Source organism: Equus quagga, chromosome 7 (genome assembly GCF_021613505.1).
Source record: "Equus quagga isolate Etosha38 chromosome 7, UCLA_HA_Equagga_1.0, whole genome shotgun sequence".
NCBI classification, from domain to species: Eukaryota; Metazoa; Chordata; class Mammalia; order Perissodactyla; family Equidae; genus Equus; species Equus quagga.
In genome coordinates, this window is record NC_060273.1 from 23,101,693 (window position 1) to 23,243,502 (window position 141,810).

Here is a 141,810-nt window from a genome sequence, read left to right on the forward strand (position 1 = left end):
CCTAACCTAGCGTTTCCTTACTGATACAGAAATCCAGAGTCTGGATGGAAAATCCATCTGAATTTCTAGTTCCTTAAATTGTAAAGTTAGGATGTTGATTTGAGATCTTTCTTTTTATTTTAATGTGTTTAAAGCTATAAATTTTCCCCTTAGCACTGCTTTCACTGCATCCCATAAGTTTTGGTATGTTGTGTTTTTGTTTTCATTCATCTCTAAGTATTTTTTAATTTCCTTGTGATTTCTTCTTTGACCCTGTTGGTTGTTTAAGAGTGTATTGTTTAATTTTCACAAATTTGTGAATTTCCAGTTTTCCTTCTATTATTGATTCTAACTTCATCCTATTGTGGTTGGAAAAGATACTGTGTATAATATCTATCTTTTAAAATCCATTGAGGGGCCAGCCCATGGCCGAGTGGTTAAGTTCATGTGCTCTGCTTCGGGGACCCAGAGTTTCACCGGTTTGGATCCTGGGTGTGGACATGGCACCGCTCATCAGGCCATGCTGAGGTGACATCCCACATGCCACAACTAGAAGGACCCACAACTAAAAATATACACCTATGTACAGGGGGGCTTTGGGGAGAAAAAGGAAAAATAAAATCTTTAAAATCCATTGAAACTTACTTTGTGCCCTAACATATGGTCTATCCTAGAGAACATCCATATGCACTTGAGAAGAATGTCTATTCTGTTGTTGTTGCACGCGGTGTTCTGTATATATCTCTTATATCTAGTTCTTCTATTGTGTTGTTCAAATCCTCTATTTCCTTTCTTATCTTCTGTCTGATTTCTCCCTTAAATTCTGTAAATATTTGCTTCATATATTTTTATAGTCTGTTATTAGGTGTGTAAATGTTTATAATTGTTATATCTGCTTGCTCTGTTGAATCTTTTGTTAATATATAATGTCCTTCTTTGTCTTTTCTAACTGTTTTTGATTTAAAGTTTATTTTGTCTAATGGTAGTATAGCAACCTGCTCTTTTCTGATTACCATTTGCATGGAATATCTTTTTCCATCTTTTCACTTTCAATCTGTTTGTCTTTGTATCTAAAGCAAGTCTCTTATAGATGGCATATAGTTGGATCATGTTTTTAAATCCATTCTGCCAATCTCTATCTTTTGACTAGAGAGTTTATTCCATTTACATTTAAAGTAATTACCAAGAAGGAGGATAACTTTTATATCCCTTATTTCCTGCATTACTGTCTTCTTTGGTGTTTAGTTGATTTCTTTTTGCAGTGAAACATTTTAATTCCCCTCTCATTTCTATTTGTGTATATTGTATATTTATTTTCTTTGTGGTTACCATGGGGGTCACATTTAGCAGCCTAAAGTTGTAACATTCTAATTTGAATTATACCAGCTTAACGTCAATAACATATGAAACTCTGCTCCTGTACAGCTCCATCCACATCCTGTATCACTTATTTATGTTTATGTCACAAAATTACATCCTTTTTTTAAATAGAATTTTATTTTATTTTACTTTTTTTTTCTGAGGAAGATTAGCCCTGAGCTAACTACTGCCAGTCCTCCTCTTTTTTTGCTGAGGAAGCCTGGCCCCGAGCCAACATTGTGCCCATCTTCCTCCACTTTCTATGTGGGACGCCTACCACAGCATGGTGTGCCAAGTGGTGCCAGGTCCACACCCGGGATCCAAACCCGCAAACCCTGGGCCACCGAGAAGCAGAACGAGCGAACTCAACCTCTGCGCCACTGGGCTGGCCCCCAAAATTACATCTTTATACATTGCGTGACCAAGAATATAGACTAACCATTGTTTTTTAGAATACATTAGTCTCTTAAATTATGTGGAAAGCAAAATATGGAGTTACAAGCCAAAGCTACAATAATACTAGCTTTAAGACTAATAGTTAAAAAAATGCATTAATCTCTTAAATCACCTAGAAAACAAAAAGAAGAGTTATACATCATGTTACAATACTAGCTTTTATAATTGCATGCATTTACCTTTAATAAGATCTTTATTTCTTCATACAACTTCCATTTACTGTCTAGTGTCCTTTCATTTCAACCTGCAGGAGTCCCTTCAGCATTTCTTTCAGGGCGGATCTAGTGGTAAGGAACTCCCTCAGCTTTTGTTAATCTGAGAATGTCTTGATTTCTCCCTCACTTTTGAAGGACAGTTTTAATGGATGTCGGATTCTTGATTGACAATTTTTTCTTTCAGCACTTTGAATATACCAGCCCACTGCCTTCTGCCCTCCAAAGTTTCTGATGAGAGATCTTCAGAAAGTCTTATTGAGGATCCCTTTTGTGTGATGATTCACTTTTCTCTTGCTGCTTTCAAGACTCTCTCTTTGTCTTTGACAGTTTGATTATAATACGTCTTGGTATGGGTCTCTTCGAGTTCATTGTCCTTGGAGTTTCTTGAGCTTCTGCAATATTTATATTCATGCCTTTCACAAAATTTGGAAAATATTCAGCCATTATTTCCTCAAATAATCCCTCTGACCCTTTCTCTCACTTGTCTCTGGCACTCCCACAATGTATGTGTTGGTCTCCTTGATGTTGTCCCACAGGTCCTTAGGCTCTTTTCACTTTCCTTCAATCTTTTTTCTTTCTGTTTCTTTCTGTTTCTCAGACTCAGTAACTTCAATGGTCCTACCTTCAAGTTTGCTGATCCATTTTTCTGCCTGCTCAAACCTGCTTTGGAATCCCGCTAGTGAATTTTTCATCTCAGTTAATATATTTTCTGGCTATAGAATTGCTTTTTGGTTTCTTTTTAGGTTTTATTTTTATTGATATTTCTATTCTGTTCATACATCATTTTCTTGACTTTCTCCATGTCTTCCTTTAGCTATTTGGGCATCTTTAAGACAGTTGTTTTAAAGTCTTTGTCTAGTAAGTCTGATATCTGGTCTTTCTCTGGAACAATTTCTGTTTATTTTTTTTTCTTTGAATGGGCCATACTTTCTTGTTTCTTTGTATGACTTGTGATTTTGTTTTTTGAAAACTGGACATTTGAATCTAATAATATACTAATTCTGTAAATCAGATTCTTCCCCTTCTCCAAGGTTTGCTGTTATTTTATTTTATTTTATTTTTATTGTTATAGACTGTCTCTGTGCTAGGGATCAGCCTGAGGTCTTACGTTCGTCTTAGGATGTGTATGGTGACTTTATAAATTCTTCTGTGTATGTGGTTGCTTTTGAATGTTCTAGTTCTTAAATGCCTGGCTCCCAAAAGGGGAAAAAGAGGAAAATGAAGGAGGGGAAAAAAGCACCAGCTCTCTAAATCCCCTGGAAGTTGTTTCAGCCAGAGGTGGAGGGGCTTGCACAATGGGGAGGGGTCCAACAATGGCTGCCTGCCTCTGTGTCTGAACCTCTGAGATCAGGAGCTACAATCAACAATCAGAGCACTGATTCTCCATATTTGGGGCACAGGGTCTCATTGCTCACCTTGGCTACCACAAGCTACCTGCAAGTTGCTCCTGGAATGCATGCTTAGTGTCTTGCCACAGGGCTGGAGGGTGTGGGAGGTTGGTAGCTGCTGCAGTGCTAAGACCCCAAATAGACTGAAATTAACCACAAATCTTTGTATAGACTTTAGAGCTCTGAAATCGTTACAACAGACAGATTCTGAAAGTACAATTGCTGTCTAGGTAGGGAGAAGGATTCCTGGTGCTTCATATTCTGTCATCTTCCCAGAATTCTCTCTCTGATTCAATTAATGTTTTGGGAGGGTTCTCTATTGTGAACCAGGCACTGTTCTGTGGACTGGAAATAGAGGGATGAGCAAGACAGACAAGAATCTCTTCTCTCACAGAGCTTATATACTCTATTAGAGGAATCAGAAAATAGAAAAACTAAATAAACATATAGTATAATTTCATGTAAGGATAAGTGCTATGAAAAAATATTTGGGTATCTATAGTAGACACTGTAGTTGCCCCATTCACGTCCCAACAGCATTTAACATTCTCATGCAAGCTGGCCAGATTTCTAGCTGCTGGCACTTGTAAGTGTTTGCCCGAGGCCTCTCTCTGGCTCCTGGAACCTCCACTGCCTGGGTGCAGGGTAGGTTGGGAACAGCAGAGAATTAGGGCTTTCTCAGAGAGCACTGCTCAACTGATAGCTGATGTGAAGTGTGGATAAGCATCTAGCCCCCTTGCCCCTCAGGTAGACAACTCTTAGGCATGTTCTCTGCTTGCTTCCAGAGTTGCCCAGTGTATTGAGCTTCGGTTGTCTGTAGCGGTAACTTGTTTCATCACACATCTTTTCTGGGCCCCTTGCTGCCCCTCCTTCCCCACCAGTGTTTCCTGAATCAACTCCCAAATAAATTACTTGCACTTTAATCTTTGTCTTAGGGTCCATTTATAGGGGAACCCAAGCTAAGATTTTACCAAGAATGGGGTTGGGTGATGAGTGGGAGGGAATGGCTGGAAGCCTATAGATAGATGCCCACCTGTGGTCACCTGGTCAGGTGCACATGCATTGGTGGGGCACTGAGAAAGAGTGGGTTGAATAGCCATTCTGAGATTTTTGCCTGTGCCTTTACAGATTGTGGACACTTGGCTGCTGTTCAAGGCAAGGAGGGGCCAAGACATCTGAGCTATAGCAGCTTCCTGTGGTGGTCAGAGTGTGAAGGCTTTTTACCAAAATAAACCCAGATTATCCATTAAATTACTCCACCACACCCTGGCTGATATCTTCTCATCCTTTCACCCATGGCCTTATTCCTCTTCCCTCAGCTCTTTCTTTCTCCTAACAAGTATAGGCACTTTGTTGTTTTAAACTATTTATTGGTGTTTTTCTTTTCTTTCTGATTATAAAAGTCATCATATTGTTTTGTATAAAAGTTTTAAATACAAAAAATATATAGAAGAAAATTAAAATCGTCCTGTGGTAGATTAAAGTTGACCACAAATTCTTTGACACATCTCCCACTGAAAGGTGGGATCTGTATCCCCTCCCCTGAATGTGGATGAGCTCTGCCACTGCTGGACCAATAGAATATAGTGGAAGTGACTTGGTGACAGTTTCCAGATCAAAACCTTAGGAGACTGGAAACTTTCAATTCTTGTCTATTGGAACACGCTCTTGAAATCTAACCACCCTGATGTGAGAACCCAGGTCACATAGAGAGGCCACAGGCAGGTACCCCAGTTGACAGCCCCCACGGAGTTCCCTACAGGCAGCCAGCACCAACTGCCCATCATGTGAGTGACCCATTTTGAAAGTCCAGCCCACCTGAGCCTTGGGTAACCCCAGCCCCAGTCACGATCTGATGGCGACCATCTGAGTTCCCAGTGAGAAGTGCTGAGGCCGGGCAATCTGTGGGCCCGTTGAGACAATAACACGGTGCTGATTTAAGTTACTAAGATTTGGAGTGGTTGGCTGTGAGCCAGAGATGACTGGAATACACCCGTAATCGTATCATCTGGAGATAACCACTATTAACATTTTGGTTTTCCTATACACACATATTTTTAAATAGGTAATTTTAAAACAAAATGTGCAGAATTTTTATGAAATTTTTTCAGAGAGCAAACATTTATGTGCTCTGGTCATTAAGAAAGTAGAACTAAGAACAGGAGAAAATGTGTTTGCAATAGAGTGAAAAAATCATTGGCTCGGGGGTCACACTAGCAGTCCCATTCACAGGATGGTTTGGTGTTCTATATATTTCATGGAAGTGTGCTCTTGTGTTATGAACACAGATTTAGAAGTGACTAGACATGATGGAATGTAAGGGCATGTCACAGAGCGGATGTCATTCAACCATTCCTCTGTTGGATATTCAGGCTGTTCTAGCTTTTCACAATTAAGACAATGCTGCAAAAGGAACATGCTTGTGCATCTGGCTTTGACTGTACTCAGCTATTATGTAGGATAAATTCTTGGAAGTGAAAATTCCTGGACAAAGAGTTTGAGGGTTTTTTTTTTTAAAAAAGCAAAATAATGTTTGAAAAGCACCGGGTTTCTCCGTACCTGAGTTGTCCTTGTTAACTGCTCTGCAGGAGGACAGCTCTCTGGCTGAAGGGTGCTCCTGTCTCCTTGGGCAGGAGGGAAGGACATTTCGTACAGTATGCTTTCAGGGAGACACGGGGTGTGACCACCCACGCTTGCTTGGTCTGTATTGATGTTTAGAACACACGTTCCAGAGAGCAGGCCCTAGGTCTATTCAGCTTGCTTTTGATGGCGCTTTGGCCGACCCTAGCAGCAGGTGGGCAAACAAACACACCTTTGGGATAGTGACCTTGATGGTTTGGGCAGGAAACTGGACAGGGAGGGAGCGCAAGTGTGTGTAGCCCCGAGCGGAAGGTCAAGCAGGTCTGTGTGTTCACGGTGCCCCCACCCTCTTCCTCTGAGTCACTTGCAGACTTCTGCCTCCTACTTCTCTTTTTCTGACCCTTCTGGCTTTGGTGGCTTCCTTGAAGTTGCTCAGCAGTGTGTGCAGCCCCACAGTTTCAGCTCCCTCCAGCCATGACTCACAGAGTCCTTCTGTTAACAGGTGCGCCAGGGGTCTGGGGGGGCCCTCAGGGTGAGGAGGAGGGAAACCTGTGAGTCTGTGATGGGAGAGAAGGGGCACAGACTATCTAGGAGTTAGGCTGGGGCTTGGGAAAGGAGAAGAGATTTAAGAGGAAGCAGAGTAGAGCCAAACCAACATGGGATGACCAGAGAAGCTTGGACGAATGATTAGATTCATAAACTATTCAAGGGGGTTTGGCTGCCCCCTTCGCTTCACAGATGAGGAAACTGAGGCCCAGAGAGATGGAATGCCATGGCCAAGGGTGCACAGCAGGTATTGGATTCTTTTCTCAGAGCGTTTCTTCTTCACCGCCTCCACTTTGCCTCCAGTTCTATTTTCAAGGACCCAGGTGTAAATGTTTGTTGAATGACTGACTGATCAAAATAATTAAGTTTGTTTCCTTTTATACCTGTGTTTTGTGGAGAATGAGTCAAAGAAGGGAAAGAAATGCTTGGGAGTTGCATAGCAAGGAAATTGCCTAACTCAGAGTCTTTAAGAACTTGATCTTTGGACAAATCAGCAGGGTAAGAACACAGGGTGGAGCTCAGAGAGGGGCTGAATGCACCCCACGATGGTGGTCCTTAGTCCAGGGGTCAGCAGACTGGCCTTGGGCCAAAGGCAAGGATTCCACCATCTGTTTGGCCTATGTGAGCCATGGGTCGCAGGGGAAACTTGATAACTGATTCCTGATAGGGACGCTAACCTTGAATCTCAATGATGAGAAATGTTATCTCCTTCAAAGAATTCCATTTGTCTCAGTAAATCTGTATTGCAAAAAAATTATGCTCGATTATTATATTTTGAATTTTCCTAATGAAAAATTTGTGGAAATGCATTTTTCTCTCTTGTTATACAAGTGCCTACACGTAATATACTCTATTTGCCTCTTGGCCCACAAAGCCTAAAATATTTACTACCTGGCCCTGTGTAGAAAAAGTGTGCTGCCCTCTGTCCCAGACCATCAGAGCTGGACCTGGGGACGGACATCTCCATTCTGGGTCAGGCTGAATCCTGGCAGGAAGTGCACAGAGCGGGAGGGCAAGCTGCTTTCTTAATCATCTCCTTATCTCCGCCTCACCCTCACCCCCTTGTTCTTCCTCAGCCTTGACCTTATGTCATGGGTTCAACCTGGACACCGAAAACGCGATGATCTTCCAGGAGAACGCAAGGGGCTTCGGGCACAGCGTGGTCCAGCTCGAGGGATCGCGGTAAGCGCTGCAGGTGGAGCTCCTCTGAGACTTATATGCCTGCAAAAAAATCGCAATTCCCTTGGTTTGTTTTTTTCTTGATTTATTTTTTGAATAGGTAATACAGTTACAGAGTTCTAAATTCAAAAGATGCAAAAGAGGGTGACAGTAAACAATCTCCTCCCCACCCCTCCCGGAGGTCCCTGCCGGCAGGATCTCTAGGAGCTGGTTTCTTGCGTGTTCTTCCAGTGGACATTCCCTGCTGTGTCTCTCTCCACGGTGCCCTGACTGCCATCCCGCACACAATCTGTAGCGCCCATTATACTCCAACAACGGCCCGCTGCCTATTTTTGCAGTACATTTTATTGACCCCCTCCCAGCCCTGCCGCCCAACTCTTTGTTCATCGTTTACCGTTTATGGCAGTTTTGGAGCCAAAATGGCAGAATCAAGAGGCTGCCGCAGAGACGATACAGCCTGCAAAGACTTTACAGGAGTAATATTTATGGAAATAATACTACCTTTCCAGAAAATGTTTCCTGGCCTCTGCTCTATACTGTCCTTTGCATTTTTTTTTTCTTAATAGAGCTTGGTGGTTTTACCAGATAAGTGCATAAAGAACTTATTCTTTTTCATGCTTGCATCATATTCTATTATTTGGAGGTATTATAATTTACATTTATATTACATTTAAATCTCTTCTTGATGGACATTAGATTGTTTCCAAGCTTTTGCTAAACAAACAATGCTGTCATTTTGCATATGTGCAAGGACATTTGGAAGTAAATGCCCAGAACTAGGACTGCTGGATCAAAGGGTAGAAATGCATATGTAATTTTAATAGATTTTTCCAGATTACACTCTATAGAAGTCGTAAGAATTTATACTCACACCAGAAATTTATGGACGCACTTATTTCCCCACCCATTTGCCAACCCAATGTGTTATCAAACTTACTGATCTTTGCAAATTGAATAGGTGAGAAATGGTATCTCAATTTAGTTTTAAATTGTACTTTTTAAAAGTGAGAGATGGGGGAATGGCCCGTGGCCGACTGGTTAAGTTCACACGCTCTGCTTCGGTGGCCCAGGGTTTTGCTAGTTCGGATCGTGGGCGCAGACATGGCACCGCTCATCAGGCCATGCTGAGGCGGCGTCCCACTTAGCACAACCAGAGGCACTCACAACTAGAATATACAACTGTGTACTGGGGGCCTCTGGGGAGAAGAAAAATAAAAAACGAAGATTGGCAACAGCTGTTAGCTCAGGTGTCAATCTTTAAAAAAAAAGAGAGATGGGGTCTAGGCCAGTGGCATAGTGGTTAAGTTTGTGCACTCTGCTTTGGTGGCCCAGGGTTCACAGGTTCGGATCCCGGATCCCAGGCACAGACCTACACACCACTCATCAAGCCATGCTGTGGCAGCGTCCCACGTGCAAAATAGAGGAAGATTGGCACAGAAGTTAGCTCAGGGCCAAACTTCCTCACCAAAAAAAAAAAAAAAAAAAAAAAAAAGAAGAGAGAGAGATGTATTTCCTTCTCTGTGAAGACTTTTTAAAAAATTTGTTGTCCGTTTTTCTATTGGGTTATTGTTTTGTTTTTCTTGTTGGTTTGTAGGAGCTCTGACCAGGTGAAGGAAAGGGGCTGTGGTACAAGGTGCTCATCTCTCTCCCTGAAGTTGACAATTTGTCTTCTGACTCTGCTTATGATAGTTTATCATACCCAGAAATTTATTTAAAATGACTGTGTCAGGGCTGGCGGGGTGGTGTAGTGGTTGAGTTCGTGCACTCCACTTCAGTGGCGCAAGGTTCACCAGTTTGGATCCTGGGTGCAGACCTGGTATTGCTCATCAAGCCATGCTGAGGTAGCGACAGATGTTAGCTCAGGGCCAATCTTCCTCACCGAAAAAAAAAAAGAATTAAAATGATTGTGTGGTTAAATTTATTCACTTTTTAATGACCTCTGGGTTTTGTGTCATTCTTAGAGAGGCTCTTCCCACTCCAAGATTTAAAATTTTCCCATTTTTTTCTTTGTTGAGTCTTCTTCCTATTTCTGGGAATTTGGGAATCCATGAGAGTTGGCTCGCTCACTTTTCTCTGGGTGGCAGAACTTCCATGGTCTCCTTCTCTCCTGACATGTTAGAGTTTTCTCCTGTCCCAGTGGTGATCTCTTCCCACCTCTCCCCCCCAGGGTGGTGGTTGGAGCCCCCCAGGAGATAAAGGCTGCCAACCAAACAGGCAGCCTCTACCAGTGTGACTACAGCACAGCCTCATGTGAGCCCATCCCCCTGCAGGGTGAGTCACTGCCCCTCCCTGGGACCTAGGGCTTGGTTTCCACCAGTGGGTAGATCTGGACTCCACAGGCATTCCCTCTGTTCTGGGTGTCTGTCCAAGGGGTCTGTGGTGGGGGGCGCAGGGGACCAGCTCCCTAGCCTGTGTGCTGTGTGCAGACTTGACCTCAGACACCCTCAGGCACCACCTCCCCGTGTTCCTTTCCCATGACCTAGGTGCCCCCATGACCTGTCAGACCTCCTTGTCTCCCAGGTCCCACGTCTCCCGTGTGTCCCCTGTCCAGCTCTTACATGGCCCCTTTCGTCCCCTGAGTGTGATCATGTATATGTCTGTCCTCTCAGTCCCCCTGGAGTCTGTGAACATGTCCTTGGGTCTGTCTTTGGCGTTCGCCACCAACCCTTTTCGGCTGCTGGTGAGTTGCCCTGGGTCTCGGGAGGGAAGGAGTCCTGAGGGAAGGAGTTGGGGATCCAAGGCTGCCGTTCCTGGGGTCTTGTGGAGGGTGGAGATGCCGAGGTAAAAGGACAGGAAGCCAGGACAGGCCCTCCTACCCGCATCCTGCCCTCCAGGCCTGCGGCCCCACCGTGCACCAAACCTGCAAAGAGCACATCTATGTGAATGGCTTCTGCTTCCTGTTTGGATCCAACTTACGGCAGCAGCCCCAGAGGTTCCCAGAAGCCCTCAGAGGTAGGTCTTCTTTGGCAGAGAGTATAGATGGGCTGCATGAGACTGGAGGGTGGGAGCAGGACTGGGCTGGGGACTGCTCACGGTCTGGGGGGTGACTTAGAAGTCTAGGTGCAGACGGGCGAGGGAACTGGGTTCCAATACAGAGAGAGGCTGGAGGAGAGAGGTGCTAGGGTTTTGCACTTTAAGAAAAGTCCTGATACAGCTACTCATCTTTGTGAGATGATGTCTCAATCATTGTTCTCAGAGTAAGTACCTGAGTTTCCCGACCATAGCCTTCGAGGCTCTAGATGGTGTGGCCACTGTCCACCTTTCCAACTTCTTACCCATCCCTCTACCTCAGTCACCATGCCCCAGACACTCTGTCTCCCTTTTTTCTCCAAGAACCACTGCAAGCTGTCTTTGCCTCAGGGCCTTTGCACTTACTATTCCTTTAGCCTGGCATGCTCTTCCCCCAGATCTCAGCTGACAACTCATCATTGTCATCTCAGCTCAAAATGTCACCCCTTCAAAGAGACCTTCCCTGAGTGGCCCTTGTCTGTCCTTGCTTCTGGAATGTAGGCTCCATGATAGCAGGGATATTGTATAGCTTGCTCACTGCTCTGTGACCTTGTGTGTATTGACAAATTACCCTTGAACTTAGTAGCTTAAAACTACAAGCATTAATTATCTTACAGTTTCTGTGAATCAGGAATCTGGTCATGGCTTAGCTGGGTGCCTCTGCCTCAGGGTCTTTCATGAAATTGTAGTTAAGTTGTCAAATTGGAGCTGTGTTCTCATCTGAAGGCTGGACTGGGGAAAGATGCACTTCCAAGCTCACTTACAAGGTCCTCGGACTGAGGGCCTCGGTCCTCACTGGCTGTTGGCTGGAGGCTTCCCTCAATTGCTTGACACGTGGGCCTCCCCACAGAGCAGCTGAAACACGATAGCTGGCTTCCCTCTGAGTGAGTGACAAAAAATGAGAGAGTGAGAGAGAGTATGCACCTGAGACAGAAGTCACAGGCTTTTCATAATCTAATCTAAGAAGTAACAGGTCATTACTTCTGCCATATTATATTCCTTTGAACTGAGTCAAAGTCTACCTCACACTCAAGAGGAGAGGACTATGCAAGGGTGTTATTACCAGAGGTGAAAATCTTGGTGGCTGCCTACCACACCCCTGTTCCCCAAACATGTGTTAATTGAAGGAGAGTGAGTGAGTGAATGAATCATTTTGCAAGCTGCTTTCTGCCACTGATTTCTTCAGCTGCTTGGCATCTTTCCTTGTCTCCAAGCTGGTTCTGGAACCAAGGGCAGACCTGTCTTCCTTTTATAGTTTATTTTTTCTTCAATCTCTGCTCCTTTGTACTTTACTCTTAACAGATAACCTTCCCTCTTTCTTCACAGAGAAAACCAAGCTTCCAGGCATGAACTCCCTACACTTTCCCCTTCTTCTTGTCTGTATTTCCACGATGGCACCACCCTTGGCAGTGTCTCACGGGTTTTCGAGGAAGACGCATTTCCTCACCTTTCCCTGAGTAATTCTTCCATTTGGGTTTTTGAGGCTCTCACATCACCAACTCTTGGGCCCACATCTTCAATCACTCATTCTCTCCAGGAGCTTAAATTTCTCCCCATCCTTTGAATGTAAACGTGCTCATGCTGCCCTTCCCCCCCTTGTCCTCCTCCCCCTTCTTTCCCTTCCCTTCTCTTCCCCTCCTCTTCCTTTCGCCTCCCCTCTCCTCCCCTTCCTTTCCCCTTGCTTCTACCCCTGCAGAGGGCCTCTGCTAAGCTTCATCCCCCAGGCATCTTCCTCTGCCTTCTCTGTCCACCTAGGGGCACATGGTTACAGCTTCTATTTCTTGCCCATGTATTCTTCCTTCTTTTGTTTTTGTTTTTGTCTTTTTGGCGAGGAAGATTGGCCCTGAGCTAACATCTGTTGCCAATCTTCCTCTTTTTGCTTGAGGAAGCTTGTCCCTGAGCTAATGTCTGTGCCAATCTTCCTCTATTTTATATGTGGGACACCAACACAGCGTGACTTGATGAGGGGTAAGTAGGTCTGCGCCCAGGATCCGAACCTACAAACCCTGGGCCGCCAAAGCAGACTGCATGAACTTAACCACCATGCCGTCTGGCTGGTACCTGTTCTTCCTTCCTGATCACATCCAATTCTGTGCTTCAGCTCCCACCCCCACATTTCTCTTTAATCCTCACTCTCAGGAGTTCAAGATTCTTCATTAAACACATTTTCATTTCTTTCAAAATAGATAAAACATACACTTGGTTCAAAATTCAAAAGGCACTGTAAGAATTTCTCCCTTTTGGGTCCCCCAGCCTCCTGTTTCCTTCCTGGAAGGCAGCCACTGTTACTGGTTTCTTTTGTCTTCTCCTGGAAACAACTCCATGTATTACAAACATATATATATATATCTATATTCTTCACTTTGTGCCACAAATGGTAGCATGCTATACACATTTGATTCTTCTCACTTAACATATATTTCAGATTTTCAAGAATTTTTCTGGCTAATCTTCTTTGTATATTTTCCCTGTAAGTGTTAGAATCTGCTTATGTGTGTTTTTTTTTTTTAAAAAACTAGTAATATTTTTGGGTAATTTTATTTTATTTTTTCAGTGATCATACAGTAAATTTGACCTTTTCTTTTAGTGCACAGTTCTATTAATTTTAAGATATGTATAGATTTGTTTCAAGAACAACATGAACAGGATACAGAAGAGTTCGATTACCCTCCTAAAATATCTTTCATGCTATCCCTTTATAGTTAGTTGCCTCCTCCCCCTTCCCCCTCCCCCTGGCACCCACTGATTTGTTCTCCATCACTATATACAATGTATAGTTGTATATAAAAGCCTATATTTGTCTTTTCAAGAATGCTACATCAATGGCATTGTCACCTTTTCAGATTGGCTTCTTTCACTAGTGTAATGCATTTGTGATTCACTCATGTTGCTGTGTGTATCAGTCATTCTTTTCTTTTTCATTGCTGAGTAGTATTCCACTGCATGGATTTACTACATCCCATTGGCCAATTCATGCATTCACTCATTGAAGGATGTTTGGGTTCATTCCAGTGTTTGACAATCATGAATAGAGCTGCTTGAAACTCTTCACTTCTATGGGAATATTTCTAAAATACAAAACAGATCATCTCACTTCCTTCTGAGAACCTTCAGTGGCTCTCCACTGCCTAAGTCAAACTTCCTTTTGGAGAGGCCTTTCCCAACTGTTTGCTGCTTAATGTCATAGCCTCATCTCCATCCCCTTTTCATAGATTTACCCTAGTAGTGCCATTTCCATTCCTTGATTCTGCCAGAATCCTTTTGGGCCCCTCCCCTTTGTATTAGTCAGAGTCTCAACTGGAACAGACAGCACATCCCTGTTAGGATAATAATTTGAGGAGGGCTTTTTAGAAAGGGACTAATTATAAAGCTGTGGTGGGGTCTAAGGGAACCACGAGGGATGGTCCAGGAACCCATGGCGAGCAGCAGCAGAGCTGTTACCACCTCTAGGCTGATGGGACGAGGAGAGGGAGAAGTCACCAGAATCCAGGAGAGAGCCTCATGTGAAGTGGGCCTCCTTGAAAGGAGAAGTGATCTTCTGTTGAGGGACACAGCTGGCCCAAATCAACCTTGCAGGGAGGGAGCTGGGGGGAGAACACTTGGACCTCTCTTCCTCCCTTCCAGTCTCCTGTTAAGGATCTTAACTGAGCAAATCCAAGTCGAAGCCAGAGCCCTGTTGATGTGGTCTATGTGGGCTGACTTCCCAGGTCACAAAGCAGAGTGGAGGAGGGTAGAAAGTGGATCTGGAGCCTGGGCAAAAGGGAGGAGGACATCCAGCATACCTTTATATGTGCTCTTCCTTTTTTTTCTGAATTTTTTTTCTCCCTTTGCATTTCTGGAAAATTATCTCCCATTCTTCATGAACCAGGTTTGATATCACCACTTTCCCTGACTCCTTTGGGCAGAATTAACCAATTTTTCCCATACCACTTTGTTCATGTTTTTATTTAGAGTTGAATCTTGTTTACCTTTTATTCTCATTGCTTAGCAGAGAGCTGACATGCAAAAAATAAACCCTGAGTCTTTAGTTCTTAATCAATTCATGCTCTTTTTCTTTTTCCCCAGAGTGCCCTCAGCAGGAGAGTGACATCGCCTTCTTGATTGATGGCTCTGGTAGCATCTACGAGAATGACTTTCAGAAGATGAAGGAGTTTGTCACAATTGTGATGAATCAATTCAAAAAGTCTAAAACCTTGGTGAGGGCCAGTGGGTGGTTAGGGAATAGCCCACATAAGGCTGGCAAGTATACGGCAACCCTGCTGCCACTTTCCCCTCCTACTTCAACCGCAGACATTGCCAAATTACCAATCCATCTTGGCTTTCTTTCCTGATTCTCTTTCCTGCCCTGTCTGGGTGCAGTGTCAGCATTCTTCCGACCCTCTGTGAACAGGCAGCTCTGACTAGGTGATAGGAGTTGGCCTGGGAGATGAAACTCACCTGTCTTCTCTGGCTGAGTTCTAGTACTGAGAAGTGGGAGCTGATAGCAGATCTCTGTTCTGGCGAGGCAGAAGGGTTGGGGGCAGTGCAGAATTTGGAGACTGGAGTGCTTCAAGTTTTATGTAGGGCTTGCTGGGAGATGGTGGAGTGGGAGGAGAGGCACCTTCCCCAGTGTAACGCCAGGTGCCTCTGTCCAGTTCTCTTTGATGCAGTACTCCGACAGCTTCCAGACTCATTTCACCTTCAAAGAATTCGCTAACAACCCTAACCCAGGATCGCTGGTGAGATCAATAAATCAGCTGGGTGGGAGGACACACACTGCCACCGGAATCCGCAAAGTAGTGTAAGCTCTTGCCTTTTTGCTTAGGATGGAAGGAGGAGGTGACATTTCTAGCTGGGCTTTAAAGGGTGAAAGGAGTTGTTTAGACAGGGATGGGGTAAAAGATATTTCCCGTGGAGGGGAATAGCATAAGTAAAGGTGTGGAGGAGGGACTGTGCATAGTATGTTCATGAAAAGGCAAGTTGTGAGTAAAGATGGGAATAAACAGGGGAGGAGAGGAGAAGGCTGGAGGGAGGCTAGAAAGATCAGTTGAGGCCAGGTCACTAAAGGCAGCTGAAAAGCCAGTGGGGATCCACTGAAGGTTTTAAACAGTGGGGAGATGTCACCACATCTTGTTTTGGAAAGTTCACTCTGCACCTGGTGTGTGTGTGTAAGAGGTGAGGGTGGGGGTTGGGACAAAAGTACAGAAAGATGAGCTGGAGAGCAGTTGCAATGTTCCAGGAGGGGTTTGATGAGGGCCCAATTAAACTTACTTGTTTATTGTTATTAATTTTTCCTGAGGAAGATTGGCCCTGAGTTAACATCTGTTGCCAATCTTCCTCTTTTTTTTTCTCCCCAAAGCCCAGGTACATATTGTATATCCTAGCTGTAGGTCCTTCTAGTTCTTCTATGTGGGATGTCTCCACAGCATGGCTTGATGAGCAGTGTGTAGGTCCATGCCCAGGATCTGAACCAGCGAACGCTGCACTCCACTGAAGCAGAGCATGTGAACTTAACCACTATGTAATTGGGCTGGCCCCCTTAGCTTATTTTAAAAAATCTTTTTTAATTTTAAAGGGGTAATACTCAGTTAAAAAACAAATCAAGCTATGAAGAAACATGTAAAGGCAGTGAAGGCTTCCTTTCCCTCCCTCTCCTGCCGCCTTTCCAGGTCTTGGGCCAGCCACATGTCAGTGTTCTTCCCAGGGGAGTCCAAGCCCCTCCTAGACAGAGCCCAGCTGCATCTGTGTCTGGGACTGATGACATTCCCTCCCTGGCACTAAGAGTATCTCTGTCTGCTTGCGTTTGACTTTGTCCTTCCTCTTCCCTGGACAGAAGGGAACTGTTTCACAGCAGGAATGGAGCCCGGAAGAATGCTCTTAAGATCCTAGTTGTCATCACAGATGGAGAAAAGTTTGGTGATCGCTTGGAATACGAGGATGTCATCCCTGAGGCAGACCAAGAAGGAATCATTCGCTATGTCATTGGGGTAGGAAATTTGGCTCTTCGGCCTGCTGCTTCTGTGGAGGATTTCTGATTGGACACACCCTCCCTTCAATTTGCAAACATCAGTAAAATCAAAGTAAGGCAAGGGTCACTGCTAGCCCATATGTGCCTGTATCAGTTAACTAATGTCACAGTAATGCTGTGTAACACACTATCCCCAAATTCAGTGGTTTAAAACAATAAGTGAGTCTGTTGGTCAGCTGGGCAAATTTGTGGTCTCAGCTGGGCTCACTCGTGCATCTGTAATCAGCTTCAGGTTGGTTGGCAGCTCTGCTGCTCCTCACTGAGCTCTCTCCACTTCTGAGGGTTGCCAGCTACGTCTGTCTGTTGGACTGGAATGGCTGGAACAGCTGGGGTAACTTGGCTCTTTTGCTCCTTGTGTCTCATCCTCCAGTGGGCTAGCCTGGGCATGTCCTCTTGGTGAAGGCAGAGGAATAAAAGAGCAAGGGGAATGTTGCAAGCACTTTTTCAAGCCTCTGTTAGCATCACATTTGATAACATCCATGGGCTAAAGCAAGACACAGGGCTGAGCCCAAAGACAATGAGTGGGGCAGATTACTCTGCCAGGAGTAGGAGGTTACAGCAAAGTTTTGGGAAGAGGGCTTGGATATAGGAAGGGATAAAGGGTTGAGATCATCAGTGTAATCGAACTACCATAGTACCTTGTGTGACACAGAATAGGTCCATGGCTTGGCAAGTAGGGAACACTTTCATATAAAGAAAAAGCCTCCTTTCTCTGGGAGAGGCCAGCTCCACACCAGGAGGCAAGGCACAGCAAATGGACCAGTTGCTGCCTTGACAGAATGCCTTGTGCAGTGTGCAGCCTGCTCTACTGTGGTTGGCAGCCCTGCCCTAGGGGCCTTCTGGTGCATTCCCTCATTTGACAAACACTGTTTCAGATGCCTTTCCTGAAGAATTTTCTTTGCTGGATGAGACGGCTGCCTCTAGACAGCGTCTGATTCAGCCTCTGCTCCTTGGTAACAGGTGGGCATTGCCTTCAGCATTGAGAAATCTCGTGAAGAGCTTAACACCATTGCATCCAAGCCGCCTCGTGACCATGTGTTCCGGGTGAATAACTTTGAAGCTCTGAAGACCATTCAGAATCAGCTTCAGGAAAAGATCTTTGCGATCGAGGGTGAGCCAGGGTTCTGTGTTCCTGGAGCAGCTCCAGAGACGGCCCATCACCCCAAAACATTATTCCCCTCTAGAAACTAGAAGCTCCTAACCCTTGGTATTCTCACCCTCAGTATCAACTCTCTCTCCACTTCCTCCAATTTCGGGCTGCTCTGGCCTCACTTGGTCAATTCTGGGTTTTTTTTTTCTGCTTTTTCTCCCCAAGTCCCCCCAGTACATAGTTGTGTATTTTTAGTTGTGGGTCCTTCTGGTTGTGGCATGTGGCATGCCACCTCAGCATGGCCTGATGAGCGGTGCCACGTCTGCCCCCAGGATCCAAATCAGTGAAACCCTGGGCTGCCAAAGCAGAGGCCCCTAAAAATCTTTTTTTTTTTTTGGTCAATTCCTTTGAGACTGGAGGATCTAGACATTTATCTCTAATTTTGCAAGTCTTGGCTATAGGCTGAAAAATTGGAGGGTAAGGGAGCCAAATCCCACACAGTATTTTTTCAAAAATTTGGCTGTGTAGTCAACATTTGCCTGGTTCACTGCTGTCTCCCAAGTGCTTAGAATAGTGCCTGGTGCAGAGAGGGTGTCAATGAGTGTTTGCTGAAGAAAAGAATTTAAAAATTGAGGGACAGTTCATTTACAATCTGAATTTATGGCTTCTTTTGAAAAGCTGGAAGATTAGACATCTTGAGGACCACATTCCCACTTGGCAAAAAGTGGCTTTAAAAGGGGCATATGATTTCTAGTTCAACATAGCTCCCATCTGAAACTCTTTTTGTCTGGCCACCATAGCATTTGCGTTTCCAGCCCATTCTACGCTGTTCTGCTTTCTTTAATGTAGAAAGTTCTCCTCCTCACAGGTACTCAAACAGGAAGTACCAGCTCCTTTGAGCACGAGATGTCTCAGGAAGGCTTCAGTGCTGCTGTCACCTCTGTAAGTGCTCCTTCGTTAAATCGGAGGAGGGGGCGAGAAGAATGGGGAGAAGAGGCACAAGGGTTTGGGGGCTCTTTGTGATAGGCACTTGTTGTGGTATACCAGTGATCCCTTCTCCTTTCCTTGTCAATCCTGTTCTTTCTTTCTTTCTTTCTTTCTTTATTGAGTTAATGATAGGTTACAATCTTGTGTGATTTCAGTTGTGCATTAATGTTTGTCATTCGTGTTGTAGGTGCACCACTCCATCCTTTGTGCCCACCCCCACACCCCACCTTTCCCCTGGTATCCACTAAATTGTGCTTAGTCCACATTTTTAAATTCCTCATATGAGTGGAGTCATACACAGATTATCCTTCTGTAGCTGGCTTATTTCACTTAACATAATTCCCTCAAGGTCCATCCATGTTATTGCAAATGGAATGATTTTGTTCTGTTTTGCAGCTGAGTAGTATTCCATTGTATATATGTACCACATCTTCTTTATCCATTCGTCTGTTGATGGGCACTTAGGTTGCTTCCATGTCTTGGCTATTGTAAATAATGCTGCAATGAACATTGGGGTACATAGGACTTTTGGGATTGCTGACTTCAAGCTCTTTGGATAAATACCCAGTAGTGGGATGGCTGGATTGTATGGTAGTTCTATTTTTAATTTTTTGAGGAATCTCCATACTGTTTTCCATAGTGGCTGCACCAGTTTGCATTCCCACCAGCAGTGTATGAGGGTTCCTTTTTCTCCACAACCTCTCCAACATTTGTTACTATTAGTTTTAGATATTTTTGTCATTCTAATGGGTGTAAGGTGGTATCTTAGTGTATTTTGATTTGCATTTCCCTGATGATCAGCGATGATGAGCATCTTTTCATGTGCCTATTGGCCATCCGTATATCTTCTTTGGAGAAATGTCTGTTCATGTCTCCAGCCCATTTTTTTGATTGAGTTGTTTGATTTTTTGTTGTTGAGTTGTGAGAGTTCTTTATATATTATGGATATTAAGCCTTTGTCAGATATATGACTTGCAAATATTTTTTCCCAGTTAGTGGGTTGTTTTTCTGTTTCAATCCTGTTTTCATTTGCCTTGAAGAAGCTCTTTAGTCTGATGAAGTCCCATTTGTTTATTCTTTCTATTGTTTCCCTTCTCTGAGAAGGCATGGTGTCTGAAAATATCCTTTTAATACTGACGTCAAAGAGTGTACTGCCTACGTTTTCTTCTAGAAGCCTTATGGTTTCAGGTCTCACCTTCAGGTCTGTGATCCATCTTTGAGTTTATTTTGGTGAATGGTGAAAACGAATGGTCAATTTTCATTCTTTTACATGTGGCTTTCCAGTTTTCCCAGCACCATTTGTTGAAAAGACTTTCTTTTCTCCATTGTATGCCCTCAGCTCCTTTGTCGAAGATAAGCTGTCCATAGATGTGTGGTTTTATTTCTGGGCTTTCAATTCTGTTCCATTGATCTGTGCACCTGTTTTTGTACCAGTACCATGCTGTTTTGATTACTGTAGCTTTGTAGTATGTTTTGAAGTCAGGGATTGTGATGCCTCCCGTTTTGTTCTTTTTTCTCAAGATTGGTTTAGCAATTCGGGGTCTTTTGTTGCCTCATATGAATTTTAGGATTCATTGTTCTAATTCTGTAAAGAATGTCATTGGGATTCTGATTGGGATGGCGTTGAATCTGTAGACTGCTTTAGGTAGAACGGACATTTTAACTATGTTTATTCTTCCAATCCATGTACATGGAATGTCTTTCCATCTCCTTATGTTGTCATCCAATTCTCTCAGAAAGGCCTTGTAATTTTCATTATATAGGTCCTTCACTTCCTTAGTTAAATTTACCCCAAGGTATTTTATTCTTTTTGTTGCGATTGTGAATGGTATTGTGTTCTTGAGTTCTTTTTCTGTTAGTTCATTATTGGAGTATAGAAATGCTACTGATTTATGCGAATTGATTTTGTACCCTGCAACTTTGCTGTAGTTGTTGATTACTTCTAAGAGTTTTCCAATGGATTCTTTGGGATTTTCTATATATAAGATCATGTCGTCTGCAAACAGCGAGAGTTTCACTTCTTCCCTCCCTATTTGGATTCCTTTTATTCCTTTTTCTTGCCTGATTGCTCTGGCCAGGACCTCCAGTACTATGTTGAATAAGAGTGGTGATAGAGGGCATCCTTGTCTCATTCCTGTTTTCAGGGGGATGGCGTTCAGTTTTTGCCCATTGAGTATGATGTTGGCTGTGGGTTTGTCATATATGGCCTTTATTATGTTGAGGTAGTTCCCTTCTATGCCCATTTTGTTCAGAGTTTTTATCATAAATGGCTGTTGGATCTTGTCAAATGCCTTCTCTGCATCTATTGAGATGATCATGTGGTTTTTATTCCTCAGTTTGTTGATGTGGTGTATCACATTGATTGATTTGCAGATGTTGAACCATCCCTGTGTCCCTAGTATGAATCTCACCTGATCATGATGTATGATCCTTTTGATGAATTGCTGAATTCGGGTTGCCAAAATTTTGTTTAGAACTGTTGCATCTATGTTCATCAGTGATATTGGCCTGTAGTTCTCTTTTTTCGTGGTGTCCTTGTCGGGTTTTGGTATCTGCGTGATGTTGGCCTCATAGAATGTGTTAGGAAGTGTTCCATCTTCCCTAATTTTTTGGAATAGCTTGAAAAGGATAGGTCTTAAATCCTCTCTGAAAGTTTGATAGAATTCCCCAGGAAAGCCATCTGGTCCTGGGGTTTTATTCTTTGGGATGTTTTTGATTGCTGTTTCAATCTCTTTCCTTGTAACTGGTCTGTTCAAATTGTCTGCCTCTTCTTGAGTGAGCTTTGGGAGATTGTAGGAGTCCAAGAATTTATCCATTTCCTCTAGGTTATCCATTCTGTTGGCATAGAGTTTTTCGTAGTATTCTCTTATAATCCGTTGTATTTCTGCAGAGTCTGTTGTTATTTCTCCTTTTTCATTTCTGATTTTGTTTATTTGAGCTTTCTCCCTTTTTTTCTTTGTAAGTCTGGCTAGGGGCTTGTCAATTTTATTTATCTTCTCAAAAAACCAGCTCTTTGTTTCATTGATCCTTTCTACTGCCTTTTTCATTTCAATAGTATTTATTTCTGCTCTGATTTTTATTATTTCTCTCCTTCTGCTGACTTTGGGCTTTATTTGTTCTTTTTTCTCTAGTTCAGTTAGGTGTAGTTTAAGATTGCTTATTTGGGATTTTTCTTGTTTGTTAAGATGTGCCTGTATTGCGATGAATTTTCCTCTTAATACAGCTTTTGCTGTATCCCATATGAGTTGGTATGGCATGCTATCATTTTCATTTGTTTCCAGGTATTTTTTGATTTCTTCTTTAATTTCTTCAATGATCCATTGCTTGTTCAGTCGTGTGTTGTTTAGTCTCCACATCTTTGTGCCTTTCTCAGCTTTTTTGTTGTAATTAATTTCTAGCCTTATAGCATTATGATCGGAGAAGATGCTTGTTATTATTTCAATTTTTTAAAATTTGTAGAGGGTTGCCTTGTTTCCCAACATATGGTCTATCCTTGAGAATGTTCCATGTGCACTTGAGAAGAATGTGTATTCAGCTCTTTTAGGGTGAAGTGATCTATATATGTCTATTAAGTCCAATTGTTTTAGTTTTTCATTTAGCTCCACTATTTCCTTGTTGATTTTCTGTCTGGATGATCTGTCCATTGATGTGAGTGGGGTGTTGAGGTCCCCTACTATTATTGTGTTGTTTTTAACATCTTCCTTTAGGTCTGTTAATAGTTGCTTTATGAATCTTGGTGCTCCTGTGTTGGGTGCATAGATATTTATAAGCGCTATTTCTTCTTGATGAAGTGTCCCTTTGATCATTATATATTGTCCCTCTGTCTCTCTCTTTACCTGTCTTATTTTGAAATCTGTTTTGTCTGATATAAGAATTGCAAAACCTGCCTTTTTTTTCTTGCAATTAGCTTGAAGTATTATCCTCCACCCCTTCACCCTGAGCCTGTGTTTGTCCTTGGGGCTGAGGTGTGTTTCCTGGAGGCAACAAATTGTTGGATCTTGTTCTCTAATCCATTTTGCCACTCTGTGTCTTTTTATTGGAGAGTTCAATCCGTTCACATTGAGAGTGATTATTGATGCATGTGGACTTAATGCTGTCAATCTGTTGCTCATTATCTTGTTTTCCTGCATTTCTTTTCCTGTGTGCTTTAGCCTACCCATTTAGTACTGCAATTTCTTATGCTGGGTTTCTTAGATTTTTTCGTTATTTATGGTTTGTGACTCTGTTCTGTATTTTATTTTAGTGTCTACCCTGAAGTTTGTATTTAGAATCTCGTGTATAATATAGTCTATTGTCTGGTGGTCTCTTACTTACTTGGCCAATACTTATTTAGACCCTTTGCTCTTCCCCTCCTAAATAATTATTTTTATTTCTTATTCCAACTCGTGTTATGAATATGTAGTTAGAGTGATAAGATCGTCCTTGCTTTGGTAGTTTCCTTACCTTTACCCTAATGCTATAGTTGAATATTTGCTATCCTGTTCTGGTTCTATCCATCGGTCTCCCTAGTCTGTGGATTGTGACCCCTTTCTCCCTTTTTTCTCTTTTCAGGTGTGAGAGCCTTCTTGAGGATTTCTTGTAGTGGAGGGCTTTTAGTTAAAAATTCCCTTAACTTTTGTTTGTCTGGAAAAGATTTAATTTCTCCCTCATATCTGAAGGAAATTCTTGCTGGATAGAGTATTCTTGGCTGAAGATTTTTATCTTTTAAAGCTTTGAATATGTCACTCCATTCTCTCCTAGCTTGTAAGGTTTCTGTAGAGAAATCCGCTGAAAGTCTGATAGGGGCTCCTTTATAGGTTATTCTCTTCTTTTTTCTTACTTCCCTGAGTATTCTTTCTTTATCTTTCCTTCTTGCCAATTGTACTACTATGTGCCTTGCAGTAGGTCTTTTTACATTGACAAATCTAGGAGATCTGAAAGCTTCCTCTACACACATTTCTCTGTCAATCCCTAGATTTGGGAAATTCTCTTCAATAATTTCGTTAAGCACACTTTCTGCTCCATTTTCCTTTTCCACATTCTTAGGAATTCCTATGATCCTTAAGTTCTTACTCCTCATTGAATCCACTATCTCTCGGAGATTTTCCTCATTTTTTAAAATTCTTAGTTCTCTTTCTTCCTCTGTCTGGAGCCATTCAGCCTGTCTATCTTCAATTATGTTAATTTGCTCTTCTATGGTGTCTACACAGGCATTCAGGGAATCCGTATTCTGTTTTATCTGGTCCATTGTGTTTTTCATCTCTAGTAATTCTGTTTGGTTCTTCTTTATGATTTCATTCTCTTTTGTGAAGTAACTCCAGAACTCGGCTTGTTTCTCTATCTTTCTCTCTACCTCATTGAGTTTTTTGATTATAGCTGCTCTGAACTCATTATCACTTAGGTTACCTAATTTCAAGTCCTCAGGACTTAATTCTATGTTTTTATTGTTTTCCTTCTGGTCTGGGGCTTTTATAAATTGCTGGATGGTAGAGGAGCAGTTTTTTCGCATGGTGGTAGAATTCAGTTGCAGTTACAGCCTGTCGCCACTAGATGGGGATCGAGAGCCACGTGTTCTGAGCTCTCTGCTTCCGGCAAGATGGCGGCGCCCAGTAGCTTTGCCCGGAGGGAGGGGCTGCTATTCTCCAGCACCGATCTGGATTCAGATCAGTTGTGTTCTCTGGTCTGCCGAGGCCCTGGGTTTATGAGGTCCCTGTGCAAGGAAGCTTCCCCCCTCCCCCCGGTCAACAGGTTTCCACTGTACCCGTGGCGGGAGTCCTGGACGATCCCCCGGTTGCATGGCCCCTCCCCCACTCCTTCCCGGACCCACGCAGCAGGATCGCAGACTCTAGGGGAGGGAGCGACTTCTTTCCTACCCATTCCAGTGCCTCCGAGGCCGTCAGCAAGGTTTATGATCTCCGCCTTCTTGGTATTGTAGGTCTCTAACGTGTTGGCATTAGATTTATTCTCTGAAATTCAGTTTTTCCAATCCTTTGTTGTATTTGGGAGGGGAGAGAATCCCGGGTCAGCTCACCCCGCCATTTTGCTCCACCCCTCCTGTTCTTTTTTTTTTTTTCTTTTGAGATATAATTGACATATGACATGATACTAACTTTAGGTATACCACGTAATTGTTCAACATATATGTATATTGTGAAATGATTACACTAAGTCTAGTCTATCTATCACCACACATAGTTACAAATTTCCTTTTCTTGTGATGGGAACTTTTAAGATCTACTCTCTTAGCAACCTTCAAATATACAATACAGTATTATTAATTATAATCACCATGCTGTACATTACATCCTCAAAATTTATTTATAAGTGGAAGTTTGTACCTTTTGATCACTTTCACCCATTTCACCCACCCCCTGACCCCACGTCTGGCAACCCATGAGTCTTTTCTCTGTGAGAACAGATGAGCTTGTTTTTTTTTGTTTTAGATTCCACATATAAGTGAGATCATATGGTAATTGTCTTTCTCTGTCTGACCTATTTCACTTAGCATAATGCCCTCAAAGTCCATCCATGTTGTTGCAAATGGCAGGATTTCCTTCCTCTTTATGCTTGAACAATATTCCATTGTATATATATCTCATATATTGTATAGATTATTTTATATATATAAAATATAAATATATATTAAATACATATAAAATATAAATATATATAAAATTATATATACACACAATAGATTATATATATACATATATATACATCTATCTATCTATCACATTTTCTTTTTCCATTCATCCATTGATGGGCACTTAGGTTGTTTCCATGTTTTGGCTATAGTAAATAATGCTGCAATGAACATGGCGTGCACATATTCAAGTTAGTGTTTTTCCTTCCTTTGGACAAATACCCAGAAGTGGAGTTGCTGGATCATATGGTAGTCCTATTCTTAATTTTTTGAGGAACCTCTGTACTATTTTCCCTAGTGGCTATGTCAATTTACATTCCCACCAACAGTGCATAAGTGTTTCCTTTTCTCCATATCCTTGCCAACACTTGTTATTTCTTGTCTTTTTGATAATAGCCATTCTAACAGGTGTGAGGTGATCTCTCATTGTGGTTTTGATTTGCATTTCCCTGATGATTACTGAAGTCGAGCATCTTTTCACTTACCTGTTGGCCATCTGTATCTCTTCTTTGGAAAAATGTCTTCACATCCTCTGCCCATTTTTTAATTGCATTGTTTGTTTTTTTGCTCTTGAGCTTTAGGAGTTGTTTATATATTTTGGATATTAACCCCTTATCAGATATATGATTTGCAAATATTTATTCCCATTCCGTAGGTTGCTTTTACATTTTGTTGATGGTTTCGTTGGCTATGCAGAAGCTTTTTAGTTTGATGTAGTTCCACTTATTCATTTTTTCTTTTGATGTCAAATCCAAAAAAATCTTTGCCAAGACCAAAGTCAAGGAGCTTACCACCTATGTTTTCTTCTTGGAGTTTTATGGTTTCAGCTCTTATGGTCAAGCCTTTCATCCATTTTGAATTGATTTTTGTGAGTGGTGTAAGGTAGTGGTCCAGTTTCATTTTATGCATATGGCTCTCCAGTTTTCCCAACATCATTTATTAAAGATACAGTCTTTTCCCTGTTGTATATTCTTGGCTCCTTTGTAATAAATTTATTGATCATATACGTGTAGATTTATTTCTGGGTTCTCTAACTGTTCTATTGATTTATGTGTTTGTTTTTATGCCAATACCATACTGTTTTGTTTACTATAGCTTTGTAATATAGTTTGAAGTTAAGATGCTTGATGCCTCCAGCTTTGTTCTTCTTTCCCAAGATTGCTTTGGCTAATTGGGGTCCTTTGTGGTTCCATACAAACTTTAGGATTGTTTGTTCTATTTCTGTGAAAAATAGCATTGGAATTTTGATAGGGATTGAAGCTATAGATTGCTCAATCCTGTTCTATCCTCTTTCCCAGAGTGGTCCTTTGCTGGGCGCTGTGGGGAGCTTTGACTGGGCTGGTGGAGCCTTTCTGCGTACATCAAGGGATAAATTCACCTTCATCAACCTAACCATGGTAGATCCGGACATGAAGGATGCTTACTTGGGTAAGTGGAGAGGGAGGGCTACTCTAAGATGGGGTCAGGATGTGGCATAACTCAACTAGTGTAGATGTTATTGGCTCTTTCATAGGCCCTTGGGATAACTTTAAAGACAGAAATTTCAAAATTTTACTTAAAATTTTACTTATGTTAACAAAGAGGAATATAGTGCAGGGCCCAGTTACCCCAATCTACCAGCATGGGGCTGCCCCATTGCCCCTACTCGAAGGATAGGCCTGCTAGAGGGGGCAGGGTCTGTGAGGGAAAGCACTTCTCCTCTTAGATCACCATCTTCAGGTTATGCTGTCGAAGTCATCTCGCGACGCCAAGTGCAAAACTTCGTTATGGGGGCGCCTCGATATCAGCACACTGGCCTGGTGGCAATGTTCAGACAGAATGCTGGTGCCTGGGAGAACAACGCTTATATCAAGGGCAGCCAGGTGAGTGCAGAACATATGGAGCATGAATGTACAACCAGAGGCACCTGGGGGCCAAGAGATTCTAGAATGAGCATCACCAGGTGCCATGCTTAGCAGGGTTTTGTAAAGGAGCCTTCAGAGGGCTTTGAGATGGAGAGGCGTAGGATCAGCTTTGCATCTGAGAGCATTGTGTCCTCACTTTTCTAACAACAATAAATAACAACATTTGATCTGTACAGAGCTCTCTCTGAGTCTACCTGTACCCAGAGCTGATATTTGACCAGTGCATAACCAGTATAGCCATATTAGTTATTAAAATATTGGAATAATTCCATACCTATTGATGAATAGTTGCTTCCCTGAGATGTCTTCTCCCCACACCATCATGAACTCTGGCCCCTTCCCTACTGTTCTTTGAACTTCTCCATGACCCAGCAACTATGAGGTCAGGTGGGGCACCTCAGGAGACCTCTAGGACCTGCTCCAGCTAAGCCCCTGGTTGGTGCTTGAGCAGTCCCAGTAGTTCAATATTTTGAATATTACCCCTGCAAAAGCAATATGATTGCATCTTATGTGGTGCATCTTATGTGGTATGGAAGGCAAAACTCTAGTTAAAATCATCCTTGCAAATTCCTGAAACGGGACTGCACGCATGATATTGTGCCTGTAGTTTTGTGTGTATTCCTTTAATTTTTATCAATGGTTCTCTTTGCCCTGCAATTAATGCACCATATGTGGATGAAACCACTTTGCTCTGATACCTGATCAGCTTGTCATAATTCTTTGCCAATAGTCAAATTCTTCATATGGTCTTTCTAAAGGTTTTACCAACACATATTGACCATTAATGGCAACAGTGCCTGGCACATATAAGGGGTGGGATGGGGGACATTGTGTAGGAGAATTCCAAGAAGCCAAGTGTGAATGTGATGCTACATCTCTGTATGTGTGGTCCAGGATCAAATAGGAAAGGCTGGCGGGTCAACTCCTCATCACACACAGGTATCATACATGCAAATTACGATCACAAGTGATAAATACTTAAACTGGGACAGTATAAGTGTTATGAGAGCAAATGAGAGGGGCACCCACAGAAGGGCACTAAGGAAGGCTTCCTGGAAGAAGAGACAGTTAAGGTAGAAGAATTAAAGAAGTGCGGAATGGGGGAAATAAAAGGGCCAGATGAAGGAGAAAGCATGAGATGGAGTTCAGAGTGTGTGTGTATGGAGGTGGGCGGCGGGGCGCTGTGGGTGGAGGGGTGGAAGAAGACTCTGGGTAGAAGGGTGGGAACAGATTCATCTCAGATCTATCCACTCCTTCCATTTTACTGCCCTCAGCCTAGTCCAGGACATCATCATCTTTCCTGTGAGTCTAGCTGTAGCCTCCTTATTGGTCTCCCAAAGTCCCGTTACCTCCCTCTAATCCACAGAGGACGGTAAACTTTCTAAATGAGAAACTGTTTGTATCGGTCTTCAGTTTAAGACTCTTTGTTGACTACAAACCAATATCCAATTAAAAATCCTCAACAAAATATTAGCAAATTGAATTCGGCAGTCTATAAAAATGATAATACATTATCACCAAGTGTGGTTTACTCCAGGAATAAGCTTGTTCAACAGTGTTGCAGAAATAAGACAAGCTGATTCTAAAATTCATATGCAAATGCAGGGGATCCAGAAAAACCTGGAAAAACAAGAATGAAGTTGGAGGACTCACACTTCCCAATTTCAAAGCTTACTACAAAGTGATGGTAATTAAGACAGTGTGGCACCAGCTTGAGGATATGCCTATAGATCAATGAAATAGAACTGACAGTCCAGAAATAAACCCATACATCTATGGTTAATTGATTTTCAACAAGGGTACCATGTTTATTCAATGGGGAAAAATACTCTTTTCAACAGATGATGCTGGGACAACTCGATATCCACATGCAAAAGAATAAATTTGGACCCCTACCTCATGATATACAAAAATTAACTCAAAGTGAATCAAAGACCTAAATGTAAGAACTAAAACTAGAAACACCTTAGAAGGAATCACAGGTGAATTTTTGTCACCTTAGATTTGGCAACGATTTTTTAGACATGGCCCCACAAGCACAAGCCACTAAAGAAAAAAATAGATAAATTGGGCTTCATCAGATTAAAAACTTTTGAGTGTCAAAAGATACTATCAAGAAAATTAAAAGAATGGGAGAAATTATTTACAAATCATATATCTGATAAAGGTCTAGTAGTTAGAATATATAAAGAACTCTTTTTTTTTTTTTAAAGATTTTATTTTTTCCTTTTTCTCCCCAAAGCTCCCCGGTACATAGTTGTGTATTCTTCGTTGTGGGTTCTTCTAGTTGTGGCATGTGGGACGCTGCCTCAGTGTGGTCTGATGAGCAGTGCCATGTCCGCGCCCAGGATTCGAACCAACGAAACACTGGGCCGCCTGCAGCGGAGCGCGCGAACTTAACCACTCGGCCACGGGGCCAGCCCCTATAAAGAACTCTTACATCTCAACAATAAAAAGACAAATAACCTAATTTAAAAATGGGCAAAGGATTTGAATAGACATTTCTCCAGAAAAGATATACAAATGGCTAATAGGCAGATGAAAAGATGTTTAACATTAATAGTCATTAGGAAAGTGCAAATCAAAACCACAATAGAGATACCGCTACAATGGCTGTGTAAAAAAAAAGAAAAAAATGTTGGTAAGAATATGGAGAAATTGGAACCCTCATACATTGCTGGTGGAAATGTAAAATAATACAACTTTTTGGGAACACAATTTGGCTGTTCCTCAAAAAGTTAAATATGGGTTTACCATGTGATCCAGAAATTCCACTCCTAAGTGTATACCCTCTTGCAAAATGAAAATAAGTATTCAAACAAAAACTTACGCATGAATGTTCATAGCAGCATTATTCATAATAGTCAAAAGGTGGAAAGAACCTAAATGTCCCTCAACTTATGAATAGATAAACAAAATGTGGCTTATCCATACAATCGAATACTATTTAACTGTAAAAAGAATGAAGTGTTGATACGTGCTACAACATGGATAAACCTTGAAAACTTTATGCTCAGTGAAAAGAGCCAGTCACAAAAGGCCACATATTGTATGATTCCATTTATCTGAAATGTCTAGACTAGACAAATCCATAGATCAGAAAGTAGATTAGTGGTTGTCAAGGGATAGAGGGAGGGGGAGAACTGAGTGTGACTGCTGACAGATACAGGATTTCTTTCTGGGGTGATGGAAATGTTCTAGAATTAGCGGTAATGGTTACACAGCATTGTGGATATACCAAAAACCACTAAAGTTTTTGGCGCTGGCCCTGTGGCTGGGTGGTTAAGTTCACGGGCTCCATTTCAGCAGGCCAGGGTTTCCCCGGTTTGGATCCTGGGCGCAGACATGGCACCACTTCTTGGGTCTTGTGAGGCGGCGTCCCACATGGCACAACCAGGGGCACTCACAACCAGAATATACAACTATGTACCAGGGGGAGGGGTGCTTTGGGGAGAAGAAGGAAAAAAAAAAAAGAAGAAGATTGGCAACAGATGTTAGCTCAGGTGCCAATCCACTAAATTTTATACTTAAAAGTGGTGAATTTTATGTTATGTAAATTTTATCTCAATTTAAAAAAGACATTCTGAAAAAATGATCAACATAATGCATCATAAGAGCAGACTAGAGAAGAAAAAACATAATAATCTTAATACAGAAAAAGATACAGAAAAAGAATTTGACAAAATACATCCTTTCATGATGTTTAGTTCTCAGCAAACTGGAGACTAAAGAGAACTTCCTCAACCTGAGAAAGAGTATTTACAAAAATATCTACAGCTGGCATAATACTTAAAAGTAAAAGAGAACGCTTTTCTCCTAAAATTGTAAACAAGGCAAGAATATCCACTTTCACCATTTCTATTCAACATCATACTGGAAGACGTAGTCAGTGCAATAAGGCAAGGGAAAAAAAAGCTTACAGAGTAGAAAGGAAAAAATAAAACTGTCTTTATTTGCAGATGACATGATTGTTTGCATGGAAAAGCCCAAAGAATCTACAAAAAAGCTACTATAACTAATGAGTTGTTTCAGTAAGTTCTCAAAATACAAGATCAACATGTAAAAATGAATTGTATTTCTTTTTTTTGGTGAGGAACATTGGCCCTGAGCTAACATCTGTGCCAGTCTTATTCTTTTTGCTTGAGGAAGATTGGCCCTGAGCTAACATCTGTGCCAATCTTCCTCTATTTTATATGTGGGACGCTGCCACAGCATGCTTAATGAGTGGTGTGTAAGTCTGCACCCAGGATCTGAACCTGCAAACCCCGGCCCCATCAGTTGTATTTCTATACTAACAATGAACATTTGGAAATTTAAATAAAAAAGCAGTACGATTTACAATAGCACCTAAGACCATGGAATACTGAGGTATAAATCTAACAAAATGTTTACAGTATCTGAATGTTGAAAACTACAAAACACTAATGAGAGAAATCAAAGACCTAAATAAACAGAGAAGGGCTGACCTAGTGGTGTAGTGGTTAAGTTCTCATGCTCCGCTTTGGGGGCGCCAGTTACAGTAATCAGGACAGTAAGGCATTGGCAGAAGGATAGACATGAAGATCAGTGGAACAGAATAGGCCTGAAATAGACTAACACATATATAGTCAATTGATTTTCAATAAAGGCACAAAGACAATTCTATAGAGTGTTCAATGGTGCTGGAACAATTGGACATCCTTGGTAAAAAAAATCAAAACCAAACCAAAAGCCCCTACCCATATTTCATACCAAGATCCATAAAGGAAAAATTTATAAGACTTCATCAAAATGGAAAGTTTTGCTCTGTGAAAGAGACTATTAAGAGAATGAAAAGATACATTGCAGACTGGGAGAAAATATTTGCAAATTTTCCTTCTTTTTTTTTTTATTACATATCTGACTAAGGACTTATATCCAGAATATATAAAGGACTCTCAAAACTCAGCAATAAGAAATCAAACAATCCAGTTGAAAAATAAGCAAAATATTTGAACAGATAGTTCATCAACATGTTCCGTGTCATTGATCATTAGGGAAATGCAAATTAAAACCACAATGAGATAGTACTGCACACCTATTAGAATGGTTAACATAAAAAGGGAAATAAACTGACAATATCAAGAACTGGCCGGGGGGAGTAGCAACTAAAACTCTCATGCATTGCTGTAGGAATGGAAAATGGCATGCCTACTTTGGAAAAGTTTGTCAACATCTTAAAAGTTTAACATGCAGTTACCATACCAGCAATCCCACTCCTAGATACTTACCTAGGAAAAATGAAAACAGATGTTCACGTGAAAACTTGTATGTGAATGTTTCTAATGGCTCTGTTCATAATCGCCAAAAACTAGAAACAACCCAATGTCCCCCAACTTGGGGAGGGATAAACAAACTATGGTGCATCCATACAATGGAATACTAATTAGAAATAAAGTGGAATGGATTACTGATACACACAAGCAGATGGGTGAATCTTAAATGTGTTATTCTAGGTAACAGAAGCCAGACCTGAAAGGCTACGCACTATATAAGTCCATTTATGTAATAGTCTGGAAAAGGCAAAACTATAGGGACAGAAAACAAATGGGTGGTTGTAGGGGGCTGGTAAGAGAGGAAAGAGGTTGACTACGGCGGGGCAGGAGGGAATATTTTGGGGGAAATGAAACTGTTCTGTATTTTCACTGATGAAATGGTGGTTACGTGAAGTGATGGTTACATGAGCTTATGTGTTTATCAAAACTCATGAAGCTGAACACTAAAAAGGCTGAATTTTATTGTATGTAAATTATATTCCAATAAACCTAACCTAAAAACAAAAAAAATCCTATTGACTTTAGGATGAAACTTAAATGCCTTTATTGGGCTATCAGTGAGGCCTCCCTCACTGGTGTGTGGGCAGAAATCAGGTTGCAGTGAGTTATGTCTTGCTGTCCCCTGCACTCTTCCTTCCTAGAACTTGCCCCAGTTTGAGACTGCTATGAGCATCTCCCTGTTCACTGTTGCTATTCCCCTGCACTCCACCCTGCTGTGCTGAGAGCCCCAGAAGGCACTGTGTCTCCAATACCCAGCCTCCTGCTCAGCAAATAGCAAGCCCTTATTTGCTGAATGAATGAATAAATGAATGAATGAATGAATGATTAAATGGATGAATCCTATGGATGAATTCTTTATTTTCACTTTGAACGTACTTAAAAAATCTTGTTAAAACGTAGATATTTTTTCTCAATCTCACACAAAAAAATTTCTGTAGCAGTAGTTAGTTTTAATCCAAGCCAGTTGATTCCTTATTAGCCAGGCTACCAACTTTTGTACCCCTCTAAAGACTTCCGATATATTGAAAAGCTACCCTGCCTGCTTTTCCAGGCTTTTCTATCTCTGTTTTCCAAGCCAACTTCTTTGCTATCTCAGTCATCTCCCTGTAGCACCATTTGGGGTAAATCCTCACCCACTGCCTATCAACTCTATAATATGCTCCTTTAGCTGGCAGCACATTCAAATGAGAATTTATCGTGAATCATATAAAGGGTCACACCTACTTCAAAGGGCTTTCCCCAGCAGGCATAATTTTTCTTCATAAAAAGAAAGCCCCCGCACTCTGCTTTAGGTGGGAAGAGGTATGTAATCTTGGTCTCTTCTCTTTCAGATTGGCTCCTACTTTGGGGCCTCCCTGTGCTCTGTGGATGTGGACAGAGATGGCAGCTCTGACCTGGTCCTCATCGGGGCTCCCCATTACTATGAGCAGACCCGGGGGGGCCAGGTGTCTGTGTGCCCCTTGCCCCGGGGGGTGAGTGGCTGATGAGACCTGGGCTGGGTGGGGCCTGGGTGTGGGGTGGAGGGGTTGCCTGGGTTGGGGCCTCACACTGTTTTTGTGCTGCAGAGGGCTAAGTGGCAGTGTAAGTCTGTTCTCCGCGGGGAGCAGGGCCACCCCTGGGGCGGCTTTGGGGCAGCCCTGACAATACTCGGGGATGTGAATGGGGACAAGCTGATGGACGTGGCCATCGGGGCCCCCGGAGAGCAGGAGAACCAGGGTGCTGTCTACCTATTTCATGGAACCTCAGGACTGGGCATCAGCCCCTCCCACAGCCAGGTGAGGCTCGGTCACTGTCCCCATCACAACAGTGGCCTCTGCTGCTCTTTGCCTTCTAACTCAACATTCCCACAGCTGCCAGATCAGTTCTCCCAGTACTCCTTTTTAGAACCTTCAAAAATAATCACACACTTCACAGAAACCTCAAAGAATCCTCAATTCTAGATTAATTTTTACCATAACTATAGGAGGTGCATGGGGCATCATCACCCCCGCTTTACCGCTAGGAGATGAGGACTCAGAGGTGGTAAATGGCAAGCTGGAAGTGTTGGGATGTAGGCTTTCCTTTCTTCTGAATCTCAGTCTTGGTAGGGTGACCAAGACTCCTGGTTTGCCCAGATGTGTCCTGGTTTTAGCATTGAAAGTCGAATCCCAGGAAACTCCTATGGTTGGTCACTCTACCAGGGGTGTCTATGCTTACGCACGCACGCATGCACGCACGCACGCGCGCGCGCGCGCGCGCATACCACAGACTTTGGAATTAAAAACAAATGCAAAAAGGATCATGGTATCCTATTGTTCTACTGTTTGCATTTTTTGCTTGTTTTTTCCCTGCGATTAGGGCTGGAGGTGGTCAGCGTTTGGAGAAGCAAACAAGCTATGGATCTCCCAACTACCACATTATACATAATTTCAAAACAAAGCTTCCTCCCAACAGGATACAATAAATTTTTCTCTAAAAAATTTGAGGTATGATGTACATACAGTAAACACACAAATCTTAAGTGATTAATTTTCACATATCTGTGAACCTGAGTAAGCACCACTCAGATTAAGATACAGCACATTTCCAGGACCCCAGGCTTCCTCATCGTTCCTTTCAGTTGATAATGTCACTTAAAAAATTGTGGCAAAATATACATGACATAAAATTTACCATCTTAGCCAATTTTTAAGTGTACACATCAGCGGCATTAAGTGCATGGCAAAATCACTTTTAAAATTTCTTTTTAATTTATTATTGGGTTGTTATTCTTTCAGTGTTACTCTTGCACATAGATTAAAGAGTCAAACTAGTTCTTAAAGGCTCCTTAGGAAAAACAACAATTTCCCTCCCACACCGGGTTTCCTTTTCATGCCCCCTTCTCTTGGGGAATCCACTTTCACTTCTTTCAGTGGTTCTCCGTACTGCCCAATGACAGGAGTATTTGCTGCTCCTTGATTTTTGTTTTAGTGTTGACTTCCCACCACGGGGGGTGAGGACTGCGCTCTCTCTCAGACCCCTCTTGCCACATATTCACGTACCTTCCACCCTAACCCCCACTCCTTATATTTACATGATAATTTTGGTTAGATCAGTATTCGATATTTGCATTATCCTGATCATGTAAATGAATTCAGCTGAGTCAGAGAGGACACTATGTCACTTCTTTCCTGTAAAACTTTTTGTTTTCCCTGGGAAACTCAGGTAATTAATGGAAACTTTGGGTGTCATCTCGAAGCCGTGGTCCACAGCAGAATAGTTGCCCTAATTCCATGAGAAGCTGTGGGAGATGAGACTTGACTTGAGCCCAGAGAACGTCTCTTTGGGTCACCCTGGATGACTGAGTTACACACTTCCCTATTCTTTTCCATTCCCTTTCTCCCTTCTTCTTTTCTACCCTTAGCGGATTGCAGGCTCCCAGCTCTTGCCCAGGCTCCAGTATTTTGGTCAGTCATTGAGCGGGGGCCGGGACCTCACAATGGACGGACTTGTGGACCTGGCTGTAGGGGCCCAGGGGCGTGTGCTGCTGCTCAGGTGAGAACCTCCTTTGGAGCACACCAGATACCTTCCCTTCAAGGAGCAGCTTTGCCATCTGAAGGTCCCTGATGGCCCTCTGGTGTCCCTATAGGTCCCAGCCAGTGCTGAGAGTTGAGGTGACCATGGCGTTCACACCAGGGGAAGTGGCAAGGAATATATTTGATTGTCGTAATCAGGTTGTGAGAAACCAGACTGCTGGGGAGGTCAGAGTCTGCCTCCGAGTCCGCAAGAGCACACCGGACCGGCTGAGAGAAGGTGAGGCTTGTGGGTAAGTCTCAAGAGGTTAAATGACTGCAGATGTTGATGGGTGGCCCAGCCCAGTCTTCCCAGCCTTCTGGCAGTACAGAGCAAAGTTCTCACAAGCTCTGACAGCCTTCTCCAAGTTTGGCTGGAGTGAGCAGGAGATTCCCCTGCTGGGTGGGGAGGCCCAGCAAACTCCAGCAAGGAAGTGAGCATGTGGCACCCCCTGACTTTCTCAGGTCTCCAGAGAACCAGGGGCTCCACACCTGTGAACTAACCAGGATTTTTTTTTTAACTGAGAAGAACTCATTTAAAGGGGTGGTTGAGTTGATGAAGCTAAACACAAAGCATTCAGACATGCATTTCATTACAACTAACCTGACTTCCTCCCTTGTCTCTGTTCTTAAAGAGTGGCATTGTGATTGGGGTGTGGGAATAGTAATGGTGGTCCTAGAGAGAAACAGGGTGTGGGGGAAAATTAGGTTTCTAGCAGTAATCTTACTGGGCTGAGGAGACAGCAGTTAGAGTTTGGGGCAGCCAGCATGACTAGAAATTGAAAGCAAAGTCTTGGAGAATAGACAGTTGCAGAGAAGGTGCCCCAAAATCTACGTAGAAATTCCTCTCAAGTCATTGGCTGACTCCTAAGTGCTGCATTTCCAGAGCAATACTCCAAGAAAGTCAGTAGAAGACAGCAACTGGAGAGTGAAAGAGCTGAGCAGAAATTCAGCAGCTTCCCAGTGCTGGGGAAACAGAGATTTGAGGAGAGTTTTGATAAACACCTTGGTCTTTCCATTTGACAATGTCCATTGAGACCAGCAACAAAGAAAACAATAGACAATAGAATTAGACCCATAGGTGATTCGGAAATGAGAGTTATCAGACAGGAATTTTAAAAAGAACTATAATTAATAGCTTCAAGAAAAAAGAGGAAATAATGGAGAACTTCAGACAAGACCTGGAATTCATAAAGTAGAGTCAAATGGAAACTCTAGCACTGAAAACTACACTGAATGAAATTAAGAATTCAATAGATAGATTTAATAGCAGTTTAGAAGCAGAACAGAGAATTAGGGAACCGGAAAGTGAAGCAATTGAAAGTAGCCAGATAAACTCACAGAGAGAAAAAAGGATGAAAAATACAGGAAAAATATCACAAGAAACGTATGGGATATGGTGAAAGAGCTATAACCATGTAATTGGAATTCCAAAATGAAGAGAGAGAGAGAATTAGAAAGAAGCAACAGTTAAATAAATAGTGGTAAAGAATTTTCCAAAACTGATGAAAGATATCAAGGCTCTCGACCAAATCAAAGCAGGATAAATATAAAGGAAACCAAACCATACTACAGCATATTATACCAGTGTACACAACAGTTTACTTTGCACCATATGCTTAATTTTATACACTTAATTATACTTAATTTTCTAATATGTAACAGAATAACTACGATTTATTTCTTGAGCTCTTACTATGTGGCAGGCACTATGCTAAATGCTTCATAGGCACTGTTTCATTTCATTTTCACCACTGGGAAGGAACAGTTATTATCTTCAATTTAAAAATAAGGAATTGAGACTCAAAGAGGTCAGATAACATGCCAAAAGTCGTACAGCTAGGAAGCAGAGTAGCTGGGCCTCAAACTCCTATCCATTTGACTCCAAAGCTGGGCTCCTCACCACCATGCTGCCCTGCCCCTTCAGGAGAGATCCAGAGCATCGTCACATATGACCTGGCTCTGGACCCAAATCGCTTACTACGCCGGGCCGTCTTTGATGAGACAAAGAACAGCACATGCAGACAGATACAGAACTTGGGGCTGAATCAGGAATGTAAGACTCTGAAGCTACTGTTACCGGTGAGCAGGCAGTGACCACACCCCTGGGTCTTCTAAGCATGGGGTGGGCTTGGGGAGATGAGGAGGGCAGACCCCCAAATCCTCCCTATCTCTCAGGAATGTATAAAGGATTCAGTGGCCCCCATCACCCTGCGGCTCAACTTCTCTCTGGTGGGGAAGCCCTCGTCCTCTTTTGGGAACCTCCGGCCAGTGCTGGCTCTGGATGCTCAGAGACTCTTCACAGCCTTGGTGAGTCCTGGAGTTGCGGTCCTGCAGGGGCATGGAAAGGACCAGAGGCCAAGATTGTTGAAGCTCATTTTATTTCATTTCACATAATTTTATTTCAATGTTCTATTTTGTTGTTTCATTTCACATCATTTCATTATTTCCTTTCCTTTCATTTTATCGTATTCTATTTTTTGCAGTTTCCCTTTGAGAAGAATTGTGGCAGTGATGGCATCTGCCAGGATGACCTCAGCATAACCTTGAGTTTTATGAGGTGAGTTTCTTTTTTCATTGCTTCCCCCAAACCCACACCACCGCATGGTGCTCTGTTCTTCTCCTGCTCTCAAGAGAGCCGGCACAGAACAGCTGCTTCAGAGGTATTTGTGTAGCTGCCCCAGCCATTGTCTTCTCTGTCCAGGTGTCCTCACCTCCTTCTCACCAGAGCAGACTTGCCACAGTGAAGCCCTCAGCACCTCATGACCTGTCTTGTTCCTCCTACAGCCTGAACACTCTGGTGGTGGGCGGTCCCCGGGAATTCAATGTGACAGTGACTGTGAAAAACCAGGGCGAGGACTCGTACAACACTCAGGTCACCTTCTTCTACCCACCTGGCTTGTCCTATCGGATGGTGTCAAGGGACCAGGTAGCCAAATGCTTCTTAGGCTCTGTTTGACCTTGCTTTCCCCGTCCCCGTGGCTGCTAGTTGACATCATCCCCTCTGCCTCCCTTCTTCTCCAGGAGCGGTACTCACAGTGCCATGACTGTAACTCCACTGAAGAGTCTGGAGCCTTGAAGAGCGGCACCTGCGACATAAGCCGGCCCATCTTCCCAGAGAACTCTGAGGTCAGGCTGCTGCTTCTTCTCGCCTCCTCTCCTTTGTCTTCTGAATTCTTCTCTTCTCCTTTTTTCAAAGTAAAGTTTCCTTTTTTGAAAAACAGCTTTGTTGAGATATAATTCAGGTACCACACAATTCACCATTTAAAGTGTACAATTCAGTGGGTTTTAGTATGTTCACAGGGTTGTGCATCCATCACCATGGTCAAGTTTAGAACATTTTAATACCCCAAGAAAAGACACTGCTCCCCTTAACCATCAGCCCCAGTCCTCCCATCTCTCTCAGCCCTAGGCAACCACTTTCTGTCTCTAGATTTGCCCATTCTGGACATTTCATATAAATGGAATCATATAGTAGATGGTCCTTTGTGATTCTTTCACTTAGCATAATGTTTTCAAGGATCATCCATGTTGCAGCACGTTTCAGTACTTCATTCCTTTTTACTGCTGAGTGATATTCTGTTGTATGGATGCACTGTATTTTAATATCCGTTCTTGAACTGATAGACATTTGGGTTTTTTTTTCTCTCCCATTCTTGTCCTTTCTCCATCTCCAGGTCACCTTTAATATCACATTTGTCATGAACTCTACTGCTTCATTTGGAAACAGATTACTCCTCAAGGCCAAGGTGACCAGGTGCGCTGTGCCTGGCCTCTCTCAGGCATCCTCCCCTTTGAGGCCCCAACCCCCTGCCCAGAGTGCGCCATTGCCCTCTCCCCACTGGTTCTCCCTTCAGCTCCTTCCTTCCTTCATTCATTCAACAAACACTGACTGAGCACCCACCATGTACCGGGCATTGTGCCCAGTGCCTGTGGGACAGCGATGGACAGGACAGCTGTGGTTGCTGCCCTCACAGACGTTATAATTTAGTGTCAAAGACAGACAGAGAAGCTGGCAATTACAATAGAGTAAGAAATTAGCTATGTCCAGTGTTCTTGGGAGCTTGGTATTCAGAGAAGATTCCTGAAGAAGATATATTTAGGCTGTGAGTTAGCCAAGCAAAGGCATGAATTGAGGGTGGGCATGAAGACAGGAAGAAGGAAGTGTGTTCCAAGCAAAGCCTGGAGACTGGAAGATCAGGCTGTTTCATTGTGGCCTAAGCACATAATGCAGGATTTAGGGCCATGTCATGAAATGACTGATGGGTGCTATGAGGAAATTTGCAGTTTAACCGGAAGTGATCACATTTACATGCTAGAAAGATCACTCTCCAAGAGGGCTGGGGGTCGGGGAGGGAGTAGTTTTGGATTCAGAGGCCAGTGAGAAGAAGCACTGTGGACGTCCAGGTGAGTAGGGATGGGCGGGGGCTGGGGAGGGGAGGGAGGAGAGAACAGTGGTATTTAGGACGCGGAGAGGACAGGACTTGGTGGTTGGTTGGAGGTGGAGGGTGAGGGGAAGGAGAAGGAAAGGCTGATCTCAGTTCTCAAGAGCTGGCCTGAGCTCTCTGTTTCCCTTCAGTGAGAACAATATGCCTCAGACCAACAAAACTCAATTCCAGCTGGAGCTGCCCGTGAAATATGCTGTCTACATGGTGGTCACCAGGTGCTGCCTTCTAGGGCTTTGGCTTTGCCTTCACCACTGACTGGACATGGCCTGTTGTATATCTGTGTGTGTGAGTCTGTGCACATGTGTGCCTATGTGTGTGTCTGAGGATATGTGCACGTATGTGTGGCCCAAGTGCACACAGTGTATCCAACACACATGGCCCTGCTCACCGTCACCCTTGCACCCTCTCAGGGCTGCATTATGCATGTGCCTGTTCACCTCTTATACGCTTAGCCCAAGACCCCCTCCCAGGACACTCCTGATGCTCTGTCACCTCCTGCCCCTTCTTCTTTCTCTCATCAGCGGTGAGGCCTCCACCAAATATCTCAACTTCACAGCTTCAGAGAAGACCAGCCGCATTATAAAGCATGAGTATCAGGTGGGGAGCTGAGAAGGAGGCCGGGGAGGGAAATCAATGTGATGGGAATGCAGAAATAATGATAGGAAACATGCATCAGATGCCTCCGATGTGCCAGGCTCTGTTCCAAGCTCATGCTCACTGTCTACACACCAAGCATGCACATATGTATGTGTGTACACGCATGTACATAATTGACTCATTTTATCATCGTACTGACTATGATGGAGGCACTATCTTTAGCCCCAGTTTGCAGATGAAGAAACTGGGGTTTGGAGAGGTTAGCAGAACATGGCCACAGTCTCACCACTAGTAGGTGGAGGAGCCACTACTGAGGGCTGGCCTGTCCGGCTCTTGAATGTGTGTTTAACCACTACACTCTCCTGCCTCCCAGCAAACGTCGAGAGGCAGGACACTTGGGCGTGTGAGGCCTTCCTCAGGGGTACTGGGCTGTCGGGAGTGAGCAGGCTGATTCTAGTAGCTGGTGGGGACAGAAAGGCCAGAGCCCTCACAGCCGCCTTCCCTCCCTCTCCATGCAGTTCAAAAACCTGGGGCAGAGGACCCCCCCCATCAGTGTGGTCTTCTGGGTCCCCATCCGGCTGAACCAGTCGGCTGTGTGGGACCACCCCCAGGTTACCTTCTCCCAGGTAAGCCAAGCTGGGCCTAAGGGGTGGGCCCCACTCCTCCCTCCACAGCCCTGGCTTTTCAAAAATCTGTTTCCTTTGTTGGATTTTGGAGCCATATCTGACCTCTCCTGGACCTGGGCCATCTCGCCCTCCTCGAGGGTGGATCCAGGAGCCCTCACTTCTCTCTCTTCTCACAGTGAAACTCTTTCCTCAGGAGCTCTCCAGGACATGCCACACCAAGGAGAGGGTCCCTCCGCTCTCTGACTTCCTGGTGGAGCGTAAAAAGACCCCAGTGCTGGTGAGAATAAGCCTAGCCCCAGCCCTGGGGCCACATGAAGACTCAGTGCCGTCCCCTTTTTGGGGCCCTGTACTGTCTTTTAACTGAATGAGTTGAGTGCACGGGACGTTTTCTGCATCGAGCTTTCTTAGTTATCTCTCTCCTCTCCTCCCTTCCTCAGAACTGCTCCATTGCTGTCTGCCAGAGAATCCAGTGTGACATCCCATCCTTTGGCATCCAGCAAGAATTCAACGTCGCCCTCGAAGGCAACCTCTCGTTTGGCTGGTATAGCAAGGTACGTGGGGGCCTGAGGCTCAGCTGGACACACTTGTGATACTTCAGGGGGCCCATGGGTCCAGCTCCCATCCTGCCTCTCCCGCAGGCTTTGCAGAACTACCTTCAGATTGTGAGCACAGCGGAGATCTTGTTTAATGATTCGATATTCACCCTGCTTCCAGGACAGGAGGCATTTGTGAGGGCTCAGGTATGTGTCTCAGACACAGAGGGACTATTGGAGGGAGAAGGGGAGGCTGGGCTTGTGGAGATCTCTGGGTAAAGAGATAGAGAGAGAGAGAGAGGTGGGGAGGAAGAGTGAGGGCTGAGGTTGGAGACATAGGGAGGGGTAAGTTATTGGGTTCAGGGAGGGCACAAGGTCTGACTGGGGAACTCCCAGAAATCCAAAGTCCATCTCCTCTGATGCCCCACCCCCAGACGGAGACCAAAGTGGAGGTGTATGAAATGCATGACCCTGTACCCCTTATCGTGGGCAGCTCAGTGGGGGGGCTGGTGCTCCTGGCTCTCATCACTGCCGGACTGTACAAGGTATTCCCATGTGGCCTTCTTCTTGCTCGCTCCCCTCCCTACTCACTGCTTCTCGCTCTGCCGCTCATTACTGGGTTTGACTCCCAGTGTTGCCAGCTGTGTGGCCTGGGGCAAGTCACAGAGCTTCAGCTGTAAAATGAGAATATAAGTACAGGCATGTACCGCATACAGTGTTTCAGTCAATGAAGGGTCACATGTACGATGGGTGGTCGCATAAGATTGGTACCAAATAGCGTAGGTGTGTAGTAGGCTATACCCTCTAGGTCTGTGTAAGTGCACTCTATGATGTCCACACAACAGTGAAATCACCTAACAATGCATTTCTCAGAATGTATCCCCGTCATTAAGCAGCATATGACTGTACCCGTTTTGTGAAGGTAATTGGGTTAATATATGTAAAACACTTAGAATGGTCCCTGGTACAGAGTGACCACTATATAAGGAGTAGTTTTTCTTCTTATTGTTACATTTTGTATTTCTTTCCTGGCCCCAATATCGATGCCATCTCCCTCTCTGCCCCACTTTTCCCAGGTCTCTTCTACATTCTGCCACATTACTCTTTGTATCTCTTGGTCCCTCTGTCTCCCCTCCTGGTCTGCATGGCCTTCACCCCCCCACCTGCCACCAGCTTTTGTGGCCCTTACTCCTCTGTTTCTGCCCCCACAGCTTGGCTTCTTCAAACGGCAGTACAAGGACATGATGAATGAAGCTGCACCACCCCAGTAACGGCTCCTTCCCCACTGAGTGGCCCCTCCTGCAACAAGCAGGACTTTGGTTAGATCAACATGCAGGTCCCCAGCCTGCTGGACAGACACGTCCATTAGGAGAGTGGGATGGTGATGTCTCAGGAAAGACCTGCTTGGTTTTCCATTCATGTGTGTGTGTACAAGTGTGTGCATGAGTGTGTGTGAGTTGTGTGTGTGACTCAGATGTCTCTTGCACAGAGACAACCTCTCAGGCAGAAGGGAATTGCTTGGGCTTCCTTGTGTGTGGGTGAAGGTGCCGTTGGGCCTTCCTCTGGGACAGAGGTCACCGTAGCTCTTGTGGGTGAGCATAAAGGGAAATGCAACAGATTCTCCCCCTGCTGGAGGCAGCGAGACTTCCTTTTGTGGGTGAGCACGCAGACCTGCGGGAGCCTGTGTACCTGGGACTGAGACCACATGGAGGAACTGTGGTGGAACCAGGATGTAGTCAGATTACAGGAGCCTGTCCAACTCATTCCACACTAGAGCTAAATATGTACAATGAGCAATGATGTACTCCCTTTATCCATTTATTTATTATTTTAATGTTACTTTTATTTTTGAACAGATAAACCTGTCATAGTACAAAAATCGAAGATGTGCAGGGGCGTGTGGTGAAAAGTCTCCCTTTCCTCCTGGTCCCCCCAGCCGTTCAAGTCCCTCCTGAAGGGAAGTCAAGATTATGTGTTTTCAGGTCACACACACAAACTTTTTTACACAAATCGTAGCATATGTCGTTTATACTGTTCTGCATCTTGCTTTTTTTGTTAATATAGTCCAGACATTGTTTCATATCAAGACTTAAAATACCTTTTCATTCTTTTATACAGCTGCATAGTATTCCACTGTGTGGGTGGATCATAATGCATTTAACCAGTCTCCTTTCGATATATTATGTTCAACCTCTCACAAATACAAACAATGGTGAATAAATAAATTGAATATATGTCATTTTCGCATATGTGTAAGGATAATTTATAGGTTATATTCCCAGAGGTTTAGGTTCTCCCAGATGCAAAGCCAAGATACGAATTTGAGTGAAATATATTTAAGAGTGGTCTCAGGAAATACCAATAGGGAAGGGACGTGAGCTGGAGAAGGGAAGGGGGTGTTATCAACAGAGGCACCACTGTGAGCCCCTGGAGGGTAACCCCACTGAGGAGTTCTGGGAGACAGAGTGGAATGCACACCTCAGCGTTGTCCCGCCTGAGGAGAGAAGGAGCTGGGGTATGTATACGCCAATTCCACATAGTCATTAGCTGAGGGCTGTTCTTCATGGCGGTGGTGGTGGTGGGGTGTTAATTCCCTGGCACTTCTGGCCTGCCCTGAATGTGGGCAGAGGGGGCTCTGGTGGTCAGAGAAGGGGATACAGGTGCTGCCAGTTGGAAGTCTGACAGGTGAGCATAGACCCTGGCAAGGCCCACAGGGGTCCAGGCAGGCGGCCAACAGCACTTGCTATCAAGGGTGTCTGCAGGTCAGGTTTTGCTAGCTGTTTCCAGGTAGCCCTCCCTCCTCAGGAAGGTATCCCCAGTGCCTATCTCCATGCTTTTGCCAATGCAGTAGCCACTACTCGTGCTTTAGCACACATCCTATTTAATTCTCACACCAGTCTGCCGCGTGGGTACCACCTGCTATTTAGTAGTATCTGAATTTCACTTATGAGGACACTGAGGCTTAGAGAGATCATACCAATTGCCTGAGGTCACACAGATGAGAAGGGAATGGAGCTGGAATTCAAACCCAGCTCTTTCTGGCCCCAGAGCTTTTCTCTTTTACTGTCCTGGCGGCTTCAGAGGAGTGGCCCTGCAGCAGGCACGAGGGAGGTGTAGGGAGGGAGAGGCTGTTATTTAGTGGTTATAATATTAGGTGAACCATATGAACTTGCTGACATGTTTGTTGACAAAAAGGGCAATTTCATGCAGTTCACTGAAATACAAGACAACTATGACTTAGATGGACATCTGTTCCAGATGTAATAGGAAGGAGAGAGAACTTATCCTTCTTGGGAAGGTGAGGGAAGTGTCCCCAGGGGAAGCGACACCTGACTCAAGTAGGGGCAGGAGTTTTCCAGTCAGAAGGCAGCACAGGTGAGGCTAGAAGCCTGGGCGGGAGCTTGGGCATATGCGCTCTGTAAGCCAGAGTGAGGAGTTTCAGTTTTATTCAAAGTGCAATAAGATGTCATCAAAGGGTGACTAATGAGCCAATCGCCCTTTGTATCCTTGGGGGTGCCACAGCACATGTCACCTTTAGATGGTTCTACACAATGTCCTCTCCTGACTTTAAGATGGGTTAAAAATGTTTTTCTTCTTCCTTGAGTTGGACGATAAGAGACCTCAGTATCTGCAGAAGTTCTTAACTGACCTCGGAGAGGAGAGGGCCTCTGCATCTGCAGGCACCTGTTCTGGAATGGACAGTCAAGGTCCTGCGAGCTCGGAGCCCACGTCAGCATTTTTGAATTGGAAGCTTGTGTTGAATTCAGCCAGATAGGAACTTTATGGTGGGTTAGAAAGTAAATCATTTCTAGTGACAAATTACCCTAGCGTGACCACAAAGTTACTAATAAACAGGGCCATAAATCTCTGGTGATAAGCAGCCAACCCCAGGAAGATCTACCCGTGTTTTCACTTTCTGGGGTCCCTTGATTCAGAATAAATGAATTCCTTCAGTCTCCTCCCTCCTTTGCTTGCTTAGTAACGTGGTTCTTATCTGGGCCATCAGGAAAGACTGTTATAACTGTGACCCCCCATGAATTGTACTTCCCTAAGCCCCGCTCTTTTGCAATGTGACATTGCTGCTCCTCTGGTCAAGTGATGGGCCCCATCTTTCTACCCCCTGGAATCTGGGCTGGTCTTGTGGCTTCCTTTGACCAACATTATGTGGTAGAAGGGATGTTGTGCGAGTTCTGGAGTCTAGCCTGTAAGAAGCAGCGCAGCTTCTGCTCTCACCTTCTCAGAATCCTGAGACCACTATGCTGAGACCACTCTAGTCTACTGGAGAATGAGTAGCCACGTGGGGGAGATAACTGAGGCCTGTGGCTGACAGGCAGCACAACTTGCATGCGTGAGGCCACCACGGACCTTCCAGCCCAGTCCAGCCATTGGGCAAGTCCAACAGAAGAACTGCCCAGATTGTCACTTCACGGAACTTTGAGAAGTAATAAATTGTTGATGTTTCAATCCACTTCGTTCTGGAGAGGTTTATTATGCTGCAGTGCATAACTAATATAGCTACCCAGTTGACGAGCACATTTCCCACTTTCCTTTGCAGCTAGGGATGGCCATGTGGCTAGGTTCTAGCTAATGGGATGTGAGTAGAGTAAGTGAACACCTTTGGAGTCAGGTCTTTTGACAGAAGGTTCGTCTTCCCTTTATCCTTACTGTCTCTCCACCAGCTGGAGTGTGAATGTCATGGTGCACCATTTTGGACCTTGTAGACGAGGGCAACACCTAAGAATGCCAGAGTGAGACAGAAAGACCCTGAATTCTAACTCTGTAGAACCACCATGTTAGCCCCTGACTCCATATTCTCATACTGTCATAGAAGAGAGATGAACACTGATCTTGTTTAAGACACTGGTATCCTGAGCCTCTGATACAGCAACTTCCCCTGTGTTGTAACTGATACCACTCCCTTCCCGAAAGTTCCGTTTTCTTACTTGAGAAAAGAAGCTAAACTTGTGGTAAAGCCTGAAGACTTCTTGATGATACTGTTACCCAACTCCTAGCATTTCAGTCCTGTCCTTCTTATCATAACCCATGATATGGTTGGCATCCAAAATGGAGGGGCTGGGAGTGTCCCCCACTATCCATCCTTGGCATGGCCACAGGCTTTAGTTATGCTTTCTCCATCTGTAGGACCTTCCTGATGAGTCCACTTGGTTTGATCTCCAAGTATTTATCCTCAAGCCCTGAGAGCACCATGGGGAGGGTCCCATCCCTCTGTTCCTTCCCTCCTGGTGGCAAAATGACCTGATAGAGAAATTAACTGACCTGTTTACCTTGATGCATGAGAAAGATGCATGAGAAAGTTCCTAGGCAGGTGTTTCCCCTCCCTCTCTTGAAAGATTACCCAGAGATGTGTGTCCTGATGTTGGGGATTTCCCTTCCCCAGGGAAAGCTCATAGGCTTTTTTTTTTTTAATCCTCAGCTCTTAACCAGTTACATTTTAGAAAATAGATCTCAAACTGGCAATCCTTGGGCCAAAGGCAGCCCTCAGGTTTTATTTAGCCCATATGGTTTTACTTATTTATTTGTTTTTGGTTAGTTATTGACATTTGAAAATTGAGAGATTTCTGAGAGAAATCCAGATCTATGGCTTCCCTTGAAAAACAGGAGTGTTTGGCAACATAAGGCTTCAGCACGGCTGAGCCACCTTGTGAGGCAGGACGTGGCTCTCCAGTTTGCTCCATACAGCACTCCTGCCTCTGAGGCCAGGGCCGCTGTGTTTAAGGTGACCTTTGAGGCCCTGCATGATACGGCCCCCGCCCAGCTCCGCAGCTCACCTCTGCTCCAGCCCTTCCATCTCCACCTCATATTTCTCAAATGTGCTTTTTTAGGGTGACCAACCAGGACCCTTTTGAAAGTGAAAGGGAGTGTGATTGATAATTACTCTGGGATGTCAGGCCTCAACATGACCTGTCAAGGACAGATCAGGGTGTATCTGTGTTCCTGACACTCCCTTTCACTTCCCAGCCTCTGTCCATGCTGTACCCTCTGCCTGGAACTCACTTCCTCTTCTCCTTCACATAATTCTTATCTTAGCTTGAGTGTGACTTCATCCAGATCCTCCTGACTCCCTAGCCGACAGGAGCTCCACCTCTCATATGCTGCCCAGTAACCTGTGTTTCTTCCGCTGGACACTGCCCATTCCTGGAGGGTAGGGACCCCTAGGAGAATATCTGGAACATGGAACAAACAATTGTGAATGTATGTGTTGAGTAAATGAATGAGTGAATGAATGAAGAGGTTGGGTTTCCCAGCTTCCTGTTATCTTTGTGCCCTCTATCAGGAGACAGAGCTCTCAAAAATCTGTTTCCCCATGTCCCAACATATTTCTTCAGCACCGTATAGTATCTGACTATATGTGACTACTTCACATTTTCTAAATCCTGAGAGACTGATTATGCAAATGGACAAAGCAAATCTCCCAAGATGCAACTGATGGTGTCTGACTTTCTTGCTAGAGCAAGCTCTGAATAAATAACCTTTGCCTGTTCTCATTTGGTTGGTCTTCATTTATTTCCACAATCCTCTGGTCCAGTGACTGTGATAAGAATTAAATATAGCTATTTTCTTTCCAGTTTCTCTGTGGGCATTCTCATTTTGGTGCAGACTTTGATGAACAATTGCTGAAAATGTTCCCCTTACCTGCCCCTATCCTCTGCTGCCCACTGAACTTCCAGGTCCCTCTGAGTAAACACGAATTGAATGCATTGATTGCCAGGTTCTGCCATATGTACATTTGCCTGTTAAGAACAATTCTACTTTCAGGCCAAGACTAAGATATAGAAGCTGAGTGCCACGACCCAGACTTACCCCTCCTCTCTGGAATTCTCCCTTCCCTAATTCCCACAGGCATCTTCAGCCCAGCCTCTCCCAGGCACAGCCCCTCCTGGCCGACGGTCTCCCTGAGACACTGGATGTCTGCTGTTCTGCGCTCCCACCCCACCTTCCTAGGAACCTCTTGCTCCTTCCTTTTGCCCTAAAAAGAGATTAAGACGAAACCATTCTATAGTCACTAGATGCTGTCTGTGCCCCTCCAGGATCCCTCCACTGGGTTAGCACCAATTTGTCAGTTGCTGCATTGGCTGTTAAAGGCTTCCCCTTCTCTGGAGAATCATCCTTGGCTGAACAGGAGCAACCTCTGTCCCTGGGTGTGGGAGATGGTGGAAGAGCAGCCACTGGTCGATGACTGACAGATGCAGCAGGTACCTAGGACCAGATCCTGGCCTTAAGGGGGGACCTGTTCTGTGGTGCAGTTCCTGCTTCAGAGCTCCCCCTGGGATCAGGCTGAAACTAGATTTCAGTCTCATTATCATTTAGCTTCTTTCCCTGCTCCATCCTGCTTCCTTCATCCCCTTTTCCTAAGAGCATCCTTCAGTAAATCACTAGCACCCAAATTCCCCTCTCAGATTCTGCTTCCAGGAAACCAGATCTAAGGAGATTGCCATTACAAAGAATTCTCTGGCTCATGTGTGGTTTTGTTTTCTTTATAACTCTTATGAGTATCTGACAACGTATTTGAGTTATTTGTTTTCTTGCCCTGGCTACAATGCCTGGCACTGAGGAGGCACTCAGTGGATACTTGCAATTGATGGAACAACTGATGCTTATCTTACAGTAGTAGCAAGAGAACTTACCCCCTCTGCATTTTCAGAAGCTTATTTATCTTTTTCTGCTTTTTAAAGGAGCTTACGGCTTTTTACAAATGCTAAATCTTGTACAAACTTGGAAAGGGGAAGTGGGTGTACGTGTGGGGAGAGAGGAGTACTCTTCTGGGGAGCTCTGCAGCCTCTGGTCAAGAAGTCTATGACAGCTTTCAGTGTTTCTCCACATCGCTTAAGCAGGCTGCCTCCCCCAGCTCACCCTGTTTCCTGGTTACTTGTCTTCACTTCTCCTTTTCTCCTCTGTCTCTGTTTCACAGAAGTTAAGTACAAATTAAGTACTATGTTCTTCTTGTTCTGGCTAAATCACTTCCCAAGCAGTGGGAGTTGGACCAAGGACGCCCTTTAGCTCACCTGCCACTAATGCAATTTGGATCCAACTATTCTTTTGAATTTTGTACCTGAGACATGGCTAAAAATTTTAAAGCAAAAGCTATAAGATCTCTCTCTGTACCTGTCTGTACGTTACGTATCTCTGTGTATATATGTTATAGAGATATGGTATTTCCCTACCTCCAGATGGTATTGCCAAAATTAATTCGTAAAAGAGCTATATTTAGTTGGCTGAAAGGAAATCAAACATTAATATAAATCAAATATACTCTCAGCAACATAGAAACTAACCCAAATGCTTTTTAAGTTTATGTGATCTAGAATTAATCTTTAGTAAATAAAAGCTAGTTTAAGTTTGTTGGTGTAAATAAAAACATGCATGTATTCAGAGTTGTTAATATTGGGTGTAAAGCAAATGTGCAACTTTCATTCTGCCCAAATTTATTAAGTTCATAGTCTGTCTGTTACAAAATTTGTCAGCAAGAAAAGAATAACTTAAGATAATGGCTAACTGATTTAATGTCACATCAAGTTTTTGTGAATAGTCTAAACATAATTGTTTGGAACAAATGATTTAGATAGATGGAAATGGAATAAGAGTTTTGGGTGCAATAATTATGTTTTATGGTACGTGTGCTTAAAATAGCTTCCAAAATCTTTTTGGTTAACTTGAAACTTTAGAGTTTTGCTAAGCTAAATTAAATGATGGAATTTCAGTGAATATTTGGATCATTTTTCAAACAAAATACTAAAAATATTAATTAATGAACATAGGTTCATCTACTTTTGGCTTCCTATTGCAAAGAAACTAAAGATAAATTTGGATCTGTTAGTAACTATGTCTTGTGCCTCATTGAAAGATTATTAATTTGCAGGTCCACAATTGCTTACTTCCCAGTGTTCACTAGAGATTAAGGATTCTAAGGGCTAAGAATTTTAATATATGTAACTAAAGCTACTAGAAGCAAAAAGGGAAACATTTCCTTATGAAAGGAAAGTAGGATGTGGATTTCAGCAAAAGAAGGTATAAAGAAGTGTAATGCATTTTGTTGAAGGAAAAGAAAGCAGTTTTATCTTAAGGAGAGTCTGGTTATTTCAGAATGAGAAAGAGGAAAACATAGGACAAAATCTGAATGTAAAAAGAAAGTTATAGAAGGTTTATGGAAGGAAATCTTGCTTGGGAAGGGAATTTTATGAGTGGTCAGGACTGGCTAAGATCAGAATGAATGAGTTTTAATATCGGAAGTAAGCTCATGCAAAATTAAAATCTGGCTTTCTTTTCTGTTGAAAGGATACAGTTTTCTCAGGCTATTGGTCTGCCTTTGATAACAGATTGTGAAAGCTTCTTTACTTTTTAAGTAATATCCCTAGAACACCGAGCTTTTGTGTTTCATTGAAATAATTTCCAGTGTTGTTTTTAATCAGGTCTTTAATTATTTATGAAAACCAAGTCTTCTTAATATTAAAGAAGTTAAATTTTGTTTACAGCTATGTAACCTTTTATATTTGCCTTTGAAATCTTTTATTGTTACTTTAATCCAATAGATACTTAAGCATTATTTCATAATGATCTGTGATCCTATTTTGTCATGTCCAAATCTTTTGATATTTTTGACAAAATTCCCTAAAATTAAAAATTCTAAATGAAGTATTTTTGGCCTGAAAGTAACTTTGAGAATTTCCAGAAGACCCTTGGAACTTCTCAAAGGATTTGTTTTCTCTCATAAAAAAGATGTTAAACTTATTAGGCTTATTTGATATGCCAAACTACACAGGAAGCGTGGTCAAATAAGTGATAATAAACCTTTTTAGGTTATGTTGTCTAGGTGAATGTTACGTTATTCTAGAAATTGTCTAAAGTTTCTAAAAATCTGATATGTCCTAACATAGTGTTGTCACTTGTGATTCTAGTTACTATCCGAAAATGTATGTCACAAAAATACTGATTCCCTTGTCAACTGTCTAATAACAAACCCTCGTCTGATCCTTACCCATTGCCTTTTTAAAAAGTCCTTTGTCATTTACAGACAGTTACTGTTTTACTTTGATGCTTTTACAAATATGTTTTGTTTTCAAAGAGATTCATGGGAAAGGTTTTGACAAATACTCTGGAATACAGGTTTTTGATGACTTTAAGATCATAATGCTAAACTGGGTAAGAATTTCTAAAACTCAAATGGAAAACTGATTGCTTTAATGTTTTGTTTTCCAGATGTAAAGGACCCCTTTTCTCTTCTCCTTTAAGCTATCTAATTTACAGCAATTTGTAAAGTGTATCTTTGCAACAAAAGTTGAAGCATTTATTTTTTTCTCCCTACCTGATCCCTCCAGAATTCAGAAACTGTTAAGTATCCTTTTCATGACAATATACGTATTTGGGTAAATTCAATGAGAATTTATTCTCCTCATAACAGGATACAATTGGAAATATTGACTATTTACTAATGCTTTGACTAGATTATCCTATTCAAGAAAGATGTACATAGACTCAGAAATGACCAGAGAACTTTAAAAAACTTCTTGGAAAAATTGGCCTACTGCCTTGCTTACAAGGTTCCAGCAAAGCAATCTTAAAGAAAGAACTTATATGATTAATCACTATTCTCCCTGCATTTATAGAAATAATCAGGCCGAGTTTAATACAAACAAGTTAGCTTTGCTATGAGTATCTTTAGCAAACATGAGGGTAGTTGTGGAGAGAGAAATTATGTTTGCACTGTTATAGATATTAAATTCTAGTCCTATTAATTGTCTTTAATGTTTTGTTATGCAGTCATGCACCACATAACTACATTTGGGTCAGTGATGGGCCACATATACAGTGGTGGTTCCATAAGATTAGAACCATATAGCCTAGGTGTGTAGTAGGCTATACCATCTAGGTTTGTGTAAGTCACTCTATGATGTTTGCACAACAGCCAAATTGCCTAATGATGCGTTTCTCAGAATGTATCCCCATCATTAAATGATGCATGGCTGTATATTGTAAGCTGGACTGGATCCTAAATTCTTCTAGTTTTCTTACAAGTCTGGCTATGGCTCTCCAAACTAATGTTTTCAACTTTTACTGCCTTTGAAATCTCTTTGGGAGGGACTATACCATGTCCTCCTCACTATCCAGATGGCAGCCAAACTCCAGGGACTTGAGCCTTGGGTACACACATCAGAGCTAAAGAATGCTCCACTTAACATCTGGTTCTGTATAAACGCTGGAGACATCCAAATCAAATTGACTAGCAAGAGAAGCAGCTGACATCTGAGGGAGACAGCTTTTCCAAGATGACCAGGCCAAGCCTATAGACCATTTTCTCACGGTTACTTCTTACTTTATTTTCTCCCTCTTTTTCTTGGAGGAACAAGGCCCTTGTCCGCATTTTCCAATCTTTTGTGAAAGGGGGAAGGAATCCTCTCTGATTATTGGATTTGTCATCAGAAGCCTCAATCTGTCCAGAAGAGACATGACCCCTTAGTTCACTCTATAAGTAATTTCACTGAAATTCCAAATGCCACTATATGTTTAAATTGTTCCATGGGCTCATTTTATAAAGTTAGGGTACTAAGCCCATCTAACCTCATTGCTTGTTTCAATCTAACCCAACCCTGGGATGGGAAAACAAGGTCTTCTGAATATTTGTATGAAAAATTCTGTGGGGCCACTAATGTAAATCAGGCCATTTGTAAATTTGTTGATTTACCCATATATTTAGGCAATCACTTGGTATATAACAACATAATGTCTGAGCCTTACTTAAATAATTCTAATGCCTCTATGCCAATGAATGGGTCCAAAGATACTGCCACTTATGTGGGAGACTTATGCATACCTCCTGTTGCTTGTTGAACCATTGCAAAAATGGCATGCCTAATAAGGTGATGCAGGCTGAGTGCTTTGAGATGATTTCCAATGAGCTTGACAAAATATAGACTTTGGATAGGAAATGCCTGAGAGTTCTCCCTACTACCTTTCTGTGTTTCTCAAATGTGGCCTTAAGCGGTTTCTGGTAGGTACTCTTTCCCTCAAATGTGGAACATGACACCCAGGAAAGGTCTTTCCTGGCACCAAGGGACAAAGGCTACTGAATTTGGAAAACCTGACTCTTGATCCTCAGTGCTTTTGGAGAAAGATATTGATCAAAAGGGGAAAATGGGAAATTAATAAAAGAAATCTCAACCAAATTGGAGTCAGGAAGGCCTGTAGGGGGAGCTCTCATGCCCTATCACACTCCTCAATTACTCCAAACAGGAAGAGATGTATGCTTGCATCTCTGACAGGAAGGTGTTTACTACTTTAGTATACAGCAGAAGGAAGGAAGATTTCTCTCCTTGTTCAGCAACAGCTGAAGCAATGAGAGACTGTAGCAACCCAACCAATGAGATGCCTCTACACTTTGGACTTTCAGTTTCTTCCAATAGACTCTGTTTATTACAGCCTCTCTCTACTCTCCCTTTTCTTCTATAAAAGCAAGCCCCTTCCTTTGTTTCTTTGGATTTGCCTATGGTCTGCCATACCCTGCTTATCCTGAATTGCAATTCTAATGGCTATTCCCAAATAAACTTCTTTTGCAGGTAAAACAACTGGCCAATTTACTTTTTAAGTCAACACTTCCACGTCCCAAGCTTCTCAACCATGGACTAAAATCCTCCAGCACTCCCAAATCATCCATCACACCAGAACTCCATGCCCAGGGATCCAGGAGTGCAGGGACAACCAGCTACTTTTGGAGGGGAACCTCTTCCTGAGTACCTCTGCATGTGTGTAGAATTAAAATAAATTCTATTTTGAGAAAATTCGGGGTTGAGGTGGGAAATTTTCCTTCAAAGACAGAGAAGTGAGACAGATTGCATTTAGCAAGAGGAAGGGCAGAAACCATAGGGAAAGTTTATTCAGGCCCTGTGGATGAGTGTGGGGTAGAAATGAATGGAGAAATCTGAGAGTTTCTGCCACCAGATTTCTGTTTTCTTCTTCCCATGAAAAAGAAGCAACCCAGGGGCCATCCCGGTGGTGTAGTGGTTAAGTTCACACACTCGGCTTCAGTAGCCCAGGGTTCACAGTTTCGGATCCTGGATGTGGACGTATGCCGTGTTCATCAAGCCATGCTGTGGCAGTGTCCCACATACAAAGTAAGGAAGATTGGCGCAGATCTTAGCTCAGCGACAATCTTTCTCAAGTGAAAAGAGGGAGATTAGCCATAGATGTTTGTTCAGGGCCAGTCTCTCTCTTACACACACACACAACCCAAGAGACAGATCCCAAATTATTTAGTTCCACTTAGCTCAGGCAACTTAGACGTGAATTAATGCAGTTTCTGTTCTGGTTTCTCCACGCTTCCCACCCCTACTCCCAGTATGTGGCAGATGAGATGCAGCCCCTCCTGCTCCACCACCCTGCCAGAATCTTCCTCAGTCAGGACCTCTAAGCTCAGGGACAGAGCGGAAACTTATTGAGTCAGGAATGCTGGCAGTGGGAAAGGCTGGCTCCTCTCCAAACTTCCCCAGGTGCTCCTCTGCCCTTGACCTCTTGCCACAAGCTCAGCCTGGGCTCTGAGCACCCTATGGGTGCCAGATGGACAGAGCTGGATGTGACTGACTCATGATCCATCTGGGCTGAGGAGATGGGTAACTTGAGTATCCACCCCTTCCTTGCTTATATCATCCCCCTCAGCTGCCATTCTTTTTCTGGAAATGTCACAGTCGTGATTCATTGAAATGTGAGTTTTAGACACCCTAAGGTCCCTGGCTGGAGCCTGACTTCCCTCATTGGTAAAATGAGTGACTTGAATTAAGGACACATCCTCTTCTATACTTTAATGATCGAAGTTATCCTTGCCAAAGGTAAGGTGTCTTATCTTGTCTTTTCTGTGAAGTATCATGGAAGTATGTCGGGCAGCTTGAAAGAAGAGACGGAGTCTTACTCATCCAGCGTTCTTGTCTTGTCCACCCTCACCTACCAAGCGTGGAACCCAAGCCGGAGGAAAGAGAGCAACGGAAAGGACAGGATTCAAGGCACCTTCGAAGGCTGGGGGCCTCTCTGGTACTCACCCTGTCTATAAGACTAGCCTTGAGTCTCCTAGACTTCTTCTGGCTTGAGTCATTTCCAGTTCATCTTTTATCTTCTCTAGAGTCTGGGCCACTTCTTCTTTCTCTTTACTGTTTTTTTTTTTTTGGTCCCAATTTTCTTTTTAGAATTTAAAACCCTACCCTCTCTTTCTCTCTCTCAAATTCTCGTCTCCAAGAATTCCAGGGCCTTTCTCCAGCTGTATGGTGTCTGAGGTCTCTTTAGGGCTGCTTGCTTCCAGGTGATGTTGCTGCCCACGTTCCTCAGCCCCAGCCCCTCCCCACTTTCCTGGCATGGCCCACGCTAGGGTCACTGACGGCCTTGGTTGCCAGATCCTAGGCCTTCTTCATTTCTTACCTCATTTGATGTCTGGCAGGCTGTGACATTGTTTACATTCTCTCCAGGCTGCCTTCCACAATGCCCTTCTTTCTCCTGGGCTTCTGTCTTTCTCTTTGAGAACTTCCTTCTCAGTCTTCACGGGCTTCTGCTCTACTGCCAACATTGGCATTTCCCTGGGACCCATTCCAGGCCCATCTTTCTCTTCCCTCGTCTGACTCCTACCAGGATCTCATCCCGCACTTTTGCTGAAGGTTCTAAAACTCATCTCCAACCCAGACTTTTCTTCTGAGGTCTGCCCCATGTACCCAACTGCCTCTAGGACATCTCCTCTTGGAAGCCCTTCAGGCCCCTCTTATGTAGCACAAATAATCATCACAGCATAGTAGTGATAATAGCCAATAATTAAAGCTCTTACACAGTCTTATAAGCATTTCACATTTACTAACTTAACTTTCCCAGCAACAATAGGAGGTGCATACTTTTATTATACCTATATTTTGCAGATGAGGAAACCGAGGCATAGAGGGTGAAAGAGTCAAGCTCTTAAACACTGTATTTTGGTTTTCTTAAAACCAAAGTTGGCCTAACCCACTCCTCTTCCCTTCCTCCAGTACTCTCTAGCTCGGGGACCATCACCACTGCCCTCTCCTCAGTGCCCAGTCTGTCTCCAGTCTATTCTCATGGCTACTAGCTCACCCCACACGTCCCCACCATCTCCCTCCTGACTGATATCTGTTTCCAGCTAGTTTCCAAAGAAATCATGTCTCTTACTGCCCCTCTTTCTAGCCTTCTAAAATGTAAATTTGATGAGCTGTCTTCCTAATTCACTTCAGTGCTTCCTTTTGCACTCAGGATAAAGTCAATGTGCCTGAAGGGGGCTTTCCAGGACTGGGGCATGCTTCCCCCTCCTCCTCCCCCACCACACTGACCTCATCTCTTGCCACTTCCCACCTCCCACTCTCTGGTTTCACTCATTTTCCCAGAAGCCCTCCTGTCTTATGCCTCTTCCTCATTTGGCAATCCCTTCTGAAACACATTCCCCTATAGTCAGTTGTCTTCAAGATTCAGCTCAAGTGCCACCTCCTCCAAGAAGCCTTCCTGGAAATATACACCTTCGTAGCCTGATACGACATCTTGCAGTCAATAGGCTTCCCCTCATAGCAAGTCTTGCTGTTTACACATTTGCCTTCTCCACTGACCCCAGGGCCGAGGCCTTGTGGTTTGTGTTTTCTCCCTCTGCAAACAAATGATATGCATAATCAGGCTCAAGTTAGCCTTGTTGAATAAATGAGTGAATATCCATTCTGTACTCCTCCTAGGACCCAGATGCTTGACTCCTGGGCCCAGATGTTTCCAGGTCAGAAGTGGAGAGTTCGCACCAGGGTCTTCGTTAGGCCCCTGACCTCATCTTGGCATCTGGCCCTTTCTTCTCCCCGGCTAACTGAAGTTTCAAGGTCAAGGGAATCTGGGAGAGGTGGGACAGGGCAGGGGATTTGCATCCACACAAGCCTAGACTGGTGAGGCAAGAGAAACAAGCCGAGTCATCTCTGATTAGAAAGACTCTCAGACCTAAAGGGCGTGGGCTGCCTCAGCCCCCTTCCATGCTTACTTTAGTTAGTTGTATTCTCCACCCCTCACTTCTGAGTCATGCTGACAACTTCCTTCCCTGCTTCTGGCTTCCTGACCCCCTCTCTGCTCACTTAGTCCATTGGCACCTTGGTCAAGCTGTTCCTCCAGTGGCTCAGGAGCTCGAAAGCACATGTCTGACCTTCCAGTTATGACCAGGACCAGGACATCTCTCCTCCTGTTGATGGGTAAGCTGGGGGCTCTGATAAAGGGGGAAAAGGGAATTGAGGTCCAGGTAGTGGAGAGAGCTGAGGATGCACATGTTTTAGCCTAAGACGTTAGAGGAGGGATCTGGAGTTTCATAGGGTTTGGGATCTGTAGTTTGTGGAGGGAGAGAATACTGATGAACCAATTTTAGAGAAGTTCAGGAGATGCTGGAAGAGAGGCCAGTTTCCTGGACAATCCAGAGATTTCTCAAGTAGGCAGAACAAGTCAACATTGTCCTCTGTCCACATGGTCCCTTAGGCTCCAAGTTTTCCTGGACTCTCTCTCCTAGGAGGCCCAGGGGTAGGAGGGGTGTGGGTAGGGAAGGACCATCTTTAGAGTTGGGTATTGCTCTGTGGAAATGGAGGACTGAAACTTGCCAGCAGGCCAGTGGGTGAAGAGCTGTCTCTGAACCATCTGAAGGAGAGAAGCAAGGACAAGGGAGGTCTGAGCCTGGGAGTCCAGAAGACCAGGAAATGCTAGGACATTGGGCTTGGAGAGGAGAGCAGGGGGCTGGGGACCAGGGAGATAGAACAGGAGGAAGACCCTTCTCCAAAGCTTCTTTTCTCACCTCCTCCCAAGCCTTGGCTTCCTCTCTCTGCTTCAACTTGGACATGGACCAGCCAACAACCTTCCGCATGGACAGTGCTGGGTTTGGACACAGCGTGGTCCAGTACGCCAACTCCTGGTGAGGACGGGGTGGTGACTGGCCTTTGGCTCTCGACTTCTCTCCCTGCACAGGGTCCTGCTCCTCCTCATGCCCCTCCCTGTATTCACAAACTTTCCTCTCTGTCTGGTGCGGCAATTCCCCCAAGGTCACGAAGAGCTGGATTGAAAGCAGGTGCTGTCTTGTCATCTCCATAGTCATAGCTAACATTTATTGAGCACTTCGTAAGTGCCAGGCGGTGTGCCAAACACCCTTTATGTGGGCCCTGATTTATCCTCACAACAACCTTATAAAGTAGGAATCAATCATTCAACAAATATTTGCTGAGCACCTATTGTATGTCTCAGGAGCCGGACACACAGCAGAGAATAGAACAGACAAAAATCCCTCCCATCTGCAGCTTAAATTGTTAACCCCCACTTTTCAGATGAGAAAACTGAGGCTCAGAGAGGTGAAGTCTGACTCCAGTGTCCGCGCTCTTAACCGCAGTGTTCTTTCCCCCCAGGGTGGTGGTTGGAGCCCCCCAGGAGATAAAGGCTACCAACCAAACAGGCGGCCTTTACCAGTGTGACTACAGCACAGCCTCATGTGAGCCCATCCCCCTGCAGGGTGAGTCACTGCCCCTCCCTGGGTCCCAGGTCTCGGCTCCCATGCTCTGGGGGCCTGTGGGGAGCACAGGAGACCCACTTCCCAGCTTCGGCTCTGTCTGCAGATCCTTATCCTCAGGCAGGCTTCCTGACCCCCTCAAGGGCTCCTTGCCCATCGTACCCCTACACTCCATCAAGACCTGAAAGCCCCCTTGACCTGTCAGACCTCCTTGTCTCCCAGGGTTGAAGTGCCCTCTGTCCAGATCTTACACAGCCTCCTCTGTCCTGAGGGTGAACATGCAAATATCTGTCCCCTTAGTCCCCCCAGAGGCTGTGAACATGTCATTGGGCCTGTCCCTGGCGGCTGCCACCAACCCCTCTCAGCTGCTGGTGAGTTGCCCTGGGTCACGAGAGCATCCTGAGGGGAGGAGTGGGGACCTGGGGCTGCTGGGGCTGGGGTCTTGTGGAGGTTAGAGGTGCTGGGATTGGAGGGTGGGACAGAAGCAGGGCGGCCCCTCCCACCAACCCCCTCTGTCCCCAGGCCTGTGGCCCTACCGTGCACCACACCTGCAGAGAGAATGTGTACTTGACCGGCTTCTGCTTCCTGCTGGCCTCCGGATCCTGGCAGGCCCAGAGGCTCCCCGCTGCCCTGCAGGGTGAGTGTTCAGGGTCACCTGGTCCTTTGAGGAGCCTACACACATCTGACTGGGGAGGCAGGGGGGCCAGAGAGCTCTTGCCAGAGTGGATAAAAAAGAGAGATGTGGAAAAAAGGATTTACTGGATGGTGTAGTGGCTCTAAACATGGGCTGGGGAGTCACTGCCTGCTTTCACGCTCTGCCCCATCACCATCCCACTGCAGTGCCTTTTCTATGACCTATCCTCTCTGAGCCTCAGTTTGTCTGTCAGATGGGGATAATAACACACTCAACACTGAGAGTAACATGAGATGATCCATGACCAGGGTTTAGCACAGCGCCTGGAATGTGGTGAGATCTTGATTAATGCCAGCTGCTATTATTTGTAGAGAAGGGAATTTATTTCCACCCAGTGCACACTGGGGTATAATGAATTGGTTTGTGCAGCCGACTTGGAAAGGGTAATGATGGTGCAGACACTGAACAGTGTGTATGTGTGCATGCGGATGTGTGTAGATGCATGTATATATGCAAGCACACGTATGCGTGCATATGTGTACACACGCACGGGTGGGCGCACATGCATGCGTGTATGCGTGCATATGTGTATGCATGCACACGTGGGTGCGTGTCTGTGTGTGCATGCATGTGTGTGTGTGTGTGTGTGTGTGTGTGTGTGTAGGTTGAGACATAGGGTTGATGGGGATGGGAGATAAGGAGGTGGTGTAACTGTGAACTTTTCAGATCCAGCCCACAGCAGACTGGGGCCCCTAATGGTTTCATATTCACACTCAGGCCCTTGAAGAGACTGACATCTAGCCACTGAATGGCATGCCCTTTCCAGCACCTCCTAGGCTCTAGACTTCACCCACAGGCACCTAGGCGCCCATCAGAACACCCAGGACACCAATCTCTCTGGTGGGCCGGCTTTGGGGCAGAAAGGGGAAGCCAAGAGCTGGGAACTAGGAATGGAATGGAATCTCCTCTCTGGGAGCTAAGAGAGCTTCCTCCTCTGAGGACGGATTCTAGATTTATCCGGGAGGGGAGTGGGGGCTCGTATTTAAGCTGAAAACAGATTAGGGCCACTGTGTGGCTGTCACCATGGATGACATTAAAAATATTTAACAATGGACCAGTCTTGTGGCTTAGTGGTTAAGTTTGGCACGCTCTACTTTGGTGGCCCAGGTTCGGATCCCGGAAACAGACCTATACCACTCGTTGGCAGCCATGCTGTGGCAATGACCTATATACAAAATAGAGGAAGACTGGCACAGATGTTAGCTCAGGGCAAATCTTCCTCAAGCAAAAAGAGGAAGATTGGTAATGAATGTTAGCTTAGGGTGAATCTTCCTCAGCAGAAAAAACAATTAACAAAAGTACAATTTCCTACTGACCAGTGAAGACATACCCTGGCCAAGGGCTAGAGCAGGGTCCTTTTAGTGCTGGATCATGGGGATGTTGGGGAAGAGGTGGAGTAGGGCCCAGGGAGGAGGGGCATGGACAGCTGAGGTAGAGCAAGGGGCCCTCGGCTTCTTACCATCTGGATTGGAGGAACTTTCATTTTTTTATCAACTGGGCTGGCTGTGCAGCTTTGAGCAGCTGAATCACAGATGTAGCCTCTTTAGAGATTTTAGGAGATGGAAGGGCCCTGTTCTAGGTAGGGGTTAAGGAAGCCACTGGGGGGGAGGGGCTGGGTGAGTTTTGTGTCCAGGAGGCTGAGGTCCCGGGCTCTGACTCTGTCCCTCGTGACGGTGCCACCTCCTTCCTCAGAGTGCCCGAGGCAAGAGCACGACATTGTGTTCCTGATAGACGGCTCAGGCAGCATCTACTTCAAGGATTTTGCCAAGATGCTGAGCTTCGTGAAGGCTGTGATGAGCCAGTTCCAGAGACCCAGCACCCAGGTGTGCCCTGCGGAAGGGAAGCCGAGTGTGCAGGGCCTGCCTGTGGGAGGAACACCAGGGGTTCTGGTGGAGTGGCCTTGGCCCCCAGCCCCATGTTGTCCTCCCAGTTCTCCCTGATGCAGTTCTCCAACAAATTCTTGGTGCACTTCACTTTCAAAGACTTCATGGACAGCTCAGACCCACTAGGCCTGTTGAATTCTGTATCCCAGCTGGGAGGGTTGACTCGCACAGCCTCAGCCATCCAGTTGGTCATGTGAGTCCTAACTTCTCCCAGGTTCTTCCCCAACGCATCTCATCTTCCTTTGGGCCTAATATATCTCCATGAGAAAGGGACAGGTGGGGACTGAAATTCAGCCGGGGTCTCCTTGCCAAGCTGGGGCCCTCCAGGTGGGACTGGGGCCTCCCAGAGGAAGGGGCATCTCATTCTCACAAAGGCACAGGGGCTAGCCGAAGTTCTGATCACAGGCCTCTGACCCCTCTTCTTCCCTGACAGAAAAGAACTGTTCAGTGCTACAAGAGGGGCCCGAAAGGATGCCTCCAAGATCCTCATCGTCATCACCGATGGGCAGAAACAAGGCGACCACCTGGGTTATGACGATGTCATCCCCATGGCTGAGGCAGCAGGCATCATCCGTTACGCAGTTGGGGTAGGATGTGGGGACGCCCTCTGACTACTTCTTCCCCTTGCTTCCTTTTAAGGGAACTTCCCCTTCAAGGACAGAAACCCCAGCTCTCTCAGCTTCTATTACGTTTAGGAGGAAAACTGTGTTCTAGCCTGGGGGACCCCTGATCCTTTTCCCTAAACTCCTTGATGCTGTCTGAGCCTCATTTTTCTCACCTGTACATTGGGTATAATAATATTGACCTTGCAGGGTTATTGGAGGATATCACCCAGCACATGGTAGGCATATTAGATTTATGATTATTTTCACTGAGTTGGTCTTCGTTGGGGACAGGTGGGATCGGCTTTTCAAAGCACACAAGCCTGGCAAGAATTAAATGACATTGCATCGAAGCCCTCCCATGAACATATATTTAAAGTGGATGACTTTGATGCTTTGAGAGACATTCAAAACCAATTGAAAGAGAAGATCTTTGCCATTGAGGGTAAGTCAGAGATGAAACTACTCACTTCAGAAAACTTGACTCATAAATGCTTGTCCTTCTTGGGACCCCCACGTCACAGGTACTAACTCTTCTCTTTCAGTATTAGTTTCCAACATTAGGTCCTCCCAAAGCTGAGATGCGCTTGTTGGACCTGGCAAAGCCTGTCTTCCCCCCTGGAATCTAAATGTCATGCCTTCCCCCAGGTACGCAGACTGTAAGCAGTAGTTCCTTTGAATTGGAGATGTCCCAGGAGGGCTTCAGCACTGTGTTCACGCCTGTGAGTGGGGCCCCTTTCAGGCGACTGATGTACAATGAGGGAGAGATGGGAGGAGGGAAGGCAAGGGCGGGTGTCATGAGTGAGTGGAGTCCACAGCAGACATTGCTTTGGACTAGGCTGTCTTCTCACTCCGGCCTGCTCAGCCCTGGAATCCTTTCCTCTCAGGATGGGCCAGTTTTGGGGGCTGTGGGAAGCTTTGACTGGTCTGGAGGTGCCTTCCTATACCCACCAAAGATGAGCCGCACCTTCATCAACGTGTCTCAGGAGGAAGTGGACATGAGAGACTCTTACCTGGGTGAGAAAAGGCTGCGGCTGGGGGGACAGGCGGGAGATGAGCTGCCTGGGAGGGGCAGGAGCCGGGGGGCGGGAGGAGAAGCCTTTGTGCTGAGGCCTGGCCCCCTCAGGTTACTCCACCGAGCTGGCCACTTGGCAGGGGGTGCAGAGCCTGGTCCTGGGGGCCCCCCGCCATCAGCACACCGGGAAGGTTTTCATCTTCACCCAGCAGTCCAGGCAGTGGAGGCCAAAGGCTAACGTCATAGGCACTCAGGTTGGTGTGGAGAAAGCACGAGTAGAATGCGAGGGTGGCAGGGTATCCAGGAGTGGAGAGGGCAGACAGGGAGGAGATGGAGGGTTTGGGGCCCATGGTGGGAGGTGCTGGTGGATGGGCAGAGGCGGGACCTGGCCCAGAAGGGGTTCCTCTGGCAGGGGCGCGCAGGATGACTTCAGGCTCTGCCCTGCAGATCGGCTCCTATTTTGGGGCCTCCCTGTGCTCTGTGGATGTGGACAGAGATGGCAGCTCTGACCTGGTCCTCATCGGGGCTCCCCACTACTATATGCAGACGCAGGGGGGCCAGGTGTCTGTGTGCCCCTTGCCCCGGGGGGTGAGTGGCTGATGAGACCTGGGCTGGGTGGGGCCTGGGTGTGGGGTGGAGGGGTTGCCTGGGTTGGGGCCTCACACTATTTTTGTGCTGCAGAGGGCCAAGTGGCAGTGTGAGGCTGTTCTCCGTGGGGAGCAGGGCCACCCCTGGGGCCGCTTTGGGGCAGCCCTGACAGTGCTGGAGGATGTGAATGGGGACAAGCTGACGGACGTGGCCATCGGGGCCCCCGGAGAGCAGGAGAACCAGGGTGCTGTCTACCTATTTCATGGAACCTCAGGACTGGGCATCAGCCCCTCCCACAGCCAGGTGAGGCCCGGTCACAGATTTTGTCACTGCAACGATCTCCTTTTTGCTTCTCCCCGTCTTCCACACTGCCACCTAGAAAATTCTCCTTTACCTTATTTTACCTCCTTTGCCAGTTCTGGACACATTGTAGGCAGCAAGCAAAATCTATGGAATTAGAGAAATGAAAACATGTTATGTTCCCTGTTTTGTATGGGGACTTGATACTTGAGTGGGTTTTCCACCCAGAGCTTTTAATCCTCCAGCAGTTTTACAAGGTACGTAGGCCAGGCATTAGCAAACCCATTTTACAGATGAAATCTAGGGCATGGAGAAGATAAGCAACTTGACTTGTCCACGGTTATAGTGGATCAGGAATGGTAATGAGGGAGGTTCCAATCACCTGACATCTAAGCCAGTACTTGATCTCTTGGTGGTTCCCAGCTGCCAATCAGTTGAGGTCTGGCTGCTCAGTGTGCCTGTCCACTCCCCCGTTCATCCCCTTGGATGCTATGTGACTTTCTTCCCTCTTGCCGTCAGCTATCCTGCCAAATGCCCAAATAGACAGGAGCCTCCAACCAATGGGTCAGGGGTTCCCTGAGAGGGGAGGGCTTCTTCCCTTGGCAAAAGTCAAAGAAGCCCCAATTAAAAACAGGCAAAGAATCTGAATAGACATTTCTCCAAAGATAATATACAAAGGACCAATATGTACGTGAAAAGACGTTCCACATCATTAGTTGTCAGTCATTTGCAAATTAAAACCACAATGAGATACCACTTCACAGTCACTAGGAGGGCTGGAATCATAAAGACAGACAATAACAAGTGTGGTTGAGGACACCAAGAATTTGGTAGCCTCACACACTGCTGGTGGGAAAGTAAAATGGTGCAGCTACTTTAGAAAACAGTCTGGCATTTCCTCAAAAAGTTAAACAGTTACTGATAAGCCAGCAATTCCACCCAAGAGAGTTGAAAACATATTCTACATAAAAAGTTATACAGGGGCCGGCTCCGTGGCCGAGTGGTTAAGTTCCCGCGCTCCGCTGCAGTGGCCCAGGGTTTGGATCCTGGGCATGGTCATGGCACCGCTGGTCAGGCCACGTTGAGGTGGCGTCCCACATCCAACTGGAGGAACCTACAACTAAGATATACAACTGTGTACGGGGGCGGGGGCGGGGGGGTTGGGGAGATAAAGCAGAAAAAAGAAAAACATTGGCAACAGTTGTTAGCCCAGGTGCCAATCTTTAAAAAAAAAAAAAAAGTTATACATGAGTATTCATAGCAGCATTATTCTTAGTAACCAAAAGGTGGCAACAACTCAAATGTCTATCAACTGATAAATAGATAAATATGCTAAGTGGAAGAAGCCAGTTACAAGAGACCACATATTGTATGATTCCATTTGTAAGAAATGTCCAGAATAGGTAAATCCATAGAGACAGAAAGTAGATTAGTAGTTGCCAGGGGCTGGGGTGGGGGAATTGAAGGACATGGGAGTGACTGCTGAGGGGTATGGAGTTTCTTTTTGGGGTGATGAAAACGTTCTAAAATTGATTTGGTGATGGTTGCATAACTCTGTGAACATCTTAAAAACTATTGAGTTGTATAGTTTAAAAGGGTAAATTGTATAGTATGTGACTTATATCTCAAAAAGATGTTAGAAAAAATGTCAAAGACAATCCCTACAGTTCTGTCACGGCAGCTGTGTGATGGTGGTCATTACTCACCTCTCTGTGCTCAGTTTCCTCATCTGTAAAATGGTGATAATCATAGAGTCAACCTTATTGGGCTGCTGCTGTGAGAATGAAGCGAGTAAGTACATATAGAGTACATATATAGCACACACATATGTGCCTAGCACATCAAATGTGTTATAGTACTATAATCCATTATTATTAACACAGTTTAACAACTGCAGGGGTTCTAAAGAGCTTGGAACTTTAAGAGGGTGAAAGGCTTTTCTGAGAATAACAAGAGTCCACCTGTCGTCTTGAAACTACATTCAGTCCACACCAACATGCTTATCTTCCCCTGGCTGCAGCAGCTTAGAGGCATATTTCTGTAGACCTGCAATTGCAAATATCACTTGGGTTACGCCTGCAAGGCCCGAATCCAAGAAGAGGCCTTTCCAAATTCACTGGCCTGCCATGACTTTTCTTCTTTCCCCAATGACACTCCCAATACATACTTGACTGGGAAGGGCTTGCCTTGTTCCCCACAGGGCCACCCATGAATGTGAGAATATGGCTATGAGATCAATTTTCCTGAGCGTGAGGCCACTTGAGTGTGTTTGTATTGTTCCTACTCCCCTCTTCCTTTCTAGACTCTCTTAGTAATTGGTAAATTTCTCTTTCATTTTATTATTACTGCTCTTAATGTCTGCCAGTCCCAGCAGGACCAAGAGATTTAAAGGGCACATTCTCCAAGGAATTTGTCATTATAGGAACAATGGAAATAGAAGAGAAGGAACCCCCAGGAGAGGCAATGTCCTGGAGTATAGAATCTGTGTATGGGTGCTGCTACTCCAAGTTGGTCCCTCCTTGTCCTCTGAAGAGACAGGGTGGCCATGGGAAGCAAAAAGGGGCCTTCGGCCTGAGGCCAGAGGATCTGATTTCAGGTCTGGAGTCAGCCTCTTTAAGGCTGTGTGGCCTTGGTACTCTCTGTGAAGTGGGAGGTGGGGCTGGATGAGCTCCAAGGTCCCTTCCAGCCCTAATACTCATCATCGTAAGTAATTGACTAGTGACTATATTCTGGGTGCTGTTCTAAGAACTGTATGAATTAATTCATTTACTACTCAGAGCTGAACTCTGAAGTATTATTATCCCCATGTGAAAGAGGAGGAAACTAAGGTACAGAAAGATTGAATCCTGGCCCAAGGCCTTATGGGTCATAAGTAGAGGAGCCACAATTGGAACCTGAGACTAGCTGGATGAATAATGAACGAGACTCAGGTCACCAGGCCAGTCTTTCAATCTCCACTTCTTCATTTATGTCTTAGGAGTCTTTCCTTTTCTCTAGTCATCATTTCCCCACGTCCTCTTTTTAGGCACTTCTTGGCAACATCTTTTGACTACTTACCTCTTCTTTCTGTCTCCCACATTCCTACCTCCCTGTTCCTCTTGTTGTTGATTTCCAACTTGTTACCCTCACCTCCTAACCTGGCTTGCCTTTCCCCCTCTGACCAGAGGATTGCAGCCTCCCAGCTCTCCCCCAGGCTCCAGTATTTTGGGCAGTCGCTGAGTGGGGGTCAGGATCTCACCATGGATGGACTGGTGGACCTGGCTGTGGGGGCCCAGGGGCACGCGCTGCTGCTCAGGTGAGAACAGACTTCCTCAGACACTCCCCAGGTGGTCCTAAGTCTGCCTAGGACACCAGCTTCCCCACTCCCCATCCCATGTTGTCCTCCCAGTACCAAGAGTCTGTCCTCAGCTCACCGTTCTACCCACAGGACTAGACCCGTGCTTAGGGTGTGGGTGAGCATCCGCATCACACCTGCAGAGATTGCCAGGTCTGTGTTTGAGTGTCAGGAGCAGAAGCCCTCTGTCCGTGCCCTGGGTGACGCCAATGTCTGCCTTCGTATTTATCAAAGTCCCAAGAACCGGCTGGGTGAGTCCTCACCTCTGCAGTCCAGGACACCCTGACCTCTGGAGTCCCCTAGCCTAGGACTCCTATCTCCTGCTTTGCCACTTGCCCACTTGAGGAGTTCCTGGCTCTCTTAACCCCTCCCCATGCCTTACTATCCCCTACAGGTGACCTCCAAAGCTCTGTGACCTTTGACCTGACTCTTGATCCTGGCCGCATGAATCCCCGTGCCATCTTTGAGGAGACAAAGACCTGGAATCTGACTCGTGTCCGAGTCCTTGGGCTGAACCAGCACTGTGAGACCGTGAAGTTGCTCCTCCTGGTGAGGGAGCCTTGGAATCCTGGGGATGGAGGCGATTCTGAGGCTGGGCAGAGAAAGAGCAGAGTGTGTTCTGGTCCTTGCTGTGGCTCATCCCCAGCACGGCACCTGGCACGCAGGAGGTGCTTAACACTTGTTAGCAGAATGAGTGAGTGAGAGACCGACTGAACGGATGGGTTGCCAGGAGCCACACAGCTGGATTTCAGGAAAGAGAGTTGTGTCAGAGAAGTATTGGGTGGTGGGCCGGGATTCTTTCATCAAGCTGCTTCTCTGAGACAGGCCTTGTCCTAGGTGCCAGGGAAGCAGCAGTGGGCAAAACAGTCCATGCCCACAAGGAGCTCTGGGGGAAGACGGAAGACAATCAGGTTCCTGGATAATAGATGTTGGGTAGTGATGAGTGCTATGGAGAAAGATAAAGCCAGGGAGAGAACAAAGAGGGTGTTGGGAGGCCTCTTGGAGCAGGCGAAGTTTGAGAGCTTGCTGAATAGAGTGCATGAGCCTGTGGGAGGCTTGGGGAAGGGAGTTCAAGGCAGAGGACAACCACAGCAGAGGTTCTGCGTGGTGGAATCGTAGTAATGAGTGTTTATTGAGTGCAAGTAAGTATCATTCTTACCCCATTTTCCAGATGAGGAGATGGGACAGAGCTAGCGAATGTGAGGGTGCTTTCCTTAGTTACCTGCCGTCTTCAATGTCCGTCCTCTAGGCCTGTGTGGAGGACACAGTGACCCCCATCACCTTGCGTCTCAACTTCTCCCTGGAGGGCAAGCCCATCCCTTCCTTTGGAAGCATCCGGCCTGTGCTGGCTGTGGATGCTCAGAGATACTTCACAGCCTCTGTGAGTCCTGGTGTGGGGATCTTCCAGCGAGGATGGAGGGTGTGCACTCCAGATCTTAGGGAAAACCCCGCTTTACCTTCCCTCTCAGCTCCCCTTTGAGAAGAACTGTGGAGCTGACCATGTCTGCCAGGACGACCTTGGCATCTCCTTTCACTTCTCAGGGTGAGCTTCCACCCCCTTAGATCCGCCCTGGTCCCCCTGCCCCTCTCTGAAACCTGAAGCTCCTGCCCCCGTTCTCACTAACATTTCTATCCTGTGCTCAGAAACCAGACATCTTGTCCCTCGTCTCTCCCCTACCTCCCCACTCTGGTTTCATCCGCAGACCATTTCTAGACCCAGTCACAGAATCCTGCCCTCTTCCCCACATCTAGCTTGAAGACCCTGGTGGTGGGGAATAACCTGGAGCTGAACATGGAAGTGACAGTGCGGAATGACGGCGAGGACTCCTATGGAACCACAGTTACCTTTTTCTACCCTCCAGGGCTGTCTTATCGACGTGTGGCAGAGGGCCAGGTATTATTCCCTCCAGGAAAGGAAGAGGCTGACCGGTGGGAATCAGCAGAGACTCCTGTGCAGGGTTCAAGGCTCAGGCTGGGGCTGCCATTGCTTAGCAGCCTCTCATAAGCCAAGAGATCTGGGCTCATCATGGTTGGATCTGGTTGTGTTATCTGGGACTTACCTCGGCTCATGCTGTGTTCAACTCTGGCCATTGCATTTTAAGGATACTGACTAGCAAGAATGAAATCCCAAGAGGCTGTTACTGTGGAGAGAGAGGGGACCGTGCTTTATATGTCTTTGTATTCTGCATGGTATCAATATTTCTCTTTTAAAGGAAGACATAACTTGGTTCTCAAATATTTTAAAACACTGTTCTGTAGATGGAGTTGAATTTATTGGTTACTCTAGATCAGGGCTTGACATACTTTTTCTGTAAAGGTCTAGATAGTAAATATCCAGCTTTGTGGGCCATACAGTGTCTGTCACATCTACTCAACTCTGCTGTTATAGCGTGAAAACAGCCACTGACAGCATGTATATGAGTGAGCATGGCTGTATCCCAATAAAACCTTATTTACAAAATTGGTGATAGGCTTGGGCTGGCCGAGTGTAGTGGTTAAGTTCGTGTGCTCTGCTTTGGTGGCCTGGGGTTTGCAGGTTTGGATCCTGGGTGCAGACCTACGTACCACTCATCAAGCCATGCTGTGGCAGTGTACCACATACAGAATAGAGGAAGATGGGCACCGATGTTAGCTCAGTGACAATCTTTCTCAGAAAAAAGAGGAAGATTGGAAACAGATGTTAGCTCAGGGCTAATCTTCCTCACCAAAAAAAAGAAAAAAAAAAGGCAGTGGGCTGTTTTTTGGCAATCCCTGTTTTAGAAGACAGAACTAGGACCACAGGGTGTCAAAGAGAAACAGATTTTTAACCAAAATTTTATTATGAAAAATATTAAACATTTGTGAAAGTAGAGAGTAGTTCAACAAACCTCCCCAAAACTTATCAGCCAGATTCAACAGTTAGCAACATTTTGCCACATTTATTTCATCTTTCTTTTGCCTTTTCTGAAGTATTTTAAAACAAATCCAAGACATCATGTCATTGCACTCCTCCCTATTTCACTCTATAGTTCTGGAGAGTGGGGATATCTTACATGACCCCAATTCCAGTATCACACCCAATGAAATAAGTGATTCCTTGGTATTTAGACCATAATCAAATTTCCTTAATTGTCTCAAAAATATGTTTTTACACCTGGTTTATTTGAACCAGCATCTAACCCAGGTCCACACATCACGTTTGGTTGGTTGGTCTCCTGGGTCTTAGGCTAGTATTCCTATCGAAAACATATTTTGCTTAATGTGTGAAGGAATGCACTGGGAATGGCAAGCGCCAGATGTGTGAGGGGTGAGTGCCCTATCGCTGAAAGTACTTCTAGACATATCAGCCAAATGCAAGATGTGGACGTTTGTTGGATAGCAATTTAAATATGAGCTGTAAAATAACATTTTGGAGACAATCTAGGAAGACTGAACATGACCTGGGTATTAGCTGATATTTAGGAGTTATTGTTAGTTTTGTTGGGTATGATTTGTTGAGTCTTGTGGTTATGGTAAAAAAATACCCTTATCTGTTGTTGGTATACGTCAAAGTACTTCTGGATGAAACAATATGATGTTCAGAATGTGTTTTAAAATATTCTGAAAAAAAAGTGGAGAGCAGCTGAATAAAACAAGAGTAGACAAATGTTGATAATTTAAGCTGAGTGATGAGTACGTGGGGGTTGATTTATCTAGTCTCCCTACTTTTCAGTATGTTTGAAATTTTCCATTAAAAAGCTCTTTAAAGGGGCCGGCCCGGTGGCTTAGTGGTTAAGTTCGCCACTCTGCTTCGCTGGCCCAGGGTTCGCAGGTTCAGATCCTGCACAGACTTAGCTCTGCTCATCAAACCATGCCTTGTAGCACACCACACAAAACAGAGGAAGATTGGCGCAGATGTTAGCTCAGGGCCAACCTACCTCTTCTCCCCCCCCCGCAATAAAACAAAACCTTTAAAAAAATACATAAAAAAGGGGAAAACTAATAAATCTGGGATTTCTACATTAGGAGGAGGTTTTACCAAGATTTTGTCCAAGGATTTTGTAAAACATAACCTTAAGGTAGATTCCAGCAAACTGTCACTACTTCACGGAGTCTCTTTGAAACACTAACAAATGCTCACTTTTTCCCACCTGCCCTTGCCTAGAACCAGCTGCAGCCACGCTCGCTGCGCCTGACCTGTGACAGTGCCCTGGCTGATGGGCAGGGCACTTGGAGGACCCGCTGTAGCATCAACCACCTCATCTTGCGTGAGGGCGCCCAGGTCAGCCTTGCTTCTGCCCAACCCCTACTTCCCTGCTCTTCCCCTGTCTCACTCCTTGGTGACCTCTCCCTGTTCCTGCCTTTTCCTCAGATCACATTCACGGCCACGTTTGACGTCTCCCCCAAGGCCGTGCTAGGAGACCGGCTTCTTTTGACGGCCAATGTGAGCAGGTGAGCTAGGCCAGGCCTGGGGCAGTGCCCCCTCACGCCCAGCCTCCTCCTCTGGAACACTTGTCTACTGGGATCCTTCTCTTTCTCCAGTGAGAATAACACCCCCAGGACCAGCAAGACCACCTTCCAGCTGGAGCTCCCAGTGAAGTACGCTGTCTACATCGTGATCCACAGGTGCCACACTGCGGCCTCAAAAGGGTTCTTCTCCTTCACTCTGACGGGGCTCAGGGAAATCCTCACTCCCTGAAGCAGCGAAACATCTGGGATATTTAGGCTTTCTCATCACTGTTTCTTTCAATCAATAGATGATACTGCTAGCTGTACTTACTAATCAATCATCTAGTGTTTACTGTGGACTAGCTATGATAATAATAATTGTGATATTATTATCATTACATCCTACATTTAATAGAGGTTACAGTTCTTAGAATGCTTTCTCAAAAGCCCCAAGATTGTCCTGGATTGCCTTAGAGATATGAGGCATGTCCCTGTGTTCAAGGTTCTTACAGCCTTATTGGGGAGTAAGGTTATCCTGATCCAAGGCAGAAGCTCTTCAGGGGCCTCCCTGTCATTCTGTACCCTCAGGCTATGTGAGTTTCCAAGAGCGAGCAGGGTCTCCTGCCAGAGGAGGCCTCAGCTAAGTGTTGAAGGGGCCATGGCATTGGACTTTGCCCTTGGCATTTGGGTGGGAAAATTCTTCATTGCAAGGAGTAGATTCACACCCTGCAGGGCTTTTGGAACCACGACTCCTCCTTTTCCCAGTCCTCTTTGGGAAAGAAAGGGAGAAATGACCTGTCTGCTGCAGAGGCTGGGTGTCAGGAAGAAGCTGGATGACAGGAAAAGGCCTTAAAATGCTGCCCAAGGAGGGGTAGAGGAGGTGTTTGAAACTAAGGAGTCAAGTCAGGTGTTTGAGCAGATATCTTCCTTCAACAAATACCCTCCTAGCATTTGCTATGTTCCAGACACAGCAAAGATTTATTGAGCCTCTATTATGTGTAATGAAAACCAGACGTAAACCCTTGCCCTTGTGGGGTGTGTGCACTTGTGATTTGCAACAGGCTGACGTGGCTTAGTCTGGGTACATTCCTTGCTAGTTTGGCCCATGTGACTCATTGGATGTCTTCTTCCTGCCTAGAGTTGCACACTTTCATTCACACCTGCACATTGTGGGCTCTCAGCAGCCCAGCTGGGTGCATGCTCTGAACTTGCTTGCTGGAGTGTGCACTGGGGTTAGCACACTTCCTTGTAGGGACTCACAGGCAGGGCATACCACATCTAGGCGTATGTGGCCCTACAGCATAGCTGTACTTTGCAGATGTGACCCTGTGGGTGGGGGCACTCAAAGGGTCCCCCATGATGAGGCTGGGGCATTTTTTGGGAGCCCCTTGCAGAAGAGGGATGAAACTTTAGAGTAGGAGTGGTGGTCTGGAATTTGGACTGTGTGGGCAAAGGACAGGTACCCAAAGAGTGGAGCAGGGAGGGGCAGAAGTGAGACCAGCCACCCGCGTGAGGGGCCAGGCTGAGTCTCTAGGCATGGGCCTAGGCAAGCCTCAGGAGTTGTTGTTACACTGAAACCCAGTGAGGAGTCTGCTGTTGGGCCCTCTCTCATCTCCAAGCCTTAGGCCCAGAAAAGCCAAGGAAACAGGGGAGAAGAGCCCCAGGGAAGGCCTGTGAAAGACCAGACTGGGGCAGTGTCCAGTAGACATTAGTCAACAGCATCAGCCCAAGTCTCCCCAAACTTTTGCTGTTTCCCACATGCCCATCCATCATCCTGCATGCCCATGAAGGCCTGAAAGGAAAACTGAGGCATACAGAGGGAGGCCCTGGCACCTGCTCCCTTAGCGAGTCAGTGACATAGCTCTCAATCCCTTTCACCACACCCCTGACAAGCCCCCTTGACACTTTTCTCTGTTGGAAGCTTCTGCCGGCACCTTGCACCCAGCTTGAAGCCCAGCCCTGCTCCCTACACCCTCTCATTACCCCAAGTTATCCAAAGACCTCATTCTAGGCCACTCCAAGGCCCCACTGACCCCCTCATGCTCCCAGCCAGAGCTTCCTCAGGAGGCGTCCATGGAACTTCAAAACTACCCATGCCTCTTCTCTCCCCAGCCCTGAACAATCCACCAAGTACCTCAACTTCTCAGCCTCAGAGGAGAAGGAAAGCAGCAGGGCCCAGCATAGATGTCAGGCAAGTGATGGTGACTCAGGAGCATGGGCTGGGGCAGAGGCCAGGAGCCAGAGATTAAGGAGGGATGTGGGGTTTGGCATGGTCTTTGTCCTCACTGCCCTCTGTGCAGGTGAACAACCTGGGACAAAGGGACCTGCCTGTCAGCATCAACTTCTTGGTGCCTGTGGAGCTGAACCGGGTGGCTGTATGGACAGAGATGGAGGTCTTCCACCCCCAGGTACTCAAGGACTGTGTATGCCTCCTCCACTAATGCTTGTTACCTGGATTCCCTGCCCCTCATGAATCCCTGATGGCCCCCCTGAGATGCTTGCTGTCTGTCTTTTCCTAGAATCCAGCCATTCAGTGTCCTTCAGAGAGAATAGCACCCACAGAGTCTGACTTCCTGACCCACCTTCAGAAGAATCCTGTGCTGGTGAGGAGAGCTCTGGGCTGTCCCCCACTTTAAGCCACACATCAGAGGAATTTTGTTCAGGAATCAGTGTTACATTCAGATGGCCATCTGCTGAACAGCCTTCCTGAATTCTGATGTGGCTGCTCCCCCCAAATCAGACAGTTTAATGCTGTCTTCTACCTTCAGACTCATCTTTCTCTGGCTTGATGCTACTTCTCTGTCCCTAGGACTGCTCCATTGCTGACTGCCTGAGGTTCCGCTGTGACATCCCCTCCTTCGGCATCCGGGAGGAACTTGACTTCATCCTGAAGGGCAACCTTAGCTTTGGTTGGGTCAGCCAGGTGTGTAGGCCCAACAGCAAAGTGCCTTCCCTGGATTCAGGTGGCGCCTGATATCTCTGTGCTCATGCGCAAGACCGGACATTTCTCAAACTCTGAGCCTTCCCGGAGCTAGTTCCCCAGCTCTCTCCCTCTCTTTTGCAGACATTGCAGAAGAAAGTATTGGTCGTGAGTGTGGCCGAAATCACGTTCAACACATCTGTGTATTCGCAGCTTCCAGGACAGGAGGCATTTTTGAGAGCCCAGGTAGTGGCTGTGTGGTAGGCAGTGGTCAGGCTGGTAAGAGGGCTCCTTCATGATGCTAAATCTGTGATGCTGGGTGGGAGGCTCGCAGGCCTGGAGGAAGGAAGGATGAAGGTCCCTGGGCAAGACAGTTGTCCCTAAGCTCTTGAATGCTTCTGTAGCTCACCTCTTGAAGCAGGGCCTAGGGAAGGAGGAGTGGGAATTAAAGATTGGGGTACCTGGGAAGAAACTGAGACAGCAAGAGGCCTGATAATTTCTTATGGGATCACCTCCACTCCAGATGGAGACGGTGCTAGAGAAGTATGAGGTCTACAACCCCATCCCCGTTATTGTGGGCAGCTCTGTGGGAGGACTGCTGCTGCTGGCTCTCATTACAGCCATACTGTACAAGGTGAGTGTTTTAATCCCACTCTTGACACCAACAGCATTTGATTCCATTCTTTCTACAGTGTAAAACAGAGCTCATCTTGGAGACAGGTGCACATTCTTACTAAGTCACTACTTGTGGGAGATTCCTTCCCACCTATGACATCACCAGTCCCCAACTGTCCCTCATGTTTGTGCCTTCCTATCTGATTCTCAGGCCTCTTCTAATCTCTCTCCCTTTCTTTCCCACTCTTCCCCATCTCTCTACATTTCCTTTGACAGCAAATTATAACATAAAACACAGCCCTGGATTTGATGTTGACACCACCACTGATTCTTCCTGTGACTATAGACAAGTGCCTTGTCCACATTGGGTCTTAGTTTCTCAATCTGAAGGTTATTATACCCAGCTCACAGAATTGTGGTAAAATCTAAATGACACAATATATGTAAAGTTCCTAGTGCCGTGCTTGAACATAGTAAGGTCCAGAAATGGTGACCCCCTCCCCCTCCCGCAGTCTTCTCTTTTCTTCTCTTCCACTGGACTTCCTGATTTTCTTTTCCTTCCTCCTCATCAGGTTGGCTTCTTCAAACGTCAGTACAAGGAAATGATGCGGGAAGCAAATGGACACACTGTCCCAGAAAATGGGACATCAGACCCCCAAGTTGCCCAATAAGAAACTACCTCTTGTTCTCTTTTGGACCTACTCTCTGAGAGGTTTCCTGGCCCTCTTACTCTCACCTAAGACAGGCCTGTGGGGGAAGAAATCTTCCATGTAAGGGAGGCTGGGATCAGGTTGCTTTCTCCCTTTGGGAGGATGCAGCATGTTTGCACAAAGAGTCTTGCCTGGGAAGGGCCATTTGTCTTGTCAAGTCTCCAGTTGGAAAGCCTAGGACAGGATCACTGCTGTGTTCCGTGGAGGACTTCTCCATGTCGCTATTCTCTCAGCTGGAAAGGTCACTGGAGTGAACCAATACATAGATATTTCTTGCAAATCCTGGGATGTGGTGAAGGGGACATTGTTCGCATACGGTTAGTGATTGAAGAGCACTTCAAAGTCCTAGATCAGGGATCTGCTGCCCCCAATAAGCTCATTCTTATTATTATGCTACTCATCTCAGCATAAAGCTCAAAATGGTGCCTGGCACTAAGCTGAGGACCAACACATAGCAGACCATTCCTTGTCCTGGAGAGATCCCACTGCTGCTGCCACCACCATGATGCTCACCACATGGACGTTTTAGTTAGAAAAACAGAAGGAGGAGGCAGTTGACCATGTGATTGGAGGGAATGCTGGAAAGTGGTCCTTCACCTTGACCCAAAAATATCTTCCCCATCCACTATCATAGGGTCCAAAATCCCTTTGGATTTTGAAGCTTTGGAGTCTCCAGAAAAACCAATTATTATGCAATAGCTGCAAGAAGGGCTGCAGATTAGACTTTATGAGACTTCAGCTTTAGGGTGTTGTTTCTCAAAATGTGATCAACGAACCACTGGTCATCTCCATTGGTCTCCTAAGTGTTAAGTTTTAGAGAAAAAAAGAAAGAAACACTTTTAAACCCATGCATCTCACACATTTGAAACTGGTGACTTTCACAGAAATACTGCCATAACCCTAATTGTGTTTTTAAAGCTGTCCATGGACACGAAGGACTGCAGTGGGCTCTTGTCTAGCATGCAGGCAATATGTGCTGCTTTCACACAATTTTCCTTTATGAGTTATTGCTTAGATATATTGCTTATATTTGTGTTTTTCAGGGTTGCTTTTGTGTTGTATTATATCCCCAAATAAGAAAAATCCATCAATGTCTCAAAAATTATTCATTGAAGCATGAAAGTGATGATTTAAAAAATAAAACATAATTGATCCAACTTAGAATAATGTCATCAAAATTAAAATTGAATGAGATTCCAGTGCACATGTAATATACGGATGTATGAATGCTGGGATGAGTGATTGTGAGCCGGAAAATTAAAATATGTCTAGAAAATATTATACCATCTGAAAATTGGATTTTACTGGGTCAGCTATCTATTTGTTCCTAGACTGTTATCCACTATGAAACTTTATCAAATAATGGCATAAGCTATCAAAGCTTTTGTGTCATTTTTGAACGCAGCATAACGACCGACCGGAGATCTTGTAGAACAATGGAAATATATCACTTTCCCATCCCAAATCGACTAATTTTGTCATTGAATACAGAGAAACAGCAAAACTATAGTGGCGTAAATTAAAGTTGCTCTTATAGTAAAAGTGTGTACGAGTCATATAATTTCCAAGAAGCTTATAAAACCAGCAGTGAGGTTAAAGTCTGTATTAGAAGCTTGCTTTTGGCTGCAAGCAATAGGAGACAGTCAAACTGCACAGGGGTATATAAGAGGCCTTCACACAAGAGGTCCAGAAATAGTTGTTAGTGAATTCAGTGACTCAACAATGACATTAAGATGCAGCCATCATTGTGACGCTTTTGCCCTTAGACTATCCCCTCATGGTTGCAAGATGGCTGCCATAGCTCCAGGCATTTCGTACTCAGATAACAGTGCCCAAAGGCAAAAGGGCAGTTTGTTGGAGGAGGTCATTGAGAGGCTGTGACCACCAGTTGACCTGAGAGCTGGACCCAGGCAATCAGAGGCTCCTCACCCCCTCCCTGTCCTTGGAATGTGTGTTCTGTCCACCATTCTCATAGCAGGAGCTGTTTTCAAAGATGCAGCCTTGAGAGTAATGTGTAAAGCCTCTATACAAACTTTTAAGATTCTGTCAGGTGGGTGCAGGGATCTACTTATCTTGTGACCATCCAAGACAAGCCTTGTAATGAACTTCTCTTGCTTATTAAACCTGCCACCTACCAATCTGGAGTTGTCTGCCTCTTTCTTCGGTCACTTCTTGCCCTCTGTCTGTGGGAACCAGTTTTGAATTTCACCCTGAGGAGCTCCCAAGGTTGCAAATTAACAACTGGTGAGCCAGCCAGGAGACCGAAGAAACGGACCTTGGGAAAGAGGTATTTGTGGGGGAAATCTCAAGCCAGCTATCAACCTCTATGTGGGGAGGGGTGGCCCATATGTTAGATGCTTGTGGACTACCATAAGTGCAGGAACGCCCTGAAAATGCTGGCTGGTTTGATGTACTTGTTTGAGGAACCGCACAGAGTGCACAGAGGCAAAGAAAGGAAATGAGGGCTGTTGTAGTGGGTTGGCCTCTACTGTGGGCAGCTTGGCTGGCCCAACTAGAGGCTGAAGCTTGAGTTAGAAAGTTGGAAGAAGAGCTGATTTAGAAAAGAATGTGCTGTTACTGAACCAGGTTTGTTTTGCCTGCTGCATGATTATGCCAATCACCCTGACAACGTTTGTAAAGAGAAAGGATTTAATTTCAACATGGCCAAGCAAGGTGGGAGAATCAATCTCACATCTGCCTCCTCGAAAATGGGGACTCAGGGATATTTATGGGCTAAGGGGGCAGGGCGGTCTGAAGTGTGGGAATAGATGATCGGAGATGAGGAGAAGTGAGGTAATTGATGGTCTGCGCAAGGATGGTCAAGCTTCACGCCTCTTCATATGAAGCATGTTCACGAAATGGTGGAAGCCTTATGATCTGAAGGTGGAGTTTTAGCTCCTTGACTTCACAAAGGTCACTTGTCAAGCATTTGTGCAGGCCCAGTTGATGGGTTGGTGGTCTCAACCAGCCTGAACTGGACAAGGGGTCCTAATTCCTGAAAAACAGCTCAAACCTCCATTACCATGACGACCCAGGCACCAGGGAGATGTTATCTATAGGAACCCAGTGGGAGTTGGATAGTATACTGCCTAAGCAGCACAGTTAACAATGGGTGGGTGAACAGCTGAAAGCTATAATTAGTAATTGCAAAACCACTTTAGCTACTGGCTATCTAATCATCAGTGGCTAACTGTCTACCAGTTTCAGTGCGGTTGTCCACTACTGTGCTAGCTTTGGGGCTGGCAGACAAGGTGGCAGAGTAGGATAATAAGTTGGAGAGCTTAGCATGCCATTTTGCAAATTTGGGATGGTGTCAGCTGCTACAGAGTAAGGTCCGAGTGCTTGTGACAAAACCTGATTGGGATGCTAAAGAGGTAAAATCTCTTGGAATGTGAAGAAAGTGAAGAGGAGGATGTCGTGGTTATTGGCAGTAAAATGGACGAAACATCCTGTGCCATCTGACTCCTAATACAGAGAAAAGCAAAAACACAGCAACAACAACCTCAGCCAGCAGGGCAGCCCCCAGTTTGGGAAATGTTCATGATGAGAGAATATGCGCCCACTGAGCTTATTGATATAGCTGCCAAGTTCCAGGAGAAGGCCAGGGAAAGTATCCAGGCATAGTTGGTGAGGCTATGGGATACGGGAGGGTGATGGCATTTCTCTGAGGGGGCAGGAGGCAGAGAAAATGAGCGACATCACCACACATCCTGCCCTCTGGCAGGGCCTGCGTGGCACTGGGGGATTTAGGGTACTCACTCTCTTGTAGATTGGATTATTCTAGCCTGCAGGGAGCCTTGGCCCAATGAGCGAGATCTGCCTGAGCGTATGGAACCCTGGAAATCTATAGAGGAGGGGCAACGAATCCTTAGAGAGTTGGGAATGAGACAGGCCATCTACACCCCTGTCTTTGAAGGCTCTGATTGGGCCACACTGACTGCAGGAATGAAAGCCAAGGTACTCTAGTCTGCCCCCAGTGCCTGGTATGGGACGCTGATATCCACGTTGAGCCCAGTTGTGGGACAAAACATTTGTGTTGTTGGGTAATCCATCTCTGATCTGTGGGAGACTCACAAATCCCGGGAATAGCACGAACTGTGGGAAAGACTCAAGGTAGAGAGAGAGCTGGAAAAGCCAAAAAGCTATGCCAATCAGCTGTAAAGGGTCTGGTGAAAGTAACCCAGGAGAGATGTAGTTTGACCTCATTGCTGCTGGGACCCCACCTGAAAAAGTAGACTGCAACCCAGAGGTCAGCCTGTGGAGAGCCTTAAAACCTGAACAACAGTTCAGACCTGCCCCACTTGCCCCTGCCATCCCGGATGCCCTACTTGCTTCAGCAGAGGCCTCAGGGCTACAGTCCTATTTGGAGTGAGCGCCTCTCACACCCCAGGTATAGGATGCAGGCCAAGATCGCCTTCGGGGAGAGCCATAGTCTCCAGTGAGACTATCGAAGGCCTCATGTTGAGCTAACTATTCACTGGTCACCCAGAAATAAACCAAAGCTGATGGCTCTGGTTGACACTGGAGCTGAATGTTCTTTAATACATGGTAACCCTCAGAAGTTTTCTTGCCCCCTCAGTGCCATCGATGGTTACAGAGGGCAAACGGTTATGGTCAGGAAGGTCCGTTGGACACAGGAAATTAGGTGTTCTCCCCCATGAGAATATGAAGCTTTTGTCTCTCCAATACCAGAGAACATATTGGACATTGATATCCCACCAGGTCAGACTCTGCAAACCTCTTCCGTGAATTCCACCTCCGGGTTAGGGTAATCAAACCAGTGCTGAGGAGAAACACCAACTGGGAACCAGTAAGCCTGCTGCCTCTGTGAAGGTGGTAACTCTCAAACAATATAAACTTCCGGGGGCGGGGGCATAAGGAAATAGGAGAAACTATCTAAGAACTGCACTGAATGGTATTGTACACCCTGACCACAGTGCTTTCAATAACCCAGTAGGGCAAGTAAAAAAGCCAGACGGTTCATGGCAAATGACTGGACTACCAAGAATTGAACAAAGCCACCCCCCATCCAAGTGGCTGTGCCCAACACTGCCAGCATCTTAGATGCCGTGGTCATGGTCCTAGGAGTGTACCATGCTGTACAGGACTTAGCAAATGCTTTTTCCAGTATACCTCCGGCTGCTGAGTGATAAGATCAATTTGCCTTCGTGTGGCAGAGGCGATAATGGACTTTTCAAGTGCTTCGCCAAGGCTGCCTGCACAGCCCCATGATTTGTCGTGGAATGGTAGCCCGAGACCCACCCTCGTTCTCCTTCCCCGCCTCGGTAAAATGGGCCAATTACGTTGATGATACAATGTTAACATGGGGTGACCCGCCTCTGCTGCAGAACACTCTGCAGACTTCGCTGGAACATCTGTGAGGAAGAGCACAGGCGGTGAACCCCCAGAAAACCCGAAGCCCAGCACTGCCATAAAGTTTTTGGAGATTGTGTGGTCAGATGAGACACACATTGTCCCAGAAACTGTAATTGACAACATGCAAGTCTATCCAACCCCTAAGAAAGTAAAGGAGATGCAAGCCTTTACAGGGACTTTTGGGTCTTGGAGGACTTTCTTTCCGCACCTGGCACAGTGCCTCCGTCCCTTATGCTGCCTGGTGAAGAAAGGGCATATGTGGGAGTGGGGATCAAAACAACAAGCTGCCTTTGAGAAAGTAAAAATACGAGTGAAGCAGATTGAAGCTCTGATGTCTGTGACTCAGGAAGGCATGGGTTGGGTGCTGTGGCAGGGACAACAGAAAGAGAGAGCACCTCTAGGATTTTGGCCCCAGCTCTGGAACGGGGCAAAAACCCGAAATACCCCCAGAGAGCAACAGCTCCTAGCACTGTAAGCAGTGCTCCTCTCGGTAGATCCTCTCACAAAGGAACAGAATTTCGTGGTAAGAACTTCCCTTCCTATCAAGGTGGCTCAAGCTCCCATGCTGATTAAGTGGCATGCCTATTTGCAGCAGAGGAGCACCCTGTTCGCCAGCCCACTGTCTCTAGAAATGCAGGTGCTCCTAGGCCCTGTAGAGAGGGACTGGGGGAAATTCCCACTGATGCCTGGTATAAAGATTGGTCGTCTAGGGGCAACCTGTCCATATGGACTGCAGGCGCTGTTCAGTCTAACACTGACAAGACCTAGACGAAAACAGGAACAAATTGCAGCAGCCAGTGGGCTGAACTCAGAGCAGTTTGGCTGGTGATCACTCCTAAGCCCTGGCCATTAACCCTTTGCACTGACAAAGGCTGTTGGGCTGTTCCAAAGGGATTAAATCTATGGCTTGGACAATGGGAAGACAAGGAGTGGATGATCATGAATAAGTCTTTGTGGGGTCAGGATATTTGGAAGGACATTTGGGTTCACCTGCAAAAGCCTGAGGCAGTCCTCATTGCCTTCCACATCCCAACTTACAAGGTGATGATGTCCCCTGGCAACCAGGAAGCTGATGCCCCAGCTCAGATACAAGCTCTAGCAACTGACCCTTTGGTAGATACAGCAGACTGGGTGCGTAGAGAGTGGCTACTGCAGTGTCAGGTGGGGTGAAGTATTGCCAAGGATGCCAGATTGCCCTTGAAATACAGTGACTTGGTTAATGGAGTAACAGCATGTTCTGCATGTTCTAGACAACATCCAAGGCAACTGCCAAAGGAGCCTGGGGCTATCCACTGGAGTTTCCAATGGGTGAGTGATTGGCAAATTGATTATCTTGGCCCCCTCCCTCTTGGTGAGTGTTTTAAATATGCCTTGGTTTGTGTGAACACGGCATCTGGCTTAACTCAAGCTTTCCCCTGTTGCCATGCAAACCAGGCTGCCACCATTAGGGGATCAGAGAAGCTGAGTACCATGTGCAGATACCCTCATTGAATAGACAGTGATCAGGTGCCACATTTCAAAGGTCATGATGTACAAAACTGGGCAAAAGGACATGACATTGAATGGAGGTTCCATCTCCCCTATAACCCACGAGCAATATGGTTGGTAGAAAGGAAGAATGGAACATTAAAGCACCAGATTAAACCATCTTGGCCAGGAAAACTAAAGTACTGTCCTAGACTTTAACACATTTGAATGATCAACCAGTAGGGCCTACTGCCCCATATACCATATTGGGGAGCCCTGCTGAGACACCCAATGCCATAAAGGTATGGAAGTCACAAGAAGCAACCATTTAGCTCTGACTCTCACTGTGGATCAACGTGCTGTGCTGCTGAGTACATCAAGACCCATCATGCCCGAGTAAGGCATTATCTACTGGAATTGGTAATGGGATGTCCCGCTGGAATGAGTGAGTTACTTTGCACCCCTGGGTGAGGGGGAACTAATCAATCTCCACAGGGATCCCATTGTTCGTCTGTAAGCTGGACCTGTTGAAACACACTATACCTAGAATGGAACACGTACTATTGAAAGAGGGGAGAAGGTGGGGGTCCTGGTCTGGCATATCCTGCCTGTAGTCCATCTCCCCACACCCGACAGTGCTACCTTCCCTGGCCAGCATGTGTGGTATGCACAACTAGGTCAAATTCCTAAAGCTGCAGCCACATTAGTATCTAAGGATAAGGCCACAAGTATAATTCTTATAGATGGGGAAGATCTCCCCATGCAATTTCCTACTAAATATCTATCTTTTTCAACTTAGACTTCTGCTGTTCCTGTGGTATCCAGTCATGGGATGGGCATCTGATGGAAATACTTTTCTACAGTGGGCCCACCTGTATGCCTAGAAAAGGAATCAATCCAACTGTCCAGTATGTGGGGAGCTGCCCCTCTCTAGCTTGTCAGGATTGCCATAACGGGTATCACCACTCTAGGGAGGGGTTTGGAAGGCCCTAACAAAGTATATTAAGGAAGAACAAGCTAGGACTAGTACTCTTAATTCATCCGATATTACCAATACTGATCCAGAAACCTGGCCTGTAGCATAAACTATCAATAACACCGGGCATGAGTATTTTTTTCTGTCAATCAAACTGCACAGGCAGTCTATCAAACTGCTGACCAGAGGGTCCTAAAAATACCACCATTAGGGTCATGGGTGACTATGCTCATATTTGGGATGAGTTCATGTGGCTTACCCTGAGTTATGAACATTTGAGCACCCCGGCACTCCCATATTGGGAACAGGAAAAAAAATCACTCTAAACGGAACCAACCAATTGCACAGGGATATGGATCTCAATGGGACTGTGTAGTCATTCGGCCACACTAAAGGATAGCGACTGGTTTGGCACCGACCAGTTGCAGAGCCCAGGTGTCTACTGGCTAGCCCTAAAAGGGACCTAATGCTTGTCTGGCACAAATCTTTGGCCATGGCTTCTACCTGGGTGGCTGGGCCGTTGTATCCTGGGTTTTCCTTGGGCACAAGAGAGAATCCACCTCATGGTAACAAAAATTGCCAACCTCCCTCTCCTCATGGCCAGACGGGCATGGTGTGTTTTCCACTGGTATGATCATTTGTCTACTGTCTTTGGTCCCTCCATTGGCCTGGAGGACATTGTAGCACACATAGAAGCCCTTACTAAATTCACCCAGCAAGCCTTAAATGATAGCTGAGACAGCCTCTTTACTGAATACCGAAATGATTCAAATGAGAAAACGTGTCCTCCAAAGTAGAATGGCCCTGGGCATTATTACTGCGTCACAAGGAGGTACTCGTGTCATTATCCAAACAGAGTGCTGTGTGTTCATACTCACTGACTCTGCTAATACAGCATCTTTACCAAATCACATGACGACATAAGGGAATGCCCTGAGTGATCCGACCCCCAGCTCAGGGGACGTAATAAATCACTGGTTCGGATCAAGGGCTCTTGGTGAAAAAAGTGTTACTTATTTTGGGAATCATTATTTTAACCCGTGTTTTCTCTTGCATGTACCTCTTACTGCTGTGGTATCTGCCTCCAATGCAGCCAGATAGCTGCCAAATGGGCTACTTCCATGCTGGTGAAACCCCTTGCTGATCGCTCAAGGCACCTTGTTGAAGAAGGGGGCGTGTAAGATTGCAAGAACTGCTCACTCCACCATGAGGGGTGGAGTGTTGGAGGAGGTCATCAAGAGGACCTGACCGCCAGTTGATCCGTGAGCTGGGCCCAGGCAATAGGAGACTCCTCACTCCCCCTCTTTCCTCGGAATGTGTGTCCTGCCCAAAGTGGGAGCTGTTTTCAAGGATGCAGCTTTGAGAGAGCAATGTGTTGTTGAGACCATCTGAAGGATGTATATGACTAGAACCCAATTAAGGACTTTATATAAAATTTTAAGATTTTGGTGGGTGGGAGCAAAGATCTACTTGTCTTTGCAGCCACCCAAGATAAGGCTCGTGTGTAAATTCCTTTGCTTATTAAACCTGCCACTTACCAACCTGGAGTAGTCTGCCTTTTTCTCTCTCTTTCTCCTTGCCCTTCGTGTACTGGGCCTGGTTTCAAATTTCACCCAGGGAACGCTCAAGGTTTTAAACCAACACAGTTTCTTTTCACATCTTTATATATCAGGGAGGTAGATCTTTTTCACAGATCCTGATTCCCACTTAGGTCTGGTTGACCAGGATTGAGTCAAATTCCATCTCCTGAGTACATGGAGTGCTGAGAAAGCCAGAATCTGCCTTTTGCAAGCTTCATAGTAGAGGCAGCTGTGACAGCGGGGAAGAAGGTGGCAGGGCTGGTGCCTGTTGGCTAGGCTGCCCAGAGTGTCTGGCAAATACTATGCTTGACGAATAAACTGCGGGCAAAATCCCTTTATCAAGGGACAGCTTGGACATTGCATCTATGGTGGAATAGCAATGACTAACGTGTGTGGCAGAGTAAAAATGTCACTTTACACTTGCATTCAGTCACTGATTGAGAAAGTCCGACTCAGCCCTAGGCTTTTTGCAGTGCATATAGGGGGGAGAAGTGCTTGATGATTTTTTGTTTATCACGGAAAACTCAAGTAATGGAAAATGAGCTTTAGTTGTTTGTGTGTAATTGATGTTTATCTTGTGGGTGGCAGCAAAGGGGGTGGGATCATTGCGATGGAGCACCAGCCTGAAGCAGCTAGTCTATGTACACTTTATTCGTAGAGGATGGGGCAGTTAACAACACACCCTTCACCTTTGATTCAGTGCTGAGACAGAGAGAATTGTGAATCTGATCAAATCATGGCCACTGGGTATTCATCTTTGCAGTGCTGCATGGAGAAACAGGTAAGTAGGATATCACTTTCATACTAAAGTAATGTCAGGGAGAAATATGGTCACTTGAGATTTAATTTTGATTTTATTTTTATTATTTTTTTTTTTTTGCTGAGGAAGATCCGCCCTGAGCTAACATCTGTTTCTGATCTTCCTCTTTTTGTATGTGAGCCAACAGTACAGCGTGGCCACTGACAGACAAGCGGTGTAGGTCCACGCCCAGGAACTGAGCCTGGGCTGCCAAAGTGGAGCGCGCCAGACTTAACCACTACACCACTTGGGCTGGCCCATGTTTTTTGTTTTATGTTTCCCTAACGATTAGCGATGTTGAGCATCTTTTCATGTGCTTGTTGACTATTTGTATATTTTTGGATATATGTATATTCAAGTCTTTTGCACATTTTTAAATTGTTTTTTTGTTGTTGTTGAGTTGTGGGAGTTTCTTCTGTACTCTGGATATTAACCCCTTTATCTTGCAAGTACTTTCTCCCATTCCATCTTTTCACTCTGTTGATTGTGTCCTTTGATGCAGGAAAGTTAATTCTGATGTTGTTCAATTTATCTATTTTTTCTTTTGTTGCCTGTGCTTTTGGTGTCATATCCATGAAATCATTGCCAAACCCAATTTCATGAATTTCTTTTTTTTTCTTTTTGTGAGGATGATTGGCTCTGAGCTAACATCTGTGCCAATCTTTCTCTATTTTGTGTGGGATGCTGCCACATAAACTAGAGGCTTGAGGAGCCACAGTGTGGCTTCATGAGTGGTGCTAGGTCTGCTCCTGGGCTCCAAACCTGCAAACGCTAGGCCATGGAAGCAGAGCGCATGAACTTAACCACTATGCCACTCGGCTGGCCCCAATTTCATGAATTCAATTTTCCGTATTTTTCTAAGGAAGATTTTGTAGTTTAGCTCTTACATTTAGGTCTTTGATCCATTTTGAATTAATTTTTGTGTATGGTGTACGTTAAGGGTCCGACTTCACTCTTTTGCATGTGGATATCCAGTTTTCCCAACCTTGTGCCTCTTTTTAACCCCTCTCTCCTCCATCCTCAGGCAACCGCCGATCTTTCTGTCACTATGTGTTAGTACACATTCTTTAAAGATTTTCTATAAACGGAATCATACAGTATTTGCTATTTTCCGTTAGGTTTCTTTCACTCAGGATAATTATTTTGAGATTCATCCGTGTTATTGTGGGTACCAATACTTCATTTCTTTTTATTACTGAGTGATATTCCATTGTAATCACGTGGGATTTCAAAATGATTAATGAGACTTAAAGCATTTCATCAGACTCAGATGATGACCATAAGTCCAGTTTTAAAATTTCCAGAGATTTGTTCAAGCTTCACATCTCAGTGATATGTTATTTAGCATCTTAAATAGCCTAAACCTGTCTCTCCAGCACCAAAATATCACAATTTTAAATGTTAAGGAAAATCTTTTGGGATTTCTTAAGACCAAATTATGTTACAAACTTTTCCCCTGACTTTAAGATGTTCTTTACTTGTCAGAAAAAAACAAGTAATAAATTATGCATTGTTAGGCATAATTTAAAACTGCATCTTAACGCTGCAGCAGAGCATAGTGTCTCTGATCAAATGCAATTGAAGACAGGACCAGGAATCCACTTGCTAGAATCTCTGAACCTCCGCACGCAAGCTCCCCTCTTTGGGATGCTCATGGATGTAGCATCTGATGAAACTCCAAAAGTAATCTGAGAGACTTCTCCATAAGTTAGGGTTTCATATTTTATATGAGAATCTAGAACTATCATACACAGCTGTCAACACATGTTGCCATTCCGTTGACCTATAATTTTGAGTTAGGATTTTCTTGTTTAATTAAAATAAAGAGTAGGAGGGAAAAACAAAGCCCACTGAAGGTAGAGATTAAGCTGTGGGGACCTATGTTCATATTTTCCATTACTGGGGCAATGACAGATCATTCTGGTGTCAGCTTGCAAAAATATCCTCCCTCACACTGATTGAAAAGATTAGTAAGTGTGTTGTTTAATTATTTTTTAAGTATAGCTTTAATGGTTCTGAGCACCCCGGTTCCAATGGTGTGTGTGTGGTTTTCCCCACTACAAAGCAATTCTCCAACATAAGCTCGGTGTCCTACAATTCAACTCAATTTTGATACTATCTACTTGAAGATAGTGTCAGATTCCACAGGTTGAGGGTTCAATTCTACAAGACTACCTCCCACCCCCACTTCAGATGTCAGCTGTATGTCCAGGTTATCACCCGGGCTTCTGACTGTTACCGGCTCTTAGTTAACATCAGCCCTGACATTGGTTCCCCTACAGTGAACCCAGCACATACGGGTTAAAAATAAAAGCGCACATTTGCAGTTTCCTGGTTCTTTAGTACACTGATATGTAAATGCTTGTTTCTTTAACCTCTGACTCCCCGAGCTATAGAGCCAAATAGCAGTTACAAATTGTTCAAGCCCAGACAACCTCATGCTGGGCTCCCACTAAAGTTGTGGCTAATCACAGGACCTTGAAGCTCTTTTACAGAGAAACTAATGTCCAGAGAATATCAAGAAACCGAAGCTTCCCAGGCCCAACTCTGTGGCTTCCTGACGTCAGAGTCTACCTCCACCATGGAGATAAACAGCCAAGGACACTCATCTGAGAAATCCTTTGTCTCCTCCGCTGGAAGCAGCCCCAGGAACAGGCCGATGGGAAAACGCTGACCAAGAAGGCCACAGCCCCCCTCCACTACCCAAAACCCCAAATAAAAACCCCTACCTGTTTCTTAATGGGGAGCAAACAGCTTTCGGGGCACTGGCCCTTTGCTTTGCTCTCTCTGCCTGGCAAAGTAAAGTCTTCCCCTTTTACCCCCAAGACTCTGTTCTTGTTATTTGGATTGGCATCGGGATCAGAGACTGAACTTTCGGTAACATGACAGACTGGCTATAGATTGGAGGTTCCAACTATCCCTCCTCCTTGGGTTTGGTTAATTTGCTAGAATGACTCACAGAACTCAGGGAAATATTTTACTTACTAGATTATTGATTTATCATAAAAGGATATAACTGCTGGAAGAGATGCATAGGGTAAGGCATGGGAAATGGCAGGAGCTTCCATGTCCTCTCCAAGAATGCCACTGTCCCTAAATGTCCACATATTCACCAATGCAGAAGCTCCCTGAACCCTGTCCTTTTGGGTTTTTATGGAGGCTTCATTACATAGGCACGATTGATTAAACCATTGGCCATTGGTGATTGAACTCAATCTCCAGCCCCTCTCCTTTCCTAGGAGGTCGGGGCAGGGGGGTGAGGGTGATGGGGTGGGGTGCAACTGAAAGTTCCAATCACATGGTTGGCTCTACTGGCAACCAGCCCCCATCCTTAGGTACTTTCCAAAAGTCCCCTCATTAATGTAACAAAAGACACCTTTATTGCTGTCATCCCTTAGGAAATTCCAAGAGTTTTAGGAGCTCTGTGCCAGAAACAAGGATGAAGCCCAAATATATATGTCTTATTATAAATCACAATATCTCAGTCCATTCCCTGGTTTTCGATCATGGATCTCTTAGAACAAAGCAATCATAAGACTCAAAAGATACTGGCAAATTACTGGAATCCCATTCAGTCACTAATAACTATCTAGTCCATCATCATATGGTATGAAAATATTTCCAAGGGTGAGGCCCCCACAAGTTTGCAGCTTCCATTTGATCTTGTCAGCTTCCAAAAGCAGGAGTGGTCCCAGCAACACATGGCTTCATCCTTTCGGACATCTGGTATAATCAAGCTGAGAGACAGTATCATCTCTTGCTCTGACCTCTTTCGAGGTATTAATTTAATGTTGCGTCTCCCTCATTACACAACCCATTTATTCACTCCCTCCCTTACCCTCAGCAACTATTTTTCCTTTCCCATTTATATCCCAAAACTTCCCATCTTTGGAAGATTGCAGGAGACAACACTAGCCTAGCAAGTGCCCCCCCCCCCCCCCCCCCGTTCACATAGCGTGAGGTGGCACAGATGCAGAACTAGGGGGCTATCTTTAGCACCCGGCAATATAGCTGCATTCGCTGTTTGCCTCAATTTTGCCAAATGGGGTGAAGGCACATCCTGCCCCATCGGGCCCTTAGGAATCTGAAATAGAGGTTAAAATGTAGTTACAGCTTCCTGCTTAGGAATCACCCCTGCTAGCAGCCCTTGTGGTCACAGCCTCGAGTTGGGGGGAAAAGAAAAAAAGATGAAGTGATGTGGGGAAGAGAAATACCAGCACCTCCTCCTCCTCCTCTTCCCCAGACCCACCAGAAAAACAGAGAACCCTATCCAGTCGGGACACTGCTATAGCCCCACTCAGGTTCATGTCGAGTGTGAGCACACACTCGTGAAGGGGTGTCAGCTAGCCCTTCATGCCTTTATTTCCCCTTTTTAGACAGCCCATGTTTTAATTGCCCGTTCCAATTCTCCATCAAACTACTACTCTGAGGAGAATATCTGTCTGCCCATTGTTGGACATTATGGCTGTAAAGTGAGTCCCATGGTCTGAAGAAATCATGGTCAGCCATCCGAATCAGTGCAAGATCTTCTGTTCTGGTTCTTTCATAATACTCTGAGCAATTGCATCTACCACCGGTAAGCAAAGCCCAGTCCAGAGTCGTGTCTACTCTTGTCAGGACCTACTTGTAGCCCCCAGGGATACCAGCATCAGTTTCACTTGCCAGCTACGTTCAGGGCCATCCCGCCGGGGAATCCGCCACATAGCCATCCGCAGTCTCTGTCTCTTTCACTGGCAGACAGAACAGCTCTTATCAGCATTTTGTGCCTCAGAGGGTGCAAGAGGAATATGTGTGATTCAGCCCATCTCCGTATTGCTGCAGGGCCCCCATGGCCACTCATCTCAGGGACTCAGGTGGCCATCTCAAGGGAGCACATGAGGATATCTGCTTGTTCATTCCAGTCACCTTCCAAACCTGGAAAGGAGTTCTGACAGGCATCAATAAATCCTACTTTATTGCACCCTCTAGTTTCCAAATGGCCGTGGACCCACGTGGGCATCCCTTTAATAGGCCAGGTTCCCATTGACTTCCTGCCAGGACTTGGCCATACACGTGAGTCAGTAAAAACCCAGACATAGGGACTTTTTATCACTCTTCGATTCTTCCATCACTGCTGGGAAAACAGCATGCAATTCAGCACACCAGGCTGATCTGTTTTTACCTTCTTTGATCAGAGTGGTAGCCTTCTGAACAGAATGTTTGGCCATTCACTGTGGAACCGCCGCCCCCAAGCCAAGCAGCTCTTTGTCTTCACCGAGGGGCTCTGGTATCACAGTTCATGGGACTCCTGTATCAAGAAGTCCTGGAAACTTCTATTCTCCACCTCCTGACCATTTTACTCACTCTTCTGCAAAACACTTTGGGTCTTCAGGGAGGGGGTTGAGCCAAGGGACTCGGGCCCTCTAGTCAATCTTTAACCCGGTTAATCCGCCTAATCATTGCTCAAGCGATAGCTGGTGTAGGGCAGGCAGGCATTTCCTCTACCCACTCCAGGTCCTTCTGGCCAGACTATGAATTAAATTCACATGAGACAGAATAACAGCAGAAAATCAAACAAAGCTTTATAACATGTACACACAGGAGAGACCCAGAAAAACTGATAAACTTGCCAAAATGGTGGAGGTTCTCTTCTTAAATACCACACTCAGCTAAAGGCAAAGGAGGATGTTGGGGGTGGGGGAGTCAGTTACAGGAGGTTACCAGAAGAGCACAGTAAACGAGTTATTATGCAGCTTTAAGTCCTCGCCTTCCACATTGATGAGAGTTTCTAGAGAGAAGGTCATCTCCCCTTCTTCCTGGTACAGAGAGGGAGACACCCTCACAGATGGAAATTTCCTTTACAAATCTCTCTTAACAAAGGGTAACCCCCACTTTTCAGAGTTTCTCTCATGACTGCAGTTTTTAAAAGTAACCAGCCCAAAATAATCCTCATGCCAAGGAGACGTATCTTGGCATGGCCAATTCCAGTCGCCCGCACTGGTCATGTTTCTCATTGTAATTTTTGCCTTCTGGCTTTTCAAATTTCTCCAAACTGGGGTAAATAGAGTGCTCTTTTTTGTGCCCATTAATGTTGGAGGACTAACAGGGGGTCCCTTTGGCCCACCCAACCTTTGGTAGTGCTGTATTAAAACCTTTGCTTTAACCCCATCAGTGTCTGTTTTATTCACCCCATTTCTTAACCAGCTAAAGGTCCCCCTGCTGGGACGCATCCCACAACTCCCCCTTTCTGTTTCCTCCTTGTTTCCTTCCTGTCAATATTTGCTTTATTCACCTTATTGCTTAATAATCATTTAAAAATTTCCGCTTTTTTGGAAAGTGCCTTGACTCTCCCCTCAGCCTCTTCCCATTCTCTTGTTAATTAGACTAATGTTTTTATTAGCATCTGTAAGACACATGCACAGCTTCCTGAACTGTCCCCTGGTTTTTCAACAATAAGGTGATGTGGGGTGCCCAGGTGAAGTGGCCCCCTTAACCACAGCATTAACCATGACCTGGGGCATATTCAGTGGGTGAATATCCCAAACATCATAAAGCCAGCCCCACGTGGCTTGCGTCTGAAGCGTATCAGCTGCTCCCTCTGGCATACTCCACTTGGCATTTGTAGATGGACAGCCCCTCTCCTCAGGGTAAACAGACCTCACAGTGGCCACAGTGGCTTTCATCCAGTCCACCAGGCTGGCTGTTCCCTCAGGACTAACCTCCTGTGTGTCTGGGTCACATACAGCCATCCGTGATTGTTCCATGGGGAGCTGTGCGTCCTGTACCAACCCAAACATGCTCTTCCATCTGCAGGACTTGAAAGCAAAGACACAGCCCCAAATTCATTACTCTCACCATCCGTTTTAGTAAAGGTCCCTCAGGAAGCTGACGATACTGATCCACAAAATGCAACACCTCCTTCACACGGTACCCCCTGGTTTCAGTCATTTCTTGGCTTTGCCCTTCCCCCACATTGACTACCTTCTTGGTGACCAGAGGTCTTAGAGGTACTTTCTGTTGTCCCTGCACAATTTTCACTTTGGGCGGCTGCTTTGAGGCTAGTGGTCAAAGCTCGGACTCAGTAAAACCTGAGCTGGGTTTAGCATCAAGGCCCAAACCAACACTTTCTTTTGCTTTCATTTTAGCTATTGTGGAGAACAGTAACCAAGGGATTGTATGTTTGGCATGCTTCTTACTATTTTGCATTTCCTTAGATAGTCAGCAAACCAACTCCTTAGGAGTAGGGTCTCCTACCATTTCTAAATTCCATTGGTAAGTTTTTCCTTTGGGAACTGATCACAGCACAGCTGCAGTTCCACAGTATGGGTGACTAGGGAGCCATCTAGGGATCAAAGGTTCTTCAACTCTGCCCTTTTATCCTTTCTCTTCCCCAACCACAGGTTTCCATGACCCAGGGCCAGTTTAGCAAACTCCACTCTTAATACCAACTAAGGGTTCTGAGAACCCCAATTCCAATGGGGTGTGTGTGTGTGGGGGGGTTTCCCACCACCAAGCAATTCTCCAATTTAAGCTGGGTGTCCTACAATTCAACTCAATTTCGATACTATCTACTTGAAGCTAGTGTCAGATTCCACAGGTTAAGCGTTCAGTCCTGCAAGACAGCCCCCTCCTGCTACAGATGCCAGCTGTATGCTCAGGTTATCACCCAGGCTTCTGACAGACTGCCTATAGATCGGAGATTCCAACCACCCCTCCTCCTTGGGTTTGGTTAATTTGCTAGAGTGACTCACAGAACTCAGAGAAATATTTTACTTACTAGATTATTGGTTTATTATAAAAGGATGTAACTCCTGGAAGAGATCCATAGGGCAAGGCATGGGCAAGGGCCGGAGCTTCCATGTCTTCTCCAAGAATGCCACTGTCCCTTAATGTCCACATGTTTACCAGTGCAGAAACTCCCTGAACCCTGTCCTTTTGGGTTTTTATGGAGGCTTCATTACATAGGCACAATTGATTAAACCATTGGCCATTGGTGATTGAACTCAACCTTCAGCCCCTCTCCCTTCCCAGAAGGTCAGAGAGGGTGGGACTGAAAGTTCCAATCACATGATTAGCTCTACTGGCAACCAGCCCCCATCCTTAGGTACTTTCCAAAAGTCCCCTCATTAACGTAACAAAAGACACCTTTATCGCTGTTATTACTTAGGAAATTCTAAGAGCTGTAGGAGCTCTGTGCCAGCAATGAGGATGAAGACCAAATAAATATTTCTTATTATAAATTACAGTATCACCAGCTTTAAAAAAATTTCCTGAGAGTTGGTGGTTCTCCAAAGTGTGGAACACTCATCAAGTGCTCTGAAGATGCCCGGAGTTGAGGAACATCACCCACAGCAACTGCTGGAGGAGTCCGAGCCTTGGCAGCTTCAGCGCCAGCCTTGGGAGAAAGACACTTGCATGGTCCTGTGTGGTTTTTGCAAGTATTTGAAAATCTTTCTGCAATTTGCTCTTACTGTTCTTTAAAACAGAGCGGAAAACAAACAACTTTTGCTGAGACAAGTGATAACACAACTGAGGCAAAGTTGGAGATCTTTATAGTTGCTGAAATCAGCAAATTGTTAGCCTCAAGCCTGGCTTGTAAAGGGAAGTCCAAAATTAAAGATTATGTAAGAAATGTGGTATCATTCAAGATCATGTCTAACAGATGAGGTGTGGTGTAGATGGTGAAAATAAAGAGGTTTAAATTTTTGGATTGAGAACCATTAAAAAATTATTTTGTGGTTCCAAACACAGAGAGACGTTCACAGATCCACAGCACCGATGACAGGATGCTGTTTGCTACAGACCCTTTAGCAGGAGAGAGAGAAGGCTACTGCCCAGGTTGGCCTTCAGAGTCTTTGCAGGAAGTAGGTAAGTCAGCCTCAAAGTTGGTGATCACACCCTTAGGCCCCATTCCCTGCAAGGCCACCATCGATGATTTTCCGAGCCTCTAATTAATTTCCTCTATTCATTAAATACCAGCTTAAGTAAATTGAGCTATAATTTTTGTTTAGAAAACTGTTTTGTATTGTCACATTCAATCTACATTTTAAGTGTTTTAAATTACCGCCACATATATACTTAAAATAATTTATGCCATAGTTAGGGATTTTGTCATATAGTCTAAACTTCTAAGTGTACTCCTGGGCTTTTATACATTGGACCTTTTTTCATGTTTCTGGAAAACATTCAGTTATGCTTAATTGTGTAATATTTAAAACACACAGAAAATTACAGAGAATAAATAACAACCACTCATTCATTTACCCCTCCCTGATTTAACAAATGTTAAAATATTGTGTTGAATGTTAAATTTAACAAATGTTAGTTCCCTCCCCACCTCACCAGAGGCAATCACTCTTTTGATTTCTATCTTCATAGATTAGTTTTGCCTGTTCATATGAAAGGAATCAAACACTATGCATCCTGGTGTCTGGCTTCTTTTACTTATTATAAGGTTGAGATTCATCCATGTTGTTCTGCAGATCTGTTACTTGCTGCTGACTACTAAGTCCATTGTGTGAATTTCCCAGTTTGGTTATCCATTCTCCTCTTGATGGCGTCTGCTTTTTTAAACAACGCCCTCACCTGTGCCCTTCCTGCCCCCACACCCCTGACACTGTTATCTGAGGTGGTGGTCTGCCTCTTTCCAGGCTCCATCCACATGGTGGAGGCTCCATAGCCATCTGTTCTGCCCTTCCACTCATATGCAGCCCGGTTTCTGAGGCTACCAGGGACCCACCTGAGAGCTTCCAGGACCCGTTGGGTACCAACTGGGCCTCAAGGGCTGCGGTAGGGTGGTCTTCTGGGACAGCCAGGCCCTGAAGAAGGAAGCCGGATTCCTGGAAGTCACAGTGGTGGGGGAGTATGGGGGATCCTCCCCAAGGGTGTGTTTGACCTCCTGCCCCTGCCTCTGTTCTATGATTAACCAAGGACTTCCTCACCGTGCCTTCCTCCCACCCTTCAAGGCCCTGAGTCATTATTTTAACTCTCCCCCAAGACACTGAGCACCTTTCCGTGCTCTGTTACACAGCGCTCCACTTCTCCTCCAATGCACTGCTCAGCGATGGCCTTTGAAGTTATGCTTCTCCTGGGTGGTGAGTGGGTATCCTCAGGGCTAACAGAAACCTGGTGGGGGGTCTCTTTTCTGCAGGGCAGGCTAGCACCTGGTGGTCAGCTCATACAGCTCTCAAGAGGAGCTGGAGGCAGGGAAGGGGCGTAGTGTCCAGGATATGGTGTGGAAGGAGGAATGGCCTGGAATCTGGGGAAGGGCATGACCTGAGCAAAGGTGAGGGAAGATGGGCTCGTGGGTCATGCTTGGATGGAGGATGAGCTGCCTCTCCGTGTTCCCCAAGGCTACCCTCCTTCCCTCCCTCTCGTGGGGGCCCTGGTGTGGGTGCTGTGGGGGTGAGAGGAGTCTGCCTCAGAACCCTGGGAGGGGAAGGCCACAGAACACGTGAGGGAGGGAAAAGATTGCGGAGCCTCTCCTTGTCCTTCATTTCTCCCAAGTCTTGATTTCAGGTAGGCTTTTCCCCTGCTGCTGAGAGAATAGTGCAGAAGTTGAAAACTGTATAGGACCACATATGTGTGTCATTTAAAAAGTTAGTCTTGTGTCAGTTAAAAATCAGATTTCACACAAAAACCCGATTCCAGCTTCTCTTGAGAAATGGGAAGGTCTGGCAGCTCTGGGTACTAGGGCCTGGGAATGGCTCCCTCCTTTAGAAGGGCCACAGCTCTAAGCGCCCAACATTCCTGGTGCTCATACTCACCCACTTCATTCACTGAGGTTACCTGCCAGGCCCCTGGGGCACTTGAGTCGGAGACCCTCGGTATCCTGCTACTTGTCAGATCATAGGGGCTGCTTTCAGACTCGGAAACATAATGATTCTTTGAGAGGAAGATGCAGGATGTGAGGCTCCCTTGCAGGTGGCCATTGTAGGGTCTCAGCACCCTAAACATCTGGTCTCTTCTCAGAACCCCAGGGTTCAGGTGTCTGGACCCTCCCTGTCACTGCCTGGTCTGATGCTTGACTTCCTTAGAGCTTCCTACTCTTGAGATGGGACCTAACTCCTCAATCCAGAGACAGCTGGGAATTCTGGGAGGAATGGGGAGGAAAGGTGGCCATTTGGGAGCCAGGTAGTCAGAAAAAGCCCTTGAAATGTAGGGATCTTCTCCTGAGGCTTTTGAGCTTAGCCACCAGGGAGGGTAATGTGTTCGGTCAAGGATCAGGAGAGTGGGTTGGAATCCCAGCTGCGCCAGTGACTTATTGTGCAGTTCTGGACAGCCAACAAATAGTAATTAGTCACCTGCTGAGGGCCAGGCATTGTACAGGCACCGAGACAAGACAGATGCTGTCCTTGCCTCTCAGAGCTTGGTGCCAAGGGAGGGGGACATGGGAAACACATAATTACAAATAATTAATTGCAGAGTTCTAAGTCTGTTCCCCAATTTGGATGTTAGTGTCTTTGTATAATGAGAAGATGGAGCAGGACAGCCTTTAAGCGGGATGACCATACACTCTGGTTTGCCTGAGGCAGTGCCAGTGTCCCTGGTGTCATTATTAACGGTACCCCTTTCATTCTCAGAAGGTCTCGGTTTAGAGAGTAAACTGTACAGTCACTTTATCTTTAAGAGACATTCCTGATCTAATGTACCAGGTGACTGGCCTAATTTCAAATTGTGGGTGTCCTTTAAAGTGTCCTTGATGGGGCATTTCTCCAGATTGTTGCCCTTTGCCTTGTGGTTTGATTCCTTTTGAGGGAGGCAGAGAGATGGGAACCATACAGAAGGCAAATCAGGAAACAAAGACGAGAACACCCTTCTCCTGGGCAGATGGGGAACCGAGGCTGGAGTGGGGTGGGCATCAAGACCCCAAAAAGCCAGGGGTCCAGAGAAGACAGTTGAGGTCTCTGACTTTCCCTGCCACCCCGCCTCCCTATATCCCTCAGTCCTGGCTTCTTGTCACGGATTCAACTTGGATGTGGAGGAACCCAAGGTCTTCCGGGAGGATGGAGCCGGCTTTGGGCAGAGTGTGGCCCAGTTTGGCAGATCTAGGTAGGCTCCCCTACTCCCCGTCATCCCCCTCCCCTCAGCCTGCAGGCAGGTGGCTGCGTGTGGCACACCCAGGAGGTGTCCTGGAGGGAGGGCAGCATGGGTGAGGCCCTGACAAGGACTTCTCTGAGGCCTCTGACACACTGCTAACCACTCACAATCCAAGGAAGGGCCACGAACTCTGGGCAAGACATGCCTTGGGAAGGAGGCTTTGAACCTGCCCGAACTACGATTTCGTCTTTGCATTTGTGTTTTGTAAGTAAAGATGTGCTGGGGGCTTGGAGCCTCGCCTCACACACTGCCCAGCTCTTATTGCCTCCTGAGGAAGAGTTCTCAGCAGCCTGTCCCCTGTGCCCCACCCAGGGACCCTGGCATGAGCTGGGCAAGGTCAGGGTCAGTTGTTTCCAGCTCATCCAGTCCTGTGAGGGTCTGCACTGGGTCTGTGAGTATCCCTGTGCCTGAGGGAGTGCAAATAGGAAACACCAGGACAGGTAGAGAGGAAGAGACCACAAAAGAAAGGAAAAACACTTTTTCCAAGAACAAGAGGCCCTGCCTTTTAATTTTACATCATGACTGGCAAATTATGTACTTGACCCTGCTTCTAGGAACTCACATTCTCAGGTGCCAGAGACAGAGACCCAAGGAGTTGAAGCCACAATGTGATGCAAGCAGAACCAAAGTCTGGGAGGCACAGAAAGGGAGAGATCAAACCCTGGAGGGAATTCCAGGAAAGCTTCCTAGAGGAGGTGGCTGAGAGCATGGGAAGTTTCAGTTGGCCAAGAAGGAGTGTACTGAGGTCGCTGAGTCCTGAGTGCACATCCTTCCCAGCTGGCAGGCTGGAGACATGGAAGCAAGCGCCAGGCACCAGAGTTTCGTTTTTTTTGAAATATAACGCAAAGACCAAAGTGCGAAAATCGAAAAGCTCCAACTCAATGAATTCTTCATATGTGTGTACCTAGATAACCACTACCTAGATCAAGGTGTGGAGCATCTTCAGCCCCCAGGCCCCCCCAACCCCTGTTCCCTTGGGCCCCTTCTGATCCCCCAACGCTCAACAAATCCAGAGATACCCACTGTCCTTCCTTCCTCACCATCAATTTGCGTTCAGGCCCAATTTCTTAAAAAATGAATATAAAACTACTGATGGACCACTATTCACCAGTATTTACAAGAAAGTAAGTAATATATACTGGATAACATTCTGATTGCTACAAAGTTCTTGTTTTTCCTGGTTTCTGCTGAATTGTAATCCGAATACTGAAAAGACTGAAATTACGTGGAAGAATGGGTTGGTGTAAAGAAAAACATGCAGGTCAATAGTTTAAGACTAAAACTTTGGTCACCCATTTATGCCAGCAGGTCCCGTCTCTAGCCATCTGCTTGCATTTCCATCAGCAAGTCTACACACACAGGGATTTCAGCTTTCTGGGAAGAAATGGCTCTCTAGAAGGAAACTTGAAATGCCAATTTAACAAGACTTGCTTGGCTAATTAATTAGAATACGCCAGTATTTATCTAGTTTTCTCACCTGAGTGGAGAGGTTGTTGGTAGCGACAAAACTTTTCCAAAATTAAAAAATTCTCTCCTCTCAAGGTTTTGCAAATAAACTGTTGCATTTATGTGACTATAGATAGAGATATGGATTCTGATACAACTGCTTTAAATGGTCCAATTTAAACTGTTTATGTTATATTTAAGTTGTTCAATTAATTATGAATCATCTATTTGTTCTGAAAGCTTATAGCTTCAAGAAGTTTTTCCGCTTGACTTGAGGTGATCTGTTCCTTAGGTTGCTCAGAACGATGGCAACCCCGAAACAAGCGCACTCACACATGGTTGAGAAATGCTGTTTTTGTTTTGAATAGCTTTATTTTTGGTGAATGTTAAAAACAAAACAAAACCCAAACCACTTGTATACATAAATACACATGTATTTATGTACACACACACACACACACACACAAATAAACCAAAAGCCCAGCATGGTCCTTCAGCATTTGTGAGTTAAATTCAGGTCTTGGTTTTCAAGTAGCCTCACACGTGGCAAAAGCTAAGAGCTTCCCTCACAGTCTCGCTTTCCCATTGCACGGCGAGACTTCCTTGCTGGAAGCTCCCTGTGCCCCCCACCCTTCCTGCAACTGTATGTCATGGTTGTGCCTTCAGATTCGTGGTAGGAGCCCCCCTGGAGGTGGTGGCGGTCAACCAAACAGGACGGTTGTACGAGTGCGTGGTTGCCACCAGCCGATGTCAGCCCATCTCGCTGCACAGTGAGTGACTTGACCCAGGACCTGGGTCCTCAAACCTCCACCTGACTGCCTGCTCCTCAAACTCCAGCCCAGTCTCCTTTCCTAAATAAGAGTGTGCCTATGAGTGTGACCATGTGTGTCTTCCCTCTTAGCACCCCCAGAGACCGTGAACATGTCCCTGGGCCTGTCGCTGGTGGCCTCCGCCAATCTCTCCTGGCTGCTGGTGAGTTTTCCTGGGTCACAGGAGAGTTGCGAGGGGAGGAGCCAGAGGCAGCTGGGGCTGGGGGAGAAGAGGAGGGGTGTGTTCTGGGGCCCCCTTGCCCATACAGGCCTCTGCCTCCAGGTCTGCGGCCCGACCAGTCACAGAGCCTGCGGGGAGAACATGTATGCAGAAGGCTCCTGCCTCCTGTTGGGCTCGCACCTGCAGATCATCCGGAGGGTCCCCACTGCCCTGCCAGGTAGGTCCCTTAGAGATGGCAATTCTGTGTGGAGCACATGCTGGCACTGAGGAGTGCGCAGAACTTCCACCCTGGGTCTTGGCCTCCTGTGCCCATGGTTCCTTCCCAGAGGCCTCAACAGGCCCAAGAGGGGCTAATAGTACGGTCTGGCCTGGCAGGGAGGGCAGCTCATGGCAGGAACCCTAAGCTGGTCGAGGGGTAGATGTTCTGATGGGGCAGAAGGGAGCCCCAGTGTGCTGGCTGCAGGAGACATAAGGATCTTACAGTTGTCAACAGCTGCAGGGACACTTCTCGAACTTTCAGAGGAAGGGCCTGGGATGGTGAAAATGTGTGGTGAGGATGATGGATCCAGGGATCCAAGAAGGAGGCAGTTCTGGATTGTTCACTGCTGAGCTGCCAGGAGTCCTTAGACTAACTCTTACCCTTCTAAGGGGAGCGAACGATAGAGCCATGGAAAGTGTGATGCCAATTTTACCAGCACTGATGTCTTCCACAGAGAATGGCGCCTGAGGACACAGCAATGGCATCTCTCTGAGAGTTAGTCTGCATAAGTTTGTCTTCTGTGTCCTTGGGCAAGTGGCTTCATTTCCTGGGCCTTAGTTTCCTCATTAGTAAAATGGGGCTTAATAATTGAGGTGATTATGAGGATTAAAAGACAATATATATATAAAATGTTTAGATTCCTGCCTGACACATATATGTGATAGCTGAGGACCATGGGTTTGGACTAGGAGGAAGATATAGATAAACTATCTCATCTGTGGTATCAGAGGGAAAAATGGCCCCCAAGTGAGGGCCAGAGGCCACTCAAGGTGCTCACGGAGAACAATGCTTTGGACCAGAAAAGCCATGATGCCAGGCATGGTGGGCTTTTAGCCAAAAGTCAAGCAGCAGCAAAAACACCCCCAGACCAAATTGTGAGAGCAGAGTCTACAGAGGGGACAGGGAGAGTGGAAAAAGGGTCTCCAGGACTCCTGGGGGTACTATGCCCCACCTGGGATGTCTTTGCAGCCAGGGCAAGGAATGTGGCATTTAAACACCAGGAGGTAAATGTCTTCTCTTAGATATCACCAGGGCTGGTGAGGTAAGATGCCTGATGAAAATGGGACATAGGCGCGTAGACCTGGGCAGGCAAGGCAGGTTTGAGTAGAAGTGGAAGGGACTGTGTGCCAGGCAGTGCTGGGTGTCTGGTGTGCCTTACCTTATTGCATCCTCGTAAGACTCTGGGTGGTGGGCAGGATGATCCTCATTTTACAGATAAGAAAACTGAGGCTCAGAGAGGTGAGTTTCCATTGGTAGGAAGTGGTAGAGCCCAGAGCTTGAGCCAACCTTGCCTAACTGGCTTGGTCCTTTTTCAGAAGGCACTCAGCTACAGCCAGGTGCCTGCTGTTGGAAGCCCAGTGGATACAATAAAAGCAGCAAAAAACAGAAGTGACATTATGAGGGAGGTTGCCACAGGCCTGGCCTGAGAGAGGATGTGGAGGTTGGTTTTGTGTCACAGCTAGAAAGTGGGCACAAGTGCAAGATGTGGTGACAGGGAACTCCAGCTACCCAGCTATGGGGAGATTTCAGGTGAGAAGGGGAGCGCCTGAGGGCTCCTTGGCCTGCCGTGTAGATGGCTGGATGTCCTGGTCATTGAGGAAGCAGGGAGGGAAGTGAGCTTCCATTTCTTCTCAGCACTGGTGAAGCAACAGCTGTTTGAGCAGGTGGGGTGGGGCAGGAGTGAGGAGTGAGGGGAAGGCATTTTTGCTTCAGTGGCCAGAGGCAGCTGCTATCGCAGCTCGGCATCACACCTCAATGCTGTGATGGTCTGATCTCCCACCGCCCTGGGAGCAACACAGGATGTGGGGTGCTGGTGGAGGCACTGACTGGGTCCTGCACACAAGCCACAACCCGCCACGTGAGTCCAGGAACAATCTGAAATGTCTTGTTTGGTTTTGCACATATGGTGTGTCTTTCCATTATCATGTGAACTCCATGAGGGCAGGGATGGTATCTTTTTTCAAAAATCTATGGTCTTAAATCAGATTTTCCTGGAAGGAGACTCTGAGGCTCATTTGGGAATGTTCTCAGGAGCAATACCTGTGAGAGTGTGAGGGAAGCGGGACTGGGCAGAGGGTAGACTGCAGAGCAATCAGAACAGAAGCCTCAGTCGACCCACAGGGAGCTCGGAGCGTGGCCGTATATGGGCTGCTCCCAGGAGCAGGAGGTGTAAGTGTGGGCAAAGCGGCTCCCTCTTGACTGGGGTGATGCCTGGGGAGGGACTCAGCTGGGAGCCATCGACAGCAAACTCCCTGCAGCTGGGAATGAGCACTGCTGTCCTGATAGAGGTGGATCTTGGCGGCACACCCCAGCATCCCTTGCAGTTGTGTCCTTGGGCCTAGAACAACGCCTGGCACAAGGTGATGATGGTGATAATGGCTACCCCTTATGAGGCGGGGCAAGTCTTGTCTTGAGCACTTTATGTACAGATTAATTCTTTTTATCCTTGCAGTAATCCCATGTGATAGGCACTATTATTATCCCCATTTTATGGATGGGGAAAACCGAAGCCCAGAGAAGTTATGTTAACTTGCCTGAATTTACCACTAGTAGGTGGTGGAGCTGGGATTTGAGCCCAGGCACATTGGCTGAAGAAAGCACACTCCGAACCACTTGGCTAAATTTCCTCCCCCTTTTCCAGGCCTTGTGGGAGGAGAGGAGCAACAGAGACTCTGCTGAGGGGAGGAGGGGCTGGGGTAACAGGTTTGGGCCTCCTCTGCGGAGGGTTAGAAACCCAGTGGGGACTGATCCTTATGCCAAGAACGGCCCTCTGACTGTGTGGAACAGGAAGGGTTTCTGGGCCCCAAGAGAGGGCTGGGACCACAGGTACATCTCTGATTCCTCCCTCCCATCTCTGCAGAGTGTCCAAATCAAGAGATTGACATTGTCTTCCTGATCGACGGCTCTGGCAGCATTGCCCCGAGTGAATTTAAACAGATGAAGGACTTTGTCAGAGCTGTGATGGGCCAGTTTGAGGGCACCAACACCTTGGTGAAGACTGGGCCCCCGAGGCCTGGGGAGTGTGCTGTGGGAGGGTGTGCCTCTGGGGAAGGTCCTGGGAGGGGGCCTGGCATCCTGGGGGGTTGGCTCAGTGGACCCTTGCCACGATGAGGCTAGGGTCCAGGGTCAAGATTGGTTCCAGAGGTTCCCCCATGGTATGTCCCCACACACCACAGGAAATACGATGTTTTTCTGTTTTATGGGAAATTTGAAGGTAACTTGGCCAAAGAATTGATGATTTTTTTAATTATGTTTTCCGTGTAACTCATGATTTATTTATTATTTTATTTCCCAGTAGTGTATATGTATGTATAAATTCTTGATAAGTAAGGAAATACAGTCTACAAATTGACTTCGCATGTTATAAAATTAGAAAAAAACTAAGCTTAACAAATATTGCAGTTGGCAAGGTTACTCTTTGTAAACTATGAAAGAAACATTATTTGGTTTCAATTTTCCAGTTTTCTTTTTAGGCCAAAGTTTTTTCTGGGTTTCAGTATATTATTTGTAGGGCCTCCAAAACACATGGGATATGGTTTGTAAATCCAAAATTATTCCAAAATAAAAAGTTCATTAAAAAGCAACTCCTGAGCCCTAGGCCCTCCTCTTGGTCTTTGCAGTTCTCGCTGATGCAGTACTCAAGTGGCCTGAAGACCCACTTCACCTTCTCCAAATTCCGGAGCAGCTTGAGCCCTCTGAGACTGGTGGATCCTATCGTCCAACTGCGGGGCCTGACATTCACAGCCACGGGCATCCTGGCAGTGGTGTAAGCGCCCTCTCTTGCTGCCTGCAGATACGCTGCCGCATGGCTTCCTCATGCTGGTCTGTAGGCCCTCTCCTAGGCTGAGGGAGGCTCTGGGGAAAGGGGCTCAAAAGGAAAGTATGGGGGCTGCGGGCAGAGTCCTCCCTGGAGTGTTTCTGGCTACCTTGCTCACTGCGTTCCCCCGACATAGGATGGGACTCCTCTGCACCTGTTTCCCCCTGCCTGGCCTTGGATTGGCAGAACCCTGAGCCTACCTGGGGTAGCAGAGGCCTGGGCTTTGCTTCAGACACATCTGGGTTCCCCTCCTGGCTCTCCGCTTGCTACCTGGGCCACCCTGGGAGTTACTGACTCTAAGCCTCAGTAAGATGTCAAATGAGGACAAACTCACAATGTAATTGGAATGACTAAATGGGATAAATGTGTGAGGTGCTTCTGCCGGATAAGTGGTTAGGATTTATCCGGAGAATGGTGCAGTCTCTCTCTACCTCCCTGGTGGGGACTCAGGAATTGTTGCCAAATGTCTTCTATGTGCCTTTCACCCCACCCACCTCCCTCCATTCCCTCATTCTTCATCCATGTGTGCCCTCTACATTAACTAGGCGCTTACTATATGCCTGCCCAGCATTGGGTGCTAGGTGGTTCATGAAGAAAATGGCTTAGGTGTTGGGGCCAGAACAGAAGAGGATTCTCACAGGAAGGAGCTGGGCTGAACGTCTGGGATCCTTTTTTTTTTTTTTTGGAGGAAGATTAGCCCTGAGCTAACATCTGTGCCCATCTTCCTCTATTTTATATGTGGGATGCCTGCAACAGCATGGCTTGATAAGCAGTACATAGGTCTACATCCAGGATCCGAACCAGCGAACCCTGGGCCGCCAAAGCAGAACGTGTGAACTTAGCTGCTGCACCACCAGGCTGGCCCCAAACACACATCCATCCATTTCTTTTGTGTTATTTTTTTTTCTATATTCCTTTTTTTTTTGAGGAAGATTAGCCCTGAGCTGACATCTGCCGCCAATCCTCCTCTTTTTTGCTGAGGAAGACAGGCCCAGAGCTAACATCCATGCCCATCTTCCTCTACTTTACACGTCGGACGTCTGCCACAGCATGGCTTGACAGCAGTGCCTAGGTCCACACCCGGGATCCCAACCGGTGAACCCTGGACTGCCGGAGGGGAATGTGTGAACTTATTGCACTACCGGGCTAGCCCCTAGGATCCTTGACTTCCTTGACTCCTGGGTGCTGCACTAGGGGTAGTGCTGGAGGAATGCTGAATAAGGGTACTCCCGCCAAATGCACCCTCTTCTGGGTGGCTTTTCTGCCTTGAACACTGGCCGCTTGGGACTGGACAACCACGAGGAAAGCCTCTATTCCTTAAGTTGACAGTCACACTGGAGGGGCATCCCTTCCTAGCTGCTGAGGCTCCTCCTAGTGGTGGACGATGGTGTGGTTCTCATCCACACCTGTCCTGCTCCCCATCGCCCAGCACAGCAGCCTCCCCGCTCCCCAGAGCCAAGCCCAGCTCAGGGCTGGGCTCAGCCCCTTCCTGCCACTGACTATTTTTTTAGAAGTTTCATTACAGAAAAGACAAAATGGCAATAACATTAAGGAAAGCTTTGAAAAAAAGTATTACCTACAGTCTCTTCAGCCAACCACCTCACAGTATTTTAGCAACAAGAAGGGATAAAGACAAATGAATAGATAAATCCCACCCACAAAATATGGTGTCATTTCTATCCTTGCCTTTATTCAGACATATTTTATTTTTGTTTAAACATTGGTACCTGAGCTGTTGCCAATCTCTTTTTTTCCTTCTTCTTCTTCTCCCCAAGCCCCCTGGTACATAGTTGTATACTCTAGCTGTGGGTCCTTCTAGTCTTGCTAGATGGGACGCTGCCTCAGCGTGGCCTGAGGAGCGGCGCCATGTCTGCGCCCAGGATCTGAACCAGGGAAAGCCTGGGCCACCAAAGCGGAGCACAGGAACTTGATCACTCCGCCACGGGGCGGCCCCGAGGCAGCCCCGAGGCATATTTTATATGATCACAATCAGGGCAGTAACGTTTTTTCTCCTTTAGGTTATATGAACCTGTTCCATTTTTCTCTACAGGTTTTATTGTTTTCTTTTGAAATGGTTGTGTGCTTTTCTACCAGGGGGCTGAATCATAATTTGAAAACCCCCTTCCCTAATGTTGGACATTTAGGTTGTTTCCACTATTCTATTTACCACCTGCGTGTTATTTGGCATGTGTGTGTATTTATTCTGAGTTTGTAGAACTACATGAGCGTATAGTTACATTTTTAATCGTTGTAACAGCTACTATAGAATTATGCTCACCTGTGGGCCATTCACTGTTGTAACAGCTTGACCTCATTTAATCCTCAGAATAACTGGACGCTGTTTGTCTCAGTTATCTACTGTTGCCTAACAAACCAGTCCCAACTTTAGTGGCTTAGAAAACAACTCTATTATTATTTTTCAAGATCCTGGGGCTCAGCTCGATGGTTCTTCGGCTGTTCTTGTGTAGGGTCTCGTGTGGCTGTGGTCAGGCGGTGTCTGAGGCTGGAACATGAGAGTTTCGTTCACGTGGCTGCTGCCTTGGCAGGACTGACTGCAAGGCCTGGCTCAACTGGGATGGCTGGGCCTCTGTCTCCATGCGGCCGCTCCATGGGTTACCTCCAACAGGCTAGCTGGACTTCTCTTGTGGTGGCTCAGGGTTCCGCAAAGTGCAAAAGCTACCCAGGCTTCTTAGGCCCATAACTGGCGTGGTGTCACTTCCCTTGAACACTACTGATTAAAGCAAGTCATAAGTCAGTTTCCATATGGGAAGGGAATCAAGTATGTCTCATTGGGGGCCATCTTCGGAGACCAGCTATGGCTCAGTTGTTATGCTCATATTGCATAGAGAGAAGCAGAGGTTCGGAGAGGTAAAGTAACTTGCCCAAATGTGTCTGACTCCAAAGCTCTTACCTGAAACATACTGCCTCCTGGGAATGAGGTTTTGTAGTGGATGGAATTTTGGGAACAAGGAATGTGAGTACCTTTATTATTGGTCTTACTAATTACTGTCAGTATGACTTTCAAAAAGGACTGAATTGATTTCTTAACATGCCTAACAGAGTCTGAGGGTGCCAGGACTCCTCAGTCTCTCCAGATGAACTTCTAGTGCTGCAAATGATTTCTTTCTGGAATCAATCCCATCTTGGTAGAGTCATCTCCCTTTCTTCCCTGACAGGAACGAACTATTTCATAGTAAGAATGGGGCCCGCAGAAGTGCCAAGAAGATCCTCATTGTCATCACAGATGGGCAGAAATACAAAGATCCGCGGGAATACCGCGATGTCATCCCTCAGGCAGAGAGAGCTGGCATCATCCGTTATGCCATCGGGGTGTGTACTATTCCTCACGGCTCCCCCAGACTCAGCCTGCACCTCATCCAAGCAGAAAGGCTGGCAGGTTCCTCCTCCTCAGCTGCCTCTCTACTGCAGGTGGGAGATGCTTTCCAGGAACCCATTGCCAGGCAAGAGCTGAACACCATTGGCTCAGCACCCTCTCAGGACCACGTGTTCAAGGTGGACAACTTTGCAGCACTCGGCAGCATCCAGAAGCAGCTGCAGGAGAAGATCTTTGCAGTCGAGGGTAAATGGGGAACAAGCTTGGGTCTTGGAATTGAAAGGGTCCCAACCCAATTGTCTTCCACAGTCCTGAGGTCCATCCCTATTCACAGCTCACCCAAAATTGTTCTCCAGAACCCAAGACCTGAGAGGGCGCTGAGCCAATGGTGTTCAGCTCTTGCCTGGCAATGGGTTCCTGGAAAGCATCTCCCACCTGCAGTAGAGAGGCAGCTGAGGAGGAGGAACCTGCCAGCCTTTCTGCTTGGGTATTCTCCTCCCTCTATTCTGAATCCTTGTGGTCTCTGGGAGCTTAAGCGACCTGTTTCCCCCACAGGAACCCAGTCGAGGACAAGTAGCTCCTTCCAGCATGAGATGTCACAAGAAGGCTTCAGTTCAGTACTTACGACGGTGGGTGGAGCATGCGCTTGGTAAACAGATCTCAGGCGCCAGCCCTGGGTTGGGAGCTAGGACCCAGAAGTAAATAAGCAAGCAGACCCTGTCCTCAAGTTCACTGTCCAGTGTGGGAGAGACATACAGATAGTATATGTAGGTGCTTGAGAGCACAGCAGATAACAGTATAGCCAAGGTTCCTGCTCTCAGGGAGCACATATCTAGTGGGAGAGACAACAAACAACAAACAAACAAAAGACTTTCACATTCTGCTCAGTGTTGGGAGGGAGAAAGAGAAGTGATCAGAGGAGGCCTGAATGGTGAGAATGGATCAGCCCTGGAAAAATCTGGGGAGAGATTGCTCCAGGTAGAGGAAAAGGCAAGTGCAAAGGCCCTGAGGCAGAAACAAGATTACTGTGCTGGAGAGCTAGAAGGGCCAGCATAGCTGGAGCAGAGTGAGTGAGGGGCAGTGTGTGAAGAGAGGGCCATAGAGGGGAAAAGGGCCAGACCAAAGAAATGACAACATGGCATGACCTGTCTGAAAGTAGATGTGTATTCAAAATATCCAGAAGGATTTTAGGGGCAACCAAGGGGGATGTAGAAATGAAACAAAGTTTGCCATGAATTGATCACTGAAGCTGGGTCATGGGTACGTATGGGTTCATCATACATATCCTTCTACTTTTGTATACGTTCTAAATTGTCCATAATCAAAAGTTTAAAAAGGCAATAAACAAAGTATGCGAAGGATGAAGCCCCCATGGCTCCCTGAGGGAGCTGCAGAAGGATCTCACAGGGGCAGTGGCTCTGAGGTTGACTCTTCCAGAGAGGAGTCCAAGAAAAAGAGAAGAGAGAGAAGTGTTCAGGCCAAAGGCTTGATATGTTTTGGAACAGAGGGTGACTCCACAGGTTTGCCTGGGAAGGATCCTAGATGCCATCCTCGGGGACCTGGTGTCAGGGAGCCGTCTCAGTTTGCCAGCAGGATGGTGCTCACATTTGGCTTTAAGGAAACCTAACCCTGGGGCAGTAGAAGATGGAGCAGAGGAGAGTAAGCTAGGAGGCAGGAGGGGCAGTAGGTGAGAGGCAATGGGCCTGACTGGGACGGTGGCAGTGGGGATGGACTGAGGGAAGTAGGGAGTCAGGGACACCGAGGCTGCTGGTGTGGGCTTGGGAAGGAGGAGGAGGAGAATTCCAAATAATTAGCAGAGTCCGCGGCAGACATTGCTTTGGACTAGGCTGTCTTCTCACTCCAGCCTGCTCAGCCCTGGAATCCTTTCCTCTCAGGATGGGCCAGTTCTGGGGGCTGTGGGAAGCTTTGGCTGGTCTGGAGGTGCCTTCCTATACCCACCAAAGACGAGCCCCACCTTCATCAACGTGTCTCAGAAGAAAGAGGACATGAGAGACTCTTACTTGGGTGAGAAAAGGCTGCGGCTGGGGGGACAGGCGGGAGATGAGCTGCCTGGGAGGGGCAGGAGCCGGGGGGCGGGAGGAGAAGCCTTTGTGCTGAGGCCTGGCCCCCTCAGGTTACTCCACCGAGCTGGCCACTTGGCAGGGGGTGCAGAGCCTGGTCCTGGGGGCCCCCCCGCCATCAGCACACCGGGAAGGTTTTCATCTTCACCCAGCAGTCCAGGCAGTGGAGGCCAAAGGCTAACGTCATAGGCACTCAGGTTGGTGTGGAGAAAGCACGAGTAGAATGCGAGGGTGGCAGGGTATCCAGGAGTGGAGAGGGCAGACAGGGAGGAGATGGAGGGTTTGGGGCCCATGGTGGGAGGTGCTGGTGGATGGGCAGAGGCGGGACCTGGCCCAGAAGGGGTTCCTCTGGCAGGGGCGCGCAGGATGACTTCAGGCTCTGCCCTGCAGATTGGCTCCTACTTTGGGGCCTCCCTGTGCTCTGTGGATGTGGACAGAGATGGCAGCTCTGACCTGGTCCTCATCGGGGCTCCCCACTACTATACGCAGACGCAGGGGGGCCAGGTGTCTGTGTGCCCCTTGCCCCGGGGGGTGAGTGGCTGATGAGACCTGGGCTGGGTGGGGCCTGGGTGTGGGGTGGAGGGGTTGCCTGGGTTGGGGCCTCACACTGTTTTTGTGCTGCAGAGCGCCAAGTGGCAGTGTGAGGCTGTTCTCCGTGGGGAGCAGGGCCACCCCTGGGGCCGCTTTGGGGCAGCCCTGACAGTGCTGGGGGATGTGAATGGGGACAAGCTGACGGACGTGGCCATCGGGGCCCCAGGAGAGCAGGAGAATCAGGGTGCTGTCTACCTATTTCATGGAACCTCAGGACTGGGCATCAGCCCCTCCCACAGCCAGGTGAGGCCCCCTGTCTTCAGCCTCTTCTAGTTCCACCTCCTTTCCCATGTCTTGGATTCCCCCGATGCTGCCTCGCACCACAGGCCATAGCAGCGGCCATTCCCCTCCTTCTTTAGTGATTTCCTTCCCTGAATTTCACCAGGCCCAGACAACCACAAATTCTCTCTCTTCTCTCCTTTGGCTCTAAACAGACTTCAATCTTTTGTGGGGAGCATAATAGTTAAGAAATCACAGGCCCCCCGGTCAAATGCCTGGCCAGCCATGTTAGCTATGTGGCTTCAGGCAAGTGACTGATTTAGCTCTGTGAGCCTTAGTTTCCTGCTCTGAAACATTAAATGATAAAGCAGCTCCATAGGCTTCTTGCAAAGATAACTCAGTGGGAGCACTAAGTACTCCATTCACCAAATATTTATGAATGAATATATAAATGATGAATAAATGAATCTATTTTAATCCTATTGTTATGCTTTTATTTTGTCATTAACCTGCACCCTCATGATGACTTGGACCAGAAAAGCTCCCCTCCCTCGGTCTGGGGCCTGTGAGGTCCTCACTCTGCTTGCTCTCCGTTCCTACCGCCGTGTCTCTCCTTTTCCATTTCTTCATTTACATCTGCTTTTGTTGCAGTCTCCTCTCCAAATGTCTCTTCTCAAATCTTTCTGATCACTCCCTTTGACATCCACTTCTCATTTCCCTCTCTGGCCAGCGGATCACAGGCTCCCAGCTCTCCTCCGGGCTCCGGTATTTTGGGCAGTCACTGAGTGGGGGTCAGGACCTCACCCAGGATGGACTGGTGGACTTGGTCGTGGGGGCCCAGGGACACGTGCTGCTGCTCAGGTGACGACTCCCCACATCCCACCCTTGCCTGCTGTGTGTCTGATTCCCCAAGCTGCCCGCTCCCTTGTTCTCCTCCCAGAGGACAGAGTCCTGTCCTCAGCCTCTGCATACACCCTCAGGAGCCTGCCAGTGCTAAACGTGGGAGTGGCCATGAGATTTATGCCCTCGGAGGTGGCAAAGGCTGTGTACCAGTGCTGGGAAGAGGTCCCTACCACCCTGGAAGCTGCAGATGCCACAGTCTGTCTCACTATCCACAAAAGCTCACCGGACCAGCTAGGTAAGTTTCCTCCCAGTGGACCCTGTCTTTTACCCTCCTGGAGGCCCCCAGCCCATCCTCAGGACCGAATAGGCCCAGGAATCCAAATCTCATCTCCACATCCACCCAGCTGCTGGTGTCGGAAGCCTGGGTCCCCTCTGTCCCCCTTTTCCCATACCCAGGACTATAGGTTCTGACTCCAGGATAGATCTGGAATCTATCCGCTTCTCTCCACCAGCTCCAGCCACTGACTCCCTCTACATGGCTCCTCTTTCCCACCTAGACTTTGGGTTGTTCCATCTCTTCTTGTACCCTCTCACCCATTCTCCACGCAGGAACTAGAGTGATTGGCCCTAAAATGCAAATCTAGTCTCCTCACTTCCCTGCTTAACGCCCCTCAATTCCTCCCTTCTTGCATTTATAAAGACCACATCTTTCCCTACAATCCCCCCCTGATTGGGCCCCTCTCTGCACTCCAGCCTCACTTCATCCCGCTCCTCTCTACTCCATACGCTTTTTGTACATGGGCCAGCCTCCCTCTCCCTTCTGGTCTTAGCCACTCTTCCCAGAGTCTGGGACTTTCTCCTGCTCATGCTCCAGGTTGGAGTTCAGAAGGCCCGTCCAGGAAGGCATCTCTGACCCCTAGGTCTGAGCATCCTGCCCTTGCATCGACCTGACCTTATGCCCCACATGCTTGTCTGCTTTCCTAGGGTGTGGGCTTCATGAGGGCAGGCACCGCATTTCTCTATGTTCTTCTCCACATGTATCCTCAGCCCCTGGTACAGTTCCTGGCACAGAGAAAGTGCTCAGCAAATATTTATTGCATGAATAAATGAAAACAACATTTGAGATTCTCTTTGACTTTCCATCTTCCATTCCACCTTCCACTTCAGGTGATGTCAAAAGCTCTGTCATATACGATCTGGCATTAGACGCAGGCCGTCTGATTTCTCGTGCCATTTTTGATGAGACCAAGAACCGGACTTTGACTCGAAGAAAAACCCTAGGGCTAGGGGATCACTGTGAAACCGTGAAGCTGCTTTTACCAGTGAGAGCTTTGGGTTCTGGGAAAAGGAGAAGGAGGAGGATCCCAGGGCCAGCCTCTCACATCCCTGCTCCCTGCTGAGTGAGATGGGAAGGGTGGGGAGATGGGGGCTAGACAGAGGAAAGTTGAGACCAGAGAACCTGGCTCCACAGCTTGGATGGGGCACTGTCTGACAGCGGGGAATGGATGCGGTGGAGGAGAAGCCCCAGGGGTAGAAAGTAAGGACAAGGATAGTGGGTTCTTGAAAGCCCATTCTCTCTCAGGACTGTGTGGAAGATGTGATGAGCCCCATCATCCTGCGCCTCAACTTCTCCCTGATGGGGGAGCCCAATCCTTCACTCCAGAACCTTCGCCCTGTGTTGGCCGTGGGCTCACAGGACCTCTTCACTGCTGCTGTGAGTCTTCCCATGGAGTCCCAGGGTTGTGCCTTCACTGTGTAGAGACATGTGTGCTTAAGAACCTACAGTGGCTCCCACTTGCCCACCGACCACATGACGTCCAAAATGCCACCACCCAGTTACCAAGGCCCTGCCTAGCTGGGACCCCTACACACATCCCAGCTGGTTATCTACTTTATCCCAACATAAACTCTCTGGTTCTCATTCTGCAAATCCTTCCCAACTTTTCTCATTCTTACCTCTGTGCCTTTCTCCATGTTGTCTCTCTTGTTTGGAAAACATTTCCTTCTCTCCACCTCAAAGATCGTCTCTAGTCCCCAAAGCCCCAGTCTTATCTCCCTCTCTTTTGAAAACCACACTCAATATCTGTCACTTCTTCTCTGGCCTCCTATTACGTCATGGTGATACCATCCAAATATCACATGACTGGAATCCTAGCAATCTGCATTTACTTCTGTGGCTTTCTTGGAATTGTAGCTTCCTTGAATGCAAGAACCATGTCTAATTCACCTGTAGTTTCCACCTTTCCTAAACCCCCACCCAACCCAGAACCTGCCCCATTATTCACGCTTAATAATGTTGTTGAGTAGTCGTTCCAGTGTGAGATGGATTTGACTCCTCAACTAAACTTTGTGTTCCTTGGAGCCAAGGATCTTGTCTTCTCTTCTTTTATAGTCTAACTGCCCCTCCCCCACTGCCCCACTCCTTGCCAGTGTCTAGCACAGTGCTGGGTTCAGGGGGGTGCTTAGTAATACTCAGTGTTGATGAGTGTCCTAATGAGGGGATTGGAGATGGATTAAGACATGGATGGGAAGAGAATATATACCATTTTGCTGCAGCTCCCCTTTGAGAAGAACTGTGGGCAAGATAATCTCTGTCAAGGGGACCTGAGTGTCAACCTCAGCTTCTCAGGGTGAGCTCTATCTTCTTTCATATCCAGATCCTCAAGCTTTTGGGTGTCCCATCCTTATAGGATGAGAAGTGCTTGTGCTGCCCTTTGGCTCTCCTAACAAAGACATGGTTTTCATTGGAATGTTATCAGCCCAGAGCTCATGAGTTCTCACAGTCCTTCCCCGGCCCTTGATCCAATTCCAACCTATCTCCAATGGAGTCTTTTTCCCATTCTTGTCCTTCCTCCTTCAGCTTGCAGACCCTGGTGGTGGGGAGCTCCTTGGAGCTCAATGTGATAGTGACTCTGTGGAATGAGGGTGAGGATTCCTATGGAACCATGGTCAACTTCTACTACCCAGCAGGGCTGTCCTATCGACGAGTATTAGGAACCCAGGTAAACAGCTCCTTTGGGCTCTAGTTGGTTGGGACCCTTCCCCTGCCCTGGGTTATAGTAGGTTTCTTTGAATTCTTCTATGATGAAATATAAAACACATACACATACAGAGAAAAGTGCATAAAGCACTTTTATGCTTTATGTATAGTTTAATGAATAATATTAAGCAAATGTCTACGCAAGTAGCATCCAGGTCAAGAAAAAAACACTGCTAGCACCCTCAGAAGCCCTCTCACTATGTGCCTGTCCTTATCATAACCTCACCGTCTCCCCAAAGGTAATCACCATTCCAACTTTGTGATAATCAATTTCTTGTATTTATTTATAGTTTTAACACCCATGAGAATATCCCTAGAGAATGCTGTTCAGTTTTGCCAATATTTGAGCTTTATATAAATGGAAACATGTTCTAAGTTCTTTAGTGTCTTTCTTCTTTTCTCCAATATTATGTTTGTGAAATTCACCCCTGTCGTTGCTTGTGGCTGTAGAACATTATCATTGCTATATAGAATCTCTTTGTATGACTATACCACAATTTATTTACCCATTCTACAATTGATGGTCATTTGAGTTGTTTCCTGATTTTGGTCATGACCATTCTTGAGCATGTATCCTGGTGCACCCATGCATAATATGTATGTACCACTTGTGGAATTGCTGGATCATTGGGTATGTGTATCTTCAATTTTAATAAGTAAAGCCAATCCATTTTCATCTACTTACACTTCCATCAGCAGTGTATGAGAGTTCCTGTGGCTTTCCATCTATTCTAACACTTGGCATTGTCAGACTTTTAAATTTTTGTCAATCTGGGGGGTGAGTAATGATATTTCCTTGCAGTTTTAACTTGCATTTCTCTAATGAGGCTGAGCAACTTTTCATATATTTCCTAGTCATTTGGATTTCTTCTCTTAGGAAGTGCCTGTCTCAGTTTTTTTCTCATTCTTCTGTTGAGTTGTCCATCTCTTTCTTACTGAGTTCTAAGAGTTCTTTACATGTTCTGGTTACTAGTCCTTTTCCAGTTATATATGTACGAATAGCTTTCCTGATCCTGTTGCTTGTCTTTTCAGTCTCTTTATAGTGTCTTTTAATAAACACAATGTTTTAATTTGATTGTGGTTGATTTTTGCTAATGTTTTCCTTTGTATTTAGTGTTTTTGTGTGTGGATCTTGTTTAAGAAATACTTCCCTACCACAAGGTTATGAAAATATTCTGCTATATTACCTTCTAAAAGCTTCATAAATTTTGCCTTTTCACATATAAGTCTTTAATCCAGTTGGAATTTATTTTAATGTATGGAGTGAGGTAGGGATCCAATGTTTTTCCAGGTTTTTTGGTATGGGCCAATTTTTCCAGGACCGTTTATTGAAAAATCTGTTTTCTCCTTACTGCTCTGAAGTGTTATATATAAAGCCCACATATGCACGTGGGTAACTTTTTAAAATTCAGTCTCCTCATTTGGAAGAGACCCCATCACCGCCCACTGCGCCTGGCATGTGAGGGAGTGCCTACTGGAAGTGAGGGCCTGAGGAGCACCAGCTGTAACATCAACCACCCCATCTTCCAAGAGGGCACTAAGGTCAGTAGTCCCTCCCAAATCCTTGTCACTCTTCTCCTTTGTCCTGACCCATTTCCTTCCCTCACTCCCCTATGACCTTCCTTATCCCCATTCCTTCTTTCTTCTTCCCTCAGGGCACCTTCATTGTCACATTTGATGTCTCCTACAAGGCCAACCTGGGAGACAAGTTGCTTCTGAGGGCCAATGCAAGCAGGTGAGCCCAGGCCAGGTAGGATGTGTCCCTCACCCTCCAGTCACATGCCCCAGCCGGAGACTCCTTTCCTGGATTCCTTTCCAATTAGGTTCCCCTCTCTCTCTCCAGTGAGAATAACAAGCCTACAAGCAGCAAGACTACCTTCCAGCTGGAGCTCCCAGTGAAATATGCTGTTTACACAGTGATCAGCAGGTGCTTAATCCCCAGCCCTCCCCTTGGACCTCTGACCTTCCTCTAAGTACCTCCTCCTGCAGCCCAGCCTGCTCTTTTGTGGATGGGTAGCTAAGCTAGCCCCTCTGATTCCTCACATGGGAATACTTGTGACCAGTCATATATCTATACCATAATACCATATACCATGGTTCTTGCTTCTTCTCTGATGAATTGGCCTGCTGGTGAGATACACCACTTTGCCACCACTTTGTGTTCCCTCCTCTCTCTCCAAGATGCAGGTGTCATTTAAAATGAAGTCAATCCTTTCCTTTGTGCTAGACACAAACGTGCTGAAGCAAAGCCACCAGATTGAGATTGAGGCTTTTCTGAGCACTCTGAAGTGGGGAGCTTATGCCCAACAGGATATGGTCTGTCACTACACAGAGGAAAGAAAAGGTCAGGTTTTCACAAAACTCGGAGGAGAGCAGAGGTGTGAAACTGTCAGAAGGTCTCTCAGAGCCCAAGGCCGAGGCAGGCCACAGGAAAGGCAAGTGCAGAGCTGCTGGTCTGGGTTCTGAAGGTGGGTTGAGGGGCAGGGGCAGGCTAGGCTGGAGGCAGAGCAAGGAGCCCCACACACCTGGCTAAACTTTAGAGGTTTAAAGAGTTGGTCAGAAGCTTATAATATTGCCATGGGACAGGGTTTGCACTGTTGCTGCTGCTGCTGATATACAAATTTTTAGAAGAACTAGTAAGGTGGGGATCAATCAGTGTCATTCCCCTTCCAAACTCCATGTGTGAATTTCCCCTTCTGTCCTTTGAAAATACTAAAACTTATAATAAGAGCTTATAGTCATATATACTTATGATGTGGCAGCCATTGTCTTAAGTACTTTACATGTATTTACATGCACTTAATCCTTCTTATAACTCTATAATATAGTTACTGTTATCCCCCTTTTTACCAACAAAGAAATCAAGAGGTTAAATAACTTGTCCTGTCATTCAGCTGGTAAGTGGCAGAACCAGGAATCAAACCCAGGTGGTCTGGCTCCAGAGCTTGTGCCCATGGGCCATATATTGCACACCTCTCCAAGAGCTGGGAAAGCTGAGTGATTTACTCAAATATGAAAAGAGGTTTAGAACAGGAAGATTTTAAGTGAGAAAACTGAAGCAGAGAGAGAAAGGGCTGGGGTGGAGAGCAGAGAGGAAGGCTAGCATACTATGAGAAAAAAATAAGTTTTAACATTTATGGCACTGCTACAAACCTCATCACAACTCTATTATAGGTAGGCACTATTATTAGCATCCCTATTTTACCGAGAAAGAACTGCAGGGCTCCAGAGAGGTCAAGTAGTTTGCCTTAACTTACTCATATAGGAAGTGGTGGAACTGAGATGTGAACCCAGGCGGTCTGGCCTTTTGTTCTTAATCATCAAGCTGACAGTCACATCTGTGGGGAAACTGGGGGACCCACAGTGTTTCTCTGTGGCTGGCCGGGCTTCTGTATGCTAGTTGCTGGTGAAACCTGCAGGTCCCTCTGCTTGTTTGCCTGATTCCACTGAGACGTTAGATGTTAAACTCTGGGAAGGCAGAGATTATGGCTCATTAACTGGTGAATCTCCGGACCAAGCACACAGCCTGGCACATGGTAAATCTTTGTTGAAGGAGGCCATGGAGAGATGGATGGATAAATGGATAGGCGGATGGATGAATAGGTGGAAAGTCACCTGCAGCCTGGAATATTTATCTCCACTCCACTCCATGGGCTTATGTTCATACACTACATTCCCTCACATTTACTTAACTGCCCCAGGATACCCACATCTCCTTTCCTCATTCCCATCATGGAGGGGCTTGCACTCCACTTTTTCTTGATTGACCTAGCCATCATTCCCTGGAGTCCCCATAGACTTATTTGTTCTGGCAACAGCCTCTGCAAGCATTACCTGAGGCCAACCACACCTACTAGAGAAAGCAATGTGAACACCTTTTTCCCATGGGAAATGTTTAAATGTTATGAGAAGTGATGTTTAAGGTGGAACTTTAAAAGAAAATTTCCAGTAGGGGAGTGGGTAAGAACATTCCAATCAGAAGAAAAAGCTTGAGCAAAGTCGTGGGGCTATGAAAGAACTGAGGTATCAAGGAACGAGCTACCAGTTCTGGGTGACCAGGGCAAAGGACATAGGTGGAGAGGAGCTGAAGCTGAGGCTGCAGAAGCACATGGGGACCATTACTATTTCCCTGAGTCATCTATCTGCTGGGCCCACCAGAACCTCGGCAGCAGACTGGGGCACAACCGAGGATGATCCCAGGGCTGTTTTTCCCCAACAAGCCTTCTCTCCCCAGGCAGGAAGAATCCACCAAGTACTTCAACTTTTCAACTTCCCATGAGAAGAGCAGGAAAGAAGCTGAGCATCGATATCGTGTAAGGCCAGGGAATCTCCATGTCTGCCCTCCCATGGTGCTGTTAACACTGGAAGCTGTAGGAAAAGATGGAGAGCAACCGAGGGCTGGTGCCAGGAAAGAAGTGGGATTTGGGATGCTGCAGGGACCACAGTAATGCACTCTGTTTCAATTTTCTGCAGGTAAATAACCTGAGTCAGCGAGATCTGGCCATCAGCATTAATTTTTGGGTTCCCATCCTGCTGAACGGGGTGGCTGTGTGGGATGTGGCTGTGGTGGCCCCTTCGCAGGTACCTGCCTTTCCTCACTTTCCAGGGTTTGATCCCACAGTACCTCACAGGCTCTTACCAGTGAAATTTTGTGGCTATTTCTCTCTCTCACTAGAGTCTACCCTGTGTGTCAGAGAGGGAACCTCCCCAGCATTCTGACTTCCAGACCCAAATTCCAAGGAGTCTCATGCTGGTGAGAAAGGCCCTGGACTCCCACTGCAGGGCCAGCTATGCACTGGGGGACAGGGAAAAGAATTGCTAGGTTTCAGAGCTACATATATGGCCTGTAGTTGTTCATCTGTTCCTCACCCAAAATCTGACAGACTTCATTTTCCCTTGTGGTTCCTGCCTAAGTTAAGGCCCTCCTCAACTTCATTCTTCTCCGTCCCTAGGACTGCTCCATTGCTGACTGCCTGAGGTTCCGCTGTGACATCCCCTCCTTCGGTATCCAGGAGGAACTTGACTTCATCCTGAAGGGCGACCTTAGCTTTGGTTGGGTCAGCCAGGTGTGTAGGCCCAACAGCAGAGTGCCTTCCCTGGATTCAGGTGGCGCCTGATATCTCTGTGCTCATGCGCAAGACAGGACATTTCTAACTCTGAGCCTTCCCAGAGCTAGTTCCCCAGCTCCCTCCCTCTCTTTTGCAGACATTGCAGAAGAAAGTATTGGTCGTGAGTGTGGCCGAAATCACGTTCAACAGATCTGTGTATTCGCAGCTTCCAGGACAGGAGGCATTTTTGAGAGCCCAGGTAGTGGCTGTGTGGTAGGCAGTGGTCAGGCTGGTAAGAGGGCTCCTGATGCTAAATCTGTGATGCTGGGTGGGAGGTTCACAAGCCTGGAGGAAGGAAGGATGAAGGTCCCTCGGCAGGAAAGCTGTCCCTAAGCCCATGAGTGCTTCTGTATCTCACCCAGGGCTTGATGAAGGGGAGGATAGGGAGTTAAAGGTTGGGGAAACTGGGAAAAATCTGGGACAGCAAGAGGCCGAACACTTTCTGATCCCCAAATCAGATGGAGATGGTACTAGAAGAGTATGAGGTCTACAATCCTATCCCCCTCATTGTGGGCAGCTCTGTGGGAGGATTGCTGCTGTTGGCTCTCATCACAGCTACACTATACAAGGTGAGTGTTTTTATCCCACTCGTGACACCACCAGCATCTGACCCAAGCCCTCCCATAGACAGGATGGTACAGTAGGAAGAACTCACTCAGTGGAGTCAGGCAGGACTGGGTGCACATTTTGGCTCTGTCTTACTCACTGTTTAATGTCAGGCAAGTTGCTCAACCTCTCTGAAACTATTTCCTAATTTTTGAAATGATAATAATGCCTCCATTACCGAGTGGCTGAAGTGAGACAGAAATGAGGCGAGGGTACGTACACAGGCCTTCCTGACTACAGAATCTATGCTTTTCTGCTGTAGATTATGTGTATAACTACTGTGCTTGGCACACAGTAGATACTCAGTATGATAGCTGTTGTTTACCTAAGTGTTCTGGCACACAAATACAAGTCAGCTTAGGTCCCTTCTTCTCTCTCAGCTTCTTCCTGCTCCCAACTTTGTTCCCTGACCTCTTACCCAGCTTTTCTGATTTACTTCCCCTCATAGCTTGGCTTCTTCAAACGTCAGTACAAAGAAATGCTGGATAACAAGCCTGAAGACACTGCCACATTCAGTGGGGAGGATTCCAGCTCAGAGGCCCCAAATCCACCTTTGTACTAATAATCCACTTTCCTGTTTATCTTTGCTGCCATGGGCTGTCTTGCCTTAGACCACAAATCTACTACTGTGGGAATAACTCCTGCATAGACCTGGACTGGCCTGAGCAACTTACCAGGTGCTAAGCCACCTTCTCAAGGCATCGAAAGATTTTTGTATTTTTACATATCTGCCAAACTTCTTCAGTGATGACCCACCTTAACAGAAACAGGCATGATGCCAGCATGAATTTTCATATGTATAAGAATCGTCACATTAAATGAAAATGATGTTTACACACATTTTCCTTGTATGAAAGAGCTCTAATTCAGGGACTGGCATGCTGTTCTAAGAAGAGTTGGGGGAACCTACTTGTGGTATAGAAAGCATTCTCTCACTTTCTCAGGTGACTGGGGCCTGTGATCATCTTTTCTTAATGGTTCTGTGAGTAGTGTCAAGGGAGGCGGCCAAAGGAAGCTGTGTGTGTATGTTGGTCGTGATTTTCAGCACAGGCTTCAGGCTCCTTGGTAATGGCAAGTGAGCAGACTGTCCTAGGAGGTGAATGAAATGTTCAGAGCTTGTTTGAACCAATGTCCCCCTTGAATGGAGTCCCCAGAAGCTAGGAGAGCTGGGCTTCCAGAAAGGCGCATCTGATTTCCCAAATTAATACAGAAGATCCATTAAAGGTGGTCACAGAGAATGCCTGCAATATTCCAAATCAAGGATTAGATCATGAAGGCTCACACATAGGGCTGTAGATCCTACGTTTGAAATCAGGGTTGTCTCCAGATAGCTGGAATTCCCACATGCTGTCAGTGTGTGTCAGGCAAAAAGTGGTACTTGAGGGTCTGCAGCTCTGGGTTCCCATGGGGCCTCTCATGAGCTGCCTGAATTTAAGTCATTTAATCTCTGAGAATCTCAAATTCCTCCTCTGGAGAACGGGAACCAAAATTATGTCTTGTTCCCAGAGTTACTGTGTCTGTGAAAGCCGTTTGTTTACAGCCCAGAGCCCTAATTATTAATAGGTGAGAGAGAAGCAGCAACAATCTCCTACCTGTTCATCAAGGATATTCCCCCTAGCACCTTCCAAACCAAGGCCTTGGGAGGAGCACATGGAGCGCCAACTGCACTTGTGTGGAAGCGCCCAGTGGGAGAGCCACCGACGCCGCCGGCCCCCCGCCCCCGACGTCACCCTGTGGTCCCCACGGAACCTGCGGACACTCACAGCTTCTACACCTTTATTGCACCTGGGGGCGGCCGCCCGGGCCTCAGGGCTGTTCGTAGCCCGTGGGCAGAGGGTTGACGCGGGGATTGTGGAAAAGGGTGTGGTTACCGTCTCCCCAGGAGTAGGGCTGTGGAGAGAGGAAGGGAGAGCGAGTCGTCAGCGCTGTCCAGGCCTTGGGGTCCCCCCGCACCCCCTTGCCCGCCCGCTCGCTCCCACTCCGGTGCTGAGGCCTCGTACCTTGGTGCGGATACGGAGGTGGTGGTAGGCGATGAACTCGGGGCGCTCGCGGTGGCCCGCGTGGAGCCAGGAGTTGAGGGTGCAGAGGGCCACGCTGGGGAGCGCCAGCACGAAGGTCAGGAGGCGCCAGGTGCTGGCTGCAGCGGGAGAGGCAGGGGTGAGAGAAGCGGCGAGGGCCTTGGAAGGACTGGGGAGGAATTGGGGGTGGGGCGGAGGGGAGGGGGAAGTTGACTGGTTGGGGGTGTCGCCAGGACCCCGGAAGGCCCCAGAGTGGGATGGGGGGGACGGGTGGGCAAGGTCAGGAAGCGACAGGGTAAGGCCCCAGCCCTACTCACCTCCTGCCCCTCCATGGTCTCCCTTGGCTGCACTGGCCAAGCCCCGACTCAAGGACCTCAGAGGCAGAGCCATTCCGCGAGAGAAGCCGGGAACCACAGACTGTCCTTTGACTCTCCTTCACTGAGGCCTACATTCCCCTCCCCTGTTTTTGGGCCAATCACCTGTTGAGTCTGTAATATGGGTGGCTATTTTTAGGGGTTTTCTATATTTAAAATGGGGCCTGACTGGCATGAAGTCCTTCTCTCCAGACAGCTGCTATACTGTGCCTCTTATTTTGGTAAGCGGACATTTAAAATACAATATATGCCTTTCTTTTTATTGTTGCAGGGAACTGTTTTTTTCAATACTGTCTTCCCAGTGGCTGGCACACAGTAGGCCTTTAATAAATATTTGTAGACTGAATTGTGTCCTTTTGAATCTAAGTTTTTTCATCTGTAAAATGTATAATAATGTGTACCTTAAATCATGTTTATGAAGTTTGAGTAAAGTAACATAGAAATATGCCAGCTTAGAGTCTGGCACCTAACAGTAGCTCGGTATATGTATTAGCCACAGTTCCTTGCAAAGAACAGAACTCACTCTAACTAGTTTTAAAAAGATAAGCAAGAGCCAGTCCTGATGGCCTAGAGGTTCAAGTTTGGTGCTCGCTGCTTTGGTGGCCTGGGTTCGTTACCTGGTAACGGAACCATGTCACCTATCTGTCAGTTGCCATGCTGTGGTGGCAGCTCACATAGAACTAAGACGACTTACAACTGGGATATACAACCACGCGCTTTGGAGAAGAGGAAAAAAAAAAGAGGAAGATTGACAACAGATGTTAGCTCAGGGTGAATCTTTCCCTGCAAAACAACAACAGCAAAACAAAACACAAAGATAAGCAACTGAGAATCTTAGGTAGCTCACAGTATCCCTGGTGTGGCCAGAGCAGCCTGTGATCTACACAGGCAGAAACACACCAGTCTGTGGGCCAGCTGCAGTGAGACACCACCACGGTTCCACTGCTGGACACTGGATGCCAAAAACTTCATCACTGTTGCCCTGGAAAGCCAGATTCTTCCACCCTCACCCCCTCCTTGAAAATGGATTCTTCATGAAGCTTGCATCCTTGAGTTGCTCTCTTCTGAATCAGAGAATCACGTGGGCATGAACTGGCAACACCTACGTCATTGCCTGGGTCCTGGCTTTGAGAAAGGCTGAGAAATTGAGTTCCAGCTTCTGCCTTAGGGAAGCAGGAATTGCATCTTGGAGAAAATCCCCAAATATAGGAAGAGTATTCAAAAGATGCTGGACAGCCACAAACCTGACAAATGGAATAAAGAGTGGTGTTTTTACCCGGAAAGGTTCTAGGCTCCCCTCTCTCCACGCAGAGTTTGTTGGTCATTGCCAAATAGTTCCCTGGGGATTCCCATCCCTTTGTCTCAGCTTGGAAGTTCCCACTAAGAGCTTTTCTTGCTGGTACTTGGTGAGTGCCCTGAGGGTTGCTCCCATCTCTGCTGCTGTCACCCTCATGTGGTACGCAGAGCCCTCTGTTGCGGCAGTCTTTTCTAGGCTGATCACTGTGTAGAGGCAGTGCAGAGCCAGCTCCTGCAGTCTTTCTACTCACCTTGTTTCACAAGTTCTCACTCATACAATTAATTAATTGGGCTACTGCCAAAGCTCCCAGTTTCTAGAGGTTTAGGTTTTTCTTTGCTTTCGGCAGAAAGAAGAACAACCTTACCAGTTGTTAGGTAAACCCCAGTGAGTAGCATCCTAGCCCGTTTTCAGACATTCCTCAGCTGTTGGTGGTGAAGGGTATGACTCCGAGTCAGTTTCTCCTGTGCCTCTTTCCTGGGCTGTTACATACCATGATCATATTTTCCAAAGCAAAGATCAATTCCACATGTGATCTACTAAATATTAATTTTATTTATGGATGCTCTAGGACAGAATATTTGAAATTGGCATTGTCCCAGAAAGACAACTGAATGATGATACAGGACATGGGTTAGCTACGGTGAACAGTAAAGGGAGTTGGAGATAAGACAGAATCAGAGTAGAGGCCACCAGTGGGCTAATGACAGTAGGATGATACAGTCTAAAGAGGGGCTAGAATCTCGTTATAGTGGACATCTATTGTTTTGTGTCATCTGTCCAACACACCCATGCCTTCTTCTTCTGATAATAACACCCCAGCTTTTCTTTGTGAAATCACCTCCACCACCTGTCATTTTCAGTTCAGGTGGGGTTGACTCTCTCCTCCAGCTCCAAGAGGGACCACATGACCCAGGCCTAACCAATCAGAGCATTCCGTTCTCCTGGCCATAGTGATTGGTTTGGGAGGGGCACAGGTCCATGAGTCTCAATTTTGGGACTTCTTTCTTGGACTATGGAGACACAGTAGTACTTCAGCTAGACTTGGAGACTCAGATTGAAGCCAATATTGAAATCATTTTTCAGAGCATACCTGAAAAATGGGGAGAGATCTAGCCGTGTTAATATTATTTGAACCCCTGGATCAAGATGTGCCAGAGTTGAGAAAGATCTGTATCCTTAGGCTTTTCAGTTACATGAAATAACAAAAAGGCAGCTTGAGTTGGGATTTTAAGTCTTCATTAATTGCTAAACATTTTCTTTGAAGCTATGGACCTCTAGCTTCAAAGATCTCTAAACTTTCACCAGCAAAATTTCAATTTCTGTTCCCCTGTACTATGATCCATGTTTTATTGAAAGTTTTTTGCCTTCTTTTGATATGATAGATAGAAATGTCTTTAATAAACATTCTGGAGTATGTATGGTTTTAATGAGTTCAACTGAATGGCCTCTTGAGGTGAAGGCATCTAGTGTTTGTTAAAATGTAGTCAAATAAATTACATATTGAGATATAGTCCAACTTGCTAAAAGTTTCATGGTTGAGTCTTTGTACTTTTATTTTCTTCTTCCATTTCCTAATAGTGTAGTGTTATGTATCAAAATAAATCTACATACAGGGCCAGCCCAGTAGTATAGTGGTTAGGTTCGCATGCTCTGCTTTGGTGGCCCGGGGTTCATGGGTTTGGATCCCGGGCATGGACCTACACACCACTCATCAAGCCACACTGTGGTGGCGTCCCATACACAAAATAGAGGAAGATTGGCACAGGGCCAATCTTCCTCAGTAATCAATCAATCAATCAATCTATCTATCTATCTATAGGCTGCAATCTGATTTCTCTGGAATATGTATCTAATGCTGGGACACAAGATTTTAGCTGAGCCAGGTGCACTGGTGCTCAGTTGGCCTCATGACTCGTGTAACTCAAGCCCAGACAGCGGTTATACCTTGGGCAAGAATCTGAAGTTTCTGCTCCCATTATGAGACCTTCATCTCACATCCTACGTGCTGTGTTCACTATGCCAACTGATATATAAAGAGGCCCCCAAATGGTGACTTATTAATCTTAGATATTTTCTAAACCAGTATTTTTGCCACCACAAATGCTGATTACTGAAAATACATTTGAAGGCTTTTCTGTACTATCACTGATGCTGCTGAAAATTGGATGAGACCAACCTGACAATGTGTGGTAATCTCATTACTACAAATGTATGGATGAAATGTACTGGACCCAAGTAAACAGCAGTGTTTTCACTTGCTTTTCTCTGTTATCACTATAGAAATAACCACGGAACTGTTGAACAGGAGGTGAATCAATGATCAAGTGTGGTCACTTTGGTTAACTTTCCAAGTGTGTCCATGCTGTATCTCAGGAAGACAAGGATCAAAGAAACCTGAGTCTTAGCATAAAAACCTTGAGCAATTGGAAGTGGTTCCTTGATTCAATTAATATTTACTGAGCACTTGCTGAGTCAGGCAGTGTATCAGAGTCTCTGCTCTCATGGAGCTCAGTCTACTGGGGGAGACAGATGTGTGATCAGACATTTCCGATGGTTAACTATGCCACTTCAGCAGTTACCACACCAAGTGTGTGATTGAGAGTTTGGGAAAGCTTTCAGTGGAGCTGTGGCTCACGTGATCAGTAGGATAAGTTTAGGCAACAGAGAAGGGGGAAGCATATTCTGGGCAGTTGAGGGAGATAAAACAAGTGTAAAGACCCAGAGGTGTGAAGGGCCATGGCCAGTAAAGCTGCAGAGGTTGGGCAAGCCAAACTGAGAAGCCATGGATGCTGTGCAGAAGCATTTGAACTCTATTCTGCAGGCCATTTTGGGGTGGAGGTGGGGGGTGGGGGTGGGGAAGGCACCAATGCTTTTAAGCAGGGGAGTGACTTCAGATTTAGTGTTGGAGTTTGAGGTTTAAGAGAGAAGTTTAAGACATGAACAGACATTTCTCCAAAGAAGATATACAGGTGGCCAATAGACACATGAAAAGATGCTCACCATCACTAATCATCAGGGAAATGCAAATCAAAACTACACTAAGATATCACCTTACACCTGTTAGAATGGCAAAAATAACCAAAACAAAAAGTGACAAATGTTGGAGAGGTTGTGGAGAAAAAGGAACCCTCGTACACTGTTGGTGGGAATGCAAACTGATGCAGCCACTATGGAAAACAGTATAGAGATTTCTCAAAAAATTAAAAATAGAAATATCTTATGACCCAGCCATCCCACTACTGGGTATCTACCCAGAGAACTTGAAATCAGCAATTCCAAATGTCCCATGCACCCTTATGTTCATTGCAGCATTATTTACAATAGCCAAGATGTGGAAGCAACCTAAGTGCCCATCAACTGATGATTGGATAAAGAAGATATGGTATATATATACAATGGAATACTACTCAGCCATAAAAAAGACAAAATCGTCCCATTCACAACAACATGGATGGACCTTGAAGGTCTTATGTTAAGTGAAATAAGCCAGACAGAGAAAGACGAACTCTGTATGACTCCACTCATAGGTGGAAGTTAAACATAGAGACAAAGAGAATTGATTGGTGTTACCAGGGAAAGGGGGGTTTGGGGGAGGGCACAAAGGGTGAAGTGATGTACCTACAACATGACTAACAATAATGTACAACTGAAATTTCACAAGGTTGTAAACTATCATAATCTTAATAAAAAGTTAAAAAAAAAAAAGAGAGAAGTTTAACCAGTGGATTCTATGGATGATGAGCCAGAATGCAGAGACTGGAAGCAGGGGAAGCTGATTAGGAGTCTTTTGCAATAATCCAGGCAAATGATGACAAGGATTTGCGCTTCAGGCAGAAGCACTGGCAACAGAGAAGAGAGAGTGGACTTGAGAAAACTTTCTGAAGCAGAAGAACTAGGATGCGGTGCCTGATGGGACCCGAGCTGGAGGTGCAGTGCAATGAGAGAAAGAGGAATCAAGGACTCGGGGAGCAAGCTTGGAAACTGGATATTAAGGACTTCTTTGCAGTTTGAATTCTCATAGAGGAACTCGGCGTTTTTTCTTCACTCTAATAGCACATTGTTGGGAAAACCAACAAATAATTTTTAAAATAACATTTTAAAAAGCATAAGAGAAATAATTTATTAATCACTGATATTAAGACATCACTTAATATTATCCTTGGCCAAACTGAGGGCATGCCCGTACTTCAGTACTTTTGCATTTCACCTACCACATCCCGAAATCCTTCTGCAAACTGTGAGGTTTGAGGGAAAGGAGAGAGGAGAAGGATTCAGGAAAAAGAAAATAAAACCAAACCCAAACATTCAGCACTTCTGAGGAAGACTGATAGTAGAGAAAGGCCTTCACAGATAGTACTGGGAGAAGGAAGGAAATGTGTCGCTGATCCCCAAGTCCACCTGCAAGGCTACCAAAGAAAGGGCTCACCTAGGGCCGCACCGCATGAGTTCTTTGGTGTCTGGCAAGGTTAGATCTCCGGCTGAAAACTTTCCCACATGGAAGACACTGGCAGGGCTTCTCTCCAGTGTGGGTTTGATGGTGGCAAAGGAGTGTGGTGCCCTCTCCAAAGCCAAGGCCACACTGGTAGCATTGGTAGGGCTGGTCTATATTATGAGTCCTCTTGTGCTGTTTCAGAGCAGCCTGTTGCCAAACTGTTCCCCACAAGTCCCACACCTGTATAGCTTCTGGGCCCGATCACTCCCAGCCTCGTGAGCTGCCAGCTGGGCAGTCTGCCAGTGCCTGGTCAACTTCCAGGCTTCACAGGAGCACTCCTGGCACTCAGAGAAGCCAAATTCCGTTCCCCTGAGTGCATCCGCTGGTGGTTGACCAGGTGGACAGGGTAATTGAAGCCAGAGCCGCACTCTACACACAGGTGTGGCTTTTTGCTAAGTGGCTCTTTCTATGCCGGATCAGGGAGGAGCTCTGGGTGAAGCGCTTCCCACACTTGGAGCAGATGTAAAGCTTCTCACCTGTATGGGTGAGCTGGTGTTGAAGGAACTTGCCGATGGCTGGGAAATTCTTTCCACACTCAGAACAGGTAAACTTGGCAGCCATGACTGTTTCTGGTTCACCATGGAGGGTGAACTTGGAATCTGGAATCTGCAAGAATGCACTGGGGACAGACATAGGGCTTCAGGCCAGTATGCACTCCTTGGTGAGGCAGCAGCAGAGAACTGACTGTAAGGCCCTTGCCACATCCCCCACGGATATATGGCTTCTGCCCAGAGTGGATTCGCTAGTGCGTAATGAGGTTGGAGCTTCCACAGAAGGTCTTTCTATACTGGGGACAGTGATAGGGTCTCTCACCAGTGTGGACCCTTCTGTGCTGGATGAGGGATGCACTCTGAGCAAAACCTTTCCCACAGGCCCCACACTTGTAGGGCTCATCTCCCTGGTGAGTCTGCTGATGCTGGAGGAGGTTGGAACTTTGGCTGGAACGTTTTCCACAGTCAGGACAGGGGGAAGGCTTCTCACCAGCATGACTTCGAAGATGATGGGTCAGAGAGTAACTATGCCGGAAGCTCTTGCCACAGTGGGTGCAGCTGTAGGGTCTTGCACCAGGCACAGGTTTCCCGTGACCAGTGAGTTCACAGTGTGGAAGTGGTAGCCAGCCTCCAATTTTCAAGGAGTTATCTTGAGATTTCTCTAATTTAAGATTCTTGGCAACGTCATCTGAAGTTTCTTGAGATTGAGTCTAGAAATAGATGACACTGTTCTTGGGCATATCCCTTGATGTTCTCTGTTACTGGGCCCTTCCTCTTGAATAAACTTGTCCTCATTCTTGTTCCCAATTCCTGTGGAAGAAATTGGAGATTTCAGATTCCTGCACCATAATTCCCTCCAGAGAGGGAGAATAAACCACAGAAGATAGTTTTCTATAAATAGTTTTCTATTTATAGATAGATACCGATAGTTTTCTGTAAAGAAGATTTTGCTTTCAGAATCAAATAGTCAGTGTGTCTTGATAGTAAGATTTAATTTAAAACATCACTTGGGGTTACAAGATTTTTAGTTGTCTTGGACTTTTGTCATCTTCATCCTGAATGAAAGTATAGCAAGGAAGGATCATTCATATTAGCCTGGAACATCTGAGCACAAACCATCAAGAAAGAATCAACTTCAACAGCAGAAGAAAAGACATTAGTGTTTTATTGGCTAAGGTGATTAACAGAAGGGAGCCACTCAGACCGAGAAGATAATTAAACAATTTGTCACAGACAAGATTGGAAAGTCTAATTTTTAAAAAGAGGCTATAGGTAAACTTGTAATTTTAAATCTCAAAAATCAAATTAACCAAGATGAGAGTTTGCAATAAGACTAGTAAATATCCCAGTGGCTCATATAGAAGTATGCTAATTCTGTTTTTAGGCCTATCGAGGCTATTAGGCTAGGTTTCCCATTACTTGGAAATGAGGACTGGGGGACACTGCTTCTGGCCTCTCTGAATCCCAAGACTTGATCCCTGGCCCTCGGTTCACTCTCTGGGACCCCCTGCTTGTGCTTCACTTCACAGCTCTACTGATATCTGCCCCTGAGCTCCAAGCCTGCAACTCATGCTGCTCCCTGGATACTTCCCCCTTAATGCTCTGCCATCACTTCAGATTTAATATCCCTCTGCCAAATAATTGCTGACTCCCAATTTCACTCTGTCAGTGGCATTAGTTTTCACTCTCTTGGACATCTAAACTTGAAATGGTGAAACTTCTTTTGACTCATCTCTCTCCTTCCTTCCCCAGGAGTGAGCTACTATTTAAAAGTGATGTGCTATCATCAGTCACCAGGGAAATGCAAATTAAAAGCCATGATGAGTACCACTACACACCCACTAGAATGGCTAAAATTAAATAGACTGACAATACCAAGTGTTGCCAAGGATGTGGAGCAACTGATATGCTCATACATTGCTGGTGAAACGTAAAATGATCCAGCCACTTTGGAAAACAGTTTGATAGTTTGTTCACAGTAAATTAAACAGCCCTTACCATATGACCCAGCAATTCTACTCTTAGGTATTTGCCCAAGAAAAATGAAAACATGTCCACACAAAGACGTTTTTACAAATCTGCATTGTAGCTTTATTCATAATAGGCAAAAGCTGGAAACAATCCAACGTCCATCAACTGGTGAAGGGATAAACAAATTGTGGGATATCCGTATAATGGAATACTACTCAGCAACAAAAAGGAACAATTATTGTTACATGCAACAAATAGATGAATCTCAAAGTTATGCTAGACCAGAGAAGCCAGATACAAAAGAGTGCATACTGTATTCCATTTATATGAAATTTGACAATAGGCAAAACTAATTTATAGAGGGGGCCAGCCCTGTGGCTGAGGTTGAGTTTGCACAATCTGCTTTGGTGGCCCAGGGTTTTGCCAGCTGGGATCCTGGGCATGGACATGGCATCACTCATCAGGCCATACTGAGGTGGCGTCCCACGTAGCACAACCAGAAGGACCTACAACTAGAATATACAACTATCTACTGGGGACTTTTGGGGGGAAGAAGAAGAAGGAAAAAGACTGGTGACAGATGTTAGCTCAGGTGCCAATCTTCAAAAAACCCCCTAATTTATAGGGGGAGAAAGCAGATCTATGGGGCTGGGTGGGGGAGGGAGTGGCTAACTGCTAAAGGGCATGAAAACTTTGAGGGGTAATGGAAATGTCATATATCTTGATTGTGATGGTGGTTACACTAGTATATGCATTTATCAAAAATCATCAGACAGTACACTTAAAATGGGTGCATTTTATTACATGTCACTTCAATAAAGCTGTCAGCACAGATATGCCAAGCTTTTTCTAAGATGTGGAGGGTAGACAGGAGTATCGATGCTGATTGCCCAATTATTTTTAAAAGATTTTATTAAAGTATAAGTAAAACAATAACAGTTTAAATAGCTAGTACTTATTGAGTACTTACTATGTGCCAGGTACTGTTCTAAGAGTTTCCATATATTGACTAAACCTCACAACAACTCACTAAGATAGAGACTATTTTCCCATTTTACAGATGAAGAAATGGAGGCAATGAAAGGTCCTAACCTTGCCAAAGGTCATCCATATGGTAAGTGGCAGAACCAGGACTCAAACAATCTGGCTTGAGAGCTGCCTCCTAATTTCTATGTTACCATGCCTCTCATTAAGACAATTTTGAAAAAGAAAACCCCTTTCCTCCATAATTCCACCTGCTCTAAGAAAATATTTTCACGTTTGCATGTTTCTTCAGGGTTTGCCAACATACCTACATATTTTAACTACTCTATAATCACAGTTTAGATACTGAGCAAGAGGCAACTACTCCAAGCAAAGCTGAATCTAAATTTGCTTTCTAAAAAGATGTGCACTCTTATTTTACTCATGTACATTTGCTGGTTCATTAATATTCTTTCATAATGATATTTTAATGGTTACATACAATTCTTTTGCTTCAAATACCAGATTTTATTCATTTTCTTTATTATTGGAATATATCGTTATTATAGAGAGAGCTCTAATGAGCATCTTCATGCCATGCACAGAGCTTAGTCTCTCCCTGTTGAATCTCTTGTGTAGGTATCATCCCCAGGAGCACACCTGCTGCTCCACAGAAGCAAGCCTCTGGTCTCCACAAAGCAGAAGCTCTTCTTATATTAGGAATGGCTGCCGTTTAATTTGCTAGTGCCTGGGATGGGTCAGACACAACGACCCCGGCCCATTCATGCTCTTGAGGGCCACAGGAAGACCACAGCAGTCCTGGCAGCTCTCCTCTGGGAGTCAGCTGGGACATGTTAGTGCAATTAGCCTGGGACAATTAAAAGTGCCACAGGCTGTCAAAAACTTTTATCTATTTAGCCACCATAATCCATCATTCTTTCTGTGACTACCACAGCTGTTCCCTCCTACATTTTCTGTCACTAATCTAGTCCAGGCTTTCCTTACCTCTTCCTGCTATTATTGTGTTTCCTGTTGGTCTTTTTGGTTGTTTTGCCTTTCTTCCAATTATCTGACAAGTCTGTCAGATCTATTTCTTATTGTAGGGCAGGGCTCCCCGATTATTTTCACACTATGGGACACAGAGAAAACACTAAAAACAATCTGTGCAGCACACTGGGATAAAAACTTGAGGCTGCTCCCAGCTGAAGGTGCCTGGCCCAGTGTTTCTGGTCATCCCAGGCCCCATCCTGTCTGCCCTATGGGTTAAAGCAATGGGTCTCGACCTAGGCTGCACATTAGAATTATTTTTTAAAAATTCGTTTGCCCAGGCTGCACCCAGGAGTGATAATAGTAACATACACCCAAGACTGAGAACCTTTGAACTAATGGGATAGCTCAGTTTATCCTCAGTAACCACAGCTTATCCTTCTTTCACTACAGTGCCTTCCTTCTGAGAAATGGGTCCAGGATACTAATAAACTAAGGTCAAGGCCCTGAACTGAACTGAGGAGGGTGCAGCACTCTGTAGCTGGACTCAATATTACATGATCAAAATCTATCACCAAATCATCTAAGCCTAAATGAGTGTCTCTGGGCTGGGGATATACACACTTTTAGTCTCAGTGGTTTAGTGCAGAGTTCTGAGAAAGCCGGACCCGAGGGAGGCGGGTGTTTATGCCAGTGTGTGTGTGGGGCCGTGTTAAACGCAGAATCCAGGGGGAGGCCTTGGGAATAGCAGCAGGAGGCCTAGATTCTTAGGGGAGGGGCTGCAGTGCAGTAAGCGCTGCTTGAGGAATAGTTGTCAGATGAGCTAGCTAACCCAATAACTGGACTCCAGGGTGAGAATGTGATATCAAACCTGAAGTGAGTTCACTCACCCATTGTGCAGCAAACCAATCTGTGACACCAGGTGTAGTGGGAGAAAACAGGAATTTTATTATTGCACAGCGCTGAACAGGGAGAAAGGGCAGCTAATGCTGAAATCCCAAACTCCCTGAAAACCTACAAGGAAGGGTTTTTATTTGGGGTTTTAGGCAAGGGAGGGGGAGCATACCGCCTTGCTGGTCGCAGCTTTCCCACCAGCCCATAGCAAGGAGGAGATAACAAATCCAGGTGGTTGTCTTTGGCCATTTGTCTCCATGGTGGGTAGTGGATTCTGGAGGCAGGAAGCCAGGGAGTAAGCAGGGAAGGAGTGCTTTGGTTTTAACCACATATGTGTAGGGAAACTGATATCAGGGCCAGTATCAAACGGAGGGTGGAAAGCTGTAAAGGGCAGTGGAAATGCTTGTCCTGCCCCTTCTACCTCTGGTACAACCAAAGTGCTTGCGGGGGTTCACGGAGCGTCCCATCAAAAGGCCTCGGCAGAGGCGTGTTTTCAGAAATGCGCCCTGCTCCAGGTAGGAGGCAACAGGCCCGGGCTGCGGCCCTGCGCAAGCTCTTACCCAGAGAGATCCCACACCCGCCAGACTCCTGCACAGTGGAGACGAGCCAGTCACCCCCACTCTCCAAATAAGGCCACACCCCAACTCCGGGAAGGCCATCTAAGGAGCTGTTGAAAGCCCCAGGCCCGTGAGGGCCGACCACCGAGGGATCACGAGGGTTCCGAGCCCGCGTCCTCGCAGCAGGGCGCCGGGCTCGGCAAAGGGACGCCGCTGAGGCCCCTCCGCTGGCAGCCTCCAAGGGGCCTGCTGGGAAATGTAGTCCCTCGCAAGGGGCGCCGGGAGTAGGAGGTGCCTTGACCCCAGCTCCGGAAGCCAAGTATGAGGGTGTCCTCCTCGCCCCCGAGAGTGGGATGCTGAGGGCCCCGAGCATCCTTACCCAGCCTCGGCCAGGGGGCGCTCTTTTCCTGGCCCGTCTTGCTTGCTTCTCACTTCCCAAAAAACTTTCCCCATCTGAGCCCTGGCATTCCTGGGAAGGGGGCGAAACGGTCAGAGTAGTGAGCACACCACAAAGAGCCGCGTAGGAACCGCCATCCCAGTCCTCAACTAGAGAGGAAACGGCTAGGGGCGAGCTTTCCTCAAGCGAGAAGTTCTAGAGCCCTGTGCCCACCGTTAAGCCAGATCACCGCAGCGAGCGTTCAGCCGGGCACCCAGGCCCGGCGGCCTTGAGCGCGCTCCTCCCCCAGGCTCCCGGACGCGCGCGTCACCTGGGAATTGAAAGAGGGAACGACGTGTCGAGGGCTGGACTACAGCGCTCCCTAGGGTCAAGGAGGCGGTGATGGGGAGCCGGGCTGGAAAGCGCTGGAGGTTTAAGACGGCCACATTGAGGAGGGACGAGATGCAAGGTTAGGATTAGGGTGAGGCGAGTGAGACGCTGGCTTCTGGCACGGAATTTAAGCGGGCACCCCAAACTAAGTAATCAACATAAATATTTTAATGCAATATTTCAAAAAATCAAAATTAATAAAAAATTCAGGGTGAACAAAAATATCTAAATTTTAAATAAAGACGGGATTCAACCCAGCATTTTCACGACCCTGCCTGACTCACCTCACCCTAATCATGGCCCTGGTTCCAATAAAACCTTGTTTACAAAAACAGGTGGCTGGCAGTGGCTTTACTTGGCTGATTTTTTAAAAAGTTGCACCAAAGTATTGTTTATCTTGATCCGAGTATTTTCGTGCCCCTTAAACTTTGCACTAGAGGCTAATGCCTCACACATCTTACCCTCGTGCCCCTCTGCCAAGTCCCTTCAGCTTTGGCAGCCACATATCTGCTCCGGTTCCCAGAAGTGGACTACATCTGGAAAGGACCCTGATTGTCGTCTAAGTTCTGCCACGAGCTGCCTGAGTGACCTCAGGCCAGTCACCACTCCCCTTTCGCCTCAGGTGGCCCTTGTAAAATTAGGAAGAGTCCAACTAAATGATTGGGAATAGGCTGGTAGTTCTAAAAAGCAGTGATTCTCACAGGGTGGAATAAAAGATAAAGACTCAAAAATTTCACTAGAAATTCACATACCTGTATATGAGTACAAAATGGTCCTAGAACCACTGTTTGTAGTAGTCAAGAATTGGAAACAATCAGTTCATCAATAGTCAAATGGATATATAAATTAATAGTATTTCAAACGGTGGAATACCACGCAGCAACAGAACGATTGACTACAACCATATGCGACTACAGGGATGCACCTTGCAAACACTGTAGCACAAAAGAAACAAGACAGAATACATACAGTCCAATTCCACTTTTATAAGGTCCAAAATCAGGCAAAGTCACAGACTATTGTTTAGAAACCCATATATAGATGAGAATCTATAAAGACAAGCAAGAAATTATTATCACAAATGTCAGGGTAGTGTTTATAGCCCTAGGAAAGACACCATTCCACCTTCTATGATGTTGAATTTACCCTCAGGCTGTATCCTAAATCCTGACCTCAGATCCTCTGCCTCACATCCAGGGGAGAAGAGAACATCTTTTCTAGCAAATCCCAGTGAAAGAGAGAGGAAGTTTCTCTGTCTCAGAAGCCCTAGCACACATTTCTTCATATTCCATTGGATCTGAACCAATCACACTGACCAAGGGGAATGGGATACGTTGACAGGCTTAACTTAATTAGGGCCTGCCCTTGGATCTAGGGGTGAGATAAATCTTGCCCAAACCATAAGGCCAAGAATGGGAGGCAAGGGGATGTTAAAAAGAAAAAACAAAGTAGACTTCCAGTTTCCTGTCCAGCATGTTAGGGGCTTGGAAGTCATCACTCTGTTCTAACAAGTTAAAAACTAAACACGCTGAAAATCAACAACTCTTCTTAGATCTTTCAGAGGATTGAGGTCGCAGGGCAAACTGCTGCTTCCAAAATTGAAGAGACAGACAGATAGACACAGAGAATCACATTTTACTGGAGTGCACCTCTGGAGCTGGCACTAGGGTAGGAAAACTTAAACTGTAATTGACAAATTGCTGGAGGCTCAGTGGAGACAAAGTTGAGAGTTAAAACCTCCAGGTGGGCCCAGTCTTAAGGGTCCCCTGCACTGTCATGAGTTTTACCTCCAGGAGCTCAACTAGGTTCTCATAGCAAAGGTCAAAGAAAACTCCTCTTGTGCTTCTGTTGGGGTGGGGGCAGCCATTTTGAAATACACCCAGAACATTCTTTTCTTCATAACAAGGCCTGCCCTCGACTGCAACTACACGAGGAGGAACAGAGAAGCACTTGTGAAGGTCACAGCCCAGAGGCACAGCCTCACTAAAAGACTCCCCTGGGACCTAATCATAGGACAATAGAATCTCTTCCCCCTGCACCTTACCACCTCACCAATAGCATTCCTGGATAACAATGATGGAATCCAAATGAAAGAACTGCATGTCTTAGACATTATTTGAGAAGAACTCTCTAGGAAAACCCAAGGACAAGAGGAGACAAAAACAAGGGCACCAGAGGAAATTTTAGCCTCAAACACCTACAGCTACAGCAAACAGTAAACAGAAAACACAGCCTAACTCCTAGCCAGATAAACATAAAATCTTACACAAGAGGCCTGTTTACTTCAGTTCCTTTCACCCGGTACCTCATATCTGACTTTCAATAACAATTACAAGACATAATAAAGACAAAAAACACACTTTGAAGAGACAGAGAAAGCATCAGAACCAGACTCAGATATGGCAGAGATTTTGGGATTATCAACTGGGAATTTAAAATAACGACGATTAATATGCCAACAGCTCTAATGGAAAAAGTAGACAGCATGCACTACATGGGTAACTTAAGCAGAGAGATGGAAACTCTAAGAAAGAATTAAAAGGAAATGCTAGAAATAGAAAACCCTGTAACAGACATGAAGAATGCCTTTGTTAGCTCATCAGTAGACTGAATGTGGCTGAGAAGAGCTTGAGGAAGTACCAATAGAAACTTACAAAACTCAAAAGGAAAGAAAAAAAAGAATGAAAAAGATGCACAGAATAGCCAAGAACTGTGGGGCAATTGCAAAAAGTGTAACATATGTATAATGAAAATATCAGAAGGAGAAGAAAGAGAGAAGGGAACAGAAGAAATCCTTGAATTAATAATGGTTGAGAATTTTCCAAAATTAAAGACAGAAACCAAACCACAGATCCAGGGAGTTCAGAGAACACCAAGGAGAATAAATACCAAAAAAAAAATCTAGGTGTATCATATTCAAACTGCAGGAAATCAAAGACAAGGAGAAAAATCTTGAAGGAAGCCAGAGGGGAAAACATCTTACTTGTAGAGGAGCAAGGATAAGAATTACATTAGACTTCTCTTCAGAAACGACGCAAACAAGAATAGAATGGAGTGAAATATTAAAAGTGTTGAAAGAAAAATCTCAGAATTCTGTACCCAGGGAAATTATCCTTCCAAAGTAAAAAAGAGATAAGGACTTTCTCAGACAAACAAAAATTGAGGAAATTTGTTGCCAGTAGACCTGCCTTGCAAGACATGTTAAAAGAAATTCTTCAGAAAGAAGGGAAATTATATAGGTCAGAAACTCAGATATACATAAAGAAAGAAAGTGTATTAGGAAAAGAATAAAGGAGGGTAAGATAAAATATTTTATTTTTCGTATTCTCAGTTGATTTAACGGATAGTAATTTGTTCAAAATAATAATAGCAACATGTGTTTGGTGATTACAACTTACAGAAAAGTGCAATAAATGATAGTAATATTCTAAGGGATGGGAGGGAGAGTATTCTGTTCTAAGGTACTTGTACTACCTGTGAAGCAGCATAGTGTTATTTGAAGGTGGACTTGGATTAGTTGCAAATAAATGTATATTGCAAACTCCAGGGCAACCACTAAAAAAGGTGCATGAAAAAAGAAGTATGATTTACATGCTAAGAGAGGAGAGAAAAGGGAATCATATAAAATGCTCAGTTAAAACCAGAGAGGGCAGAAAGAGTGGAAGACAAAAAACAAAAAAATAACTACAGTAACAACAAGACAAAGAATATGGATAATGAATAGAAAATGGTAACAAATATAGTAGATATTAATCCGCTATATTAATAATCACTTCAAATGTCAATGGTCTAAATATACCAATTAAAAGACAGGAGATTTCAGAGTGGATTAAAAACGAAAACAAAAACAAGACCTAACTTAATGTTGTGTACAAGAAATCCACTTCAAACTTGCTGTGGTCTGAATGTACACTAGTCCCATTCATGAGGGTCCTCCTCTCATGACTTAAGCACCTCCCAAAGGCCCCATCTCCTAATACCATCACCACTGGAGGTTAGGATTTCAACATATCAAATCAAAAGAAAGCCGAAGTAGCTATATTAATTTTAGACAAAGCAGACTTCAGAGCAAGGACATCTACCAGCAAAAAAATCATGCTTTACATAGTGATAAAGGGGTAGATTCTCCAAGAAGACTACAATCATTAAAGTATATGCACCTAACAACAGAGCATCAAAATACATGAGGCATTGGGCCAGCGTGGTGGCACAGCAGCTAAGTGCACATGTTCCGCTTTGGTGGCCTGGGGTTCACTGGTTCAGATTCTGGGTGCGGACATGGCACCGCTTGGCAAGCCATGCTGTGGTAGGCATCCCACGTATAAAGTAGAGGAAGATGGGCACGGATATTAGTTCAGGGCCAGTCTTCCTCAGAAAAAAGGGGAGGATTGGCAGATGTTAGCTCAGGGCTAATCTTCCTCGGGGAAAAAAAGTACATGAGGCAAAACTGATAAAACTGCAACCTTTATAGGGGCTGGCCCCGTGGCCGAGTGGTTAAGTTCGCGCGCTCCGCTGCAGGCGGCCCAGTGCTTCGTTAGTTTGAATCCTGGGCGCGGACATGGCACTGCTCATCAGACCACGCTGAGGCAGCGTCCCACATGCCACAACTAGAAGGACCCACAACGAAGAATATACAACTATGGACTGGAGGGCTTTGGGGAGAAAAAGGAAAAAATAAAATCTTTAAAAAAAAAAAAAAAAAAAAAAAAACTGCAACCTTTATAGTTGGAGACTTCAACACTCCTCTATCAGTAAGTGACAGATCCATAGGCAGAAAATCAGTAAGGATATAGTTGAACTGAGCAGTACCATCAATGAACTGGATCTAATTGACATTTATAGAATATTTACCCAATAACTACATTCTTCTCAAGCTCACACAGAACATTCACCAAGATTGGCCACATTCTGGGCCATAAGACACATCTCAACAAATTTTAAAAAATAGAAATCACAAAAAGTATACTGTAAGAGCACAGTGGAATTAAATTAGAAACCTGCAACAGAAAGATAATGGGAAAATTCCAAAATACCTACAGATAAAACAACACACTTCTAGATAACACATGGATCTCAAGAGAAATATTTTTAAAAGGAGATTACAGGAAGGAAGGGAAATGACTTTTCAATGATCTATCATTCATAACACTTTTGGTGAATATAAAAAACACTCAACTCAAATAGGCTTGAACAATAAGGAAATTTATTGTCTCACATAACAGGAATCCTAGAGGCAGGGTGGTTTTGTAGTTAATTAATTTAGTGGCCCTACAATACTATCAAAACCCAGGTTCTTTCCATCTTTCTCCTCTGCTTTCATTAGTATATTGGATTTTCTCTTCAGGCTTGTCCCCTCCTGGTCACAAGATGGCTGTGACAGCTCCAAGCATTACATCTTCCTAAAACAATGCCCAAGGGTTGGGAAAGAGAAGTCCCTTGTTAGTGTCCTTTTTAAAGAATAGCACCAAGTTTG

At 45.9% G+C, this 141,810-nt stretch overlaps 5 protein-coding genes across 6 annotated transcripts; 3 read left to right on the forward strand and 2 right to left on the reverse strand.

Annotated features, from left to right (window-relative positions):
- Positions 1-6,391: 6,391 nt before the first annotated feature.
- ITGAM (integrin subunit alpha M) lies at positions 6,392-44,583 on the forward strand. Of its 2 annotated transcripts, none has more exons than XM_046668432.1 (30): positions 6,392-6,479; positions 7,600-7,705; positions 9,870-9,973; positions 10,312-10,382; positions 10,537-10,654; positions 14,777-14,907; positions 15,346-15,491; positions 16,524-16,677; positions 17,679-17,829; positions 18,677-18,750; positions 26,716-26,845; positions 27,137-27,279; positions 33,947-34,087; positions 34,181-34,390; positions 35,998-36,128; positions 36,223-36,386; positions 38,073-38,227; positions 38,324-38,455; positions 38,632-38,705; positions 38,933-39,074; positions 39,170-39,274; positions 39,823-39,902; positions 40,725-40,808; positions 41,115-41,190; positions 41,709-41,816; positions 42,010-42,093; positions 42,254-42,367; positions 42,455-42,556; positions 42,784-42,894; positions 43,561-44,583. In XM_046668432.1, exons 1-30 carry the CDS (start codon positions 6,452-6,454, stop codon positions 43,618-43,620), a joined length of 3,429 nt encoding a protein of 1,142 aa, XP_046524388.1. In that variant the 5' UTR covers positions 6,392-6,451; the 3' UTR covers positions 43,621-44,583. The 2 variants fall into 2 exon arrangements, with proteins under 2 accessions (XP_046524388.1, XP_046524387.1); XM_046668431.1 differs by lacking the exon at positions 6,392-6,479 and adding an exon at positions 6,666-6,770.
- A 13,836-nt stretch (positions 44,584-58,419) lies between these two features.
- On the forward strand, positions 58,420-79,055 carry ITGAX (integrin subunit alpha X). The gene is made up of 30 exons (XM_046667646.1): positions 58,420-58,560; positions 59,159-59,264; positions 59,749-59,852; positions 60,150-60,220; positions 60,372-60,486; positions 62,236-62,366; positions 62,474-62,619; positions 62,860-63,013; positions 63,323-63,473; positions 63,677-63,750; positions 63,916-64,045; positions 64,155-64,297; positions 64,491-64,631; positions 64,725-64,934; positions 68,096-68,226; positions 68,359-68,516; positions 68,660-68,814; positions 69,515-69,646; positions 69,735-69,808; positions 70,018-70,159; positions 72,389-72,505; positions 72,596-72,675; positions 72,766-72,849; positions 74,785-74,863; positions 74,973-75,080; positions 75,192-75,275; positions 75,482-75,595; positions 75,737-75,838; positions 76,116-76,226; positions 76,780-79,055. The coding sequence occupies exons 1-30, from the start codon at positions 58,506-58,508 to the stop codon at positions 76,876-76,878; spliced, it is 3,501 nt and encodes a 1,166-aa protein (XP_046523602.1). The 5' UTR covers positions 58,420-58,505; the 3' UTR covers positions 76,879-79,055.
- An 18,062-nt stretch (positions 79,056-97,117) lies between these two features.
- ITGAD (integrin subunit alpha D) lies at positions 97,118-122,367 on the forward strand. The gene is given in 31 exon segments (XM_046667647.1): positions 97,118-97,188; positions 99,040-99,145; positions 101,306-101,409; positions 101,541-101,611; positions 101,732-101,846; positions 104,749-104,879; positions 105,509-105,654; positions 108,882-109,035; positions 109,135-109,285; positions 109,595-109,668; positions 110,935-111,064; positions 111,174-111,229; positions 111,231-111,317; positions 111,511-111,651; positions 111,745-111,954; positions 112,661-112,791; positions 112,911-113,068; positions 113,941-114,095; positions 114,356-114,487; positions 115,330-115,403; positions 115,634-115,775; positions 117,242-117,355; positions 117,469-117,548; positions 117,657-117,740; positions 120,048-120,126; positions 120,287-120,394; positions 120,489-120,566; positions 120,766-120,879; positions 121,019-121,120; positions 121,380-121,490; positions 121,976-122,367. Coding segments are annotated over 31 exon segments (3,498 nt in total). The 5' UTR covers positions 97,118-97,142; the 3' UTR covers positions 122,090-122,367.
- Positions 122,368-123,289: 922 nt separating this feature from the next.
- LOC124242812 (cytochrome c oxidase subunit 6A2, mitochondrial) lies at positions 123,290-124,021 on the reverse strand. The gene is made up of 3 exons (XM_046668124.1): positions 123,863-124,021; positions 123,528-123,664; positions 123,290-123,417 (listed from the first exon to the last, which is right to left on the reverse strand). Exons 1-3 carry the CDS (start codon positions 123,933-123,935, stop codon positions 123,334-123,336), a joined length of 294 nt encoding a protein of 97 aa, XP_046524080.1. The 5' UTR covers positions 123,936-124,021; the 3' UTR covers positions 123,290-123,333.
- A 4,943-nt stretch (positions 124,022-128,964) lies between these two features.
- Positions 128,965-136,235, reverse strand: ZNF843 (zinc finger protein 843). The gene is given in 10 exon segments (XM_046666468.1): positions 128,965-129,705; positions 129,707-129,818; positions 129,889-130,030; positions 130,185-130,327; positions 130,394-130,440; positions 130,443-130,525; positions 130,528-130,611; positions 130,614-131,009; positions 135,187-135,288; positions 135,951-136,235. Coding segments are annotated over 8 exon segments (756 nt in total). The 5' UTR covers positions 130,696-131,009; positions 135,187-135,288; positions 135,951-136,235; the 3' UTR covers positions 128,965-129,642.
- Positions 136,236-141,810: the final 5,575 nt, after the last annotated feature.

What these genes read in the sequence shown, in the direction of transcription:
- ITGAX (XM_046667646.1), top strand. Translation starts at nt 58,506, where the DNA reads ATGTCTGACCTTCCAGTTATGACCAGGACCAGGACATCTCTCCTCCTG. An exon ending in TCATCCGTTACGCAGTTGGG is followed by an intron (nt 63,014 to 63,322) that starts GTAGGATGTGGG and finishes CGTTGGGGACAG; the next exon opens with GTGGGATCGGCTTTTCAAAG. An exon ending in TGTGCCCCTTGCCCCGGGGG is followed by an intron (nt 64,632 to 64,724) that starts GTGAGTGGCTGA and finishes TTTGTGCTGCAG; the next exon opens with AGGGCCAAGTGGCAGTGTGA.
- LOC124242812 (XM_046668124.1), bottom strand. Translation starts at nt 123,935, where the DNA reads ATGGCTCTGCCTCTGAGGTCCTTGAGTCGGGGCTTGGCCAGTGCAGCC. An exon ending in AGACCATGGAGGGGCAGGAG is followed by an intron (nt 123,665 to 123,862) that starts GTGAGTAGGGCT and finishes CTCCCGCTGCAG; the next exon opens with CCAGCACCTGGCGCCTCCTG. An exon ending in ACCTCCGTATCCGCACCAAG is followed by an intron (nt 123,418 to 123,527) that starts GTACGAGGCCTC and finishes CTCTCTCCACAG; the next exon opens with CCCTACTCCTGGGGAGACGG.
- ITGAM (XM_046668431.1), top strand. Translation starts at nt 6,716, where the DNA reads ATGAGGAAACTGAGGCCCAGAGAGATGGAATGCCATGGCCAAGGGTGC. An exon ending in CCAACCCTTTTCGGCTGCTG is followed by an intron (nt 10,383 to 10,536) that starts GTGAGTTGCCCT and finishes CCTGCCCTCCAG; the next exon opens with GCCTGCGGCCCCACCGTGCA. An exon ending in CTCAAGGCCAAGGTGACCAG is followed by an intron (nt 39,903 to 40,724) that starts GTGCGCTGTGCC and finishes GTTTCCCTTCAG; the next exon opens with TGAGAACAATATGCCTCAGA.